General features: G+C 38.9%; 2 protein-coding genes across 2 annotated transcripts; both read left to right on the top strand.

Annotated features, from left to right (window-relative positions):
• Positions 1 to 31,449: 31,449 nt before the first annotated feature.
• Positions 31,450 to 91,131, top strand: PTPN4 (protein tyrosine phosphatase non-receptor type 4; the record flags this gene model as incomplete). The annotated part of the gene is made up of 26 exons (XM_079539139.1): positions 31,450 to 31,596; positions 36,199 to 36,306; positions 38,688 to 38,730; positions 38,827 to 38,905; positions 42,068 to 42,112; positions 42,344 to 42,396; positions 44,946 to 45,066; positions 46,075 to 46,162; positions 47,492 to 47,580; positions 53,487 to 53,550; positions 59,882 to 60,054; positions 64,171 to 64,239; positions 70,200 to 70,334; positions 71,252 to 71,410; positions 76,192 to 76,351; positions 79,339 to 79,422; positions 79,512 to 79,568; positions 80,640 to 80,796; positions 81,784 to 81,950; positions 83,042 to 83,132; positions 83,215 to 83,276; positions 84,017 to 84,163; positions 86,105 to 86,233; positions 87,647 to 87,795; positions 89,198 to 89,333; positions 91,045 to 91,131. The coding sequence occupies exons 1-26, from the start codon at positions 31,459 to 31,461 to the stop codon at positions 91,129 to 91,131; spliced, it is 2,790 nt and encodes a 929-aa protein (XP_079395265.1). The 5' UTR covers positions 31,450 to 31,458.
• Positions 91,132 to 98,408: 7,277 nt separating this feature from the next.
• On the top strand, positions 98,409 to 141,181 carry EPB41L5 (erythrocyte membrane protein band 4.1 like 5; the record flags this gene model as incomplete). The annotated part of the gene is made up of 25 exons (XM_079539269.1): positions 98,409 to 98,588; positions 106,067 to 106,171; positions 110,498 to 110,540; positions 111,675 to 111,753; positions 114,119 to 114,163; positions 114,466 to 114,518; positions 116,939 to 117,059; positions 117,466 to 117,553; positions 118,177 to 118,265; positions 119,123 to 119,192; positions 119,928 to 120,097; positions 120,729 to 120,835; positions 121,323 to 121,350; positions 123,476 to 123,518; positions 124,338 to 124,456; positions 131,951 to 132,117; positions 132,413 to 132,507; positions 136,308 to 136,436; positions 137,062 to 137,123; positions 137,603 to 137,704; positions 138,111 to 138,204; positions 139,121 to 139,198; positions 139,682 to 139,723; positions 140,144 to 140,277; positions 141,124 to 141,181. The coding sequence occupies 25 exons, from the start codon at positions 98,409 to 98,411 to the stop codon at positions 141,179 to 141,181; spliced, it is 2,301 nt and encodes a 766-aa protein (XP_079395395.1).
• Positions 141,182 to 144,179: the final 2,998 nt, after the last annotated feature.

Genomic DNA, 144,179 nt, shown 5'->3' with positions numbered 1-144,179 from the left:
GATGCTGTCAGCAGATGGTCTACTGTTTGTGTTTTGTTTTTAATACCATGCTTTCCCTGTGGTGCTGCCACTTTTCATGAAACGGTCTCACGGGTTTTATTGTGCTTCAGCCTAAACAACCGTAAAAATGGTTTTTGTGTGTGCATAACATGGGCTTATTTGGAGTGGACAGAAGGAAGTGAGAAGATAGTGCAAAAAGGGGAGGGGAGGGGAGGATGCTGGGTCAGGAGGCAGAACACAAAGAGCGCAGCAGCCGCTGATGGGTGACAGCAGGTCTCCACTGCCTGGGCCAGCTGTTCTCATACGCTTGTTTGGGTACAGAGCTGGTTTTCCTTCAGGGCTTGTAATCCATTGACACAGCACAAGATAGTTTATGCAGGTTTCTGAAAGCCTCTTGAATTTCCAATATTTTGAAAATTTCTGAAAGTTATCTGATATATTTTGCTGTATAATTACGTATCAGAATCTCCATTCTTATTTTGGAGAATACCACAATGTTGCTGTTCATAACTTACAACGTAATTACTTCAAGTTTACAGCAGTTACAGTGTTCACAGAAGTTTTATTGGTGTGTTGACATACAAGAATGAGATGCCCGGATTGGTTGAGGAGGATATGGCTGTTTTATGGTGGTCTGTGCAGATGGTATAGGGTCTCTCCCACTGTGTTCTATAGAATGTTACCACTCGCTATCAGGTAAATCAGACAGGCACAACTAAATGACTTCTTGTCTGATGTGTGAGAATTGAACCAGCTTCTAATTCATTGGCTTTTGCACCTTTAGAAAAGAAATAGTAGGTGATGCAATTAGACCTCTGTTTGCACACTTGGCACTTGCAATTACTCCTTGGAGAAGTTGTAGGGCGGCTGTTGAATGACATGCAATTCTTTGTGAGTGGTTCTTGAGATATTGCCATCTCTGCTGCTCCATGAGGAAGGGAGAAGCAGCTGGTATCCATTCATAAATAAGCAGTCTTTTAATTATGAGTACTTACGATCTTTGAAGAAGAATGCTTTAGGAAAGAGTGTCAAACTGGGGAGTGAAACAACGGTTGCCACTGAGGGATTCTCAGGCCATCCGTAAGATGAGGGCGATAAATGAAATGGATAATGCACTGTGGTGATGTGTGTGCTCCCATTGCTGTTCCGGCCATCCCTTATCTTGTGCAGGATCAGCTGCTGGGAGAAGGGCTGAGCTATTCTGTGTGACCAAAGGGCCTGCATCTTCAAATGGAAATCAGTGCCTTGCTGCTCGAGATGAACATTTCCGTACCTGAATTCTTTTAGTATAGAATTGTGTTGGAGAAGATTCTGGTATCTTGTCAACTTGGGATTTTTACCTTTGATAGCAAATACTCAGAGATTTTTAATTGAATGCTGAAAACCTGCTTATAGCTGATGCTGCTTTTAGGATGTTCTGATGTGGAGGCCCTGCTTGCATGATATTTTGCTATTTTGTGTGATAATTTTCATAAACTGTTACTTAAAAAACAATCCTTTAAACATAGGCTCTTAGCATTGCTTTCGTAATGCTTAGTACGAGTAACAACACAGTACAGTTTGGTTTTGTGTGCATTAACTGTGTGTGGGTTAAACGTATTTTGTGTCTAAAAGATGAGTAACTTTTAAAGTGGAATTCTGTAACTGCAACAGTGGAACTGCATCGCTGTGATCAAAGTTACGCTACAAATGTTTTCTGATGGGAAAGTTGTTCTCAGGATAAGTCTTATCAATTTTATTTTTCAGTTTTGTTTGTGATTATCTTCTTAAGATGGCATCAGTCAGGTTTAAAACCAGAAATGGAAGCTGTAGGAGACAGCTCTCCCTGTAAAGTAGAGTGCTGCTGGGAGCAGATAGGAGCCTGCTGTGATGCTTTGTCTCTGAGACGTGGGAGCGTACTTTGTGTTGGGAGAAGGCTGCCACCAGGATTCCTGTCTTTCCTTTTGCCAATGGAAGGTGGCTATTACAAGTAGCCAAGCGTGTGGATCTGATGCACTGAATAGCTGTGTTTTATAAAAGAACGGATTCGAGCGTGACATTCAGAAGCTTGTGTTACCTCTTGTCTGTGCCAGTGGAGATCCAGGCTGGAACGTCATGGAGATTTTGTTACTTCCTCTGGCTCCTGAGGTTGAGAAATGGTCACTTTCCTAACAGCACACAGAAATACACCAGTCAGTTGGAGAGCAGTTATGTGTTACCAGCAGTGCTCCAGGTCTGGATGAACAGATAATTTCCTGATGCTGTTTTGTCAGTATGTTGTTGTAAGCCCTTCCAAACGTTTGCAATCCTGAGAAAATCATTCAATGTAACACTAAAAGTTGCTGCTAGAAGAAATAAGTCTTTTGAAAGTGGTTCAAGTGAGTTGTGATACTCCAACATGCAATGTTGATCTCAGGGTCAGAAGAACATGCTTCCCAGATTGTGCATCCGTGATTTGGTGCATGGTTTGGTGATTTTGCTTTAAGGAACAACAAAATCATTTTGGGAGCAAAACACAGGGTAAAAATGGGTTTTTGTTAGTAGCTTTGTAGAGAAACCAGAAACGTTTTTTTTAGGGAGGGATGAAGGGAGGGGGACCTGCAGTTTTTTCTGCTTTGGCTTTGGAGGGAGTTAAAATCAACATCTGTCGCTTTGTGTCTGTCTGTGTTGGTACTTACAGCAAACTCCTTTGGTGTCATCTGAAAAAGCAGCGTGACGTTTCTCTCTGTGGTATGTATGTGGGGCTGAAGCTGGGCAGCACCGAGGGGCGATTCCACTGCTGCTCTCAGGTCACCTTCTGCCGTCCATCGGTGTGTCTGCACTGCTCTGCAGCTCTGTGTTGGATCTCTGAGCTGCGTGTAGCCTCAGTGCTGCCCCGATTTGCTTTAGTCAGTTTTGTTGTAGTGCCCCTGTTTAGAAAAGTTGTACTTCAGGAGCAAGGAGATGTATTAGTTATTTTTACTTCTTAAAAATGAAATTTTGCAGAAATTGGCATATGCATTTTAAATCCTCGTGGCCTGTAGCTTCCATGCTGTGCACTTCTATTAAGGCTTTTCTTGAAGAGGTTTTCTGCTTTTTGGGGAAGGCTGCTGTTGGATTGACGCCCTTGTCTGCTTTACAACTTGCACACAAATGAGAAAGTAGGTTAGTTTTGGAAACCCTAATCTGCAAATAATACTTTCTCTGTTTAAGGTATGCATGTTGCATAAACTGCATGGATGTGTTGGCTTTGTCTGAGCCTGGATGATGGACCTGGGAAGCTGGGAAAGAAGGAGAACTTCCTCTCAGTGCTTATGAAAGGTTTACGAAAGCGCGGTTTATATTTTTTGTTTAATGTCAACAAATAATGTCATTATCTCATGGGAGGTTTCTGCTGAAATAACTGTGGTATATGCAGCCACAGGAGGTGGAAACTAAAATCCAGCAGTGATTGAACAAGGGAGTAGGTCAATCAGCAATACCACAGACTGGTACCTTCCAGTTACTCTAGCATTTCTCTTGTTTCTGTGTTCTTGAATTGAAGTGTTTTGGTATATAAACTTGGGAATTAATTTCATTTTGTCAGGAAAATGTAACGTTCTTTGCTCTGCTTTCCCACGTGTTCTGACCCGCTTACGTTTCTTTGGTCGCTTTCACCCATCAGATCTGCCAGTGCTTCAGGGGCTCAGGGCAGTGGTGGTGCTGTGCCTTTCTCCCTGCTCCTGCTGCGGGTTGCAGGCCTTTGTTGACAGCCCCAGCTCGGTGTGTGTGCTGGGCAGGGCAGGGTGCAGTGGGTGCCCTCTGCTCCTTTGTAATGGCACTTCTGGCTTTGCACAGTCCCCGTGCGTGACTGAGACTGGATTATTTTCTAATTTCTCCACAGTCAAGTAGGTTTTGTTGGGTAGAATAACTCATGCAATAAATATATGAATTAACTCTGCTTTCAAGATCATGCCACAGAGAAAGCTAAAAGAGATACAGTAAGAAAATGAGGCATGGGTAATCACTAAGGGTATATACAGTTACACTTACAGCAGAATTCCTCTGGAGAAGACTGAAAAAATAGGCTGAAAATTAACATCTGACAAGAAGTCCTCTAAGAGGAAATTCCTCCAGGAGAACTTAATTCTTGAGATTAATTAAATGAAAGATTAGAAAATCTCTAGATAGCTGTGAGCTATTTAATAAAACTGAAGCAAGCAATTAAAATACTCAGTTTTAGTTACCAACGGAGGCATTGCCTCCTCCTTGTGGTCTGGTTCTGTTGTTGTACCCCCCAGTGGAACTTCTGCGCTCCCTCCTTTTACAGGAAAGCTGTGTGTGCAGCTCATTATTGCCGGGTGTTTTTGCAGAAGGATTTCAATAAAAAAGCATCCCTCTCTGGGTGAGGATGTTGTGGATAATAACTTGTTTGGCATTGGGAACACACATGTGGTCCTGAGAAAGTAGAAATAAAAGTGCTTTGTAGGAATTATACTAATGAGATGTATGTGAGAATAGCTTGAAAGAGGAACTTGATTAACATCTGAGACTGGAGCTGACATTTAGCCACCTTTGGATAAACCTTACACTGCTGATAAAACTGCTCTTTCTTTCTCAACCTTCTGGTTTCTATTTCTGCAGTATAATGACTTAAGCATTTTTCAGTCCGACTGTTCAGAATCGAAGCTGCCATCGTTCAGTGGAGTTGTGGTGCCACAAGTGAAAGGAGGAAGGTACAAAAGAGGAATCTTTGTGTTCCAACTACTGCTATTATATGCAGCTGCTTCAGAATAGGATGCTACTAAAGTCATTAGAGTGCTGTGCTGAGGATTCTTTCAGAGGTGCTCGTTGCCTTCCTCTTATAGTTCTTGAGAAAATAGATGTGATGTTCAGCAAAAATGAAGGCAGATTGATACAGAAGCTTCTGAAGGTAAACTTCTTTATGCGATTCTATTTTTCAGTTGAAAACATAAAACCACATTCAAAAAATGTGCTTTCCAAACTTAAATGACAGTAATTAGTAGTCAGGAAAAGCCATAGTCAACCCTTTTCTTTTGGCAGTGCATGAATATCTTCATAACATTTAACATTAAAAACACAATCAATTGTCAGGTTTTAACACAGAAATGCTAAAAGGGAAGAGATGCCTTTCCTAATGGCTGTTTATTGTATTAATAGTAACTGTGCGTCTAAGTGGGGGGGGAAAAAAAAACCAACAACATATTTTGACTAATAATTATTAAAACAAATCAGCTTCATTCTTGTTGTAGCTTCCAAAGCATGGAAATAGGTTTCCTCTTTAGCCCGCTTTGCTGTGTGCGATACATAGAAAACAAGCCATGCTTTGAAGGCCTCACATCTCTGCAGTGAGGGTGGAGTGGAGTTCCTCGTGAGATGGCGGACCCAGCTCTTTCCAGTACCCTGACACTGCCTCAAGGTGCGTTAAGAATTGACAACAAAAGGAATGAATGCATGTGAATGAAGGCATTAGGGACCCCAATCTCAGGCTTTTCATGCACTTCCTGTACTTGCAGATCATTATTAGGAGCACATATATAGTAAACATTGTTAATAAAAACTGTTGTGACCTAAAATCAGTAGGGAGTTCTGTTTTAAGTACGTTTCTTCAGTGTCTTTGATCTAATTGTTGCATATTGCATATTTAGGTATATCTGTACACATGCTGAATAAAATAGTTTCATCCTGATCTGTAGTAGATAAAAGGATGGAGTGACAACACTTCAAAAGCTTTAATAGCCAATTCATATTTTACAGCAGAACATCTTTCAAGAGTATGCTAAGAGTTTTGAAACGATGTTAGATGAACAGATCCCCATCTCTTGCTTCCAATTTGGGAGTGACAGGAAATGTATCCTGTGTATTGCTGTTGTGTTACAGGTAATCATTTCCACCGAACAGCATCTTACATGCATGTACTTCAGAAAAAAAAGTTGAAAGTTTTGCTGACCTTCTCAAACTTCTTTTGGCAATGCTGAGCTTTCCATTTATTTTGTCCCTTGTTTAACAGTTTTTTTGTGTGTGTTTTCAAAAGCACTTCCATTCACCATTCAAGGGATTCAATAGAATTCTAATAGGAACGGCACATAAATAACTACAGAGATCAATGCTCCAATTCAGCCAAGAGTTTTTTTGTGACTTCAAAAGCCACAAGAGCATTTATTATTAGAAACACACAATTGACTTTTCTTGTATTATCATTTTGCATGGTGATTTGATTTTTACCACCACCGCAAGATGTTCAACAGTTTCATTTGAAAATGATGTATTTACATCCTGCGTTCCACAGTGGTTTAATTTTTAATCTTTTCTGTGGAGCCACATTCACGTCTGTGTGCATGTTCAGCGCTCTGCAAAGATCCAGCAAAATATTCACTCGGAAATTTTTCCTCAAAGGTCAACCAAATGTTAAGCACAGTATCCTATTTGTGTATTGTAATGAAAACTGTGAAAGAAATTTTTGAAGTATGAGTTGTTGAATTAATTTTTGTATTTCCGACTGTATTTACGGAACTCATGCAATGTACGGCACACCCAGAACTGTTCCTGAGGCTTTCTCCTGCCCTCAGAGGTTCAGCCCATGGCTGTCAGGAGCTGCCTTTGCCAGTGTTGGTCTTACTGCACTGGGAGCAGGCTGAGGGAGCTCCCACAGACCTGGTCCTGGGATGCTGGGTGGGCTGTAGAAAGCCAGATGGCTTCACTGAGGTACTTTCAGCACTCTAAAGCTTCAGAAAGTTGGTTTTTTTTTTCTGTAGGAGCAGTTGGAGATGGCTAATAGGGAAAGTATGGTGTGAAACCCAGCTGTGGCTTCAGTCATGCTGGCTGCCTGGGAATGTGGCTTTTGGGCAGTTCCTGTGTGCCACTTGAGGCAGGTAATGGTATGGTTTTATCACCTTGGGTGGAGTGCATACCCAGGGGGAAATGGAGCTTTGTTCTGGTTGTCAGGAGAGCGTTTGTACATCAGTGGGTGTTTCCTGCGTTGATGTTTTGGTTTTCACAGTTGCTAATACTTTGGAAAATGAAATCAAGTTACCAATAAGGGCTTCTAGATGGCAATAGCCTTCCCTAAGCCCTCTGATTACCTGATCCCTGCTCACCAGCCAGTCCTATGCTACAAGAAGAGGATGCAGCTGGGGCTAGGAGCTGCTTTTTGAAGTTTTAGTTTTGGAGGAAGCTGGTGCTGATACTTCCCCCACCACTGCGCCAGTGACCTCTAGACAGTGACCAGCAGTGCGGTCCTGCACAAGCGTGTTCTGACTGAGAAATGTTTCTGTCGGGGAGGTGAGGAAGCAGTGTGCATCTCTGGTCCTTCTCTCTCCTAACAGTTGGAGTGGTAAGATTACACAGGTGATACTTTTGGTGCACCTTGAGAAAGGCTTTGATTGTGGTGAGGAGGAAGAGAGGCACTGGTAGGGCATGGTGAGAGCACAACTGGTAACACACAGTGCCATGACTGCAGTTACATTAGTGCTCAACAGGTTTGTTATCACATAAAAATACACACATTTAAGATTTGAGTGCTGTTGTAGTGTTATCTTAAGTGATAAAGGAAGTGAATTCAGACATGCTCTTAGTTCCTCAAAGTTCTTCCCCATTTCCTTTTACCGCTTCAGATTGCATTTGAGTCAGCTGCTTTCAACTTGACACTTATGTCATCCAGACATCTGCAATGTTAGTGTGCTAATGTCTGCATTTCAGCTGACTGATAGGTACACCAAAGCCTATCTTATTTTGTCACTGCAGCATGAAGCTTCTTTTTAATTTCCCTGGCTGTTCAACATTTAAGGAAACAGGATAATAGAATATTGCTGGCATGTGTTAGCCTGATGTCAGAAATCTGTTTAACATGGCTTTCTTCCTGAAAATGGCCATTTCATTCTGTAGCCCTTCCTTTATACTCATACTTGATATTTAACTAGAGTCTAAGCTGGAGTCAAAGAAATAAAAATGGGCATCTACAAATATACGCATATTCATATATATATACACACACATTCTTAGAGAAGCTTGGCTCTTTTAAGGGATGCGATAGGCTTGTTGAATCTTTCTGAAAGAAAGCATTAGTGTATTTTAGGTTTGTGTTGATCTTCTGCTTCTTTTATGTCAGTGAGCAAGACATACAAACTGTACACCTTATGTTGTTGAAACCAGGCATTATCCATCCCCTCTTCCATTGCTTCTTTTCTGTAGCCAACCCTAAATGCCTCAGGGGAAAGGACAACAACATCTGGCATTTGTTTTGAATGCAACGAAGAGAAAGGGAAAGAAAGAGGTAAAAGATGGGGAAGATTGGGAAAGAAACAGTCTTCTCAGCCCTTGTGGCTAGTTCCCCAAAAACCTGAGGCATGGAATTATTAAAACTTGCTGCTGGTATGGAGCAATGTAGATTTTATTGCTCGATGCTGCATACTGTTTTATAGTTCTGCCCAACATGTAATCCGTTTTACGGAACATCGTTTCAAACTGGCTGAGGCTCCTTAACTAAGCCTGTTTATAGAACAGGTGGTTAGAAATTTACTTCAGAGACAAAAATATAGTCCTAAATTTAGACTAAATTCTTCCCTGGCCACTTCATTTACTCTATTTTGTACTTACCGTTCTGTTTGCAGAAGTGCTTTCTTCTGCCTGACAGTTTGTCTGTGGGAGTGCTGCTGTCCTCTGTGTCAATTATTTTGAAAAAGTAATATCTAATTGATGTTAGATGTGGAGCTTCTTGAAAAACATTGCACCAGCTATCTATGGAGAAGAGATTAATCATGCTTCTAAGTTCTTGCGGACTATTAGACCTTCACTTCAGGTAACATAATTGATTTTTTTTTTGTATGTTATGATTATTGGACTTTTTAAGATACTTCATTTTTGTACTTCTTTGTGCTGAAATAATCTCTTGGCTGTTGTTAGTCGATCTGCATATTTTTGGAGGCCTTATCAGCTAATCTGTTTGAGGTTTTGCAATACGAAGTGACATGAGAGCAGACCTTCATCTACCCTGTGGGCTGTGCACCTGACTAAGCATCCTCATACGAGGAATTCCCTCTCTACAACAGCATGATGTAGCTGGTTTATATTTGTATCTTATGACCTGCTAAAAATATTCATTCCTTCCCATTTACCTTCTATGATCCTCTTCAGCAGAATTGATGTCTGACCATTTTGTATGCTACTCTGTATTGTTGTAATTGATTACTCCTCATTGACAAAGCACAGAAATTGTCAGAACTTGCAGAAGAAATGCATGCTTTTCAGAAAATAGTCTAAATTTTTAAGAATAAGTGTTGGTCTTGTGATCTGAAAGCACTGATGTCACTTCATAAAGTGTTTTTTTCCTAAATTTATGTCTGTGTTACTTTGAATGTAGTGGATCTTAGGGTTAGTAAATCATTAAATGTAATAAATCCCTGAATGCACTGCCTGTGAGGGGTTATTTAAAGGTGAAAACTGTTGGGATCAGTAGAGAAAACATAAATTGGATCAGAAGCTGACCATATAGAAGACTACAAATGACTATATTGTATGAGCAAGTAACAGGATAGAGAGATTATTTATTAGTCATGCTCTTCAAAAATCAGTCTTGAAATTAATTCTGTCTCATTACATTTACTAATAACCTTGGTGCAAGAATTGTGCACGTTCTTATTAAAAGCTGTAGACAACCCAGTTTAGAAAATTGAGTGTTTTGAGGACTGGATTATTCTGTAAGGCAAATGAGAAGCTCATGGATTTGGACATTCAAAAGTGAGCATGATTTAATAATACAAAATCAAGTATTTAAGACGATATTTTTTTGGTTTTAGCAGTTGCACTGGTAGTAATTCAAGTCATTGTTCCCAGTATGAAGAATGAGCAAGGCTCAGCTGGCCACTTGTTATGGGTGCTTCGCTGTTACTGTCGCACTCAGCCTGTGCTGGTAGATGGGTTCATGGCTGATTTGGTAACAGCAGAGAACTGGGGAGTTTCATCCACAGCACCAAGAAGGGGAACTGCAAGTGCATGGGAGAGAAAGCTTCAACACAGGGCTTGTTCATGTTCTTTTGTAAACCTGTTGAGATAGAGTGTGGTAGAATTCATTACAGCTGGTAGAGCATAGAGTTAGGATGTTTCTTTACAGTATGCTCAAGAAATTATCTTCTAAGAAGTGTACTGATTTTTAGAGAAGTTGATGATCTCACCTAATTGTTTTCCAGGCCTTCCTTAGTGTTGTATGAGAACGCGCCTGGAAACAAACGTCCTTCTTTGGGAGCTTTGAAGTATCTTAATTTTTAAAAAGAGTTATGTGAGTGGGATCCCAATTCAGAAGACACATTTACAATTTAAGTATGAATATTAGAAACTTAATAGTGAGTACTCTGAATAGGTATACTGGTTTACTGGGATGGTGCCAATGAACTGAAATAATGGCCTCAAGTCAGGAGACTTGTGCTGAAATCAGCTGAAGTCATAAGAAAAAATGTGTTGCTTTTCTTCCCCCATTTCTCACAAAAAGAATGCTGCTAGTCAGTGCTGTGCTGGTGTGATGGGACAGACAAAAGGGAACATGTGGATCTGTCAAACAGCCCAATGTAGTAATGCAGCTAATTGCATCTTGCTCTTAACCTTTATGTCCTAGTTCAGATTTCCAGTGCTCCAGTGGAGAGAAAAAAAAAAAAAAGGCAAAAACCTCATTTGTCTCTCAGCAATTTATGTAATTTTACTTCTTGTGAGACAGATAATGTCTGTTAAAGACTTAAACACGTTACGCTGTGGGCTGATCTGTCTCTCCTTCAACACATTTTAGTTTTTTAGTGCTACCTGAATCGTGTGTTGTAAACTCTAAGAAATGGAATGCTTTTGATGGTTTGTATATGTGTTGTGTATACCAACAGGGTCTCACATGGACCTCGTACATTTTAGTTACTTGCTGAATTGTGTTTTCAGTTTCTGTTCTGCTTGTGTTTTGTCTCATCGGAGCTTGTTTGGCTTAGATCTATTACAGCATACATATTAAAACAAATGTACAGGATTTGTCTGCATAGGAAATTGTTGTAAAACAAAATTCTGCTAACAAGCAAAATCATTATTTCAAGCTTACTGTACTCATGGGCATTCTCATTCACTATTGAATGTCCAGTTCATTTGGTTGAATTCTTTCCTGTGGTGAAATAAAATCAACCTTATTATTGAATAAGTGGGTGCTGTTTGGGGTTATGTCAGGGAGGGAGGTCAGGAAGAAAAGATGTGCTAGATTTTCAGTGAATGGTACTGAGAACTGAACATCTGAATCTCAGGCTTTTTGGGAGAAACCTTTTTTTTCCTTCACCCAGGAACAGGGTCTTGGACATCTTAATAATCAATTGTATGGGAACTGCTGAGTCACGGCCTGAACCTCTGATTGATCACCTGAGGTGAGCCATGAGTCAGCCAGAGGAGCACAGGTGAATGCAATTCACCTGTGCTGCCAGAAGGGGTGGAGCCTGGCTGCACCCCTCTTAGACCTATTGAAGAGCTGGCTAGCAGTGGGGAAGGATCTCTGCTGGAGATCACCTTTGCTGGTGTTTTGTAGCGAGCCCAGGATAAGGGTAAGCTTTCTACTTACTCTCTTTGTTATCACAGTCTGCTTTGCCTAACTCTCTTGTTTATTTTGTGATTATAACATCCTAAAATTCTTTGATTATACATGAATATGAATGAAGACACAAAATACCAATATATAGAGAGCATAAAATTAATAGATATGAAGTTAGTATTTCATGTGATTGTTCAAAATTATTTTCATGACTTGAGTTCTTCAGTGCATACAGCAGCTCGGATGGTAAATTCGTTTAGTGCCTAAATGTTTGCTTTTGTTTTAGATGGGAAGCCTGAGTTTCTAAATCAGTTAAGTGGCTTTGAAGACCTCATTTACCATTTGACATGCATCTTTAGAACTTGTAACTTAAAGCTAGCTAAGTTGTCAAGGAAATAGATGAAGATACTAATACGTATTTACAAATATGTTGATAGTTCTCTTTTCCCTATCCAGCTTTACACTTTGGCTACTGTATATAAATGGTTTACTTCTATAGCAATTACTGTTCCAAGCCCTGTACTAATGCCTTGTGTAATGCTTTCCCAAAACGCTTCAGCTTACCCACACAGAGTTCAGTTTATTTCCTCAGTTCTCCCTGAGTGCAGCAGTGTACGTCCAGCCCTTCCTTGAACGCCGATAGCCCTCTGCAATAAGGGTCTCTGTAGTTGTGCAGGTTCCTAAACGTAATTGATGATGGAGTTGTTCTAAACATTATTAATTTATTTCCTTTGAAGGGAAGTGTAGATTCATGGACACCCTAAGAGCTATGTTAATATATCAGACCTTGTTCTCAACAAGAATATCTGTGAAAGTGTGCTTGTAGCTTACAGTGCAGCTGATGCAACTCCCTCAACTTGTGCTGAGCCTACTGCAGTTCCTGAAGCAGATTTTCCTATATTTCTGTTGCTTTTCCCCTTCCAGTTCCTGTGCCTCCATCAGCATTGGCAGTGACCTATGAGCCTAGCCAGAGTGGGTTGGTTTGGGTGGGCACCCATACTGTCAGGTGATAATTGTCAAAGTATTTAGTGCGTGGAGAGGTTGGGATGTTGCATTTGAAACGTTGTAAGAAAGAACGTCAGAATCCATCTCTCCCTACCACATCGGATTTCATGTAGAGGAGTGTGTTTGTTCAGGTGCTTTACAGTACACCTTGGATTTGCCTATCCCAGCCTACTCCTGCTGGTTTGTTTCAGTAACATTAGATGCTCTGTCACCAAAAAAAAAAAAAAAAAAAAAACAAACCAAAAAAAACACACCCAACTTTAATCTTTCATGTATTTTCATACAGCACAATGCCATGTTTAGTGTTTTCTTGGCAAAAGTAATGATGCGTATTTTCAATGTGCATTAATTTAAAAGGTCTGCACTTCAGCAGTGCTCTCATAAATAGTAAAGTTGACTGTGCAGTAAGAAAGCTACGTGGAGGCTTCTACTAGAGAGTTGTAATTGTAGACGTGTGTAGGTACCAGTTAAAACAGGAAGGTCTGTCTTTCTGGAATGGTCTGCTAGGGTCATTGGCGAAGATAAAATCCAGTCTTTCCTGGGCTGTGTTGTGTGACTGTGTGCCAAAGTTGATATGCTATAGGGATCGTTGTGCCAAGTAATGTGGGATTTAAGGGTTGCTCGTTAACTAAAGGAGTTTTTTGTCTTTTAGAGTTGCATAAATGAATCTTTCTTCTAAGAATTTCTTTTGTTTATATATTGATATTCCTTGTTTATTTGTACCGCCGTCATCATTTTTTCTTTATCTCTCACATATTAATCCATTTTCATACCTTGAGGAGAAAAAGTCTGCATCAGAATGACTGGCACAGATAAAGGAGTCCAGTGCTGTGTTGGGTCTGGTTAAGGATGCAAGCTCAGTGATGCTGACAGTGGTTAGTGATAACAGATGTAAGGAGCTGGCCCTGTTTATACTGCACCTTCCTGGTGCAGATTTGTAATAACTGGCAATAAATTGGTTTCTGTTTTGCTTGCTTTTTAACACTGTAGATAGGGATGACTGTAGGTTTTATTTAGTATGACATATAGCTAATTTTCAATGCTCTTGGTAAGTCTTGGTGTGTTTCTCCTTCCTTGAGGTAGTGAAGACAAGGATTGACTAAGGAGGCAGCTGGTGTATTACAGTGTGTTGTGTAAATTCCTGCGTTCATTGTCATGGCAAAAAAAAAAAAAGAACAAGCATAAATTTGAAGTTATGTGAGGATCATGTTGTTATTAATGTATGGCATGTAGATAACAACCCTTATTCCAATGCCAGTACCTGATAAGAACAGTGAGATGTGTGACCAGCGTGGGCTGCTGCCACTGACTCACCGTGCAACGACAGGCAAATTGCTCAGTTTTCCGCATCTCCTTCTTCTATTTCTTAAATGAGAAATATTGTTTCCCAGTAAAATATTCAAGAGTCTTGGATAAAAAGAGGTTATTTTTCTTGTATGCCTCGCGAGTACGTAAATTTGAAGCGGGAAAGTGCAGCGAATACCAGCTTCTGTGCAAGTCTCTTACCAGCACAGACAGAATGATGGAGTCTTGTTCATTATGGGTTGTGTTAAAGCATCTCATATTCCTGGAAACCTTAGAGCACAAACCAAAAGAGGTGTTTAGGTCTGATTTCATACTTGTTTGTATTCTGTTCAAGCCCTTTTAGTTTTACTATCTGTCTAGCTAAGCACAGATTCAATAAAATGTCTGATGTGTGCATTGATTATTGACCATCTAGTTTTCTGCTATATGCCAGGCACTGTGCCACCTTCAGATGAAATAGTACAGGGAGCCTTATAGGGAAGTTTTCTGACAATATTCATCATCTCTTTCACGTTATGTTTTTGGCTGTGTTATTATATCACTCAATTTTCATGATCCTTTGGAATACTTGACCTTTCCAGCACAATCTGTGTTAGCTTTATAGTCTTAATCTCTCTCCTGGCACCTCCTGAAACAAAACACAAATTAATGATGCAGATACCACAAAACAAATCACATGCTGCTTGTTTCTTCCCAACTGTTCTTCATTGTCATTGTTTGCTGTATTGTATGTGTGTCCTTGTGTATTCTGTGGTGAAAGGGACCTAAAAAATGCAGGAATTTTTAAGGGGGACAGTGGCAGATAAGTAGAGAAATGATGTTAAGGATTCAAATATACAGAGGAAGGTTTAGCTAAACATAAAAAGAGCACCACTATTTCAGCGCTGACAAGTGGATGTTAATTTTTGGCTTTGATGCATGGTTTGGATTTAATGAATTCAGGCTTATTTTGTGATAGTCTGTAAATAGCTTTGGAAGTGGTGGAGGATACATGAGATGTCTGGTCTCTGGCAATGCAGGAGAGTATGTGCCATTGGCTCTTTCTGTAAATGATTGCCCTTGTATTTCTGCATCTTCATCTCTTTCCATTGAATTTATCATCCTTCATCCTGCTTTAATTTACTGAATTTCTTACACTTTCTTTGCAACAAGTGCCTACTTCGACTTCATTGTGATAAATAAAAATCATCCCATTGATTACTGTGCTTAGCGCCCCATTTTATCCAGCTGTCCTGCCCCACGCTCAGTGAATGCACAATCTGAAACTTCTGTTTAGAGTTTCCTTTTACGTTTTTCCCCACATTGTGACTGTTATCTACGCTTTTATTTTTCTTTTGAAATTGCTTTTCATGAAATGAATGATCTTCCCTTGGCTGCATGCAATACCTCAACTCCGTTTTACCATTTGGACCATGATTCTGAATGAAGGCACTGCATCCTCTCCCTGTGGCCCCTCCTGTCTTCCTTGTGCTGCCGTAGTGCTTGAACCACACAGTGAACCATGGCGGGGAGTTGATCTGACTGAAAAATAATGTTGCCAAAATTGTGTTGTTTCTTAATTCTCCGCTCTGGGTTACCATATGGCTGTACAAATGGCCGTGTCAGCAGTAGGGAGAGGATGATGCAAGGCTGGAGACAAGTGGCCAGACACAGGAGTAGGTCAGGAATGCTGCTTCAGCTAGCAGTGCCAGGTTATGTCAAATAAAGAGTTCATCAGAGTAATGCCTAATAGTCCCTGACATGATCACATCTTTTTGAAATCCTGGTATCTGTGGCTTTTTTCCTTAACTTCTTTCCCTCTCCCCCATGTTGTTCAATGCATTTTCTAAAGCTGCTTGTTCATGTCATTCTTATCATTAAAAGTGATCAATAGGGGCATCAGCAAAAGAATTACAAAAAAGAAAATCTGGAATCTGATTCTGGAATGTTGAAATATGTGTTTTAATTTAAATTACAAAACTGGACATCTTCAGTTCTGAGCCTAGGCTGAGACATGCAAGTAATACAAAATAGCATCTTAATTGCATGCTCCCACAGTTGTCAGGTAAATAGACATTCTTGCTGGATCCGAGACCATATGTAATGGTGCATCTGCCTGCATTTGAGTGTCAAAATGTTTCAACTGAAATAAAAATATCTTTTGTTGTTCCTCAAAAGTTCACCAATTATGTTCCTTCTGTTCTTTATTTACTTGTATCTTGGGAAAAATACAAAACAAAACTTGATGTTCTTGAACAGTGTGATATGCTCCATTAATACAGATTTTCTGAAGCTTTGCTTTGATATTCAGTTGTGCATGCTCTTTCAGGAAGAGATGATATTAATTATCCTCTGGTCAAATCACATGAGCTAGAGTTTATCACGTTGTCCTTGCCTTCTTTCTGACTATTGGAATCCTGATCGTTGACCTTCAGAATTTCCTTTTGTTTCTAGGATGAGAGCGTCAATCTGGTTCTTTTGAAAATTAAACTCTGAAGTAAAACAAAAATCTGAGTTTAATATAGAAACAAGTGTGTGTTTGCTCAGACTATAGGTGATCATTTGGTGTTACGATTTTTTTCTTTCTGGTAAATAGGTCATTCTCCCAAGTTTATTATCAGCATCTGATGCACTGTCCTGCTAAGGGTGAATTATTGAATTCTGGTCTCTTTAACTCCAAAACAGAAAATGAAAACACTGTTCAATGGCAGGTAAAATGTAAATATCTGTGACTTCTGAGCGTTAGTCCTCTCACTTCTATACCATCCCTCAAAATATACCAAGGCCTTATGGTGTTGTGTGTGCATTCCCCAAGCTGATACTGCTGTCCTGGATGCACAGTGCTGCCTGTCTCAGAGGTAATGTTGGCTGCTTCCTCCTATTCTTGATGGTTGCATGTCGTCTTTTTAGTCTGTATCCATTCTGTTCTGGTACCTCCCAGTAACATGGATCCTCCTGCAAGCTCTTCTCCATAAGCCATTCCCCTTCTGAAAAGATGGCATGATCTTCATTCAGGAATTGTTCTCTAATTCCTGGGATAATATTTTTCTTGAATTTCTACTAGCAGAGATGGTGATTTTATTTTCTTTACCTAAATATTACTGTCAAACAGTCAGCTTAGTATCTCTCCCTTGTTGCCTTGCATAGATTTTGTGTACTTCCCATAGATGTCATACTTTTATCTGCAGCTGTTTTGAAAATGGGCACCTAAGTAAAAGCTCTCTAGTCTCCATTAAACCAGATAGTGTTCCACTGCAAAGCAGTTTGTATACTCTGAAATTTCTCAATCGTATCCAGCAGAAAATTGAAAGGGGCTTCTTAATGAAGACAACAAATCAGGAAAACAAGCTAAGAACAAAGGTGAATTTCAGATAAATGTTCAAACAACTATAATGTTAAAACCTTCCCTGTCACCTGTGGTTAAAAATTGAACTGTCCATGGAATTTCAAGTTGAGATGTGAAAACCAGCTTTGTGGCATCATTAGAACTAGCAATGTAAAGATGGCATAGCTACTCCTACTCCATCTTCCCATATTGTGTTTCAGAAGTGTCACAGCAAGCTTACAAAATGGTTTACAAAGTATAAAGTGGCAAAAGTATTTCTGGTCGTTTGTAGATGCAAGTTACTTTGCTGTAGTGACCACCATATGCCAGAGATGTACATGCAGCATAACCTGTTTTTTTTTTTTTTTTTTTTTTTTTTAAAGCCTTCCACAAAGAATGCATAAGCTGTGTGTGTTTGGGTATCTGTCCTCTTCAGTTATTTATTTTGGATTTCTTGAGAGCTAGATGAGATTTTTCTGCACTTCCATGAGCTCTGTCAGCACTTGCTCACTCTACTTGGCACCTCTTCATTTCTCTCCTGTTTTTTCAGCAGATTTTCTTAGAGGAAAGCAGATGATCTAACACTGAACAAATTCTAATTTGTGTTTCTCTTTATATACTTTGAGAGGACAGATGGACATGTCTGTTATTTAATAGTGCTTCTTAAAGAATCAGCACAGCTCCTAGCAGTCTGCCTGCCTGTCACCAGCAGGCGCAAGCTTCTTGCTAGCTTTATGTTAAATAACAGGGATTTCTGCTCTTGGGATTCCAGCTGTGACTTAGAGAACAGCACGTTTTTGGATGGACACTGTGGATTCCTCGTACTCTTGGCTGGCGAAAAAAGTTATTTTTCTTTGAGAAATTTTTGGTGACCTTCTGTTGAATAAACATGCTGTGCTGGTCCTTGGAGAGTGGGAGCTTCTTTTCAAAGGGGTAAGGCTGCGATGGTGGTAAACTCTTCATCATATAGCCTCTGTCTGTCATACTCATTATTAAGAAATCCCTGATGCCAGCTCTTGAATCTGAAAAGGGCAAGCTTTGATTCATTTCTTCTTTACGTTTTTCTCTTCTCCACTGCCTGGAGGAGCAGTAGGTGCCTGTTACAGTCCACCACTGTTTCACTTGTCCTTAGCATCACTGTGCCCAGAGACCAAGGGATCCAGTTGGAATCACACCACTTGTGTACTCTGGCTTCCCAGTCTCCAGTTTCTGACCATGCTGGCACGGAAGAGAGGGTCCTTTCCAGTGTTGGCCAAAGCTGGGGTGACTTAAACATTTATTGGAGTGTGTAAGGACCCATGGAGCTGTGTTTTTTTTTACTCTTCATAGCTTCCTGGAGCTGTGCAGTCCTTCCTAGCAATGGGTCACCCTCCTTCCTGAGTTGCAGGGAACAAATTACATGCTGTTGTCACACGTTTCCACAGAAAACGTCAACAATTTCACAGCAGTCTGGGGTGTTATCAGTATTTACTCAGTTTCCTGACAATTCTGGGCCTGTGGAGCTGATATTGGCAGCCCCATTCCAGCGACATCTTTTCGAGATGGCTAGTTGCTATATTCCAATCCCTTGCGACAGATACTTGCTGGTGACTACTTGTTCTCTGATCAGAGCTGCTGGGCTAACAGAACTGGGTAGTGGTTTGCTCCTGACTTACCACGCTTTGTGTCTTTGTGTACTTGTTATGAAAGAATTGGTTTCCAAGCAGAACTGATTGTGATTGGTGATATTGTGGTGAGAACGCATTGCTATTTAAGTAGTAATTGCATCTTGTCACTGAGGATGGCCATTTGTGCTGCTAGTGTCTCTGTTTTGGGAGAATGTCTCTTTGCACATCTACGGAAGTGCAGCAAAGACCTTATTCCCTCTGCTGAGCAGAGAGAAGCTCCTGCAACTGCTTCAAATTCACCTACAGTGCAGTGTGTATGTGAACAGAAACTGGAGAACAGATGGAACCCAGTTATTTGATTTCTTTCTTAACAAGTGCATTCTATGCATTGCCATACGTCACTCTTCTTTTAGTCTTTTAATATTGGGATGTGACAATTGATGCCTTCCAAAGCACTTTGGCAGCGTTAGACTGCATGCGTGCTGAAAGGCTTAATTATAGCAGAAACTGAGTTTGTGGCATTGAGGTACTGGGGCAGGATGTGCACAGGAGGGCACACCATAAGGAACTCAGATAATTGACTAATGAAAAATGCCTCATGCTCAGAACTAGCAATCAGTGTTCTTGAGTAATGTTAGGGCACTGTTACTGCTAATAGAGTATGGAAAAATTAATTTATATTAACAAGAAAAAAAAACCTGCCAGTACAGCTTATTTTTTTAATTATTATTTTGTAGTGGTATTAGATAAGAGAATCTGATGAGTTGTATTTAAAGCCTGAGAACCTATCTTTACTGTAGTTGGGAGAAATATTTTCTGTAGGCAATATAAATAAGCTGGACTTCTAAGATAATACGGCTTATCTATTGGCTAAAAAGTGTTTGGCATAGCCTTTTTTTTTTTTTCTTTTCCCCCTCTAATAGAGATGTTGAGTCCTAGTTTATGAAAAAGCTTTGGAAGAAGCAGTCCATGGCTGCAGTACTGATGCTGCCTTATAATAAAAAGTCTCATAATAGCATTATTTTTAGGATGTTGTACCTTTGTCCTTTAGGAGAAAAAATAATTCCCAAAAGAAGTTTTACTTTATGTCAGAAGATTGCAATTAAATTGAGGAAGCTGAAGGCATGTTTAATTTAACTGTAAGAGTGCCTGTAGAGGTGGGTGTAAGACAGGTTGGCCCTGACTGCAGAGGCACAAGAATGAAAAGAGTTTCCAAGCGTGGTGCCCACCTGGAGCAGTGCAGGTGTGCCAACTTGGAGAGCTTGTCTCCTTTTAATGCCGTCTCTGTAGATTCATTTGTGTGGGGTTATGCTGTTCCTTCTCCACGTGCTTTCTGCAGTACATCCACTTTAAAAAATGAATGTGATCTTTTATCTTAATGGTGTCTCTTAATGCTTATACAAGCTGTAAGTTCTATTCTCGTTTTAGATATCAAAAAGCTTAGCTTTGGAAAGCTGTATCTTGTTACTGTCAACATGCTTTTTACATTATGAATAGACTTGCAATTAATCAGTTTTCCTGTGTTGTTTTCTCTCCCGAAGGTTTTATTTTGAAGGAGAATCATCACTAAGCATTATTAGGCATTGAATTAGTTCCCTTTGGACAGATAGTAGGGAAATGAAGGAGGATGATGTCCTCATGCCCAGATTCATGTGACTGTGAGGCTCTTTAAGTGGAAGTCATTGAATATGCAGGTCCTTCACTGATTTTTCTGATTGGGGGGAAATCTTTTAAAAACCATTTGCTATTTTCTGTAATGCTGTGTAAACAATGATGTCCTTTCACAAGCACATGGAAGGCTGTTCTGTCTGCTGTGCCCACCTCAGGTAAGTAGGACACAGAACAAAGATAGGGGTGGAACAGGCCAGAGAGAAAAGCTGAAAGGTGACTAAAGAGGTAGGCATCATGTGGAGAAGGATTTGGACTGTGAAAGGAATTGAACAGTAGAAAAGGGGATTGTTCAGCCTTGAGAAGTGAAGGAGGGAGATGGAAGAGATCAGGAAAACTTGAAGAAAGGAGAGAAATGATATAGAGCTGATGGTTTCAGTAATTAGCCTTGTAGCTTCAATGTGGCAACTGCATCAGCTTGTGAACATGTAATGTGCAGGCCCTGTGTTTGTGTCTGCCTTTCCAGGGGAAGCAACAGTGGCCAAAAAGTGCCAGCCTATTTTAAGTTATTTTTAAGAATGAAACATAAGCAAGAATTGTGAGGAGTTTTAGAACTGCGTTTTCCTTTAGATAAAACATAAAATCTCTACAAGAGCTTACTCTGGGCATTCGGGAAGCTGAGCTAGATTCTTCATAAAAAGTTCATGTGCATTGCTTTTGAGTTTACTTGATCTCACCAGTATGGTTTCTCATTTGTTGTCTTATGTCAAAGCTTTCCTCCATTGTTCCTTTTTTGTGTGTTGTATCTGATTGATTTCTTTTTGGCTTTTGTTAATCTTTTTTCTTCTGTACTGTGTTTTGGGTCTATGCAGTTGGTCACCTCTGCACCATGGAGAAGGGGTTAACAAGCAAATGCAGCTTGGTGGTTCTTTGTAATTTCTGTGCATGTTAGTGTTGCTGGATCTGATCACACCTGATTCGATGTTGAATTTTTCCTCAGAGACTCCCTGCGACTTTGGGATGGCTGACAACAGGATGAATTCCAGATGTTCCATCCTCCTGCCACCAGCAGTGTCTTGCCTGGGGCATTATTCAGAGGGAGACACTGCAGCTCTCATGTATGCTCTGTATTTTGAGTTCGTTCTTTCACAGTAGCTTCTGTTCCCCTTTAGAAAAAGGAAATGAATCTGTCCCAGAATGTTGACTGCTTGGCTTTGAGCAGAAAGCACTCACTGATGGCCTCAAAGGAAAGGTATTCAAGGAAGCGATGACTTTATTTGCTGGCAGAATAGCATCTCTTCCACTACTTCAGTAGAAAACAGTAGAGATTTGAATTCTTACCCATACCAAAGGGACAAGAAGCTGAGAAACTTGAGTTCACTCTGCAAATCTTTTTTCATTAGAGACTCTTGCTTTTACCATCTCTGTCGAAGGACTTCAATCCTTTTAGCTTCAGGGAGGCCTGGAGGAGTTTCAGAGTCTGTCAGAGATTCACATCTCAGCATACCGACGTTTGTGCGGTGTGCTGATGAGAGGGGCTTTTTGTGTATGATGATTATTTCAATTACTTTACCAGTGCAAGTCCATGTGCAACTAAAAAGTGAATTATTCTCCAAAATAGTCTCAAAAGTTGGGCGGAAAAAGTGCAGTCTAATTTTAAGTCCTTCACTGTGTTTGGCTTAGGCCACGAGTGTGCTTGAGAATGTAGTTACTTCCTCAGTGTACACATTGTAACATCATTTTCTTTCTTAATTTGTTTGAGCTTTTGCCTTGTCTTTGATAGGAGCTTTGGCTAAATGTCAGCAGTCCCCGTGATAGCTTTTAATGAGTTTCCAAACATTGAATGTTTGGTATCGTAGAAGTATATTGATTTTTACGGTAAATGAATATGGCTGAATATGGCAAAATGAGGCTTTTCTTAATTTAAAAAAACAAACTGTTTTACCTTCTGGTATTTGTAATGTGGCAGCTCTGCTGGAAACGTGCTCACCGAGGGTAGCATCAGGTCTCCACTGTCAGTTTTCCATAGACTACCGTATGCTTCCAGAGCTTGTTCCTTCTGTTATGAGTTTGAAATGGACACACATTTGGTGGGTACAGTAACTCATTACCTAAAGCTCCTTCTCATTGGAAATGAGTTGTAAGGCCTTAGAACAGGTCAGGCCCAGCTGTTGTGGTGCTGTTCCTCATGGCACCCAGGCTGGCTGTAAGGTAGTGCATTGTGACTTTCTCTTTACTGACAGTCTGGGCATTAGAACTGCTCTTTGTTGGCTGCAAGAGTATTTGTTCGACGTGTTTCAGTGGAAAGGAAGATTCAAATGTGTTCTTTTTTGCTAAGCATTTTGTAAATCTTCTGTATACTGGAAGGTGAATTAGTGTGGGTTGAAGGCTCTTAAACCGATCTGCTGCTTCAATCACTTGACTTTAGGAATACAGCATTGTTTTTCTCTTTGATTCTTAAACTGAGGAAAGGCTAAGATAGGCAGTTGAACTGCAAATGTTATGTAACATAGCACATATTCATTTTTTAACATCAAACTTTTACATCTAAGTAGAGCTAACTTCACTGCTAAAACTAAACTTTACATATAAAGCTAAATTTGTCACTTGATTAAGACTTTAGAGATAAACTTTTATGGTTAAGTGATTTTTATCACAAAAAAGTAAATGTAAGTTATAAGTAAGGAGTGGCCAGAGCTGCAGCCTGCTGGATGTTTTCTGAAGACAAATAAGAGATTATTTAATTACAGGCAAGGTGTTGTCACAGGTGATGAGCTCTTCCCTTGTTGGTTTGCTGCCAGAGTATCAGCTCTTCTTTTTTTTTAATAGCAGCATGATAAATAATAGGGTGGCATAAAGCTTGTCATAGTCTTTTACAGTTTTGTAGTACTTTCTCCTTTTAATAACTTGCTGCTTTTGAGCTGTCACATGCTAACTCCAAGTGTGGGTGCTTGCTTGTCCTGCTCAACTGTTTTATTCCAACTGGAGCTGTGATCCATTTATTTTATTGCTTAGTTAGCTTACTGGTTTGTAGTGTTGTTGTGCTCCTGCTTCTTTGGGATGTGAAGCTTCATACTGAGCTGAGGCAATGTGTTGAAGAAGCTCTGGGGTCTCTGTTTTGCTGAACGTGAGTGCTCTTGAGGAGAAGCTGTTTGCCTTCTCAGAATACTGAAATGTAGAGTAAATGAATGACTGCATCTCAAGCCAGCAGTATCTTTTCTTGAGTGGTGCTGGTTTTAGAAGTTTTCAGTTCTGAGCAGAATGCTCAGGCCATTTTTCTCAATAGAATGTTTTACTAAATGCAATGAATGATGCTTAGTGTTTTCATATAGGAAACACGTGTCCCTTACCTGAGAACTAATTCACTGTTATGTTTAATTAGAAGTCAGCTTCTTTTGTATCATTATGTGAGAGGTAACTGTCTGGGCTGAGATGAATAGAATATAATTACAAGTTTTGCCACTTTGAATTTTATTTTCACTTGGGTAACATGGCGTGACTTCATTTCGGTGCCGGTTTGTGTTTTAAAAATATCCTCTTTCAAAGTTTTGTGGCTGTTCAAGTTCCATTCCTGCTATTTTTGCCTTTACTTTTAGAAGGTGGAAATGTAGAGATGTTTTTGTTGCAGTATCTTCACAGTTAGCCTTGGTCATGTGCTGCTGCTTTCTGCTCTGTTGGTAACTACTGCAGTTTTTGTTAATTTTGTGGAAACTTCCAAGCAATACTGTGTAATTCTGCAGAGAACAAAACTACAAGGAAAAAACAATAGCCATTTTCAGAAATAAAAACAATAAAACTTGAGTATTTTCAAATCTACTCTCATAAGCCCTAAGAATAAATGAGGTTGGAGCATTGCCATCCTCTTGCATTACCTTTTCTCCCAATACTGTTTTTACAGAAGCTTTGTATGCTTCTGTAAGTTTGTCACCTTCAAAAGAAGGAAATGCATCCCAAAAGTGAGGGTAATTTTTCTTTCTACTTGTTTATCTACTGAGTTTGTAGAGCTTAAAATGTTTGAAGAAAAGTGTGTAGAGTCCGCGGTCTGAGCCTAGAATTTCAGAGGGTCATAATCCCTGACACAATGCTGTGGTTGAGGTCAGCATGACACAGCTTTGGAGAACCATTGGGTTGGCTTCATGTTGCACCTCATAAGAAATGCATATGGAATCATGCTGTCTTTTTTTTCTGGACAGGATCTATGAAAATGACCCTTTTACAGAGTAGATTTTTATAGTTTACAAATCTGGGAAGCTTAGACCACTTCGAGATCACTTGAGAAGCAAAACTCCCCCCTCTCCAGGTTCTTTTATTTTTATTTCAGGTGAGTGATTTTCAGGTTTAACTGCTAAGTTACTTGAACACAAGCAATATTTTCATTGCCAGATTCAGTAAATCTCTGTGAACTTCTAGTCCTCTTGGGTTGGCTTGAAAATAGAAATTGTTTCCTATAAAGAAAAGCTTTCAGAGGAGACAGAGGTGAGTCAGAAAAGTACTTATCTAAAAGCGGCTTTAAGTAGCAAAACTGTGAAATCTCTTTTTTTTTTTTTTTTTTTTAAAAAAAAAGTATTTGAGATGCTCTGAGTTTCTGCACAGGTCCATCACCAAACTTGCTCTTCCCTGGGGAGAGAGCATTGAGCTCTGGTGCAGAGCTGGGCAGTGCAGGATGGAAGCTGAGAGCCAGGGCATGGCTGGAGTGAGGTCACTGCTCTGGGCAGCGCTGCTGGAAGGCTTTCCTTGGCTTGTTCTTTGTTGGAGGAAGAAGCAAAGTTGACAGGAGTTTTCCAGGCAGGTAGCCAGCCAGCCATTATTTGAATGTTCCCAACAGAAAATCGATGTTTTTTTGGCAAAACTGAAATTTTCCATGTGAAAATTTCTATTTTATGGAAGTGGCATTTCTGATTAAAAACTAAGTTTGATGGAGAGTGTCCAATTAGTTACATTCAGCCTCAGAATTAGCATCTGCTGTGTTTAAGTCTATTGAAGGTAGTTTGGCTCAGGTTTAGTTATTCTGAACAGAATATACGCAGACAACTTTCCTCCCTCGTCTAATACTTCAGTTCTAGTGCCAGCCAAAATTCAACTTGAAGTTGGCTATAAGTAGAATAAAAGCTTTTTCTGAATTTTACCAGTTTGTTTTCTGTCTCCAGCTTCAAAGGCTTCATAACACAGCTGCCGTGACTAGAACTAATGCTGCCCATTCAGCCAGCTGCTATGGATTGATCTGTGTGTATTCCAGTGGTTGGTAACCAGATCTGATTTTCTCCATTGCTCTTTTCTGTTAAAGCTGCCTTCTGGTAATTGTGGATGAGGCTTGTTGGGTATAGAGAATGCATGACTTGTTCTTTTACAGTCATATCAAGTTATAACATGCAACTTTGTAGCATACAGAGGTGTTTTTCCCCTGCTTTATCTACTCAGTTGTATCCAGTGGTTGAAGGCCAGCAGTTTGTATTTTATTTTTTCTCTTTTGGCTTCTTAAACTATGTTAAAAATGCAGCTTCTGGTTTTAGTTTATCTGAACTTGCAGTGATTTCAGCTTTTTTTACTTTTGGTGAGCAAATAGTTTGGGCTTCCCAACCTTACAGTTGCATGGAAACTAGAATTTCTTTTTAATGCAAAATCAAATTTAAAACTATTTAACCTATTTTAGGGAACATGTTAAAAAACTTACTGCGAGTTTATTTTGGGAAGTTTCTATCAAGACGATATTTTGGTAATGTTCCTCTATAACCTCCATTTATTAAATCCTATTATAGAATTGAGTCATGAAACCAAAATAAGAAATCCAGCTTTGGGAATAGGAAGTGTTGTATTAGCAATCATCTGCGTTAGGGTCATGGACTGCCATTTTAAAACATATTTTCAAATAAGGGCAGGTTCTGAGTCTAATCCACTTGAAATCATCAGAGGTGGAAGTGAGTTTGGAAAGCTGTTCTGTTAATTCCTAATAGTCTTTTAAAATAATAAAAAGCCTCCAAATATCATAATCTAGCAGCTGCGTACCAAGAAATGAGGTGATTTGTTTTATTAATACATTTGCATATTTATTTATAATACTTAAAAAATAGAGGGGTAATTAAATTCACCATTCTGTGATACTTAATACTCTTCTTCCTCATCCTCTGTGCAGGCAGCTTTATCCTTTTCTGCCCTTACACAAAGAACATTGTGTGTGGGAAGGTGCGGTGAGCTGGGCCTCACCCTGGCTTGCAATTGGCTTCGGTCAGCTGTAAAATTTGGTTGTTTTAGTGTTCTGGCCTCCCTGATGGCTGTAATGACCACTGGGGACCCATCCAATAACATCTGGTAATGATCTGTTACTTATTGTGACCTTGTCTCTTCCCTTCTTTGACTTCCTGCAAATTCACAGCATCTGTTTTCATATTACAGGCTTGAAACTACCAATATACTCTAAGATGTTCCTGGCTTCAGCAGCATGCTCAACTTCCTCTTGCACTGTTATTCTTTTCCTAAAGTGTTCCATAAAGCTGTCACACTATGATCAAGTGACTCCTTAGAGATCGGCTCTAGGTTGTTGTTTACAGAAAGCTATGAATGCAGAATGGCTTAATAGAGAGATAGCAGCTCTGTTTGGGCTCGTTAGGGTGCCTACGGGTACACCGGATGTAGCAGGTTGCCAGTCAGAATGTGGTATGGACTATTCTTGGATAATACATTTGAAACTTAAGATTGGATTCAAAGTGAACCACGTTGAGCTTATTTGGAGTCTAGATTTGTAATTCCATTTATTTTCGTTCTGTGCAAATTTTCAGTGTCACCTCAGGTCATACCTAATCTGGAGCAGCTTCCAAACTTCCCATACTGTCCTATTTCAGACCCAAAGAAGAGAAAGTGAGAAGCTGAGTTTGAGGCCTTGTTTCAGAGCACTGGATGTATGGCAGTTCAAGTATAATGAGTATTGATGTTAATTAGTCAGAAGCATCACTTATAATAGACTGTTCTGTTAGCTGCAGTCTTGTTCTTGGGGGAAGGGAGGAGAGCAAGAGGTACTGTTGAGTCGAATGGTTTAGTTTTCAGATGAAGCAGTAGATTGCTGTGGTGCTACTGAACTAACTTTCTGCATTCTGTTATGCATGTTCCAGCTTTCTCTAACTGATTGTCTGCTATCCTGTGTAGGGTGACCGAATACTTATTCATATTTTCATTTATTACTTTTATATTGGAAAGAATGCAATATTGGCAGTGATGGAGGAAGACACTTCATCTTGTAGTTACAATTATAAAAATCCCACTTGATGTCATGCAGCAGTTGCTCAGATTTGAAACCCCAATCGCAAATAGTATTGTAAAGCATTTCCCAAGGAGGGGTTCATTTACAAAAACTGTCTTCAAATAATTTTAGGACTGAGAGTAATTATTAAATTAGTTGTCAAGCCTGTACCAAAATCCACAGCCAATCCCCCAAAGCCACACACATGAAAGATGTTGTAATATGTTGTATAAATCTTCTACATTTTCTTTGCAATTCTTGTAGTTCTTTTCTCCTAATTGAGTTATGTGGATAATGTTAGTATCTGCATCATCAACTACATCCACACTACATTATATTTCGAGGATTTTCTGTAAGTCCTACTCTTCCACCTGTTGTATCCAATTTGTGTGACGTGCTGGTCCCAGATCAGCAGATGGGCTGTGCAGTGGCAATAGATGTCTTCTGGGTCACTAGAACTTGTAAACAAATTGGAAAGCATTTCAGAAGCTTTGCTCTTAATCTGGCAGTGCAGTAGGTTCTTTAGATTAGCCATGAAAAAGAAAATTTCTCATGTCCTTGCATGCATGTGGGCATACTGCATTATACGAAAGTAGTTGTCTTATGTGCAGTACAGGCTGCTAAGTCTCTTAAAGTATTTTTTACTTTGAGTCAGCAAATCAGTTGCGCTCTTGGATAAACTAAATTTCAGTTAATTACTTTCTTAACCAACTGCTTAATTATTAAGCTGCTTAAAATGGGTTAAGTTTATTGTAAGCCAAGCAAGTTGTCATTTTACAGTTTTATAGAAAAGAATAGAGAATGCTGAAAATTCACATTGGAAGCTTCTGTATGCTCTTTAATGCCCTAACCAAGCAAGTATCACAGGAATGTTCTGCCCTTTGATAGGGAACACTCCCTAGAATTGCTTCATTGCTTGAAACCTGAGCTGAGGCAGGAACTGCCCAGCTTACTCCCTCTGTAGACCTGAGAGGTAAGTGGAGTTTCATTGCACAAGTTCTGTCCTTCTCCGATTTCTGTAGCAGCACATGCTTTGGATTATTAGTTCAAGTGTCTAAGTATTACACCCTTAGCAGAAGGTCCTGAAAAATTACAAGCAGACACCTTTTTTGTATGCAAAAATTAATCCAAAGGAAATCCATTTTAAACAATTCACTTTGTATAAAAAATATTTTAGTTAATGTGAGTTAGGATGTGTAACCTCAGAAGGAATTGGTAGCCATCTGTGTGTTTTTCTGGAATGTTTACAAAATGTCCAGCAAGATCAATAGTAGCTGCTCAGGAGAAATTGTATTCTCTGTATTCTTGATGTGTCCGTGCTTAATGGCTGTGTCCTTTTTTATATGTACGTATGTTGACAGAGGTTTAAATATGCTTTGTGTTCATATGTTTGACCACAAAGCAGTTACATGTGATAGCCCTGACAGATCTTACAGATCTTAGAAGGCAAATATTTTTGAGTGTATGGTGATGAAGGCATTTTAAAGTAAATCCTACACACTTGCATGGTTTCTTTACTGACATGTGGAGAAAGGGTACATTTGAATGTCATCTGCAGAAAATAGTCTGTATTTTGTCACCTTCCTCTCTTTTACTTTTGTGGCTGTTACATTTCTATTTAGTGAAGGCAGTTCAGGATCAGTTATTATACTTAGCCGTAAGGCTGTTTTGTTGTTTCCTGGAGGAAGACTGTCTAATACGGAATGGCTGTTGAGGCTACTACATACTGTGTGTAGGCCACACTTCATTGCAAACACTGAAACTTCAAGATGCAGTCTTGACTTGAAGAAAGCATGCATGAATGACTGCTGTCCACTATGGAATTGCAGACTGTGGAGCTGTGTATAAGGAATATCGCTGTATGTGTCCTACGCTTGTCTTCGTTGCTTAAGAAGAGTGAGAAGGCAGTGCCATGTTGCTTTCCATGTTAGTTGTGCTTCTGTTCTGACCAGCATAGCTACTTGTTTCCTTGGAGAACTTGTTTGAATTCTTTGACCATTTCCTTTCTGTGCACTGGAGTAAGAACTGCATCACTGTCTGCAACTGTGCAGTGTTTGGTTGGACTGAAAATCGTCTGTGCTGGGTCTGCAGATTGTGTCTGTGAAGGTTATTGAATGTTTGCTTGGTAGTGAAGGATTCTGAGGATGACAGAGGACAGGTTTTCTTCATGCTCATTGGGGGTGAATTTGCTGTTCTGCTTGAAACCCAGAGCATTTCTCTGTGAGTTAAGTGATGGGGAAGGAAGAAACGCTGTCAGTGTTAATCAGCAAACAGAACAAAAGTAGGGTGAGAACGGGCAGCAAAGATGGGATTTGCCTTTTTGTTCCCATGAGGCATGGTGTGGGCTGAGAGAGAGCCCCAGCTCACTGCCCCGTCGGTTCTACTCTGTTATATTTTGCTGCTGTGCAATAGATGGCAGCAGAGGGGCAGTCTGACATGGGAGCATGTATGGAGCAAAGGGATGGAATCAAATTCCTCTGTGTGGAAAAAATGGCACCCATTGACATTCATTAATGCTTCTGAAAATTAGTAGAGACCAAGCAGCACGGTGCACAGTGGTGCACTGCAGCAGTGGGTCAGCTCTGCTGGTGCAGCATGCAGGCTCTTGTTCCTGACAGGCAAAAATGCACAGCTAATGGTGGTGACTGTGTTGAAAAATACTAGTCTGTAGCTAAGAGTTTTCCCTATCAAGTAGTGTTACTGTGCTCTTTGTATTTGTTGTAGTTCCAATGGAAATAAATAAGGAACATTACTTTCAGAGTAACATACATAATAAGCAAACACGCATAAAATTTTTCAAGGTTTTTTTTATTTGCAAAATAAGGGAAACTTTTACAATCAGTTTGGAGAATGTTTTACTATTTTTTAAAGGTATTTATTATTTCAGTGTATTGTCGACTTAAGTTCTGGGACTTTCTGTTTGCTTACGCCCTTATCAAAGTATGTAGAAATAGTTTGCCAAGTGTGTAATTAAGTGAATTACAGGGCCTGAATCTGGCAAGTACTTAAGAATGTAACTAGTGTCATTGGACAGGACTAATAGCATACTGAAAGCATGCATATAAGCACTTTGCTGAACCAGGGTTGCAGAATAATCATTAGAAACTCAGTTTTGAAAACTGAAAGTCACATTTCAACTCTTGGATTTCGTTTATCAGCAGTAGCTCAAGGTATAGGCATCAGTTGATCCCCATTATGTGAAAAATAAGAGTAGTTTGTGCTTTTAAAGTAAACACAGAAATCCAATCAGTTGGAAAAATAGAAAAGAAATGACACGTGGAAGATGCAGTAGTTTAACAAACCTTTATCTACACATATTGTAAGGCTAATTTGGTTATCACTCTTGTCTGATACTTACACAGTGAATACGTAATCCTTGCAGAATAATGCAGCAAAGTCTTCATGTGCATGCTCTGTTCTTTTTGAAGTCATTCTCTATACTTCTGATGTAAGATGTTTTTTTTGCTTTTTTGCACTGAAATTAATTTTTAATTACCTCTAACAGTGGGAGCTTAGTGTAGCCTTGATGCATGGCAATTAAAAAGCTTTTTGAAGTGAAAATGCTGTTCTGAATCATTTCATAATAATAAAAAAGAAAAGAAACAAAATCACCAATCACAAGCAAAACAAAGAACTTAGGGAGGGAGTGGACAATGAACAGCAGCTGAAGGACTTAAAGAACTGAGTTTCTTAGAATAAAGTTGTGTTGTAATTTGTAAAACGTTTTTTCACTGTCAGATACCGTGAACTTAATATTCATTCTTTCTTTCGTACGTAACGGAGATTTTAGCAATAGACTCACTGTGTTGACTTCCTTCAGCATACTACATCCTTGACTTGCATTTTCTAACCTTTTAATTTTGTTTTTGTTTTGCCTAAAGACCCTGTGTGGACAGTAATGACCGCACGTTTCCGATTGCCTGCTGGCAGAACCTACAATGTACGAGCATCTGAGCTGGCACGAGACAGGCAGCATACGGAGGTGGTCTGCAACATTCTTCTCCTGGATAACACTGTACAAGCTTTCAGAGTTAATGTAAGTAATCCGATGACAGCAGTGTCACTGAGCTTGCTTTCCTTTGCTTGATTTGTATAGGTAGAGTTTGACTTCCAAAATAGTATTAAGTATGGAATACAAGGGAAAGTTCTGTTCAGACAGACATGCTCGTACTTGTGCAGACCGGATCACTGCAGACTTAGTCATTCTGGCATCCTTTGTAATACTAACATCTTAATTTCAAAATGGAATATGCAATGTATAGTTTATTTCTGGTAGTTTTCTTTATGGACTGAATGTTGTACAATGAAAATGAATTTAGCTTTACCACTCAGTTGAATGAGAAGCAAGGTTTGGTTTGGTTTGCTTTTTCGTATTTTGAGAACCAGTAACATATAATGGCAGATCCTATTTTCACTGTGTTGCTAAGCTAAATATGTTCAATCATGTGGATGGTTATATTTAGTTACTGTTACCATCTTATAGTACCTCTTTGCTTTTGCTTTCCTCAGATTTTGTTCTTGTTCTGTACCTCCTAATGCACTGAGGATGGCAGGGAGGAAAATAGGAAACTTGTTGAATGCTGAGGGCTGTTACTGGGAAAAGTGGATACTTTTCCAAATGAGCTTGGAATACATTATTCATCAGATTTTGTGATTGGTAAAAGAAATAAAAATGAATATGTTCATATTTTACGCATAGAAGTGCAACCATTTCCTTGAACTGCTTCATCCCTTTTCCCCTCCTTCCTCTGCAATATTTCATTGTTATTCTTATACCTCTTAATTCCTCATCCTTGCTAATATAGTTTCCTGGTCTGTGCTACCTGCTAAAAAGCAGGATGGGATTGAAGACAAGCATCAAAGGTACATGGGAAATTGGAAATGTTGTGTTTCAAGTGCTTGTGTTTGCAAGATGGTTATTGGAATGGAAGTTTTTGTGTTGCTTTTTTATTTTTCCCATAAAAATTCAGTAATATAAGGAATAGTTGCACAACAGTTATGGGCAGTGATGCTTGTTTTTGATGTAGGTATCCAAAATCTACATCAGCTCTGAAGAGAATGCTAACACCTGTGTAATTCTAGCTAGCAAGCTGGACCAATCTGGGACTGGTTGTCTAGAGAACAGCCAGTCCTGTGTAGTCAAGTGTCTCTCCTGAGAATGTGTATAGTCCTTGAGATTCTAGCATACTGTATTTTTTGGTTACATGGATCACTGCTTATTGCTTAGTTAGACCAGCCTGGGAGTTTAGGGAATAGAAACTTCATATGGGGCTCTAACTTTGGTTCCATGTCTTAGCCTCTATCTGTTTGGTTGCTGGTGATGTTGTTTAGCTGTTTGTTTGTTTCAGAAGTAAGGCCATAAGAATACCCTTAAGTTTCCTATCCCACTAACATAGATGGTACGTGGATGTTCAGGGTTTATAGCTGTGTTACTGAATTGCAGTTGGTGCAGTGCTTGACAATAAATATTAATGGCGTTATTTTCAGAGTGGGGAGAACAAAGATAATATCAAATAAATTGGCATAGTATTTTTCTCCTGGGGTTTGCTACAGGTATGCTAATGGTTTTAAAGTTTAATTACCTGAAGTATGAAGAGCTGTATTAATAAAAATGTACTGAAATGATATTTCTCTTTCAACAGCAGAGTACTGATCACAGGCACTGTCTCTTGATAATGTATATGACATGTTCTAAGTTCAGCTTTTAAGCAACCTTTTCCATTGATCTGCAAAATAGGCATTTTTTGCGTGCTCAACATTACAATGTGCAGAGCATAACAAATCAAAGTAATCCCTGTGGACTATAGTTAGCCTAAGGTTCTTTTGAGTTGGAGTTAGCCTGTATGTATGGCTGAGGATGCTCTGCCTACTAAATGAAGAACTCCTACTTCCACCACAGAAAGCATACTGCCTAAAAGGCATAGCTGCATGAAGTGAGAATGGCTGTAGTTAGTAACCTGATGACGATGATTTGCATAGATCTCCTTCTTCAGGATCTTATTACTTTTAATTTATTTTGATTCGTTGTTCAAATACCTCAAGTTGTAGCTTTTCCACACAGGCTGACTTTGCAGTATTCCCTGAAAATTAGTACAAATTGATCACACCAAACTTGGGGGAAAACTAAGGCAAGATAGATGGTGTGAAAAGTGTGTTATACTTCTTAAACTGTATTTAGTGATGTCTAGTATTGAGTTGTTCTGAAAGGCCAGTATTTGTGAGACATTTTGCCTTTCATACTTTCTAACAGGTATGCATGAAATCCTAATATTTCGGCTCAGCAAAAATGTTGGTGTTTTATATCCAGCTGCTCAGTGATTATTATTGGCTAACTGTTCATCATTCAGTTGTGGAAATAACTAATTACAGTGAACCGTGTTGTGTTAAATGCTGAATATCACTCATTGTTTTTATATTTTTCCATTATTCTGCGTTTTAAGAACTATTAATGTTTACCCCTAAGAATAAAGCACATTTCTTTGTTAAATCCCCTGCATAAATTTGTATTTTTCATTAAAAAAAGGCAAAAATAGACAGTTATTTTCCTACTTTCAATAGCAGCTGCTCACTGGTTGAGATACTGTTGCAAATATTTTGGACCTTTCACAACAAACAGGATTGTGACCTTCCCCTGCTCTGGCAAGCTACAAACATCAATGTATAAATATCGAAGACAGGTTGAACTGAGGTCTGGTTTTACTAGATGCTTATCTTTGTTTTGTACTCAGAGTAAAACATTGTCATCAAAACAAATTCTTCATGTTGAAACTTGTCTCTTCTTAGCAAATTTTCTGCTTTATTTCAGGAGAAATGACTTTCACTCTTCATTCTGCCTTTTAGGGGCACCTCCATTCATAGTTTGGCTTCTTTGCTGCCATGAAATGACATTTGTGTACCCACTATTTCAAAGTGACTAGCAGGTTCTAAACTTTCAGTATTTTTTAATTAAGAAACAATTGGGGTTAGATAGTTTAGAAACAAGGTAAATTCTCACATTTGGATTTTTTTTTTTTTAGAACAGAATAGATAGCTGTGTGTTCCTTGGAGAAGTAAATGCAAGTCTGCAGACTCCAAACGTCTTTTCTGTTAGTGTCATAACTTCTTAGTTGGCGTCTGATTGAAATCTAAATAGGGAAAAATGCCAAGAAGTAATTACTACTGCTATGTAATTTTAAAATTAGTTTAATTTGTTGAAAAAATTGTACTGATTACTGTTTTCAAAGTATTTCGGATATGCAAAGATGTAACTGTTTTTGGGATTGTACATAGAAATTGTCTTGTGCACTTGCATTGTCGTGTATTTGTTATGCTGACATCTGTGGGTTTTTTCTTGTTTTCATTTATTGCAGATGGAATTTTTTTTGTTAGCGAACTTTTTATCACCATTGATAGTATTGATTGTTTTGTTAAACATTAAGAAATCTTTTTCTTTTTTTTTTTTCTTTTTTTTCTGGTAAGTGTAGCACTTAAATCACTTCTACTTAGCTAGATAAATGGATCTGAGATACATGGCTTGTGTAACTTAAATATCCAGTGCTACAGCTGTGTTTGCCCTGCTGGCATCATTTCAGGCATAATTTGTTGATAACCATTTTCTCTCTCTCTTTTTCTCTCCTTTTTAAATTATTCTAAAATAAATAGTCTGCCTTCTTGGAATTTTTATCTCCCAAATAAATGGCTTAGGCTGATTATTCAGCTTCGGTGTATTTTCAACAGAATGAAAAAAAAATGGCTTTGATAGGATGTTCTTTGATGTGAACAAATGTCTGAATTTGACCTGTAGATTTTTCTCATTTGTGGATATTAAAGCCTTCTGACCTTTTTATTAGACATTTTAGATATAAATGCTGTGAAAGTAAACTATTTTAGCTCTTGTCAGGAGCAGGGTCATTTGGTAGTAGGACAGTAATCTTTTCTGTTATTTTTCAAAATACCTTATTGCCTACAGTAAACAAGGCAAGATGCCTCTGATATCCATTCTAGTATCAGTAATACTTGTTTGGCACCTACAATGCTGTTGGAAGTTTGCTTGGTGCTGGAGAGGTAGAAAACCTGGGTGGAAAGTCTATCAGTCAGAATCAGCTTATTTGAATTAGTTAATGTAGAGTAACATTGTCTGCCTCGTCTGTCTGTGCCATTAAACTGTGGAAGCAAGCACTTTCAGTATGTTGGCTCATTTAGATTCAGGAATAGGTTTAAGTAAATAAGTAAAAATAAAAATAAGTAAAAATAACTTGTGCAGGCCTGAAAAACCTTACTTCAAAATTAGGTGTGCCTAACGAGGCTATGAAGTCCTTCGTCAAATCCCAGCCTCTCTTCTCTTTATCTCTCCAGTTATCCTTTTTAAGTATCAAATTCGGTTAATGAGCGGCTTTTGGAAATAACCATGTAGCTAGCTGAGAAATTAGAAGTTTTCATCATTAGAAAATGAACAGGAAGGAAGATAATTTCTTACATGTGTTTCAGAAAGAGAGATGGTGTTCTTCTTAAAAGAATACTGCTAGGATACACATCGTGATGCTTAAAATGTGGCTTTGTAGAGCACATCTGAAAGAATGTGTTAGTACTCTACTAGAGTAAAGTTTGTGTGTCCAATGACTTTTCCATTAAACACCCATACATGTCGTCTTATTTGCAGAAACACGATCAGGGACAAGTTCTGTTGGATATAGTCTTCAAGCATCTCGATTTGACAGAGAGGGATTACTTTGGTTTACAGCTGGCGGATGAACCCACTGATAACCCTGTAAGTCAAATTTATTTTATAAATCATAACATTAATTTAATATGTGGGAGTTGTGCTTTATTCTTTACAAGATACTTAATTGTAAAATTTTAATTTGTTCCTTCTGATAGGTCAGATTTTCTACAGGAGCGCTATTGATTTTTGATACGATGGATTTGGTGCATGATGTGATGCACTGAAAAGTACTGCATCTTGTAGGATTTTTTTGTGTGATACCCCACACAACTGCTCGCTACGCACTGACTGATACCCAGGCAAGCCCAGAGCAGCACCCCCATCCAACTTCCCTCAGTTTTATGGTTTCTGCATGATGTTATATTGTATGGAATAACCCTTTGGCTGGTTTAGGTCAGCCAGTTCTTCCCCCCCACCCCCCAACTCCCTGTGCAACCCTAACCCACCCAGGACAGGACAGTACAAGAAGTTGAAACATGCTTGGCTCTGTGCAGCACTGCTCAGCAACAAATAAAAGCACCATTGTGTTATCAACATTTTTTTTCCTAAAGCTGAAACATAGCATCGTACCAGACACTAGGAAGGAAAAATCAACTCTCTCCAGCTGAAACCAGGACAGTAATGCATCAATTTTCATATATGTTTATTTGATGCACTTGAGAATGGTATTTTCACTGATAATTTGGTAGATGAGAGACATGGTAATAGAATAGTATTTTTACAAGAAGGTGGAGCAGGATTAAGAAACTGAATTAGGGAGATATATTGATAGAGAAAAAGAGTGAATTAAGCAGAAAAATAGCAGTATGTGTCATAAAGACAATGGAGGCAGGGTCAAATCAGCTGGCATAAAGAATAAATCAGATGACGTGAATTAATTAAATAGCCATTGTGAAAACTATCTGACTTAATTAGTAATCAACATTCAAACAACATATTAAAATAGACAAACATTAAAACTGAAAGAATAGATGATGCCTAGATAGTGAGAAATTGAGAGCTTAATGAATGTTCAAGCTTTTATTACCGCAATTAGTGCATTTGGTGGTGCCTCTTGAGTATGTCATTTTTCTGCAGGGCTGGATGAAGTAACACTACTCTACCTCAACCAGGAGTTATGGTCATTGGTACTGCAAAAGGAAATCTGTGTTTTTGTTTTTCTTAAGCTGGTTTATTTTAGTCTGTGACCTGAGGGGAAAAAAATAAATTCACCTTTGCATTCATGTGAATTGCTGTTCGTACTCCCTTGAGCAGCACTTCGGTAAAGAGTTGTTAGCTGTTCTTAAACGAGTAGAAGTCCAAAGTTTACTATTTAAGTGTATCTGCAAGAATGACATTTTGGAATGAAGTTTGAATTGGAGATACAGGACTCCAGAAATGATGGACTGTAGAGGAGCATCACTGTGCTCCTCTATGTGGGTCATTGTAGAGGCAGAATTATTTACAGTGTTGTGCATCCTCTCCAATTGTCATTTGAGTTTGGTTGGTATCACCAAAAACTAAATGCTGCAAGTTGCAAGTGGAGAGTAAAATCATGAGGTTGTGCTCATTAAATAAATCCTTAAAGGAATATTGCTTGTTTTGTTGCATCTAGTTACTAGATTGAATGATCACCATTAGTTGGAATAAGAAACTTTTTTCTAAAGTTTTTTCTAAAGTTCAGGCCTATTAAAAAGAGGGAGCATTTTGGTTGTCCTGTTTTCTTTTCTAGCCTGGGTATTTTGTAGGTGTTTAGATCATGATTCCATTTTCCATGATACCATTTACTGCATGATAAGGGCTGCCAGTTCACCACCATGACAGATAAATGAAGGGGACTCTTGAAAAATGAGCGTTTGCTACAAGTGTTCTGTAGTCCTTAATTCAGTAAACTGAATCTCTGATTTACAGGATGGTAAAGAAGGACATAGCAGAGGTGATTCTCTGGCAGTTGGAAGAGAATTTGAGAGTCCGATCTGGGATCACTTGATGGATTGCAGTTAGAAGAACCTGAACTGGTTTAAGCAAATTAACTTCACATAAGGATAAATGAGCCTCACAGCTTTTTCCTGTCTCAGTTAGCTAACCTTAGATGATCAGTTTAAAGTATTGCTAAAATAGTTAAACACATGGAGATTGAGATGTAGCCTCTGTTGGGCACAAGTGATGGTCATACTCTGGTACCCTGTTGCGGTAGTGACAGACAGACACCAGGACAGTAGAGTTAAAATCAGGCAAAAAGAAGCAACTGCTCATGTTGGTATCTTTCGGAGTCTTGTTACAGGCTGTGGTATGCCAGCAGGATATTTTTGCTTAAAAAGCAAACAAGCAAACAAAAAACCTAATAAATAAATAAAAAATTAAAAGGCAACAGTTTCTTGATGCATAAGACTGTAACATATAATTTTTTATTTATCCGATTCTTGTATTATAATTTATCTTTCCAGAGGTGGTTGGATCCAAACAAACCTATCAGGAAACAATTAAAAAGTGAGTATGTATATGCATTTGGTCAATTCATGCATTACTGTTATTCTGCTTTATCAAGGTACCCTGATTAATTAGAAACACTTCTCTTGACCATAGGAGGATCTCCTCACAGTTTGAACTTGAGAGTTAAGTTTTTTGTAAGTGACCCAAACAAGCTCCAAGAAGAATATACAAGGTAGGTCTAGTTAATTTATCAGTAGAAGATTTTTATAGAAGGCTTATGTGTTAAGGAGAAACAGGCTTTTTTTTTTAAGGTATATCATGTAAATTTTTTTGAATAATTTTTGTGTAGTGTATGTCCGTGTCCAATTTTTACCTGAGAAGTGCAGGCAAAAAATATGCATTCCATATAACAAAAACCCTTCATGAAAAAATATACATGTGCAAAGTGAAATAACTACATAAAGAAAATACTACCAAGTAGAAACAGAAAAACAGCAGAAAAGAAAAAGGAAGATGTTTAGTCATTGATCATCAGTGAATATAAACTTATTTCTATGCACTCCTGTGTGATCTGAAAAAAAAGAATCCTGAGCTTTCTGCATTTTTAAATGATCTGTTTTTCCAGTTTTCTTCCTGCCACTGGTAAAATTCATCTCTGTATGATTGCAGTCCTTGAAACATTGTAAGCTTATTTTGCTAGCAATGTGTTGAAGCTTGTTGAAGAAAATGCTCAATGTGGACCAAGTCAGGAGGTCAGTGAGTTGTGATTGGCTCTTGAAGAAATGCCTCTGATTTTTTTCTAGTCCTCCTAAATAGCATGATTGGACAGATTGTAATTTTTGGATGTCAACCATCCTGAAAACAGGTCAACCCCATAAATACAGATCAAAGTTATTAAAGATAGCTTTTGAAATTCTGAGCAGCAAAACTAAATATCTGAGTCCATATTTATTTATAACTTCTGATTTGTCAAATTTTGGTCAAAAATGTACAAACAGTCACAATTTACTAAAACAAATCCCAGAAATCCTCCATCAGTCTTTATTTTATGGAAATATTTACTGAGGATTTGGTGTTAGAATAACAAAACGGCGTGATGTTTGAATTAAAGGACAGTGTAAGATATTCCTAAGGAGATGGAAATGACAGTGAATGTGGATGTATATGAAGAAAAAAGCCAACTGTTTACTTGAATATTGTGCTGTAAATACAGCACTATAAATACAGCAGCCGTTTAGAGCCAAGCAATGTATGATTGCTGTATCTAGGTCAACTCTGCCTTTTTTTCTAATAAGGGTAATTGCCCTTGAGAAAACTCATTTGTGTTTGGAATTATTGTAAAGAGAATGTTGTTATCTGCAGGGTTTCTGTAGTGAAGTTAGGATGCCTTGTCACTACCGTGTGGTCCTTTCACATAATCAGCATTTCCCCTCTTAGAGCAAAGCCAACCTACAAAAACAAAGCAAACAAAGAAAGCTGATATTTTTCACTGTTCCCATTCAAGATGAGACTTTTTTAAGACCCTCAGCTTTTATAAATTTCATGAAGACACGGGGGTGAGTCAATATGTGTGTCAGTGTGAATCAGCTGGGAAGGTTTGATACAAGCTTGTGTCTTTAAATTAGACCTCTGAGAATTCATAAGAGGGGGAGGCAGCTTATGAATGCCCTGGGTCGAGAAAAGGTCAGTGGGAGCTCAGCTTGTGCTGGAGGGACAAAGCTCATTGCAGAAGGGGGTGTTTATTAACACTGACTCCAGTTAACAATAATTCTACCTTACCTTTTGCCTATATGTAAAGTAGAAGAAAACATTGTAAATGCAATACAATCTTCACAGTGTTGGTTTTCAGATATATGTTAATAAAGCTTCTATTGATTTTCCATTTCACTTAATAATACGCGAGGCTTTTGTGTTGGAGCTGCAGTGGTTAGCTAACAAGTAATTAACTTCTCTGTTTACCAGAAACAGTGGACCGAAAATGAACTCTGCTTAGTGTACCTTAATGATTAAGTCTCCTGAGTATTATGGAGTGTTTCTATTACAACATTTCACAAAAGTAAGAAATAAAATCAAGAAGCAAAGGTGCATCTGCACATGCGGAATTTTGTTCCCTATGTTCTTACAGCAGTAGATGTTGGCAGTAGGAAAGTGATTTACATTTTTGTAATTTTGTCTTTTTATAATGAATGAGCATGACTGGCCACAGTTTCAGAGCAGAACTGCAAGAGGAAAAGTAACTGATTTCTTTGATAATAAAGCTGGGTGTTCCAAAATGGAATTGATTTATAAGAAGGAATTATGTTAATGATTTCCACTTATTTTATTTTATTTATTTATTTATCTTAATTAAAGGCGTCAGAGCCTAAAATGTTTAAGACTGCTTTACTGCCATGTTACTGAGGAAGGTTTTAGTGGAAATTTAAGCTTGTGCTAACATCTTGCCATCTCAGTAAGTGTTACCCAGTTCAGTCTGTTTCAGCTGTGGTTTGTAGCAGGTGTAGTTTGCCTCTTGTTATAAATATTTATACTGTGGAATTCTCCAAAAGCTTTGAGTGAAGTATGAGGGAACTGAATTGAGCTGAATGAACAAAAGATTAATTCTGAAGTTTAACAAAGCATTTGGGTCTTGCCGGGGAATCGTTAGACAGAAATCTGTTTGATCTTTCAGGTTTGTTTGGATATATATATATTTAATTTGCAGTGTTTCTGCTGCTACTGGTTGAAAAACAGTTCTTGATTTGAAGTGTTAGTCTATTTCTTCGGCTGTTTTCATCTTCTTCCTTGCTTTGAAAGAGTGGGCATGTGAAGAGTAGAACTAAAACAAGCTTTCTCACATCATAACTTAAAGAAAAGTTCAGAACAGAAGTTCAAGGGAAGTCAGACTGTCAAAAGGCTTTTATCGTAGTAGATCCACAACTGCTAATTTAGAATGGAATGCCAAAAAAGTTGTAAAACGGAGAGTACTTATTTTAGTTCAAATGAAAACAAAGTAATGTCAAATGCTCAGTGAGAATAAACTAAATCTTTCTGTCTACCTGGAGTACAACTCATCATGCTACCTGCGCACATAGAAACCATCTTCCCCTTTTGGCTTGCATATTGAGTAGTTGTGTTCTCATTCTCTGAACTGAACATAAATACTGGAAAACAAAATATGTAGGAAATGAATTTTACAGCATACAGGTGAAATACGGTTTATAATTTCGTTAGAGTGAATATTGTTCAATTTATGAAGTTACTATTTCACTAATCACTGTTTGGTTTCTTTGCCATATGAGTTTAAGAAACAGCATGTCAAATATAAGTTTTAAGCTTTGCACTAGTTGGAGATGCATTAAATTGATGAAAAATAATTAAATGTTTTTTAATAATATCTTTTTTTTTTTTAATTAAGGTACCAGTATTTTTTACAGATTAAACAGGACATTCTTACTGGAAGGTAAGACATTTTTGTTCCATTAAACATTATATGCAACTTGAGAAAAAGGTGTTGTCTTGATCATGAAGAATTATGCTTGCAAAAATGAAAGTATTTTAATAATTATGCAAAAATAAACAATAATAATTCTGTCCAACTTGTGCACGAGTACATTACAAAACAGTAAGCTTTTCAAAATCATTTCATATAAAATATGTAATTCTACTTGTTTTTCATCTAAAAATAAAACAGATTGCCCTGTCCATATAATACTGCTGCTCTTCTGGCTTCCTATGCTGTTCAATGTAAGTACTGCTAGTATTCATATTCATGTAAGTACTGCTATGTTTGAAAATGCAGCTGTATCTAGTTTTGCTTCTACAGAATCTAGTTCACATTTGTATAATACTGTGTATGAGATGTTTGTGGACATGAAGTGCCTGTAATCATTGTTCAAACCTGGTGGTTGTTGGCTTTTTTTTTTTCTCCCGGCACACTTTGTTAAATTAGGTATAGAAAAAATACTGGCAAATGTATTTTCCTTCTTTAAACCCCTACAGTTTGAAAAATAAAATAAGAACCCCTTGTTTTTGTCTGCATTCCAAAGTGTGATTACGTGTTATTTTTTCATGAAGTGAAAAGGGTAACACTAAGGCAGTTTTTAGACACATGCACGTTTTTAACATACAGTATGGTAGGCATCCAGATGGGTGTGAAATAGTAAGTTCTAGTCATACGTTGCCAAGCAGTTCCATACCAGTGTTGCCAATTTTATGCCCTTCAGTGTGTAATGTTTCTTCCTTTCTCCTTATTTTTCTTTTGTAAAACCTGATCTCTTCAATGGAGGAAGTCTTAGAAGTTCAGTACAGAAGTTTTGCAAATAGGGATTGTCAGAAAAAAAGGAAAAAGCAAACAAATTTGTATAAAACATCAAACTTCAGGTGCTGAACGTATTTAGCTAATGACTAAGAGCTGTCAAAAACAAAAGTTGAAGTCATGGCTTCGGGTTTTGTCTTGGAAAAGATTAGGTGTTCGATAGTGAAGCAGACAATATGTAAAGTTTTGTAACAGTTAAGCTTGTAAGAATGCAGTATTTTTCATTTTTAAAACAACGTAGTGGGCATGCATTGAGCATTGCGGTTAGACTTGTTATGTGAGATGTTACTGTCCTTAAGTTCTTCACCCTGCAGATCTGTCTTTGTATGCTCATTACTAATTACCTTTGGATTCAGGTCTTGAAATTCTTCATGAATAAGTAGGTCGCTCCAAAAGTAGTGCTTCCTATTTATTTCTATGGAAACCGCAACTGGTAGAGCACAGTAATGTTATTTGAAAGAGCAATTTCTCATCTGCAGAACAATATTTTTCAATATGGTCACTGCAATTAGCTGTGCATTTTCATAAGTAATGCAATAGCCTGCATGCTGCACTCATCAAAATCTGCACCTATGGAGGTGACCCATTGTTGCTGTCATCACTGCTGAAACACACCTCCTGCTGCCTCTCTTTGCTCACACCCGCTGTTTCCATGGGCATTCAAGAGGTGATGAATGTCAGTGGGTGACATTTTTTTGTGTGTGAAGAAATTCAGTTCTACCTCTTTGCTTCATTTGCACTTCCGTGTCAGTGCCATTTTGTCAGGCTGCCCCTCTGCTGCCATCTGGCACACAGCAACAGCATGTAATGGAATACTGACAGGAAGGTTCAACCTCTAACTGCCATACCACCAACATCCACCTCTGATGTCATGGGCCAACATAATAAAATAGGAGGCATTCTTTTGGAGCCACCTTCGTAAATAGCAACCCCAGAACTTAGAGACAGCCCTGTATTTATAGTCTGTTTTAGCAAGAATTGCACTCTGTTGTAAAACCTGGTTGCATTTTCCAGGCTTTAACTAACCTTAAATAAGATCTATCTCTTGTGCTGTAAGTGCCCCAGATGCCTTTTCTGCCTTCACTTCCCTTGCTTACCCTCTCATTCCCTGTGTACCTTCATCCACAGTCGTTTCTTCCATGCCCTACAGAAGCGTCCGTAGACCTTCCCAGAACTCCACACCATGCTACCTTGCTATGAACTTTCCAATTCTCACACGTTACGTTACTTAGTACTGCAAATCTCTTAGATGCATTGCAGATATTTAAAACTGCATTGTTTTGGGGTTACAGCTAAAAAGCCTCAATGCTTGTATTCTTAGCAAATTCTTTGGTTATTTTTTGTTTTATTTATTCTGACACATGTTATGTTACTTTTGATTTTTTTTTTTTAATGATTTTGAGGAAGTATCGGAAGCTATGAAAATGCGCTTTTTAGTAGTTTCATGTAAGCAGTGTAGGTGTATGTATGCATACTTCTGCATGCATGCAGTTGTGCACAAAAACAGTTTTCTAATGCTTATGAATGTATCTTGGTGCAGAATGAACTGGTTGTTTTTTGCAGGTCTTGCGAAGTAAAGAAATAACAGTTGTAGTGCTTAAATATTGAAATTGTATGTAAGTAACCAAGGGTTTAAAAAAAAAAAGAAAAGAGGGAGAACAAGCTGGAGTACCTTGATGCATATTTTTTCGTGCTAGTTGTTAGGAGGGCATTTATGAATTAATTTGTGTATTAGAACTTAAGCAGTTAATACACTTCCTTCATAAACACCCACTCAAAGCTCACAGTAAGTGATTTCCACAGTACTTGCTGAGAATGTGGTGGTTTATTCAAAAGGGAAAAGGGGAATTCAAATGTCACTACTTCTGTTTGCTGTAGATCATGATGTATGGTATCATGTGACTCATGTGAATTTGAATGTGTTGCACAGTGCCAACTAATCACTGATAAACAATAACCTCTCTTCTTAATATTTTAGCTGAGCTGGGAGACTACAACCATTCAGAAAACCTGCCAGGCTACCTCTCAGACTATTCTTTCATCCCTGGCCAGCCTCAAGACTTTGAAAAAGAGATAGCAAAGCTACATCAGCAGCACATGTAAGGATTTACATTGACTGACTTTGTCAAATCCTGTTTGCTGGTGCAGTCCTATTGTATAAAAACTGAGTATTTTGTCTTAAAGTTTTCTGTTGAGAAATGATGTATGTGTAAATGTGTTTTTTTGGTTGTTTTTTTTTTTTTGGTAGAATATCTGTGTAAGTACAATTGGTGTTAGAATGAGAGGAAATGTTGGTGAATTAATGAACTTGATAAAGGTGTGCTGAAAATAGTGCTTGTGTTTGTTAGGTACTATATGAACTTAAGAGGATATTAGTTTGCTTCATTCATTCCTTGACAATACATAAAGGCCTTGTTTTCATGGTGCTTTTACCAGAAGACAAGAGTCACTTTAGATGTAACAAAGTCCTTTTCTTTGATATCTGGTCTTTCCTGTTTGCAGTTATTTGGTCTCTCATTAAAGAGGAAAAGGTGATGAAGCAATGGAAGCTTGTTTTTTGTTTTTTTGTGTTTTTTTTTTTTTCAATGTGTAATATTAAGTAAATGTTATTCATTGATAGCTCCTTGATATTTTAGAACTTCAATACTGCATTGTTAGAGTAAAATTTAACAAAACATAGGCTGAATTTGTGATGACATTTGTACACTTCAGTCAGTGTCTTAGGAAATCCACTTAAGTAGGGTAAATAAAATTAGAATGAATTGATAATTTAAACTTTGAGGGTCTTGGAGAGAGATTGCTGTTATGAATAGAAAATGCAGTATTTCAAAAGTAATTTCCAGTTTTCACAGCTTCAAAGCCATTTAAATGTTGCAATACATTAGAAATAGGAAAAAAAAAAAGTGCGTTTGCAAGCAGTTGTTTGTTTCAAGACTGTGAAAGCACAATATAAAATTTTTGAATGAGGGCGTTTATGTGAGAAAGGAAATTGAGATTTCAGGGTGAGGGAAGGAGGAAAGGTCAGTGCAGATTTTCTCTTTGAGCTCAGTGAAGAGACTATTGAGGAGCTGCATCTGAATGTTTCTTATACAGCTTCTTTCTTTCAGAGGGTTGTCTCCTGCAGAAGCAGAGTTCAATTATCTCAATACAGCACGTACCTTAGAACTCTATGGAGTTGAATTGCACTATGCAAGGGTAAGTTTGGATGAACTAATATTTTAATGTAAAAGTGGATTCCTCTGATATTTGTGGGAAACTAAATTTTTTTGTTGTTATTGTGAGCCTTTCTCGTCACTTTTTTCAGGAGAAAAGGTAGAAAGTAATAAGTTTATCTTAAGCTGCCTAATTCCAATTTACCAGTATCAAAGGTCACTATTTTACTCAATCATCTTAAAGGTCTTTTCCAACGTAAACAATTTGATTATTCTATTTGCTTGCTTTAATTTCTGCTTAGTTTATGTGTGCTAGTCGGGTTCAGCCTTATTGGCCTGAATGTCAGTTTGGCTGTCTACTGCTGAAAAAGAAAATTGTCAATGTTGAATGAATTTTTGATACTTAAGGATCTGTTTTCTTTTAAACGTATTTTATTTGGTTCAGATTAGAACTATTGTGTAAGGTGAACACATGATAGTTTGATGAAATATGTAGTGTATGGTGAATATAGTGTGAAAATAAATACACAACCTTCTACTGTAAATTCAGATATAGGTTAAAATCATGAATGCTATAGATTTTGAAAAGAGAGTTTCTAAATGAAAAGTTCTGATCATGAAGAGTTATTAAGCATGTTTGGAAATCTAGCATTTTACTTCTCCCTGGTAAGTAAAGTGAAATAGTTTTATCTAATAAAGCAGGTAGCTTGAGGTCTTGACTCAACTTGTCATTACAGTGCTACCATTTCTTCAAAGATTGACTGTAATTATTTTTAGCAAGACATTTCTGTTTCTAATATTTCTGTTCTACTCCCTAATGTTAAAGAAATGTGCAACAGAATTTTAGAAGTACCCTGCTTCACTACTATGTCTATTCTCCTATTTTTACTCAAGAATCAAGAGGTCTGTAGCAGATGTTTGATAGGAGTGCATAAATATTTCAGGAAAACTGTGCTATTTAAATGTGCTTACAGTATTATTTGTTTTAGAATCTCTCCTCTCTGTGTTCTGAGATTGCAATTTCCTTTCAGGTAGGAATTTAAGTCGCTGGTTCCTTTTAGTGTAGCATACGCTGAGGCAGTGTTGTTATTCATAATAAACTGCTAGAATATTCTGTTTGCTTGAATATCATGGAAGATCTAATTAGTTAGCTACCATAGAATTTAATTTTCTAAATGATTCAGAGCAAACATGTAGTCCTCTCCGAAACAGGGGAGGAAAAAGTGAATTCCTGTTTGTCTTGCTAAAACATGTTTCCTTCCATGTAAATTGAGTTCTAATTTACTATTGTTTGTGTGTTAGGAGGAAGATTGGTGAGCTTCCAAGATATTTATATTGTTTTTTACTTCATTGTCTCTTTTCTTTTTTGAAGGATCAGAGTAACAATGAAATAATGATTGGAGTGATGTCAGGTGGAATACTGATTTTTAAGAACAGAGTACGAATTAACACCTTCCCATGGTAAGGACAGCTGCTAAGGCTAATCATTTTGTTCAGTATTTCAGAACATATTTTCTACTATTACTAGTGTTATATGCTTTAAAAAAAAAAAAAAAAAAAGGCTAGAATTTTAGTATGTGAAGTTGAAATGATTTACCTTGTACCAGGTAATGGATAGTTTTATGAAGGGTTTTTGTCCTGTTCTGGATGCTGTGCTGTTAAGTGATTGTGGTGTAAAATACAATTAATTTTAATGTAATTTTTCTTCAGGAACCTGTAAGCATACTTTGTGTAATTAACTGTTTAGCAAAGGCTAGCATTCTGGAAATACTGATTTTATTCTAGCTCAGTCTTTATAGGGGCCACTAAACTTAAAAATATTAAATACAAAAATAATTGCTGTCATTTTTTTTGTAATTTAATTGTACTTTGTGTTAAATTTAGGCATAGCACTTGAGGATAAGTGAGGTGTAGTATTCAGTGATATTGTCATCTCTTCATCTGTAGATAGCTATTTTCATGATGAAGATTAAAAAAAAGTGCATTTATTGAAGAAAAGCTTGTCATTAATTTCTCCTCTTAACTAAAATAGATTGTAAAGCTGTTCTGTTAAGTAATCATGGAAATGCCCTTGATAATCTTATTGTTCTGGTAATCATCAGATTTTCTTTAATTGGGATTATCTTTTTACCTACTCATGTCAGAAGGGGAAAAGTCTAAGAGAAATCCTGTTTTGTTGCATCATTCTGATGCTGTACACAACTATGTCACCTTCACCAAAGCTTTTTTGTGCTACTGCGAAGTAGTTTTCTTTGGTTTCCTTTATATTCTTCAAATCCACTCCTTCAGTCATTCTTACTACATACTTTGTGTATACTATAATGAAGTTCTGAGTGGGCAAAGTCATCCATCTAAAATTATTGTAACAGACATTAAGTTACCAGGCACAAAAAGCTTTTCAAATTAGAAAAATGCTGACTTTGACATTTTTGTTGGCTGCTGATTTGTGTGCTTGCGAATACAGTATTGAAATTCTCTGAAGTTCATCTTCATATAAATGGATTAAATTCATTACCTCAACTGAAACTGGAAGAACTACTTTTCTGAGCTCCAACAGATACAGGTAGCTGAAGTTCTTGGGGTTTTGTTGTTTTTTGTTAGTTATAGGGTGAAATCAACTGTGTGTAATAAGTGACCTGTTTTTGCTTCAGTATGGTCTCTTTCACTTGGTGAGATTCAAGATGTTAATGACAGCTTTCCTTCAACCCACTGAATTTGAGACATTTTAGTTCACATTGCAAAGCTTAATCCCTAGTTTTGTTGTAGGATGTTATATAATTTGTGGTTTACCATGTTGAGAAGTATGAATGATCAAATTGGAGCAGATTTTCGCAGAGAAAAGAAATGTGGAAAGCTATGACAAAAACCTTATCTACACCCAGATGAAATTGAACACACAAACATATTGCCTGGAAGCATTTAAAGGAAAGCAAGCCTGAGGCAAACACAGAACATCTAAATTTTCAGTCTTCATGGTTAGTCTGGTAAATGAAAACTTGATCTTGCAATTGCAAGTCTGAAACTACTGCAATATTCAGGCCTACCTTTCTAACAGCTACTCACTCTAAGAAAGAAACCCTTCATCTCCAAGAGTTTTGAAACATTAGAACCACTTCTGGATTAGAGCTGGTTAATAAATATAGTTCTGTAATAATCAGGATGGTTTTAATTCAGGCTGCTTTTACTACTTTTTTTCTTTTCTTTTTCTGTTTGTTTGTTCGTTGGTTTTTTGGTATTGTTTTGGTGTTTTTTTCTTTTTTTTTTTCTTGGAGAAAACAGTAATAATAGAAATACGTTCTATAAAACAGCGGTAAATTGCTGGGTACGTACAATGGAAGTCATAATTAAGCTGCAAGTCCCTACTGGAAGTTAGAGGTTTCTGTGAATTCTGTTTCATATCATTTGCGTGCCAGGGATGCTGATCTAAATTCTTACTGTGGTTTGTATGTGTGTATAATTACCTAAACAGTTCTTCTTTGTATTCAACCATATCAGCTGACATCAGGGTTATTAATTTCTTCCTGTGAAGACTGTAGTACCACAATAATTGGTCTTTACAAAATAACTTAAAACAACAACAGCAAACGAAGAACCCCACCCCCACTCTGTGCATACACGCAGTTTCCTCCAACCATAGCCTTTCTTTGGCTAAGAGTAAAGCAGTAGACCTCTATCGTTCTTCTTTTGTCCTTAGCTGTACAGCTGTTCCAGTGACATCAGATCTGACACTGTTTTTCTGCTTGCTCCTGCGTAACTGGACCTGTGCAAGATGTCTTTTCAGTGCTTGGCAATTATATGGCTACAAGTGAATGTTTAGATATCCCATTTGCAGTACTCCTGTGCTGATGTTGAGACATGTGACAGGATAGACCTGTATGCATGTGGGGAGAAGTAGATGTAGAAATAGATTCACCTGTAATCAAGTAAAATGTCCTTTACGACTTACCTTAATTGAGTTGAAATTTTTGTCAAAATTACATAATGCAGTCTTTGTTATCAGAGATCATAGGGAGAGGAGGGAAGAGGGTGAAGACTAGGCAGGCTCAAGGCAAAACGCAGAGTGTATCTTTTATGTAGTGCATCCTAATTACTTTTCCTGTATTAGATGTAGTATCTGTTTTCCACAGGCTGCACTACCTGTCACAGAGACCTGGGAATCAGTGGGATCTGATCCTTTGATTCTTGAAGACCAAGGGACAAAAGCATAGAGTACCTGAGCACGTCATTTGTCACTGGATCACCTTCTCAAGAGCGGAGACGCACTTTCCTTTGCCTTTCCTTTGCCTTTCTTTTACTGTTGATGTTCCCTGGAAAGCTTTGCCTTTCACAGGGTTACCAGTTGAGCTATGGTAGTAGTACTAGTGGTAGTTAGGTAGTATTTCTGTATTCCTTCTTGGTAGTCTGATCCTGCTTCTACCTCCTGCATATTTCCCATTTGTTGGAGCTCAGTCAGAAGTTCCAGGTTTGTCCAAGCTGGTCTCCTTCCATGCTGGCCTGCTTTATGTAGCACATTAAGATTATTCTGAATTGGGATTGTCCTTGAAGATTGACCATCACTCCTCAGTTGCCAGGCCCTGCAAAGTTTATCCAAAGGATTTTGTGTACCAGAGTTCTGAGCAGACCGAAGTTTCTTCTCCCTGGGTTGTCGAGTTTGCGAGTCTGCCGCTTTCTCTCTTCAGTTTCCTCAGGATCATTAAATCTACCATCTCACAACTGCTGGAGCCAAATGTGCCCTTTACTACTAAATCTGTACAATCTTTCCATGTTTGTGAGTGGTTCTACCAAGAGCATCTTTCCTAACTGGTCAGCGCAAAACCTGTGTAATTGAAATCTTGGTCAAGTCTGCTGGATAGCTCACATTCTGCATTGTCATCCTCTCAGCAAAGTTTGGAAGTGGTAAAGTCATCAGTGAGCACCACAGCTTTCCACATGTTTGAGTACAGGTTTCACATTAGGTTAGGACTTGTAAATATCTCTTCGTTTACAAAGATTCATTATATGGTTTAGAATGTCTGAGATAATTGGAGTCTGAAAAATCATACCAGGAAAATATTACAGATGCCTGTTCTTAACCTTTACGTTGGATGTGCATCACTGGCAACAGAAAATGGAGGCTTAGATAGATGCATCTTTTGCTTTAGCCAAGTCTGGATTTTCTTAATGCCTAGCAGGTTATTAGCAGTGCATATGGACTCTTACTGCTGTATTTTTTCAGAAATAGATGAAGTTCGGGTGGCTCTTATGGCTTGAGTTAGACCTTACTGGCTAATGGAACAGTTTTGAGTCTCTTCCTGTTGAGTGGTTTCAGGCTTAATTGACCCCTGACTTTGCTCTGCCTAAATTATGGGGTAGGATTAAAAAAAGTGTGTCTAACTTTCATCTTGATTCTCCCTCAGTCATCAAAGGAAGTCATTTCCTTAACAGAAGGGGAATAGAGTTAAAGCTAGTAAAATGGTTTTATAAATTGAGTAATTTGGATTTTTTTTTTGAAGACTTTCTGTTAGCATGTTAAACAAATCTGGTGTTTTGTAGAGCATGTGCAGGTATTATTAGAAAAGACGTGCATTTAAATGATCTTTTAATAGTAGTGTACCTCAAAATTTTAGAAAACGGATTGTGATAGACTTCTGGTTCAGTTAGACTACTTAAATTGCAGTTAACTTTTTTTCTGTTTCCACAAATGGATTACTATAAGTAGTAGTGAATATCCCATTAGTACATCTTGGACTTCTCCCTAAATATTCTTACGCAATTGTTTGTTATAGGAGATGCTAAGATAACTGCTGTGTTGCCAATGAAGTAGATAGATAATTTTGTGGATCTTTACATACTTTGTGGATCTAATTCTTGATCAGCTTTTCAACAGCAGCAAATCAGTAACCTAACAAAGCCACAACTAGGTCTCTTCCTAATTACAAAACCAGGAAAGAAAAAAGATTTATGTAAGCATTATTTAACAACTGATATTCATAGACTCTCCCCACCACTTCATTATTGTTGGGAGAATTTCTCTTCACAAATCAAGGATATCCAGGTTTGGTTCCTGCTGCAAATACTGCTCCAGAGAAAATGTCTCCATTTGATTTGGTTAAGAAGATAATTTATATTGGATATAAATATATGGTTGTTTTATGTGTGTGTGTGTATCCATCCATCCAACAGAAGTGTTTGTTAATACTTTTGCTCCTTATCTTTCCAAGTGTTAGAGGGTTTTTTTTTTCAACAAGGTGATTAATATGCAAGCAGTAATTTCAGTCATTTCTGAGGTTCCTGTATATTCTTAATGAGTCAGTTAATCTCAATAACTGTGGTATTATCTTTGCTGTCACAATTTGTCTTGCCTTGGTAGCTTTAGTAAGCCAATACAGTAACTTGAAATAGTGGGACCGTAAGAGATGACAGTTCAGATTAGTGACAGAGTTCTCTATAAACAGGCAGTGTAAGAGATTAGTTGTAACCCCTGAGGAGTTTGCTTTATAATTTACCAAAAGTTAACTCTTATTGAGATTTCCTTTGAGCTTCATTAAAATTGGTAGTGAAATCATGTTTGTGTGAGACAACACTTGAATTTGGCATTCTGTATTTTTTTTTTTTAGTATCACATAGATTTTCCTTCTTGTGTTCACGGAGTTTGCTGTGGTTTTTCACGTTACAGTTACTTTTGTGATAGAAATATCACTTGTCTTTTTCCTATTTAGCACAACTATCATTTAACTGAACATCTCTGTAGTGTCTTGTATGCCTTATAGATAACCTGCAAGATAAAGCTATCTGTAGGCTGTTCTTTTCCCATGATGTGATGTTTTAAATGACTTTTCCTGCTTGAAATGTGGAGGGTTTTTCACATTATTTACTCCCTTTTTTTTTTTTTTTTTTTTTTACTTTATTTATAAATATCAATGTTATATGTAAGTGTTAATCTCCACACTTATTGGCTCAGATTTTGCTATTTGAAAACTTCTGGTAATACCTAGAGTTGAGTAAGAGCATAGTGAATGTCTTTTGGGAATTGTGTGGAGGTGAAAGTGTTTCTTAGATAGTCCAGGGGATAATGAAAGCAGTCTCAAAAGAGAAGGCTTCAGATTAGGATGAATTCAGAATATGATAGGTCCTTGAATTTGGATCTGAGAATGTAGGTAATTTAGCAGCAGCCCTAACTTAGGATAGAAACAAGTGAATTTCATTGGTCATATATACATAGTTTACAGATTTTAAATTATACAATCTGTTTTATATAATCTCTATATTATTTTTTAGCTATATAAATGAAATCCATGCTCTAAAAAGTGTATTTTCATAGAAATATTTAAGTTATGAACAATGGTTATACTAAGTGTTTAAATGGTCTGGTTTTATTTTTCATTTAGGTTGAAGATTGTAAAAATTTCTTTTAAATGCAAACAGTTTTTTGTTCAACTTAGGAAAGAATTGGTGAGTACTATTTTAAATTTGATCTAAAAAACGAGTAATGAGACTTCTCTGTACTAGATGTCTGCATTATACTTTAATATCACATTGATTCTTGTCTTAAGTCCAGTTTCATCAATTTTCTGTTTATTTCAGTTGCCAAACAGTCATTGCAGTGTTTAATAAGACTTATTTCATTTGATCTACCTTATACAAAAAAGACTTTTAGTTTTATGTATGTATGCAGGAAATAAAAATGGCTTATATAATGTAAGTATTGAAGGTTGAAAGTAAATCAATATTAAATTTAAATTTCAGAAGAAACCAAGTTAAAATGAAAAGTAATGCTTAATGCTGATTCATTTGCATATGTGCTCTGATTAAAATACGCTGGTAGGTATTATTCAGATCTAGTAATACAAAGTGGCTTTTACTTAAACAGAAGAGATAAGAATGCCTTTGCGGTTTTGAAGTACCTAGGGTAGTTGGTTTATGCATACTTCTGTATTTCTTGGAAGAAAACTGAGGCTTTACATGAAAAATAAATATACTTTTTCTCTTGTGATATTTGCTTCCTACTCTGTGAAGCACCGTAGGACTAGTGAGCAGTTAATTCAGCAAGAAATTGATTGTTTCATGCCTCCAAGAGATAGGAATCTAAACCCTTACAGACTTGGAAAAGAATTAATTAAAATACGGGTATGTGATTAACTCATTAGATTAGTTAAAAGGTTTTGTGCAGTCCTTATTTACAGCTGAAAGGATTTAAAGACCTAAGTATAGAGTTACTAAACAGAGGAAAAAAAAGAAAAGATATATTTTAGACAGAAATACATTCTAAATATTATAGAACTACTCCAGATTCAGAGACAAATATGTAGGAGGGAACTCCTGTTACATCAGAACAGGCCAGTGGTTTGTGACCAGCAACAGCAATTTGAGCTGCTCATCTTAACAGCAGGAGGCCCAGGAGTTTGAAGTTCTCACAGATGGAACTACCTGACTAAATACAGATCTGCTGTGTTAGCTGATGGGAGGAGGTTGACGTTTCTGCTTAGAGCAGCATGAGTATGCTGTCAGTTTAGAAAGGGGAGGTTAAAACTGAACAAGGATTTTGGAGAAATTGTGTGGGAAGAAATGAACTTTGGCTATTGTGTGAAATGAACAAATTTACCTATGATACAGGCAGAAAAATGGTAATAAGTATTGTATTTTCTGTTATTTTTTAATACCCCACATATTACTTGGACCAGGGTGGAATTGATATATGAACTAATATTATTTCTCCTCTGAGATGATTTATCTAAAGCAACAAATTAAGAAGACTCATTCTGTTTTTCTTTAAGCTCTTATGTATCAGATGAAAACTGACAGCAAGAACTTCATTTTCATTTATTTCAAGTCATGAATACCTTAAGATCAAAGTAGAAATTTGGCTTCCAAAGAAGGCATACTTTAACTTATTAATCAAATCTAATATTAAAATTGTTATTTCCAAAGTTATTTTCCCTGGGCAGACTCTTTGGAAGAGATTCATCTCGCCTACATTCGGTGTCAGTTAAGTTTTATGATATTTTCTGTTTCGTGATGGTTAATGAACCAGTTGCTATTTATTCAGCTACTCACTGGACTTCCTCTGTGTAACCAAGACACTTGTGAAGACTGATACTTTTTGCATAAATTGGAAGTGTGTTTTAGAATAAGTTCTCTGGTATATGCTTGCTTTTAGTTTCCTTCTTTAACAGTAGCAGGAACCTAAATGGCTTCTTTTCGGTAGTAGAAGCCAGGTGAAATGACTTCTGTTTGCACATTCCGTATGTGAAATATCTCTAGACTAGTTCTTTGAGTGTATATTGAAAAGCATAGTTATACAATATGGTAGTGAAAATGTATTCATGGTATGTCGATGTGTTTCGAAGTGTAAATACATAAGGAATTTTACAGCTCAATGCCCATATTTTTTTCTAATGGAAAGCTGAGATACTCTAGGATATTAAAGTGGTGAACTTGGGAGAGAAATTTTGCAGTATTTCTTCCAGACTCTCTCATGTGCACTTTTTAAGTGGTCCAAAACAGATATATTTGAAATACTGCTAATGAATATTGAGAACTTTTAATTGCAGTTGTCCTTAAAAATGCAAGTGCCTTATCTTTCAATCTCCTATTAAATTAATTCTTTATCTTGGCATTGCTTAGAGGCATCAATATAAGTAAAAGAATTATTTGACTGCTTTTTAGTAGATTATATCTGTCTTGTAAATTAATCATTTAAGGGAAGCCAGATGAAGCACTTTTATGTCAAAGTGATTTTCCACCGGTAGCATAATATATTCTTGAATGAAAGTTAGTTGTATAGTCTGTCAATTATATAACTTGAGTTGATTTTCTTTTCACTCTTTATTTAGTTTGAGGGGTGAGGAGAAAGAATAATGTACAATTTCTTCGTACAGCATTGGAAGTCCTCTGAGCTGTAACTTCAGTTGCTGTATTCTTCACTGGATTTTGCATTCTCATGTTTTTGCTTATTCAGGCTGTTCCATATTCTGCTTCCCTTGCTCATTTTGAAGCTCTTCCAGAATTAATCAGTATATATTCATTTGTCTATATGCTTCCCTAAGCATTGTGGATTATGGTTGGTTGCAACCTTAACTGCTGTTATGTCACAGAATCATAGGGGTTGGAAAGGACCTCTGGAGATCATCTAGTCTAACTCCTGCTAAAACAGGTTCCCTAAAGTAGGTTACGCAGGAAAAGCATCTAGGCAGGTTTTGAATATATCCAGAAGTGACTCCACAACTTCTCTGAGCAGCCTGTTCCTGTGTTCTGTCACCGTCAAAAGTAAAGAAATTTTTCCTTGTGTTCATATGGAACTTCCTGTGTTCAGTTTGTGCCTGTTGCCTCTTGTTATGTTGCTGGGTACCACTGAGAAGAGCCTGGCACCATCCACTTGATTTGAGATACTTGTAAGCATTGATAAGACCCCATCTCAGGGTTCTCTTCTCCAGTCTGAACAGTCCCAAGTGTCCCAGCTTGTCTTCATAAGGGAGATGCCCCAGGCTTCTAACCATCTTTGTAGTACTCTGCTGGACTCTTTAGAAGTCCCTGGTCTTTCTTGACCTGAGAAGCCCACGTTTGGCCTCACCCATGCTCTTTTTAATGTACTCCAGGATACCATTGGCTTTCTTGGCCTTAGGAAGGCTGGCTCATGGCCAACATGTTGTCCACCAGGATTCTTAAGTCTTTCTCTGCAAAGCTCCTTTCCAGCGTGTCAGCGCCTAAGCTGTGCTGATGCATGAAGTTGTTCCTCCTGAGATGTAGGATTGTCCTTGCACTTGATGAACCTTATCAGGTTCCTCATCACCCAGCCTGCAGCATCAGATTCCCAATCATAGAATCATAGAATGGCCTAGGTTGAAAAGGACCACAATGATCACTTAGTTTCAACTGCTCTGTTATGAGCAGGGTCCCCAACCACCACACTAGGCAGCCCAGAGCCGCATCCAGCCTGGTCTTGAATACCTCCAGGGATGGGCAACCTGTTCCAGTGCTTCACCACCCTCTGTGTGAAAAGCTCCCTCCTAATATCTAGCCTAAACCTCCCCTGTCTCAGTTTAAAACCATTCCTCCTTGTCCTATCACTGTCCACCCAATCTCTGGCGTACTTCAGTAGCCTTGATTCTAGACAGCCAAAGTGTTCAGCACGTTCATCTATTCTTTTAGAGCCCAGATATCCAATGATAAATTGAGTCTGTAGAAAAACAGTATTATATTTTTTTTTTTGCCCCTAACAGAGGCCTGCCTTCAGTGTTTGAGTAAAAATTTTATTTTCAATAATGTATCCAAAGCTTTTTTTAAATTACTATTCTTACTGACTTGCAAAAAGAGCTTAAGATAGATTTGTAACGTGCTGTATGGGTTTATCTGGCAAAGTACATACTTGATCTTAACACCAGCATTCATTAGGTACCTAGCCAATTGTTTCCTAATCCTACCTATGTTTCTGCCTTTTTTTAATGAATATCTGATGTGTCTAGCACAATCTTTGTTGTATTTTAAGCTTCCAAAGGACTTCTGTCCACTATTTGTGTAAAAAGTTGAGTCTCTGGTGCATCTGTTTATAGGGTTAGTCTTTGTTCTCTCAGAGATGGGGGTGGGGAGTTTTTGCTTTGTTCTGGGGGTTTTTCTTTGTTTAGGCAAAGTGAAGGAGACTCACTAGAGAATGTTTTTAATCTGATTTTTCTCCTGAGCAGAGTGAGATCTGCTTTTAAGTCTCTACTTCAAAATAAGCAAAGTGGGTTTGAATTAATGTTGCTACCCAAGGCAAATATCCAAGGGCTAAGCTGTTGTGTGCAAGAGGGACTCTAATATCCATTTTTTTGTTTATTTTTTTTTGTCCTTTTAATAAAAGGCATCACAAACATAACTTAGATTTCACTTTGCAGTTTTCCTTCCAGTATTTCTTCTCAGATTCTGTAGGTAACCTGTCACGTAGTGCGCATTTTAAAGGTTGTGATTTAAATTAATTTACATGCTTTTTGGCTCCCCAGTGGTTTCACCCTCAGGCTCCAGCCTCTGATCACCTCTGTCGCATCCCAGCTGCTTCCCTCTTCCCCCTTCTGCAGCGAGCAAACTGGCTTACTCTCTCTAACAAGAACTCTGGGCGCAATTAGTGAGAAAATCATTTCAGAACAGAATCCAACTGTGACTCCCTGAGGTAGTCTTCTAACACTATCTCAACAGACTTAAAACCTTGAAATACCTGTATGTCATACTATAGAGCATTCAGAATCTTCCCTGAGCTTTGTGCTATGAAAATGTTCTCATAGACTTCAGTGTAACCTTTGTGGTATTTTACGTGCTTTTGACTGAAATACTGTAGGTATTAACAAGCATTGCCTCTGGACCTTATGGTGAGCCCAAATTTAATGGAAAAGAGGGGCAATCTGTTCTAAACCCTGCTACTAATCAGCAGAACTAGGGCTTGTACCACAGAAGCACTAGCAAAGATAAGTCGCAGGATGTGTTTGGATTTTACAGAACCTAGAAGGGCAGATAGGGAGAAGAGTGGTGCACTTTAAGCCCACATCTTATACCCTTCTTCACCCTAAAGAATGATTCCTGGCTGTAACTGAGATGAAGGGCAGGGTTTGATAATCTGTTCTCCCTACACTGCAATGAAAGCCACAGAAGCTATGAATAGAACTATTGTTGAAGTACCTTTAAAGCTCTGAAACCCCAAGTTCCTGTGAAGGTGCTGTTTCGCATTACAATTAAGCTGATATCTCCACAGTTCCTTCTCATCATGCTTACCAACTCCTCCTTCATGCTACTTGTCTGATCTGGTGATGATGGTGATACGAAAATCATGTCAGCTCATTCTCTAGAATATAAACTAAGGGAAGCAACAGGTTGCTTTGTTTTTTTTTCGTCTAACCCATAATTATAATGCTTCAAGAGTGACAAGAAAATGGACGGACATCAGTTCATATAACTTCATATCCTTTATACTGAGCTGAGGAGCTGAGATGGTCTGTAATTTTACAAAATTGTTCACGTTTAGGATAGGAATGCATTTTGTTTACAATGCTACTATACATTTTCATTTTGGGGGAAGCTTTTTTAAGCTGAATAGGGAATGGACAGTTTCTGTTAACTAGTTTATCGCTTAATTTTTTAGTGGTGGTTAACACATCTAGAAAATACCAGGGCAGTTGGTAATAAGGGGAAATTAGGAAGAGCTATCTGTGTAACTCTTGTAAACTGAAGTACATAATCACTTTTTAGATCATTGCCTATAATTTACTGACTGTCATCAATAGATAATCAGAATTTGCAGTTCAATTTCAAAACCCAGTTAATTCTTTGATCTAAGTTCATCACGTGAGTAAAAGTGCAGTGTTTTTCTGAGCTATTAGTCATAATGCTCCAGTATGTTGACAAATTTGAAGAGCAGTCCAGCAAAAGCTTACCTTGGAAAAAAGAGTTTGCTGTTAAGTAAAAGCAGTGAAAGGCACATTGGCTTTTGAGTTCTTCAGTCGCAGGCATTTATTAATGTATTTTGGGTCATGTTTTTTGGGACCATTTCTTCCCATCTAGACTTGTTTCATCACACCTGTGAACGAGCTCACCTGGAAAAATAAAAACAAAATGGCTGTAGCCTTTAAAATGTTTTTAAAGAAGGTCTTAGTGGTGTTTTTCAAAGATTTTCTAATACATACAGTCAATGTAAAATTAGAGAACTACATCAAAAGGCATAATTTGGGGGGAAAAAGATTGCAAAGGCCTCAGTATTTATCTTGATTTCAAGTGTGACTGGGAATAATTTTCACCTGAAATCCTTTTTTCTCACTTTTAGCATGAATCCAGAGAAACATTATTGGGCTTCAATATGGTGAATTACCGAGCATGTAAGAACCTGTGGAAAGCCTGTGTTGAACATCACACGTTCTTCCGTTTGGACCGACCGCTCCCCCCTCAGAAGAACTTTTTTGCACATTATTTCACTTTGGGTTCAAAGTTCCGGTACTGGTAAGTGCTGATGTGAAACATATAGGGAAGAACATAAACGAATAGACAGCTGATTAGTAAAGATAGCCAGTTATCTAGAATTTATTTTGAAAGGTGTGTCAATTCAAATACTTTTTGAATCCTGTCTTCCTTCATCTTCCTTCTTGGGGTAGGTTTCAAGTATAAGTAATTTTCTGGAGGAGTTTGGAAATATAATTCATATGTTATTAACAGTCATTATTGAGCTAACACCTGATATCTGTCTCACAGACTGTGTTTCTTTGCCTGCTTACCTGCAGGATTATGTTTATTTATTTATTTTAGAAGTCTCAAATTCTAAGTGTTCTTTCTGTGTTTTGTAGAAGTGATGAATGTCAGGCATTGCATGCAGCAAGTAAACAGACCTTAATAAAGATCATATAAAAGTCAGCCAAGAGAAACTTGTGCAAGTAAAGCCAACTTAAGCTAGATGCATACAAACAAGGTCCTAGATGAAGACAAAAGGCATATAAGTTCTGCACGAAGGACAGTTTAGTGAACTTTGTGAACTTCGTGAAGTTTAGAAAGCAAGGATGGAATTTATATAATTAGAAATTATCAATTTAATTAGAATTAAATAATTAGAATTAGATAATTAGAAATTATCAATTTAAGTAAGCAAAAAGCTTGAAAGTCCAGAGAATGACAGTAGTGTAACTGTGATCCCCGGGTATAATTTGTACTGTAACAACTGAGTGGGTGGTATTGTTTTTTTAAAGTGCTTTATGCTTGAAATAAAAGAAAAGTAAAGTAACTGAGTTAACTGTCGCTTCAAGCGAGGCAGAATGCCTGTGGTTTAAATGGTGCCTAAAGTAGAGAATAATGGAGCTACTACTAATCATCTGTCTAGAATGGCAACAGTATCTGTGACGTACAAAGGGAGATGATGAAAAAGCTAGAAAGCACAATAACGGGCTATTTCTGTTTCACTTGTGAATTGCATAAATGTATAAAAAGGAAAGTAATTCACAGGCTGAATTTTTGTACCATCTGTTTCTTTGACTAACATTCACAGCGTCCATTTGAGAAACACCATTCTGCAATTCCAAACAGTGTTTGAGAGTTGGTTCAATGTTACTGTCATGAATTTGGGGAAGCTTTTTCATTTCTGAGCAGATTTTGAATCATTGTGGTTGCTATAACAGAATAGCTCTTTGATGGTGACATTCAACTTATGGTAATGTAAGCTGAAAAGGGAAACTATAAAAATGAGGAAGGTCATTAAAGTTAATGAAGCAGCCAAAAGGCTAGAATTTGTGCAAGTAGTTTGAGAGCTTGTTTAGAGACTGCATAATAGCAGTAACGTGACATACAAGGAGAGGTTAAGGGCACTGGGCTTGTTTAATCTGAAGAGGAAGCTAAGGTGGGGGCTTCAGAAGCAAGCATAAAGCTACTGCTAGGTCAGATTCAGAAATGGTGAAATCAAACTTTTGTGGGTGATGGCAAGTGGTAGAATAAAGGGCAACAGCCACACATTTACCTTCAAGAGTCAAGCTGGACTTTGGGATTTGTTGATTTTTTTAAGGAGACTAGTTCTTTACTGGAACAAGTCACCCAGAAAGGTTGTGGAATCTGTCCTTTTGGATAGATTCAAAACTTGGCTAGACTAAAGCCATGGCCAGACAGGATTTAGTGTTAGCAGATGGTTGGATAGGAGCCTCCTAGCCAACATTTCTATGATTAAAGTGAGCTAACAGAATTTTAAACTACCAGGGCAAGAGAGAATTATCTCAATTTCTAAAAGAAGCCATATATACAAAATTGGTCAACTATTGAATATTCAATATTCAATCTGTTACTGGGCTGAAAGCTTCTAATGAAGCAAATTTCAGAGCAAGTTTAAAAAAAAAAAAGTTGCTACAAAGAATGGGGAAAGCTGCTCATGAAAATATCAAACTCCTTTAAGCTATCCGCGGGTTTTCAAAGAGGTGCTTACAGCATTCCTCACCAAAGCCTCAAATCCAGTGGCCAAAACACTAGGACTTTTACTGAATATTATTGTAGGTCCAGTCTTCATGTTGAAGGGAAGTTGCCAGTGAAATTGTGTACATTTTTGTGGTAAAAACCTGAGTTGACTACAGAGTTTTGGTGGTACTTGAGTGATGAATGAGTAGGTAATAAAATGGCAGCTGAAGCTGAATGTTCAAAAATGCAATGTGTATGTTTAGAGTGAAAAGAGGAACATAATTATAACTAATATGTCACTGTCTTGGACCTTTTAGGTAATTCTATGAAAACATAATTAGTAGGGATCAATGCAGATACAATGTTACAGTTACTTGAAAGGGGTTAAGAAAAATACAAATGGCTTACTGCTTGTCAAAGTTAAAAATGCAAAACCCCAAGAAGTTACCAAAGACAGGAGCTTTGAAAAGAAATATTTTTTTTTTTTTTTTTAGTGTTGTAGAATTGTGGTACCATACAGTTCAGGAAGGCAGCGGATGTTGTCCAACACGCTGCTCAGAGCAGGGTCTGCTTTAGCAGGTGGCCTAGCACTGTACCCAGTCAGATTTTAAATACTGTGTATTCTGTCTGTAATTCTGCTTAAGTTGAATTTCCTGTGTTTCAATTTGTGTCCTCTTTGCTACCCTTTATCCTGTCACTGAGGTCTTCTGAGAAGAGTCTGGCTGTCTTTTTGACACACTCTAACAGACAACTGTTTATACAGGCTGATTTGATTCCCCTGAGTCTTTCCTTCATGAGGCTGAAATCATATACCAGGTCTCGGCTCTGTCTGCCGCTCCACACCAGATGCACCAGATTTGTAAATGTTTTCACAGCCCCTTTGCTTGACTTGCTCCAGTATGGCCATGTGTTTTGGGCTGCCCAGAACTGGACGCAGCACCCACAACGTGCTCTCGTGCAGTTGAGTACCTTTCCATCCACTTGGCCCCCAGCCTGTCACTGGGGCTGTTCCTCCCCAGGGGCAGGTCTTTGCATTTCCCTTCTCTGAATTTCTGTTGGTGCATTCACACATTCAGTAGTCAAATGGTGAAATTCTTTTCTAAAAGGATATTGTAAAGCCTGGAAATCTACTTTAACTCCAAAAAGCACATAGAAAACAGATTTAGTCTTGTGATTGCCACTGATCACAACTTGGACCAGTATTGGTCCCTGGAGTGACCTGCAGTTATGTATGGAGTTTTAAATGGAAACAATAATTTTTGAAGTCATACTTTATAATTTTCTCTAAAAACAGCTGCTATTGGGCATTATTGAGATAAATTTCCATCTAGTTCCAATTTCTTATTCTGAGTTTTCTAACTGACAGAGATTATTCAGACATGAATTACTCACCATCTGATTTCCTAATTATGTTGTATTTAGTGTTGCATGTATTCTGTAATATGCATGTGAAAGCAACTAATTATTTTTTTATTTTATATCACTGTATATGTTCCCTGTAAGGGACAGAAAAGAGCAGAAAAATATCAATGTCTTTGTAGGACATGCATGCATGTGAAGTAATAAAAAGAGGGAGTTCTGCTGCTATCTAGGCACCAATTCTTAACCTCTATAAGCACTCTAAAAAACATCGTATTGTTTTTCAAAGCAAATTATGAAATATAATCATGGAATAAAGGATCTTTGCTTTGACACGGGAGATGTGGTCTTAAAGGAAGAGTCAGCAAGTTCCAGTTTTGTGTTTGAGAAAGCAGAGTGCAATTGTGATGTGTTGATCTGTGTTTCTTAATGATAATTTGCTGAACTAAGAAGCAGTTAAGTTTTTTTTCTTTTTAAACATTTCAGGGAGTAGTTTAGGAGGAGTGCAGTGGAGATGCATTACTTTTAATTGTGTGTCTGTGACAGAAAAGATGATAGTCCAGAGAATAATCCAGAAGATACAAGCAGAACGTGCCTGTTGCTTTGGATAAAAGGAAAAAGGAGAAAAGAGTTTTGTTATGTTTCATATTAATTGGTCTTTGTTAAACTTTGTGAAAGGAGACTTATGCTTACCCAATAATATCTAAGGTTATACTATACCGAAGCTAGTGCCATTGCTTGAGCAGTAGAATTTTTCTTGAGATGGTTCAGTTCCAAGCAAGAAATTATTATCCTAAGATGATTGCATTTAATGGATTTTGGTTTGTTTTCCAGTGGGAGAACAGAGGTCCAGTCTGTGCAGTATGGCAAAGAAAGAGCAAACAAAGACAGGGTATTTGCAAGGTAAGCAGTTTACATTTGTACTGGATCAATAAGTGTTCTGTTTGTGTATCTTAAGATGCTATGGGGTTATTGTTTTCTGTTTGTAAACTTGCAAAATAGGGAGTCTTTTGTTCACTGTTGCTGTTGGCATGACTTGATTGTATCAAGGAGCTAAATTTTGATGTGGGTTATTATTCAGGCAGCCAGAAGTGGAAGAGAATCAGAATTGCCTTAATAGTTGTATGTATTTGCCCTCTTTGTGCTGTTTTTATTGCAGAGAATATTCTTTTAGCCATTATCTCAATATTTGAATGTTTAATCCCTGATAACAACCTTTGACTGACTTCTGTTAGAGTAATGGTGAGTGTCTGACTGAATGAGAACAGTTTTACCACTGTGGCCCCAGTAAGGTGTTGGAATGATGGAAAAAACTGGACTGCAAGTATGCTGTTGCTGTAGATACAGGGGGGGAAAAAGTCCTTACAAGCAGGGAGCATCCTCTGCACTTTTTATCTATTTAAGCTTTTTTTTGAGCTGAGGAATGTCTTTAACACGGTTACCCATTAAGGAACTCTGGAGTTCAAATTCGAGATGTTTTTCTGTATTTATGTAAGGGACAGTTATGAATCAGCTAAAAACTGTGTAATGTATGCTGCACTCTAAACTTGGCAATTTCATGAGAAGAAGTGGGATGAGGAAGGGCTTTTGAGGAGCATTTGCTTCATTTTAGAAATTCTTATTCAGTAGATGGCACTCTCTTCCCTTTGAATCAAAGCTAAACAAGTGCAGCTGGAGTTGTTTGTCTCTTATAACATATACTCTGGTTAAAACTGAAACCTGTGGCTAGAACCGAATGGTGTTTTTTCAAGTCTTTTCTTCTTAATAAAATACTTGACTTTCCTATATTCTCTAATTACACTTCACTTGCTTTTAGATAAAGCAATACATCACAGTTACCTTTTGGGCCGATTACTGAAGTGAATGACTGATAAATGGCTGATTGATGTATGGATCTGTCACAGAGTGGACTGAATTTAATGGTGTATTGTAACAAATACACCTTTGGAAGGCTTTTAATAGTTCATCTACTTTTCCCTCCTGTCTTCCCTGAATTTTCCATTATGAAGATTTTTAGTATTTTAAAGGATGAAAAGAGCAAGAAACGTGAAGTGTTTGTAGAACAGAGCATGCTTCAAAAAGCTTAAGCGAAGATTGTTATTATCTTTAATTCCTTTTCTCCTAAACATTTAAGTTTCAGGCTGAAATACCATTCAGCCCCTCTGAATTCATACTGAAAGTAAATTGTGTTTTAAGGTTTTCCATATATCACATGGATTTTGTTCCTGGAACCTCCTTTTTTCATTCTGAGCGTGTTTTTCTTGAAATAATTGCATTGTTGAACAGCTTTTTAACCTCTCAAGCAGTGGGTTTGCTTCAGTTGTTTCAGGTTTTGAAAGTTCATTTTGGTGTCATTTTCCTTTTGATATGAAACTATAAGCATCTGAGCTTTGCAGTCAGGATTTTCTTAAGAGTGAGGTGGCCACTTAAAACCAACAGTATTATTTTTTAAAAATTATTATTACCACATAAGAAGACTTACTAAAGATCAGTTATGATCTCTAGAAAAAGTACTGGATGTTTTTTCTAAAACTGTCCACATTTACCCTCTGTTTCCCTCTGTTTGAGCTAATACTCTCTAAGCAAACTTGTAAGTTCTTTTGTTGTACAAAAATGATGCTTAAGCTGAGGTGTAATTTGCACATTCTATTTGTTCTGAGATGGGAAATGGTGACTGCCATTGCAGCATTCAGCTGGCCTTCACATGCCCAGCAGAACAGAAAGAGCACAAGGTATGGAAATGAAATTTCCCAACATTCATTTGAATAAATCAAGCTTTTTTAACCTACAGCTTCCAGGCTTATCTCTTTTTCCTCAGGATTTTAATTAAAATTAATTGATGTAGTCTTCATGGATTTATTTTTTTTATCATAAAAACGTTTTAGAATCAATTTTAAAATGGAGCCGTAACTCCAGCAAAGGAAGTAGTATGTGATATGATAAATACTTTTTTTGGAGGCAGCTACGCAGTTTCATGCTGCACTAACTGCAGCATTTAAAGGACTATTGTTGTAGTTCTTGACATTTTTTTTAATCTCCATTACAGCTATTTTCTTGGCCTCATTTGTTGTAGGATGTTCGCAATCCATAAAAACCCATCAGAATTCCCAGGAGCATAATAAAAGTGAAAGTAGATTATAGAAGTGAAAAAGTTCAATCAAGTTGTGAATTGATTTCTTAAAGAACATTGCTCTCTATCTAAAGGTCCTTGCAAATATTCTGATTTTATTCAACCCCAGTGGGATCTGTTGGATATGAGAGGAGGTTGTGGGTATGTGTTGTGTGGTAGTGTGTGGGCATCTCAGTTGGTCTGCATTTCTAAACTCTTTATCATGAACTTACAATCTCTATTTCCAGCAACCCAATCTAATTGTTTCAACCATCCAGTCATTCAGGACATTTAAATTCCTCTTTCTTCAAACTGCATGTCATTTTGTGTTATTTCTGCAGATTTTTATGTAATTTCAGTCTCTTTGTCGGAAGTTGCAGTGACCAGTTTTGCTGAGAAATTCATTCCCTGTGCTCTTTGTCAAAATACAAAGGAAAGCAGAGGCTCCACCTTATATTTCTTTTTGGGATATAAACGATTTAAGATTTCTACTTGTGTTTCCCAAATCACATTCTCTGTGCCTTCTTGTGAGAATTTAGCACTCCAGCTGTTGGACCCAGAACCAAATTTTGTCTTTGAAAGCATGAGCTTTGTTTATTTAGCTTTAGCCAATACCACTTGTGTCATGCATTTTTAGTTGTGTTATGTAATTTCATCCCACCTGCTGTGTTATTATATTTGATGTAGTATTGCAGCTCCAAAGACAATTTCTGATTTTGGGGTGCAGGTGAAGTTTTTGGTTTCTGTCCCTTCTCAGATAGGCAGGACTTCTTCCAATGTTTTTAGGTGTGTTTCTGTAGATAAACCAAAATTAGCATGAAATTAGAAAGCAGCTTTCTCTGCTAAGTAGCAGCCCCTTGTGATGGGGCTCAGTGGAAGCATCCAGAGTGAGCAGACAGATGCAGAATTTAAAATTTCAAAGCTTATTAAGGCATTTCAAAAGGTTTTTTTTCTGGCTTCTTTCCCTTCTCCCATCTCCCGATCTGCACAGTGCTTTAAGGAAGCTATTGGAATATTGTAAGGAATGAGTAATAAAAGAGAAATTTGCAGACATATTTTGCAATGTATCTTAAATGTTAATTAAAAAACCTCAAAACTTATTGTTAGATTTCTAAGTATTGGTAAGGGAACTAGTATGAAAAAGCTGCAGCACTGAGAAGTTTAGTGCTGCACTGTGGTAACTTTTTCTTTGAAATTTCTGCAAAGACAGGAAATAAAGGCAACAAACATGAGTGGGTGGGACTCTGAGGTTAGAGCTGTTAATAAAATAATTGAAACGAACCTTTGCTGATAAACGTTGCAGTTGTTTGTCATGGTATTGATTTAATTTCTGAAAGATCCAGACCCTGTCCACAGTAAAAGGTGAGTTTTCCTAACATTGGATTAAATTGGTACGGAAGCGATGCTTTTCTCATTTCAAACGTGTACTTATTTTTTGCATAGGTTGAGGAAGTTTGTTCAACATGTAGTTACAGACTGAAGGTACAGTGGAGTGAGTTGTTTTTGAAGCAGTCAGAAATTACATTTTTGGGGAAAACGCGTTTCTTCCTTGTCCCCATGCTTCTATGTCTGTCTTCATAGTTTATTTCCTGAATAATATAGAAAATAAAAGCGCCTTTCAATGTTTGTGTGCATTTAGAAACAAAACCAAAACAAAAACGACACAAAACTTCCCTGTAGTCCACTGTTTTTTTTTTTTTTTTTTTTTCCACTGGAGATGGATGAATAAGATTCCATAAGTGCCCTTACATGTCTGTCAGAAAATACTATATTTTCAGCCCTGAGTTTACTTATATTATGATCGTCTGCATTTTCCCCTTGACAGTTCCCTAATCCGTAGAATTTACCTCTTAGTAGTGCTGGTGGAGCTGTCTTTTGGTGTTAGTGTGTTGGCTACAAACATACTTTGCAAAAATCTAGCTAATTATAGCCTTTGATTAGTAAAAGATTAATGAACTGATAATATTAGATATGACTTTCAATTTTGCTGGTTTTGTTTTGTTTTAACTGTTCAGATTTTGAAAGTGGTTTGAGTTGCTCACATTTGGAGCGAATTATGTAAATGAGAATGTTGGTTTAATTGACTTGATGTTGAACTAATTACTTCTGGATCAAATTAATACTGCTTAAGCACAGTGATGCATTCAAGGAATGTCTTATTCCACAGGAAATAAATAGTTGCTGTTTTCAACTATCAACATACTACTAGATTTTTTTTTTTTTTTAAAGATGTAATAAAACCTAACTCAGAAGGATTTAGAACAGCCTATGTTGCTTAACTCTCTGAAATTGGTCAGCTGCTATTCACCAAGTCTTCTGAGCAGCAAAACAGCATGCAGTACGTATTCAGAACTGCATAGGAGCAGAAGGAAAGTATAAAATAATATTAAAAACAAAACAAATGCTTAAGAACTCCTCACACCCAAATGTCTACTGCTTGAATTCCAAACAGTGTTGGCATTAATAATAAGATGTGTGTTTCTGTGTGTGTGAAGCTAGATCATTCAATGTGATATTTGGTAGCTTTTTGGTTTAGACTCTTGGTAATTCTGAGGATAGTCTACTTAAATTCAATGCAGGCCAACACCTTAAGTTCTATGAGAAGTAAAAATGTAATCATAACTGAAGTTCTTGTTTCCAGTAAGATGTAATTTTGTGTGTCAGTAGTTCCTTATTTTCTCAAGGTTCCTCCTTTCCGGACTTGCACTTTCAGTAAATCTGGAAAGTGATAATGCCAAGATGAAGATAAAGAGGAACAGTTACTATCCTCCAGAGGACAAGAAAGGCAGAAGTTATTTTTTGATACAGGTCTATGGGGTGGGGGAAAGAAATGATGGAGGGCATTATGCTGATATAGGAATATGTTGTCACCTTATTATGCTGAATTGGAGAGTAGAGGAAGATGTGGTGATATAAATATATAAAGGTGAATGAAATGATCACAACATGAAAGACTCGTGAAATTGAGGAATATTTTGAATAAAAGGAATTTGGGTAATAGTTGAGAAACGGAGTTTCACAGAACTACCAGAGCAGTAGAAGTAAATGCAAGGACATCTATTTATGGATTGCTTTAAAGAATTTTTGGTGTTGGCTGAAGAATTCAGTTATGTTTAGTTACAGGATCTAAATGATGCTCTCATCTAAACCGTCAAATGTGATGCCACTAAGAAAAAGGCAGCCACAATTCTTGGATGATTCATTTAGCAGTGCCTGGTATAAAAGGAAGATGTTCTATTTCATGCCCAGCAGCTTGGTTACTGTGTTGATGATTGCCCTGCTTTCTGTTCTTTACGGTCATTGGGAGGTTTTTGTTTTTGGACAGATATTTCCACTACTATTTTTTTTTTTCTGAGATGAATGAACAGTTTTGTTACTTAGAGCTTTTCCACTTCTCATGTTCATATCTTTTAATGAATATTCTGTTTGTGTCAGATTCTCCTTGAGGCGCTGGAATTGGCTGGTAAAGTTTTAACACCTTGCCTGCCTCCCTCCTAGCCAGCAGTATTGTATGACTGTTTCACTGATGTTCTTGTACAGAGTAGACAAAGTGGAAACAATATTGAGGAAAATAAACTGCATAGGTACATTACTGCTTATGTAAATATAGTTTTGTATTATTACATTTCCTTTCTTCCATATAGCTTTGTTTTCCTGTGATTGAATATCCAGAGTTTCATTGTGGGGGAACTTATATAATCTTATTCTCACCTCTTACAATTTCTGATCGATCATTTTTCTTTTTTCCTCCAAGATCCCCCAGTAAACCCTTGGCACGGAAACTCATGAGTGGGATGGACTGGGAAGTAGTGAGCAGGAACTCTCTGTCTGACGATAGGTTAGAAACCCAAAGCTTACCATCACGGTCTCCACCTGGAACCCCAAATCAGTGAGTAGCATCACATCTCTCCCTGGAAGTGACTGTCTTCCTCTGAAGTGAGGGACACACGTATGTTATGAGAGGAATCGTGCTTTATGGAGGTTAAAAGAACTTCACAAAATCGTGTGCTGAATAGCTTTTTGGAACATTTAACTCTACATTAGCAACTGTCTGTGGGGTGAATTTTAAGTACTTTTCACTCAACCTATAAAAAGTGTAAAGGATAGCATGCTACTCAAAGAGCTTGAGTTTTATCAAGCATAGTTAAAATCAAATTATTCATTGGGCTAAGGAAAAAAATAATGAAATCTGTGCTATATTTTAGAAGTAATTGGTTTGTAAAGTTTTTGGGGAAATGACTTGATCATATATACTTGTGAATCTATTTCCATCAGTTTTTCCCCTTTTCTTTTATTCCTTTCAAAGCTCACTTCTCACATGTTAGAGCTTTCTGGCTCACGTTCAGGGAAAAAAATCCATATTTCTTTTGGAAAATAACCATATATGTATGTATATAAAAAAAAAAATAAAATGCTTATGATTCTTTCTAGTAGCAAGTGGGTGTGATGAAATGTTCTTCTTAATGAAAGAACTTAGTGAACTCTCACTGAGTGGACTGTCTGTCCTGTAGCCTGTTCATTGTAAACATTATCTTTCAGAGACATTTAGTAGAATTTATGGAAATAATTTTTAAACACTTTCAACAAGAAAGTTATGAAGCATGGTATTTTAACTGACAACATAAATGTTTCGGTGTTTTTTCTTTGAGACATGACGTTATTTCGTAGAATTGTGAACGTATGCTTGCACCAAGAAGAAAAAGTGTTATTCTGGCTTCCCCTAAGTTATTCTTTTGTATTGATGTAGGAAGTGTAGGTTAATAATCAAATTATTTCCACATTGCACTGCTATGTTTTCCCTTTTAGTCGCAACTCCGCCTTCACTCAAGAAGGAGCTCGGTTACGACCCTCCTCGGTTGGACATTTAGTGGACCATGTAGTTCACGCTTCACCAAGTGAAGTGTTTGTGAACCACAGATCTCCATCTTCCACCCAGGCTAACAGCATAATACTGGAATCATCACCGTAAGTTTCTGTTGATTGCCATGGGTCTTTGCCATAAGGAATTTAGTTTTAAACGTTTGGGTTGGGGATGTGACAGAAAATCTGATGAAAAGGTGCCTGTTGTTAGGGACTGTTAGGGTAAGCCATGCTAAAAATGAGATGATACAGGAGTGCAGACCTCTGTCTAACACATTCCTGATGCAGGGCTGTCATACCTTTCCCCTTGCCATACTTTTGCCCTTGCTGTAATGTGGCCATCAGTGTTTGGATGTGGATGCAAAAGTTAGTTTGGTAGAACCTGAAGTATGTTGTTCTATGATACAAGTTTTGAATTCCCATGAGTTTGGAAATCTTGTTTTGTCAAGGCATAGAAGTCTGAGCCTTGCAAGTTAGCCAGAACGTCTATTTAGCAGCCCAGCCTTCTGATGGTCTCAGTATACTTTGTTACATTGATGCAATATATGATGTTATATTGCCTATTGCTACAGAGTATCTCTATTTTTAAGATTGCACTGTTGTCTGTTTTTTCCTGATAAGCTGAATGTGTGCCAGTTAGTAATTATCAAAATGAAGAATTGTTAAATTCAGAAGCGTAATTTAGATGTTCCTTTTTCATGGAACAGCTTTTCTTGATGGAAAAGTTGTCATCTAACTGACTATAAAATTGTAATAAAAATTAATTATTATACCAGTTTACAAATAAAAGTTTTTGTGCATTAAAAAAAAAACAACACCACAAAGCAAACAAAAAAAGACTCTTAAAGGAAAAGGAATCTTGTGGGAAATAATATTTTTCAAGCAAAGCAAAGTTGCTCAAAGGTTTGAAATACTCAGAAAAAGCTAAGAAGGAGAAATGAACTGGGGAAAAGAGCTGCATGCCTTGGACCATATGAACATTCTGCTGTGTCTTATACGTATGTATGCATATAATTCTAAGTTTATCTTTCTAATTTTGTAGAACCTCTGTAAGAAAGTATGTTGTGCAGATTGTTTTAAAACCATTTGAGAAGTACAAACCAATGCATGCACAATTAGGTATTTTTTTATAAAAGAAAACTGGTGTATCTCAGTAAAAAAGAATCTGGGAATGTATTCAGGGCTTTTAGAACCTTCAGTGGATCATGCCTTCCTTTTCAACAGCTTTGCATAACTTTGGGAAGGGGGTAGAATAAAAATTTTATTAAGGTTTTGTAAACTAAGACTTTTTTTTTTTTTATAAGGTGCAATAATTATGACTTTGACCATCATTTGTTTGCTGTAGAAAAAATATTTTAGCCTAATAACATAAATTTGCCCTTTCTTGGTGGGATTTTGAAACCTGTTTGTGACAAGGGAGTCTCAAAAACTGGAACACTTGTAAATCTTGTTTCATGCTTGAATTTGGCTGACTGAATCCATGCTGTCATTTCCATTCCCTTCTAAGACAATCAATTTAGTTAAGAGAAAATCTTGAGTGATAGAGTTACACAGCAAAATAAGCAAAGTTCCAAAATGCTCCTTTCTTCATATGCCTTTATTCTAAATTAAGTTCTACAATGTGTACCCGAATGTCCTTTGGATTTGTTAATTTAATAGCTGACTACTTTTACGAGTCACCATAGAAATGAGTCTTAAAAAGAGAGGAAGTGTTTTTGCAAATTAGTTATGCAGCTCCGGGTGTTCTTTTTCATGGCTTGCGCTTTTTTATTCCCTAAGAGAAAAAAATATTGCTTTTTCTATTCACAAGTTCAAAAGTGGAATTGAATCTCCCACTGTAATTACTTAGCATGAGCTATTTTTAAGAATAAGGATATTGGTTGTCAAAATACGAATCCTCAAAGAGTCTTCTGAAAGTTTCAGGTGTTGATTAAAGCTTTTTTATTTATGAATAAAAGTAGCAGAGTAACGACATGTATATTAACCATATAATTAAAAATGATATTGTTTCGGCGTCCAAAAATCGACTACTTAAACATTTTGGCCCTTCTGAGTTAGAAGGTTCAAGCGGTCCATCCGCTAAGTTGTTGGGAATTCACATATCAAATTTATATACAAAAGAAGGGAAGAGGAGCTAAGCTGACTTTCAATGTAGTGATCTCATGAAATTTGGAGTCAATATATCAAAAGAAATTAGAGCTCCAGTGAGTATCAGGAGACTTAGATAATCCGGTCTTTTGTCTTCAACTGCGTGTGTTATTTGGAACTCAACTGAGATCTTTCTGCTCAGAGCACACTGAGTTGATTATAACCTTAACTTCAAAAGGCACGTGATATATAGTTTAATAACCTTATGGGTGCATGTACGAAGTGTTTGCTTAATATATTGAAAGGTCAGACCGGATATCTGTAACAAAAATACACAGAGGTTGTCAGTGTGAGGTTTTGTGGGTTATTGTATTATTATGTAAATGAATGAATGCAGTAACAGAGAACTCCTTTGCCTGCCAAGCAGGCTGCTTTCATGGCCATTGTCTGAGCATTCATAAGGAGATTCAAAGCTGACTGGGCAAATACAAAGCAATGAAGTTTTTGCCCAAGGCTTGATTGTTAGTTCTCACAATTCATTATGCTAATACATTACAGCGCTTGTCTTGCTCCTACGAAAATGCTCATCTGAGCAACTTTTTCAAATCTTTTGTATAAGTTTGTATTTTCTTTGGGAATTTATTTGTGTTTGCTGACATACGTACCGGCGTCTAGTCAAACATAGGATTCTATCTCTCACTTTTATCTGGACGCTTTTGTGTCTTTACAAAGGTTTTCCTCTTTCATTCCGTTTAGAGCTCTCAGGAGTAATTGTTTTCAGGCAGATATGTAACTATGTTGCCCTTGTCTTGAAAAGGATGAATAACCTGTGCCGCCTGGACCTGAATGTATAAATACACGGGCAGTTGAAAAGCTCTGGGTGACCTTTGCGAGTGAATGTCTAAATAATTTATAGCAGCCTTGAAAAATTCATCCTGCAGATGTTGACAATCGTATTTTTCTCTTTCCAATAAACTATCTTCAGAAAAGCTACTTATTCTGAGGGAAAATAGGCAACTTTTTAGTCAATTCCCCAAGATAGTTGTGTTGCAAAATACATTTATTTTCTAAAAGTTGAGGTTAAGCGAAAACATCTAACACAGTATTAGGATTTGTTTCCAAAAGAACCCTATCAGTATTTTTGTTTTCTAAAAAACAGCCTAAATTTTTAACATGAAATGGAAAATGAATGTATTTTTTGCAGTGCTTGCATTCTGCAGCATGGAATTTCATGCATTTCTGCCTTAGGTTTTACTACTTGCAGCAACTTGAAATGCTGTGCTCTCTTCTAATGAGTCTCCCTCTGCTACCAGTTTACTGCAGCAAACCCAGTAGTAACTGAGGTAGCACTCCTCACAGGACAGGGCTCTCAGGTGTGAGTCAGTGCTACAGCTTGCTGCTAAGGAAGGAACAGTGTCCTATGTCTGGCCTGCAGGAGTGTCATTCCTTCCCTCCACCTGGAGATTAGTCGCCTTGTTGAACCAGCAGGAAACTAGCCAAGCTTGTCCAAAAAGTCACTGTTTCTGCTTGTTTGGTAAGCTGGGTTGGCTGAGGGAAGAGCACTGGAGCAATTCAGGGAAGGGGGCATGAGGAGCAGATGGAAGAAGGGCAGCACCCACTTTTGGAGGTAGCATTCTCATAAGTAGCTGTAACCTGTAACTTCATTCCTTGAGGTCTTTGGATTTGCCACTAGTATCAGTGGGCTGTTGTCGTAAGTAGTGAAATTACTTAAAGATATCTTTTAATGTGGTTCATGGGGAGGAAGGCATGTATCCGTGTTGGTAGTTAGAAACTGGCATTCAGACGAGGTTAATGGGAGCCCTTTTGAGCCTCTAAAAACATACAGTGCCATGTAATGAAAGATGAATCATAAATTTACGTAATACAAATTATACAGTTAAGCTTTTATTTCAAAGGGACTAATAAAGGAAATTATCCATATTGCATGTAAACACAGGACTCTTTTGTTAATCTACAGTGCAGTGCTTGCAGAGTTAAACAGAAATAGAAGTTTCTGCCATTTCATCTTCAGCAATGGTGTTAAAACTCAACTGAAAAATGCACACTACAAATACAATTCTTGCAAATATTAAAATACTGCACATCTTTTAAAGGGGAATGTGTTCAAGAAAGGAGTAAAACCAAATATCTCATGAAATATCTCTGTGTATGTGTAGTTTTAAATGGAAAAACTTAACACTGTTGTTTCCAGTCAGCTTCTCCAAGAACTGTAAGTGGACAATTGAATTGTTTTGAATTGTCACTTGTATTTCTAGATCAATAGCCAAAAACTATTGTGGGAGCACTTCATTCTAATGCTGTTGTCTGTTTCTAAGATGTAAATTTCAGTCATTAATTTGTGGAGAAAAAAAAAAATCTTATTGGGGAAAGTACTGTAAGTGTTACGTATTTTAGGTACGTATTTTTTAGCTGGAGCATACGGCATAAATGTGGTGAATTTTATCATTTGTAAACACAAAAGGTGGTAGGACCTCAGGTTTAAAAAAAAAAACAAAAACAAAAAACACAACACAACAGCCATGTAAAAGTGAAACTTAATGGTTTACTTGCCTACAGTTGCTTTTCAAGAAAAAATGACTAACATTGCTAAACCTGCGCTTCCAATCTATTCTACTACAGCAGCAAATTTTTGAGATTCTAAATATATATATATATTATGTTCAGGTCTCCAACTCATAGTTTCTCCAAGCAGTTTGTTTTGTTTACTTGGAATCCTTAAAGCACTGTCAGTATCTAATAATTGTTCCACTTCATACTTTTTGTATTTTGGTGTTTAGATCTCAAGAAACTCCCATAGATGGGCAGCCTCCTGCATTACCACCCAAACAATTTAAGAAGAACAGTTGGAACCAAATTCATCATTCACACTCGCAGCAAGAACTGGATAACCACATCAATGAAGCATTTGATGTCCCTGCATCTCCTGAAAAGTCCACAGTAAGTTCTTTAGATCCAGTTTAATTATTCTGCTTTTTGTCTGAGCAATTCTACTCCTTGTAAGCTTGATTCTGGTTTCAGGGTTGTGCCACATTTGTGCATTACATTTCAGCATTTCATAGAAGTGAAGAATGGCTTAGATTGGAAGTTCCAAACACCATTTTATGTACCATCTCTTTGCTAGCTGCTACCATTTTTCACCTGCTGGAGTGGTCCTTTGTCTTTTGCCACCAAATGACTAAACTGAGATGGTCGTGGAAAGCATTTTAGTCTTTATTATAATGCTTAAATTTTCTCCACTTGTAAATGCATCTATTTGATTTATTTGGAAAGTCACTTACTGTCTGTTTTAAAGAAGACACTGAACTAAACTACTGCTAATTTGAAAAATTATTTCATCTAGCTTTTATCAAAATGCTAAATGTAATCTCTAAAACTTCCTACCAGCTTCTAGAGTAATTCTGTTAGGAGAGGATTACTGAATCTGTGGTAGTATTTCTGATCAGGATTTTATTACCAGGAATATATTACCAAGGCACTGAGGGCAAGGAACGTGAAGATCTACACAAATCTTTTTTTCTTGGGCATGTGTTAGATAACTAAAATGGTCAGTTGATTATTGTCTGTCTTAACCATTTCTGCGATTAAAAAAAGATTTTTTTTTGTTTGTCCTAACAGAAGTTTACGAGTGGGTTTTGGTTTTATACTGATATGGGATAAGAAACATTTTGCAGTATGGGAAAACTGTGTAGCATTCAGGTGTAATAAATACTTTATAAACAGTTTCACCAACCATAGGTGCTCACAATTACGTCAACTCTCAAGGTTGATATTTTAGAAATGCCTCCAGTTAGTTTTATACTGTACTGTGAACTCCAAGCCTAGGATGTTCTTTCAGGCCTTGTTATAAAGTTAAGATTCCCATAAAATCCATACTTAATTTCATAGCTGGAGTTTTAATAAAAGACACAGAAGTGAAACTTAAAAGTTATGAGGACTTTCGGAATGTCATGAAAAGTTTGCTTTAATTAAATCATGAAATAGTTTCTAACAACTTCATCTCCTTTTCATGCTTACCTGAGTCATAGTGAAGTTGTGTTTTGAAAAACAACTACTCATCAAGTCATCTGGTATTCAGTTATCTGTACCAAATTGACAGAAATAACTTTCAGTAGTGTGTTTTTTTGGAACTCCCTTTAGTTCTCACACAGCTGTGTTGGTTTGGCAGAATGAGATTGCTTTTTCCATGTGCCTTGTCACTGTGATTGTTTGTTAAGGTCCAACCAGTTACATTCCTGCTGCTCTTAAGGCAGCACACTGTTGTAATTGAAGGTGTAATTTAGTCTGATGACTGCTTTTTATTTTGGGTCCTAGAGAAGGAAGAACATAGCATGACTCCTGCATTTTGTGAAATTAGAAGTTTAGGATTTAGAGTATGGGGTTTTTTCTGACCAGAACGCACCTCAGGTTCCTGTACCACTGAAATCTCTTCTGTTGCTCCATCTCAAATATTTCAAGGATAATCCTCACCATTTTGACTTCATTAAGCTGTCAGATTTCCTTTGCCTGTTAAAATAGGGAGAGCCCATACATTAGCAGGACAGGTATGGAAATGACAGCATTTTCTTCTACCAGCAGTCCTTAAGCATCCAGTCTGAGAATATGCAGATGTGTTTTCAAACAGGTGTGGTCAGGAGTCTCTTCAATTAGACAAGTTAATGATGATATGTAGTGTTCTCTCTGGATTTTTCATTATAAAATGCTCCACAAAATTGCTTGTTAAAGTGGGAAGTAATTATTCTTTTTTTTTTTTTTTTCCTGAGGAATGGAATGGCACAGATCTTGCCACACCTTGGTTCTTGTGCAGAATGAACAATAACCTTCTCATCAACATATCTTAGGCTGTTACTTTCCTCTCCTTCCCTGAATTTGTATCTTTTCATTGTTATGAATGTGTTAGGGGAAGGTGTGGGGTGGTTTTACTTTAAACAAAAGCACAAAATGCGTGAAACCAAGTTGTTTTTTTTTGTTGTTGTTGTTGTTGTTGTTTTGAACTTTCATAACACTTAGGAATACTTGTTTTTCTTTAATAAATTGATGATTTTTCTTCCTTCCTGAATATGAATCTTACATTTTGTGTAGTTGATTCTGTTAAATGTCAATGAAGCTTATGTCATAGAACCATAGAATCACAAGGTTGGGAAGGATCTGCAAGATCATCTAGTCCAAACCGATGTGTTTATGGTTTGGATGTGAAGTATTATTAAAAATACTGGGTCGTATTCAGCTTGTGAAATAAAAAGTAATGTGGAACAAACTAAGAATCATTTCAATGACAATAATTTGATTTTTGGCAGGTTGTACAAGTAGCATCCCCAGTATATTAATGGATCCCATGACAAGCTTTTTCTGATAAAATAACCAAAAAACCCTACTCAAGTTGTCAGAGCTTGACAAAACTAATACTGTACTGTGGAGGAAATAGGACAGGGGATATGGAACCAAGATTTTATTTCTGAACTTATTCCTGCTTACTAACATCATGTTGCTGTTGTTGGGGGGGGGGGGGGGGGATGAAAAACACCTCAATTTTCTTCTCTCTTTTTTGTAGTAATATATCACATTTTTACTGCAGGCTTTTTTCTGCAGTCTTAAGTAAAATGAATTTAAATTATTTCCACTTAGTAATTTGTTTTTCTTAGGACTGTTTGAAGCCTGTTTGCCTGTTCTAGTATGATTTCTTATTTGAGATTACTTTGACAGAACAGACTTGTAATTTGTGTCCAAGATTTCAGGTGTGTAATTCTTTTTTCTTTCTATGCAAAATTCAAGAAAGGTATTTGTGTTATTTGATGTTTTCTCAAGTGCCTAATAGCAATTACTTTATGAAAAATAGGAAAAATTATTCTATACAATATCCTCAAAGACTGTGCTAACTTTGAACACAGAACATAGTAATAGATATCTATGTTGTTTGCTTTTACTAGCCCAATGGTGGTGTTCCCCATGACAATCTTGTTATGATCAGAATGAAACCAGATGAAAACGGAAGGTTTGGCTTCAATGTAAAGGTACAGTCACCAATTTTTGTTTTGTGTTTCTTAAGTTCATTTTCTGATTTCTTTTATGATTTATGACAAAGTGTAATTTGTTTTTAAAGGGTGGATATGATCAGAAGATGCCAGTAATAGTGTCCAGGGTAGCTCCAGGAACACCCGTAAGTTACCCAAATTCAAACTATTTGTTATGGCTGTCTTTGAAATGCGAGCTCAAAACTGGTAGTTATTTCCTAGGTCTGTGCAACATATTTAATAAATCAAATAAAAATTATTTAATCCTCAGAAAAATTGCTTATTTTGCTGCCGGAAGATTGGATCTGCAGATGTTCACTATGCATTGCTTCTTGAGCTGTCATCCTAAAAATGCCTATGCTTGCAGTTTTTTAGTAGAGGCATTAATATAATGCCATAGCAATTACATGTGGGCTTCTCTGTTAAAAATAACTAAAACAGCAAATACAAACACCTCTTATTAAAGTGACAGAGCTGGATAAAACCAAGACTTAACTTAAAATTGGGCATCAGGAATCATTCATCAGGTCTGACTGTTGTTACTGGTGTTTGGTGACAATCAGTAGTGTCCTTCAGAGTAGGCACAATGTTCTGTCACTTGACTGCCAGAAATACTGACCTGGTATCGAGCTGATTGAAGCCAGCTCTGCTTATGCCTTTTAGAGTAAAGCTGACCATCTCTTTGCTAACATTTAAAAAATACGTTCTTACATTTCATGGTAAAACTGTGGTATTATTTTTATTGGTTCTTTTGTCTTTCCAGGATTGTTTGGATTTGTGCATTGTCTTTAGTCATTGCCTTAGTTTTGTCATTACAACTGTAGTATTTCATAACTGAAGCATTTAAGCCTATGAAATTGATTTGGACAATTTACTCTCTTCCCTTCTAAGATGAGAAGATCCTGCTTTTTTGGTTGTCTATATGAAATCCAGAAAGGGAAGCTCAACTAAGCCTTCTACATTAACGGAAGGAACAGAGTAACAGCTACTGAAGATATGTTAAAATGACAGTTTCTTCCCAGTGACAAATCAGAGTGTTTGAATGAATGACACCATCTCATGTATTGTGCAACACTCAGATTTGGTTTCTGAATACAATGCAGCAACCATAGCAACTTGGCTGTAGGATTAATAGATGAATATAGATGAAGTTGTTGTTATAAGGTGGAAACTTGGAAACAGCTCATTTTACACATTTTTTTTTTTTAACATTGCAGGCTGATCTTTGTGTCCCTCGTTTGAATGAAGGAGACCAGGTTGTACTTATCAATGGCAGGGATATAGCAGAACATACCCATGATCAAGTTGTTATGTTTATTAAAGCTAGCTGTGAGAGGCACTCAGGGGAACTTGTGCTCCTCGTTCGACCCAATGGTGAGTGATTTGTACCTAAAACAAAAAACAAACAAAAAAGGCATCTTGTCTTGATTTGCTAATCTTCAGCAGGTGGTCACTGGGTTTAATTCTACTCTGCATCCCAGTTATAATACAATTAACCAAGAAAGGCAAAATGAAAAATAATGATGCTCAATCAGAATAATTGGAATGTGATACATCATAAACAATTTTTCCTGTATTCACTGATTAATGCTTCCCAGCTATGTGTGCTCCTGTTCTGCATGCAAGTTTTCTTGCAGTGTTTGTATGTACTTTTTTTTTTTTTCCAGATAAAATCATTAGTTTTGTTTACCAGCTTATTAAATCAGTATCCTCTTATGTTGGTTCTTTGTATTCCGGATAAAAATACTCAAGTTGTAGAAGTGAGGAGTTGCCAGATCTCTCCTTCAAGGTCATGTGATTTTGGTTAAAGAGAAACTTTATGACAGCGTATGCTTGTTATGTATAGTAGATGATTCATATTGTTTTTCAATTTGTTTATAGACCAAACAAGAGTGTAACACTGATGGTGTTATTATGGCCTGTAGCAGTGCCATTTTTTCTGGTGATGATCTATGTGTCTTGCCCTGTTTACAGAAGCCTAAAAGAATAAATTGTTCAAACTGAAAAAATATAAATACAACTGTAGTGACTATAGAGGTGTAATGTGTGGATCTGGGATTAAGGAATGCATCAGATAAGTTTGCAGGTGACAGGAGGTTTGATCAAAACTTCAACAGTCAATGAACTACTTATACTTAAAATGACAATTAAGTCACAATAGTCATGTCCTGGGTAGTAGTAGTCAGTAAAGCCTGTTTGCCTGTGCTAATGGGGCTTAAAATCACTGTGTTAATAAATGCAGTTTTTTCTACAAGAGGAATATGTCTATTTGGATGATTTAATTAAATGACCTAATTTAATTGTATTATAATTTTATTTCAACACATCTATCTAAAATCTCCATAACTTTATTTGTTACAGCTGTCTATGATGTTGTGGAAGAGAAGCTGGAAAGCGAACCTGACTTCCAATACATCCCTGAGAAATCTCCACTTGATGGTGTCCATCAAGATGATAATGCTCTGAGAGAATCCATGATTCAGCTAGCAGAGGGGCTTATCACTGGAACTGTTTTAGCTCAATTTGATGTGAGTACTGCATTACGTGAAGCTAGCTGTGTGCAAGTTCCAAGTCTTTTGGGATAAGTAATCATTTTAAACAAAGAAAATGTCAGTCAAATTTCAGTATAGCCAGCATCTTTTAGGAAAATTTGATTTAACGCTTTCAGAGAAAAAAAAAATTAAAAAGTCAAGCCTTGTAGGGAAACACAGAAGAGTTACAGCATAGAATAACTGATCCAAATACACTTAAAAATTGTTTCACTTTTAATATCTTTATTGATTGCTTGCATCTTTTTATGATTGTCAGGGACCTATGCTTGTGTAATACTTCTATAGGGATGAAGACTGAAGAATGCATACCAAAAATCCTGTTCTGTGCTCAGACCTTCATTCTTTCCAAAGCCAATGTAGAAGCTGCGACAGCTGAACTTTTGACATTTAATGGACAATTTCAATGAGCAAATATAAAATGACCAATGGAAAACACAGCCTTAATCATATGTGTAACAGAAGTCTTCATAAATAGTTAATTCTTTGACATACTTGAAAAGAGCAGTGCCCTTTCTGTGGTTTCCTAAGGCAAGGCACTGATACTTGTAGTTTTTCTTTAACATGAGCTTGAGCTTTGATAATATTCCATCTTCTTTAATACATGAGGTCATATGACTAAAAGCAGGAAGAATTAGGTTTATAAAACACTGCAGCATGAATTCCTTATCAGAGACCTGAAGTTATGTATTACAATGTGTATTAATAAGGCCTTTGGTAACATGTACTTCTTACACCTGGAATCCATTTTGCATTATACATGCCTCGTATATTACACTGCATAGGCTTAGACAGGAAGCTCCTCCAGTGGAAGTTACAGTTTTGCAAAACAGTGTTCTATAAATGGCTTCAGTGTGTAGCTTTGAGTCAAGAGATGTACGGATTTGGTGAAATGATCCCATAGAATAATTCATAGCGCTTTGTTTTGAAAAATGCTTCCACGTTTCTTAAAGCTGTCTTTGTTCAATAATTTATGTTCTAAAAAGTATTTCAAGGCACATACTGGCAGGTATTTTGCATCTCTTATGATCTCGTCTTTTTTCTTTTTCTTTTTTTTTTTTTGACTTCAGCAACTGTATAGGAAAAAGCCTGGAATGACAATGTCTTGTGCCAGATTACCTCAAAACATTTCCAAAAATAGATACAGAGACATTTCGCCTTGTAAGTATTTGAGTCTTTGTGCTCTAAGAGTATTTTACTGCAGTTAGTAAATAAGTAACGTTTTTCTACAAATTTTTTTCAGATGATGCTACACGGGTTATTTTAAAAAGTAATGAAGACTACATCAATGCAAATTATATAAATGTGAGTAATGCTTCTAAAAATTGCTTCTGGCATAAAGTAATTTTCAACTTTTCAATGGAGAATTTTAATGAAATAAATTTGCTGTAAATCTAGCTCAGGCTAGAATAATAAGCCAGTAATCAGATGGTTAGAAATGTACTGTAGGTTTACTTATTTACTAATGCTTGGTGGCAGATACTTTCTAAATGAAAATAAACATGCAAAAAAACCTTCGGAAAAAGTAGCTGTCTATCAGAGTATCAGAGTTCTTAATGGATTGCCAATGTGGCTGCAGTGGTCAACACCAGAAAAGTCTAATCTAGAAACACATATTAACATTTGCTTATTTATTTCTTATTGTCAGTAGCAACAAAAAAGTACTTTCTTCTTCCTACTTTGCTTTCCCTTGTGTAAGGAAAAAAAAAAAAAAAAAAAAACCCACCACCGATGTTAAATTCCAAAATCACTGTTTAAAAACTAGTATCAGAAAGTCAAAGAATGACATTTCCTTACCTTTTAATTTTCAACCACTAACTGTCAGTGAATTTACTTGCACGCTCCCAAACGTGTGTGGTTCCTCGCACTAATTTTGAGTGTGAAACACTTCCAGTTGATACTCTTTAAAATGACTAACTTAAAATAAATATATTTCATGTAGTGATACTTCTTTTAATGTATTAGTCACTGAACACCGATGCCTGACAGATATTCATTCTCATGGCAAATGCAAGAATTAAAACAATCATTTTATCTTCTCTTAGATGGAAATCCCTTCTTCCACAATAATAAACCAGTACATTGCCTGTCAAGGTCCGTTGCCAAACACTTGTCCTGATTTTTGGCAGATGACTTGGGAACAAGGCTCATCTATGGTTGTAATGTTAACAACTCAAGTTGAACGGGGCAGGGTAAGTAAAAGATTCTCTTAAATACCTCTTGCATAATAAAAATCTGTTGATGATTGCTCTCTAAAACATAAGTGGAAGGTAATATTACAAACTTTTCATAAGTGCAGTGCATTCTTAATAGTGTTGTGATTATTATTCTTACATTTTAAACCTTTTGATATTGTTAAAGTAGCTTAATGAAAACTTTGTTTGGTGCTGAGATATACTGAAGTCCAAGTATTTCTTAAAATGTTTTTTACTTACTGCTTTGACTCTGTTGTTAAAATAGTCTTTTTCTCTCATCTTTGAATGAGGAAACTATGAAATGTCATCAGTTTTTGTAATTAATTCTTTCATATGTAGAGATGAATTTTAATGCAGCCCAATGGAGCTCTGTACTGTTGAGAGCACGTCTGAATGGCTGTGCTTAAGGGAATCCTTAGTAAGATTGAAATAGAAATAAAATTCATACATTGAGAAGAGTTGAACATCTGTTTACTTGCACAAAGGAATCATTGTCCTTTAAGTCTTTTTCATTAAAAAAAAAAAAAAGTGGAAATGGAGAGTTACAGATTACTAGAAATAATTACAAATGGTTCTGTAAAAAACCTTAAGGTGTTTTTATTTTGTTTTTAAAGCTATAGCTTTCTCTTTGTAGTCGCATTTGTTATACAGCTTTGTCTCTTAGAGATGAGCAAAACAATAAAATATAGTGATTCACAGAGCATAATTCCAGAGCTACCAGGTTTATAGCCTGGTGCATTCCCAGTAGCACTGAATAGTTGTGTGTGGACAGAAATTGACAGGCTAGAGTAATAGTTTAGTGGAGTTTCTCATAGTATAGCATTGCTTTTGAAGGTGGATTTATGGAAGGTGATGGGTGTTCTGATCAGCTCAGACTGTAGTTTAGCTGTCGGTATATATTCTAACTTATTAATAGCCATGTATTTGCTGGGAGATAAGGCCTCTAAATGCAATTAAAGTAATTGGATAAGAATTGCAGTGTTTTTGAGCCATTTTTCAACGACTCGGTGTTAGCATGGTGCTGCCTGTTCCGAAATGAACATAATTAGAGGGAATTTCAGTACAAGTGCCCTTTTAGTTTGAATTTTCTTTGCAGATCTGCTAAGAACAGACTTGCACTAGCAGTTCTCTGAGGTTCTCCCACCCCCTTAATAATGGCATTTGTGGAGCTCTTCAGAGAGCTGCTAAATAATGAAATAAAAGGACTTATCTGTCTTATACCCATAGGCAGACTCCCTGCTCTAAAGCTGATCATGAGGCTTCTGACATCACTATCCCACTGCATGCCGGGGTGTCTCAGTGGAGCAGGAAGTCTGCAAATCTGGCTGCTCTTAAAGAATCGCCAGGTGGGTTGGAAAAACAAAAGTACACTTGAGCTGAAATGACCTCTTGAGTTCAGCAGTTAAGCGATTTATCTAAAAATCTGAGGTTTTGAACTTCTAATTCATGTTTAAAGGTTTTTTAAAATATCTTTGAAGTTCCATCTGCACCCCCCTAATTCCTGCAGCAACATTTTTGTTGCTTGCTCTTTTTTTTTTCCACATGTTCTTTTCCCATATAAATGTGTTTTGAGAAGATTGTGAGATTGTATGAGGTTTCCAGAGGTCAGAAATATTTATAAAGCAGCATCTGTGTCCCTCAAGAGTTAAGATTAAATAAGTTATTGATACATAAAAAAAAAAGTTGTGATGAAAGGGAAAGGCATTCATCCACAATTACACTAAGGTCAATAGCTGGTTCATGTGTCCTTTTAAAGAGAAGCAGGAGATCTCCACAATAACTTATTTTATATGCAATAGTTGAATAGTGTAGTCTGTTTGGTAAGTAAATCAATAGTAGTAACAGAATTGTTGAAATATTTTTTACTGAGCAATGGCATAAGGAATTAGCAGGAATGAAAATAATCTGAATTGAAACCCAGACATATGTTGGTTTTAGGTTAAATGCCATCAATACTGGCCAGAGCCATCAGGAAGCTCATCGTATGGCAATTTCCAGATTACCTGCCATTCAGAAGAAGGAAATCCTGCTTACGTCTTTCGAGAAATGACATTGACTAATCTGGAGGTAAAGACATAATGTGTATTTTTAAGTAAAAACCTATGAAATCCTCACAGACTAGATGAAACTATCTAATCAGACATTTTACATCTTAATGTCATGTATGCATAAATAGAACTCGTTATTTCTAACAACCTTTAGAAAACGAATCTTACTGCCATGTACTTACTGTGAATGAGTTCTGCTATATAATAACAAACCTTTTATTAGCAAAATATTACAAGGATTTGATTTCCGTAATGGTATTAATTGGTACCGAGTCAGATTAAATAATGTGATTAAATCATTTATCATGAAGACTATTACTCGTGTCTTACATGGCCTGACCAAATAAAAAGTAATTAAAGAAGTCAAGAAATGTGCTATTCCCTTCATGTTTTCAAAGCATGAGATACTAGCAGTATTTCAGTATCACTGCTGAAAATCAGCCTTTATAGTGGTAAATAGTTCTTAATAATTCTCCAGCTTAGACACTGCGTAAAAATATATGGAAGATAAATCCTGCTGAGATTCATTAATTGATATTAGCATTGAGATGTAAACCAGGACTTTCTAGACAGAAGAGGCATAGCGTTAGTTTCAGGGGATGTATAGCTTCCAGAACTTCACCAGCTATCATTTTGGTCTCAGAAATGTTCAGAAATCTTTTTCTGGAATTTAGTTCAGGTACTCATTTCTCACTGCTTGGGTTTCCAGATGAGATTCCAGATTTATAGAACTGCCTTTTATTCAGTTTTCAGTTTTTTTTCTTTTTTTTTCCTGGGTGCTGTTGAGACAATTGCTCATTTATTATCAATAGTGGCATCTCTGCAAATGATTCCATGCTGAAGAGTAATTTGGTGTATGGTAGCTTCTATTCTTTGAAATGCTGCTTTCACTCTGATTGTGCATCCTGCCCCCTCCACTAAGCAGAGGTGTGTGATAAATGTTGGTGACATTAGAGCAGGGGGACGTGGGAGAGAGTGGAAAACCTCTTGCATCTTGTGGAGTATGCTAGATAAAATTAGAGGTGCAGATAAATCCATTGTGCTCACACAGTCTGAACAAAGGTTTGGAAGTCCAGTCTTTCCCCTCTGCACCCCTGTTCTGTCATTTGATAGAACCAATAGTAAAACTAATTTAACAGAAGGATGCTGAAGATTTGGCTACTTGCTTGCACATCTTGTGCTTAGAGCATTTGTACCCTTGAACTGTTTTACTGTTAGATGGAGTGACTTTTTTTTTTACTTGCCCTTTTTGTTTTTAATTAAAAAACGTAATTATAAAATCCAGGATGAGTAGTAAGTAACACTTACAGAGATTGATAGCTTCCAGAAGCTACATTTTTTCAAGTGCAAGTTGACGTAAATGTACCATTTTTTTTTTCTGTCTTTCTGTGAAACCTGAACAAACCTTGAATAAATCCTATGTTTCTGATAGAAGGAGGAAAGCCGCCAGCTGACCCAAATTCAGTACGTAGCATGGCCTGACCACGGGGTTCCTGATGATTCCAGTGATTTCCTAGACTTCGTGTGCCTCGTGCGAAAGAAGCGGGCAGGCAGAGAAGAACCTGTTGTTGTTCACTGCAGGTACCCTCTCCCTTTTCTTTTCAACTTCAGTAGATCACACAATTTAAATTTTTTATTGTTAAATAGCTTTTCTTTGCTTTGTTTTTCAAGTAAAAGTGTAACTATAATGTGCTTTGCAGGTGACAGGAGAACTCAACTCTTACATTAAGCGATTTTTATCAAAATCATAATCATTTTTCATAAGCAGAAGTTGCAGTATCTACATTCATGAGTCTGTATGGAGGTCTTGTCTGTTTAATTTAAATGCTTATGCTAATAGGTTACATAATAAATTCAAGGAGATGGTGAAATACGCTTAGGAAACTTTTCCTTATGATAACTACCTTGCAAAGGTCTGGAGTAGCTGTACAAATAATCCATAGCAGACAATATGGATAGTAAATGCAATGAAATAACACCCTCAAGTCTGCAGATGTTTTAGGCTACATGTTGTTAATGAATACATTAGGATAACGGGGTTTTTTTTTTTTTTGAAACATGTCACTTTTGTTGTGAATTAAAGTTATTCAGATTTCTATCCAAATTTAATGTGTCTGCTTTTCTTATGAAATAGTTTTCAAGCTAATGTAAAGCAATAAAAAGCTGAAGTTTTTGTTACATTGAATTTAAATGTAATTTGAGATTACATTTACTTCAGTGCTACTCATATGAAATGTAAGTGAACTCAGATTTAATGTAACAATCTACATATGAATTTCATGTGTGTAAGTTCTGGAGATGTAAAATGCCACTGAATTTTATGTAACTGGTAGCTTTACATCTTGTCATGGAATGTTCATGACATCATTGAAACACACAGTAGCTTTGATGCCACCTTCTGGACAAAGATTGAAGTACTAACTTGGCCAGATTTAATTTGAAGTTATGCTTCAAAATCATAACAATTAAGCTTCAAACAGGAAATTTATGTAAACTAAGTTATTTAAAAGCATGAAATGATAGCCGTACAATCTGAGTTAATGATGATGTTTGAAAATATGGATTTGGTCTTGTACTCAAGTATGAGAGAACATTGGCTTTCTACTTAAAAACTGCAGCACAAATTTCTTGGATGTGAAAAATTAGAATTTGAAACAAACCATTGATGTTCACGGTTAAATATTCAGTTTTTAAGGATTTCTACTCAGTTGTAAATATGGACCTGAATAAATATGTTTGTAAATTGTTCATGGCTGGGTTCAAGTTCCTCTTCACAGTACTGACAGTTCCACCCTCATTTTTGCTCTTCTCAAGCAGGATGGAAGCTTCCTGTGACAGGTGGCTCATCTAACCTTTGTACTCATAGTATGGGATCATACAGATCAGTCATGAGAATCCTTAAGGAGGAAGGACTGTACAGCCCTTGGATGTGAGCTACATTCCAGACACTTCTTCTTATTAGGGTGTTCTCTTGTTTTGACAGTGCTGGGATTGGACGGACAGGAGTTCTTATCACCATGGAGACAGCAATGTGTCTCATTGAGTGCAATCAGCCTGTTTATCCATTAGACATTGTACGAACCATGAGAGATCAAAGAGCCATGATGATCCAAACACCTGTGAGTACCATACTTGCAATTCTGTGTTGAGGAAGAGTCTTCATGCATTTGAAAATGCTAGAATTTCCCCTGCATTGATAATGTTTGTTTGTTTTTTGAGATAACTGCTCTGCTTCCTTAACATTCTGTTTCTGAATTCTAACCGGTTAAGAATGGAGTTAGAACAGAGATTTTTTTTTTTTTTTTAACCTGTATCAGTCAGATGATGCTTATTTCAGAAAGCTGTTTGCTTTACATTTTTAAAAAGTGCATTAAAAGAGTCAAAATGCTCAGCTGTGCTGTCTTTCGTAGGAAGTCTTAGGGTTCTAGTTATTCCATTTTTTTGACCAGTTAGTTTTTTTTAATTCAATCATTGGTTGTAAAGTTTTACTCAATGTATTTACTATTTAAAGGGAAAATATTCTGAAGGAAAAAAGGCACTGGGTTCAGTGTCAAATCTCTTCCATGGTTACCAGAAACTAGTTAGTCACTGCAGTAATTTCAACAGCCCGTTGCTGTTCCTCTAACTAAATTTGAAGAAACCTTCAGTGTTCCTTAGAGTGTATTCAGGTTGAGAGGAAAATATGTAAACCTCCATTTCTCAGTCATCTGTAGTATGGCACTGTCTAGTATTCATATTCCACTAAAAAAAAAAAAAAAAAAAAAAAAAAAAAAAAAAAAAAAAAAAAAAAAAACAAAGAACAATTATTCAGGAAAGTGAGGAAACATGAGGAACAATAGAAGATGGCTTTGGCTTTTTGTGATGGCTGTATTATGAATTTGTACATCTCTACGGCATACTTTGAGAGGAGACCTTTGTTAGTAAGGAAGGGGAGGTGAGGAGTAAGAGTTATCCAAGGCAACTTCTGCTGCTGCCTTTTCCTGATTTTTGCATTTTCTGAAATATTCCTCAGTGTCCACGAGATGGCTCTATGCGTGGTTCTCCTCTGTGCTCTATGAAGAGAGTTCAGAAAGGTTCATTTAGTGAGCACTGGAGGCAAATGTGTATTCTACATGAATATGTCTAACTTTAAGTATTTTAATTTAGATGTAACAGTGCAGCACATAGTGATTGCATTGTTAGATCTGTTGCTGTGCCCATTTAAGATCTGAAATCAACAATTGCTGCATTGAAAATGGAAAGGCAGGAATGCTTTTTGCTGTGCTTAATGACTGGGATTGTTTTGTTTGTTTGTTGGAACTACTATTTGTTTAAAACAAGGTGTCTTCTATGCATGCCAGTGTTAGACTTGAATATATTGCAGTTAGACATCATATAATGTTCAGAAATTGGGTATGGGCTTTCTAAAACATGAAGCAGTGTATTTCCTCATTGTGAGAGAGAGGTGCCATTAACATGCCAAAATCAGTGCAAGCATGAAAAAGTGCTTTGCTGTAGTTTGTAAATTCAAGTATATGGAAACTTTGTGTCATTGAAACTTCAGCAGTGAAATGAAGGGCAGGAGATAACTAAATAAAAGAATGCTGTAAGTACAGGATAGGTGGGTATGACTTCTGGTATGTATTTCTAAGTGCTGTTCATTCCACTGTTCTGCTGAGAAACAAGATATTCTTATACACATGTTCTATATTTCCTAAGCTAAACTTGAAACACAGTTCTTGGCCTGTTAAGAAAATAGGATAGGAGACACTGGAAGCTTCTCCTACTTTCAAATGACCTACGGTTTAAATTTGTTTCTTTTCAATTAATTGAATCTACTTTTCTTTTCAGAGTCAATACAGATTTGTATGTGAAGCTATTCTGAAGGTGTATGAAGAAGGATTTATTAAACCTTTACAAGCATCACCACATAAATAAAGAGCAAAAAAACCTAGGATATAAATTGAGGAACCCTGTCCTCTAAATAATGAACTGGCAGCATTCTTTGTGCCATAATACTGCTTGCAGGAAATGATAGTGAAGTACAGCAAAGAATTGACAAAGGACTTTGAAAACTTCAGCACTGTTGCACTTTACATTGAAACAAAATCAGTCTCTGAAACTCTTCTAATCTTCATCTGTTTGAAGACTTTATTTTCGTGCTTTGCTCCGAACAAACCATAAACTGAAAGAACTAATTGTGTTCAGGGTAATCTACGAGATTTCATTGTAGTGCCATATACTGCGCTTCTGGTTGAATTGCTACAAACAAGGCTTGGAATTATTTCACTCTGTTTTACACCCATGTCTCTTAAAAATGGAAAAACAAATGAAAAAATACACTAAGCCATGGTCTTTCTCCAGTGCTAGGTTTATTTACTATGTACAGACTCTCACTGTTTTGTTTTTTACAACATTAGCAATATTGCTGATACTAGATAGATACACACTGCCTACTGATGCAGCACACTTTGTCCTACACCTTTCTTAGAGACCAGCTGGTTGTTAGAGGAGAGCTGGCATCCGTGTTAACCCAGCAGTAGCTGCATAATGCCCACTTACCAGCATCTTGTTTAAAAAAAAAAAAAAAAAAAAAAAAAAAAAAGAAGAAAAAAAAAGGAAAAAGAAAAAAAAAAAAGAAAACAGTAATAATAAAAACTTTAAAAAAATAAATAAACAGCATTTCTTTGACACAGCTTGTGTGTCATACACTGGTGTATTCTGATTCATGTGACTTAAGATTATGTGATGGGAGCTAGTGCATGCATTGTCTTAACCCCTTAAGTGCCTTGAGACTTACAGCGTACATCCAGTGAAAGGCACTCATGATTCTGTGGGGGTGGTCTTGTCCTGTTGTGTTTATCTTAATGGGTTCAGATTTTAAAAACGGCCCTTGGTGCTTGGAGTATGTTACTGCAAGGGGTCATGGAAATACCATTCCCTCTTTCCTCATACGATTACCTGCGTGCTACGCTCAGTAGCAAAAGCACCTCTGCCAACTTAACGAATGAGCATTGTTTGCTGCTGTGTTGTAGTTACGTGAAAAATCTGACACATTCCTTTATTCCTTATGACTAGTAACTTACTAGCAGCCTACTATGAAATGCTAGTAGGTCATTAGAAGCTGACACTTTGTTTTATCCTTTTATTGAGAATAGCTGTCTTACTCAATTAGAACATAACTCTTTAATAGCACTGATAATTAAGTCGAACTTACGGTCAGATGTGATTTAATTCCATTATTTGCTAACCGAGTATTTTTTTAAATCCTCATAGTTGATTTCAAGCCATTTTCGTACAGGTCTGCCTTTTATTTTTCTAATTGTTTGGGGAGGGTGGGAAGGGAGGCAAACACTATGATGCTTTCCCACAACTCCTTTAATTCTGTGATGGTCTCAGTCACCCTCTGTCATGCTTGTGCAAAGTTGTTCCAGTTGGTATGGGTTGCCTCTTATTTAAGTAGGTATAAGATTTGTAACAGATGTCTGATACAGTATCTGAGCTCACTCTAAAGACATAGATAGGTCCCGGTTTTTCATGTTTTTTCCAGTATAGGGAGAAACCCAAGTCAGAAGCAAGGTGTCCGGTGTAATATACTGTAAGAAAACAAAATCAGTCACTTCTTTGACTGCCCTGCAACAACATAACTCTGTGTCCTCTATTTAAAAACCTTAATTTATTGGTTTCCTGAAAATGTCTATCCAGTAATTTTTGTTATAAGCTATATAAAGCATAGAGCTGGAATGGAAATTTCTACACTAAAGTTTTTAACTATTGAATAATTATATAATATACGGTGTTCTGTGGACATCTGAAAGAGATCAGCTATGAAATATTAAGTGAAAAGGAATTCAGGCAAAGTGAAATCCTGGCTTACGACTTAGTAATACACATGAACCACAATGCCAAATGGAAAATATAGTTTTAATTATTTTTAGACTACAAAATAATACTAGGTGGCCTGTGGCCCTGTTACTTATATTTCTAGATTTGATGCCTAAATCAATGTTTTTCCTCAGTGAAAAATGAATCTTACAAGTATCTTTGGATCTGATAAATGGAAAAAGAGTGATAAAGTAGCTTTAATCTCAGTTTCATTTTAAGCCATTTGCAACAACAACAACAAAATCTGTATTAAATTTAAAGCTTTAACTTTCATATGATGAGATTATTAGCTGAGATGCCAGCTAACTGGAAGCTTATTTTAAAGTCAGCACTTAATATCTAAAATGTAAAATAATTCATCCATTATATTGAAGTACACTTTTTTCACAGTCAAATTGTAAAGAAGAATATCATTTGCCCCATTTTTTCCTGAGAGGGATGAGAAACTAAGTTTATAGCAACGTGAATGGCGTTGGTTTGTCATATATTTAACTATTGTTATGTGAAGCTGCCAAAGCAGTTTGAGTTCAAAATACCCGTTTATACCACAATTACACGTGGGATATTTACTGGTCATCTGTCATTACTGTTCTGATGACAAATAGAGGCGAGAATACAAACTTAGAATCTTCCTCTGCATTGATTTAAGCTGATCTGCTGTTATGTATTAACTAGCTGCACTGGGGGGGAAAAAAAAGGCAAACTCAGCTAATTGATCGTCAGTTAATCAATGGCTTTTTGGCTTCTGGAAAGCCAGCAGAATGGGAACCAAAAGCTGCTTGGGAAAGAAGGCTGAAGGCTTCCTGCACCATAAATCATTCACTCAGATGTTTGTATTTGTTGTGGTATAAATGGCCTTCACGATATTTTTATACGGCCAAAAGAAAATAAAATCAAAATGCTAAATATTTAACTTTGGGTTATGAAGATCTGTATCATCGTTCAGACTTTCTGAAGAAGTTTTTGTATGTTTCATGCTGTACAAAACATGAATGTATCTTTCAGACAAAATGAACTGGATGTGATTGGTGTTTGTGATTGGTGTTACGACTGTTGGACTTGACGAACAATTATTTTCATACCAATTGATGAGGAAAAATGCTGGGTGGGGGGAGAAAGAGTATGTTTGTAATGCTTCCATGATATACAGATCCAGCTTAAAACAAGAAATAAGTTTCCATTGTAAATCAGAGCAATATTATGAGAGCTTTTGCCAATGTGTAACATTGAGACTTTTTCCTTTTCAGTTCAAATTCAAAACTACCACAACCATCTCTTGTTTAAAGTGGATGTGAAGGTTCTTCTGTTAGCAGAAAAATGAGGTCCTTGAGAAGGCTTTGCGTGTTTTGGGGAGTGTTTTTACCATTGCTAAATATGAAATAAGATGCAGGTAAATCACCAACAGACTGTCAGCCGATTTCTTCTGAGAAATGCTGCTTTAGATACACTAGAGAGCTGAAAACTTAATTTATCTGGAAAGCATTTGGTGGTTTAAACGGTGTGCGTGTCTGAAGCAGTAAGCCACTGCTTTTGCAAGTTCTGTTTTTGGCTATTTTCTCCTACTTCTGACTAACAGTTTGGTTTTATTACACCACATTTAATGCTAACTGAAGGTTCTTCTGTGTTTCTCTGTTAAATCTTAGACGCTTACATCTCATATAGGTTAAAATATATCTAGAATAACTGATTATGTCCTTGTGCACCACCTGAGAGAGAAGGGGTGAGAAAGCAGTAGGGAGATGAAGGTATGTGAGGTGTTTCTTGTGGAAACTGGCAGCTTTCCTTGGAGAGCTTCTGAAAAGCTGTGTGGTACCTATGGAGGCCAAGACCCAGCAGTACTGCCCAGGGAGATGGGAAGTAGAGAAGGTCCTGCATAGTGATGCCAGACCTCCAGGCATGCTGTGGAGCTGAACTATGTGATATTTTTGTTTGTGTAGGTGTGTGGGCAATAGTTGGTGGCTCAGGGAATTGGTACGAGCGTGAAAAATACTCTACACATGCACCATCCACAAATCTCCACGCAAAAGCAGCTTGTCCCATACTTACGGTGTAGCTGTGACTGTAGAGCTGTTACTGCAGGCCATCTGAAGGACCATCAGCCCTGAGCATAAAGGGAGGAATTGAATATTGTCCAAATTCAAGATCTGTTTGTTAGGATTTCCACGCAGAAAAGGAATGGTGCCTTCTTACGGCATTTGCAGTCTTTTTGTACTGTGCAGGTCCCCAGCAGGCTAGGTATGTTTGCTAATTTTAGAACCCACCTTTTATCTTGAGACTTGGAAAGCTGTTTTCCATTGCTACCTTCAATGCTAGGGTCAAATATCAAAATCTGATAAGATGATGTTCATTGATTAAATGTAGATCTTGCATGAAATTGCACAGATTGTAATTAGTGGTGATTGGGGAAGCTGTTAAAGGAGAAAAGCATCTGTTTTAATGCAGTGTTTTGTCCAATCTCATTTATCACCACTGCACTTCAGCTCTGTGCTAGCTGCTACCACAATGTGCATCTTCAGTTTATTGGGCTTCTCCAGCTACAAACTGCAGCAGTGCATAACCTGCAAGCTCCAGCTGCTCTCTGAAGCATTACTTGCTCATTGAGAGCTCAGTTGGTAAGAGTTTCAGGAGGAAAACACGCACCTTTTCAATAAAAAGTACGTCCTCTTTGTTTTCTCTGAGCCATGTAGCATAATAAATGTAATAAAATATCCATCATTCCTGTATTCTGTAAGATGAAGTTTGGTTTCACGGGCTGGCTGACAGTTTGCTGCTGGTGGTATTTCATATTTAGCAAGCTTGTGTTTTAAAGGATGATTTTTCTCAAAGTGTTTTGATGTTTGAATAGTAGCACTTTATCTCATGCTTACTACTGACTGAACTATCAGAAAAAATAAATTGGGTTTGGAGAGAGATGCGCAATGGGTTTCTGTGCGGAGATGATTTGGGTTACGCCGCGGTACGAATGCTTTCAGCTGCTCCAACCATGTCTGCGTTACTGTTCATGTATTTGAGGGCTTTTCAGAAAGCAGGTTATTAACAACTGATGGTTTCGATTGTCCTGTCGTAAGAACGTAAAAGCTTGCATTTCCAAAAAGTGCAAATAGAAATACAGAGTACTGGTACACTGATCTGTGGTCTCTCTCAGCTGCAGATTAGCTATGTTTACTGTAGATGTTTCTGCTAAGCCTTGTTTTTAACATCAGATCAATTGCCTGGAAATCTGTTTGTTTGTTTTACTTTGGATTTTGATAACCAAAAGTAATGCACAACAAAGTTTAAAGATGTCTCTTCTTCCCTCTTCTGCCTGGGCCGGGGGGCTGAGACAAAAGTGAAAGGCTTTCAACTGTTTACATTAAGCTGTTTTCTCTAAGGAGAGTATATCCACAAAGAGTAGACTATAAACTGTCCAGTGCAGCGATCACAGTACGCTGGGGCACCACATAACAACCCATCACAGGAAAAGTAAGGTAAGAAAACAAAGTTCGTTCTTGCATCTGATGCATTCAGAAGTTGGTCTGTTTGGTTTGGTTTGTCTGCCAGTGATCCCATTTTCACCAGTCAGTTTGGCAGAGCTCTTTGTGTAAGGTTTGGGGTTTTTTGTTTTGTTTTGTTTCTGTAACAGGTGCTATATACTCTGTGTAAATCCAAAGGGAAGAATATTACCTAGATCACTATTAACAATCAGATGGTGGCAATATCTTTTGCTAGTTCCTTCTACTAATTAGCTTCCACTTCAGCTGTGGCTCTCAGCATCTCGGTGTCATCATCCCAAGGAGGGGTGGCTGTGAATAGGACACCTCGGAGCTGGACAGCTTCAGCTGTCAGGCTGCCTGCTGCCCCATTAGCACGGCAGAAGGGTCCGTTCCCCTGAGCAGATTTCTGCCTATAGACATGAAGGCCTGCAGTGGGCTGGGGGACACTGAAACACCCACTTGTTGGCTTCAGCAGATTGGAAACGATGGAAACTTGAAATGGGTCAACACTGGACAAAGTAAAAAGGATTCAGCTTTGGTCACTGCAGCTGCTGTATGCGTTAAGGGCCTTAGGCATTTGTCCTTAGTTGGATAAAATGAAATTCCTTGCCATTAAGTGACACAGTGACGTCCTGCCGAAAAACCAGCAGTTCCCAGCACCGACATGCGAGTTAACATTAACAGGCCTTGTTTCAGTCTTAGGTAAAGTCTCATTTTATTATGTGAAGAAAAAAAAAAAAAGCTGTTATGCATATTTTGTGGATATATTTAATTTCAGTTGACAAATAGTTGTCTGGGTACAGACTTGAAAAAATATATATATAGTTTACTTGTGGATCTTAATTGTTTAATTGCAAAATAAAGATGTGCTTTAGTAATTCCACTCTCCGGCCCTTTTCTCGCCATCCCCGGGCGCCTCTCGGGCCGCCCCGCAGCGCCGCGCCCCGCCGGCCGCTACCACCTGGCGGCTCGGGGCGGGGGCGGCCCCGGCTCCACCCCGCAAAGGGGCGGTGGCCTCGTCCGTCCCCTCCGCGCGTCGCTTCCCGCTGCGGTCGTCGTGTCGTCCCTTCCTCGGCCCGGAACCGCCGCCGGCAGCCCGCAGGTGAGTGAGTAACGCGGCCGGGCGCGACGGGCTCTTTCCCGCCCGAGGTCCTCCCGCATCGCTCCGCCATGTTGCCGGGCCCGCCCCCCCTCTCCCGGCCCGCCCCGTGCAGCCGCCGCGCCGCACGGCCCCGGCGCGACGCCGCCGCCAGGTGAGGGGTCCGGCCCTGAGGGGAGGCGGGGGTCGGGGTCGGGCCGCGGGGCGAGCGCCGGGAGCGGCCTCGTACGGAGGCGGGCGCCATGGCCGCGGGTGGGAGCTATGCGTCCCGCCGCCCGGCCGGGGGGAGGTTTCTGCGATAAAATCTGTGTAAAATCCTTTGGTCCGCGAGCACGACGCCGCCGCGAGCTCCGAGGTTTGTCTTCTGGCTCGGAGGGCAGCGCTGCGTCTCGTTAAGAAGGCGTTTGGTGTCAGCCGCGGGCTGTACGAGGGCTGCGCGGCGCCGGGCTGCGCCCTGCACGGCTGCACGTCCTCCGGGGTCACCGGCAGTCACTGGAAGCCGGAGTTCCCCGAACAGCGTGTGTGCGCAGCTCCACGGGCGTCCCGTTGGTGCTTCGTTAGAAGTGCTTGAGTTGGAAGGGACCCTTACAGTCACCTAGCCCAGCTTCCTGCAGCCAACAAGGAAATTTCAGTCCCCGACGTCTTTTTATTCCTGATCCTTTCTTAGCAGTTAATAATAATAATAATAATCATGATTATTACGTCTCTCATTCCCACGACAACCTAACCCAAGCCTTTTCTCGCATTTCCCAGCCAAGATGCTGAGCTTCTTCCGCCGGACGCTGGGGCGCCGCTCCATGCGCAGGCATGCGGAGCGGGAGCGGCTGCGTGAAGCCCAGCGGGCTGCGACCCACATCCCGGCAGCTGGAGATGCCAAGTCGGTCATCACCTGCCGCGTGGCCCTGCTGGATGGCACCGACGTCAGCGTGGATCTGCCGGTACGACCCTGGGACGGTTCTGCTTGATAGCTTGTGTTGAGCTGTTGGAGCTTTTTGTTGTTTTGTGGGCTAGATAGGGGGTATCTGTTTATTACTGTATTAGCGTTGTGCTTTGAGTTCTGCTAAATCACTGGGCACAAAAACAATCATTGAATGAATGAGTTGGAAGAGCAACGTAAGGATCATCGAGTTTAACTCTTGGCTCCATACTGAGCCACCTAAAGGTATTGGAGAAACGGCTGCTGTCATTGCTCACCACAACTTGTGTTGCACGGTGTCACTATGCCTTCAGTCAGTGCTTCCTGGGGTGTTTATGAACTAAGGGAAAGACATGTAGGTCCTGGAGTGCGTCCAGAGAAGGGCAGTGAAACTGTGAGTGATCTGGAGCACAGGTCTTACTGGGTGCTGCTGAGGGAACTGGGATTGTTCAGTCTGGAGAAGAGGAGGCTCAGGGGAGGTCTTACAACTCTCTGCAACTCCCTGAAAGGAGGCTACAACAAGTGGGGGTTGGTCTCTTCTCCCAGATAACATCAATGAGATGAGAGGTGTTTGCCTCAAATTGTGCTGGCAAGGTTCAGACTGGGTTTTAGGAAACTTTTTTTCTCAGAAAGGTTAGTGAGGTATTGGCACAGGCTGCCCAGAGAGGTGGTGGAGGCACCGTCCCTGGAGGTGTTCAATAAGAACCATGGAGATGTGGCACTGAGGGTATTGGTCAGCAGGCATGGTGGGGATGGGCTGACAGTTGAATGAGATGTCTTTTTGAACCTTAACGATTCTATGGTCTTTAGAAGGTATTTAGTAGTTCTTGACTGGATGTGCGCATAGCCAGTCACTGTTGACACACAGCAGAATATCAGGAATTATTTGTTGGGCTGTTTTTTTGTGTATGCCAGGATGCAGTTCTTATCTTCAGCATGGGAGGGGACAAGAAGAATTCTATTTCCTTCTCCTCCTCAGGGCAGATTGCTATGAGACTGCCCTTGCTGTATGTAGTGCTTTGTTGGGAGTGAGGTGTTAGCCACTGGTTTGCATTTCTAAGGATCCTTTAATGTGCACGTGTCTGTGTTTAATGATAACTTGGGTTTAGTCCACAGGACAAGCAGTAGCAACAGGAGCCTTGTGCTCAGGTTTTCCAAGTCCCATGTCTGCAACTCATGCAGAGCTCACATAGCACAGTTAGGAAGCCATGTGTCTTGGAGGCCTTGTGAGCAGTTCTGTAGGATTTTGCCTTTAACAGCAGTGGTGCTGGTGTTGGAACTGTTGGCTAGAAAGAGCATGCAGAGCAGCCATTCTTAACATGATTTTTCTTTCCTTCCTCCCTTAATTCAAACACATTTCTAGAATTGAGTGCGAGGCAGTCTAAGGTAAGTCCAAAGGGGTGCTGAGCTGAGCAGTGTTGTGTCCTGCTGTATCCAAAAATCTGAGTAACAGTGTGGAAGGAATAGCTAGGCATCTCTGTTTGCCAAGTGGCTGTATGGACAGGCATTTAGAGGGTAATAAAACTAATTTGTTCATCTCTGAAACAGCGTAATGGACGCGTCCAATGCTGCCTAGTGCCTAGGATGTTTGATTTGAGGCCAGGAATGCCCACAAACACTTGATAGAAAGTGTTGCACTTAAAAAGTACTCGGGTTTAAATAAGTATCACCACATAACCAGAGTAGGGATCTTTGGGGCTGAAGTTGGCTCTGCTAGGTGCCTGTAACAACATTTCTGAGGCTCTGGGGAGCATAAATTGAGCCTGAAGAGGAGTCGTGACCTCCCATCTGGGCTATAGACTTAGGTCAGGGTGTAGTGGTAACTATTCTTTTTTGCAGGAAACAGTCACTTTTTTTTGCACTGCTGTTTTTTTCTTTGTAAGCCAATAGAAAGCTTTGTCCCGGAACATCTAGGTTCACGAGTAACAGTAAACAAACAAGCTAAATCTGCATAGTAAGGTGCCATAATTACAGCCCGCTGTCAGTGGCTGACACACTAGTTTCTTTGGTGATTAAAATACAATAAATTAGAAGTAAATTAAATGTGTAATTTCAGACTGTGTCTCATATTGCTCGTATTTGGAGGTTGAATTGGGAGCAGGAAGAGGAAGGAGTGGAGGGTACAAAATCCTGAAGAAACAGTTTCTTTCTAAAATCTAAAGCTAAATGAAAAGCCCACATGTGCACATGGAGGTGTTTTTTTTTCCTTTTACGAGAACTTTCTGAGAGAATAATCGGCCCCTTTGAGCTGAGGCATTTTCCAGGACTGGTTCTGTTACTTTGGCAGTAGGTTTGGTTTAGAATGGGCTCTTGTTTTCTCAGGCTCCCTGGGATCTGCCAGTTCAGTCGTGCGTAGTGCTATTGTCTAACTCAGTTCTGCAAAACCATCTTACCCAAAAAAATAAATAACAGAAAGTGTTTCCTAAGACTGAATCATTCAGCAAACAAGTTAGTTCACAGCTGGAGAAAGAGCTGGCTTGGCAGGACAGAGAGGGCAAAAGCCAGTGCTTCACCTTTGTTAACCCACAGTACAGAAACACTTGATGCTGGCATGACTTGCTGCTGCCGCAAATGTTGCTTTCCACAGTGAAAGAAGATGTTGCTTTCCATATTGCGTTTGTCCTTGTTTCCTTGTGCCCCTTGGCAGAAAAACCTGTGGTTTTTTGGCAGTCAGGCAGTAAGTTCAGGCAGGAAAACGCTGTGAAAAATAATCAGTGTGATTTTGTTCCGCTTCCAGCTGGAGCCATTGTCCAATCTGGTTCCCCGTGTGCCTCCCCAAATGTGGTGAAGAAGCACTTAGAGACAGCGCGAGATTTATGCTGGCTTGTTAAGCTGTAGCTTTGTGAAGAATGTGCCACCGAAAGAACAGTGTTCCAGAACTGTGGCTGTTCTTAGGACTGACTAATGGGTGATTGCTGAATTTCTGTTTCAGTAACGTTCTCTGTGGCCTCTTGTGTAAGCCAAGCATATTTCGGAGCCTTTTTAAGGAGCAGAGGCTGATGTTTGGGCAAATACTGACAATGAAACAGAAGGGTCGTGTTGTAAATTGAGCTTAATTTATTAAACAGAGCCAGAGCTTGAGCAGTAACCCTGCTTTTTGTCCGCTGATCTTATCTGTGGTGCCTGTCAAGCCCCTTCATCTGTCTGCTTTTCTATTTCTTCTGTTGATTCTAATTACAAAACTGCCTAACTTGAACTGTTCCTCAAGGCTACAGCCCTGTGCACTACATAGACCAAATTCTTTGTGAAGAATCTACGTATTTTGCAGCTGTGTCAATGATTAAAGAGTCTCAGTGCTATGTGTGCTATTTCCTGTCACCTCGGTGCGTTCAGAACAGGGAATGTGAGCTTCACACAGCTTATCACCGTTCCCCCTGGAGCAGATGGAAGAGTTCCTTTTTTTCCCCAGTCTTCATTTCGGATTCTAAGGTTGTGTTGGGACCTGGTGGTTCTCCTTGGCTGTTATGGCTTGTTTTTATTATTCTTTTTGAAGCCTGATGTTTGTCCAAAGGCATTCAATGATTTTTGTCTGACCGATATATGTAGTAAAACACGGAGGCGTTGATTTTGAGGTTTGGTTTTGCTTTGTTTTAAAAGTGTGTATGGATTCATGTGGAGAACGAGTGCAGCCCTGCAGCAGCAGGCGTATGGGAAATCCACGCTCTGTGGAAACCAAGGACTTTGTTTAAACAAAAAAGAAAGCAAAAAAAAAAAAAAAAGAAACCCTGATTCCACTTATTAACCCACAGTTTGCATAATCTTCTGGTGGATGATGGAGCATTAATTATGTTCCAGTTGCTGTGTATCCAACCTGAGTTTGAGGCAGGAATTACCTATAGGCAGCTCCTTGAGGTGTGAGCTCCAGGTAGGGATGATGGCTCAGCTGGAACCCGAGCAGCTTTCTGCCCTAAATATTCCTTCCTTCCACCTGTGTGCCGTTCAGCATGGAGATGGCCCTTGTCCTTGTTTTCATGAAGTATGGTTAAAACAAGGTCTTATGTAAACCAGCTGCAGAGCGCAGCAGAATCGTAGGATTTAGCCAAGCTGTTTTGGAGTAATGCTTACACCCATGGTTTTGGAGTAATGCTCACAAAATAAGATTAAAAGGGCTGTGCTTTGTTGATTATTTAAAATTAAGGAATCGTAGAATGGCCTGGGTTGAAAAGGACTACAATGATCATCTAGTTTCAACCCCCCTGCTATGTGCAGGGTCACTAACCACCAGATGAGGCTGCCCAGAGCCACAACCAGCCTGGCCTTAAAAGCCTCCAGGGATGGGGCATTCACAGCCTCCTTGGGCAACCTGTTCCAGTGCATCACCTCCCTCTGTGTGAAAAACTTCTTCCTGATATCCAACCTAAACCTCCTCTGTCTCAGTTTAAAACCATTTCCTCTTGTCCTATCACTATCCACCTTTGTAAACAGTCAAAACTGTGTGGAACACCACAGAATGTGGCAGCAAACCATTAGCAGTGCTGCTGGCTTTTTGTGTGGAAGGAAATGATCTGTGCTGATCTGGCTGTGAGATCAGAGATGTGTTGTGATAGTTGTTTTTACTTAATAATCCAGTCTGGTTTTCTAAGCTCGTAAAATACTTGTGGCTCCTTGCTTGAGTATTTGTGGTTGTGAATATGAAATACAGACTGCTTTCTGTAACACAGATACTGCTTAAGGAGAAAATCTAGGAACGCCAGAGATGTTGGAAAATTTAGTTTTGTAGCAGGCTAGATTTTAAATTTTCAAACTGTATCTCAGCTGGCAAAAAACAGTGAGTAAATAAATAGCATTTGTTTGTGTGTGTGTATTCAGACCGTGACAGTTTGGATGCTCAGGGCTGACCCCAGCATTTGGGGTTTGCTGTGCTGCAGGATGCTCAATTGTCCTCAAAGGTTTAGCATTCCTGACTTGCTGCATAACAGTGTGTTTTGGCCCAAGCACTGCTTTCTGCTGAACTGCCCAGTGATGATTTCAGGCCAATTGCTCTTAACAAGCTGAGAACCCTGCAGTGCAACACCAGCCCAAAGTGTTTGGGGCAGGTGTTTAGCTGCTAAGGCTTAATGCTGGGCTAGCAACTCAGAAATGAGTATATCAGAAAAAAACGTTAGGGAAGACAGAAATGGATTAAATCAAATGTGTGACCATAAATTGGTCTCTGCTGGGGGTTAGGTACGAGTTCTGCCAAAATATGCTGGCAGGTAGGAGTGTTTTGAATCTTTACTCTTCTCCTTACAGGCTCAGTAAGCCTGAGCACAGTGCGTTGAAACCCTTCTGTATGGTATTCTAATGGACTTAGGGTTACAGCGGGTGTGAAATCAGCTCCCCTGGCTGCACTGAGCAGAGTGGTTAGTAGTAGTTCATTGGCAACTATTAAGCAGGCTGAAAATATTTGTCCTGCGAGAGCAATCCAAACCCTGCTGCAGGGAGAGGAGAAAAGGGAAGAGCAGAAGGTAACAGCCAGGTAAAAATGTCATTCACATTGAGTATTGCCACTGGAGAATTAGGGGAAGTTCCACCAGATCACGCAGTGGAAGCGTATCTTTGAAAATGGAATAAGGAAGGAGGACTTCAGTAAGCCTTGAAGAGTTTGAACTTAACACTGGGGAGCGTGTGAAACTTTTGCTGACCTACACCGAATACACAGCTGAGGGTTTCAGTCACATGCAAAGTGCTGCATAATTAATTCTGTGCTGACAACTCGGTGATTTAAGTCAGAAGGCAGCCAGCGGCCCTGGAAAACCTCCTGCCGCTGCTTCGAAGCTGTTCTCCTGCACTGCTCACTCTGAGCCCACTCCCAGTGAACCTTCGGTGTGCTGCTGAGACTGGCATCCTGCTGAGCTGCAGCAGGGAATCCACCCGCTGTGGGTGTGCGTTTCACTTGTTGCTTCCTCAGGTGGTGTGTGCCATAACTCTGGCTCTGAGTTAAGCTGCTCCGTTGCCTGTCCCCAGCAGGGCTATAAGCCGTGGTGTTTGGCTGGGATAAGTGGTTAATGACAGTCCTAAGGAGTGACTTCATGCAGAATTGAGAAGAATCTAAAATATTCTGCAGAATAAGGTGGAAATGTCCCTTTAGTTTGAAATCAGGTGCAGAATGCTTTGTGCAAGATGAAGCCGCCTTCTAGTTTTGCTGTTGCAAATGATGATTTAATTTTACTTCTGTCTGTATATTGTGTGCTTAAGAAGAAAATACAGTGTGTGCCAGGAACACTCAGTAGAACCAGCGCCTTGCCCTTTGCAGATAGACATCACTGACTCAAGTCGTGGATGAGATGTTTTTACATGCAGGCGATTTGCCTTAAGGCTGCTGCTGGGAGATTCTCGCTGCTGTCTAGCAAATCTGCTGCTGTCCAAAAAGCACTTATCTCATGTCCAAAAAGCACTTTAATTCACATCAACAGATAAAATTGCCCAGGATGAGTTTGATGAGGTGTACATCTCAACGTAGTTGTTGTACTTTTTATCCCGGTGTATTATTATGAAGAAGTTCTTACCATGAAAAATGCATGTGGTATCAAACCTGCTTAGTGTTATTTACGTGCTTTCTCTTTAAAAGGCTTAATTAATTTTTGATTTTTTAGATCATCACTTTAAAAGCAGTGTTTACATGGGACTGGAGCTAAGGTTTTGTCATAAATTATGTATGAGCATATGCAATGGCTTTTTGCAGCTTCAAGTTGAGCTTTATGTAAATGCCTTATCTTAAGTACTGTTTGTTGAAGTTCCTTGCCCCAGACTGTTTCCTGGCAGTCACTAGAAGCACTTGCTAATGGAATGCTATACCCTAATTCAGCCTGCTTTTCTATCCACTTGTGAGTTGCCTGGACAGCAAACTGGTGATTTCTACGGTAACTTCTCCTATAATTCACTCTGAAAATGTTTCACTGTGTTCGATGTTGACAGTGACACCAGTTGTGTTTCCCATTCCTTATCAATGGATAAGGAAAGCCTGAAAGGGACAGTGATTAAATGATATTCTAATACTGTCAGCCTTGTCGAGTCCATGTGAATACTTTCCGAAAAAGGGCATTATCACAGAATCACAGAATGGCCAGGGTTGGAAGGGACCTCGAGGATTGTGAAACTCCAACCTCCCTGCCACAGGCAGGGCCACCAACCTCCCCATTTAATGCCAGACCAGGCTGCTCAGGGCCCCATCCAACCTGGCCTTGAACACCTCCAGGGATGGGGCATCCACAGCCTCTCTGGGCAGCCTGTTCCAGCACCTCACAACTCTCTCTGTAAAGAAATTCTGCCGACATGCAACCTAGCTCTTCCCTCCCTAATTATGCATGGCATACAAGGATATTACAGATGCTTCTTGTGAGGTGTGCGTTTGGCATTCAGAAAAATAGGCATCACAAAATGTGAGAGAAAAATCTTTTCCAGATTATATTCTAGGAAGCTTAATTTTTGAGTCATCTTACTTTTGTCATTACAATGTAAAGCATACTTAGGTAAGAGAGCAGATTGTGCAGTAGGTATTAAATCCTTCTGTCTTTTCAGAAAAAAGCCAAAGGCCAGCTCCTGTTTGAGCAGATCATGTATCATCTGGACCTTATAGAAAGCGACTATTTTGGATTAAGGTTCATGGATTCTGCACAAGTGGCGGTGAGTAGCAGTCAATCTCAATGTTAAATTGCAATATTGACCAAAAAGCCCAAAGAAAACTGAAGCTGTGTGTTGTCTCTAGGAGGATATGGTTGTGTACATACCAGATGGTTTTCACGGAAACCTCTTGGAAGCTAGTTTGTGAAAATGCAGCTGCTTTTGAAAACAGCAGCAGAGCATTGCTTGTCATGAGCACCCACCCTTCTTTCACATGCACTTGTATGGTTTTATATAGGTGCTTTTCATGGCTTAGCCTGCAAGGATAGCTCCTTGTGTACTTCCTTATTATTTTTTCCTTTTGTGTTTAAGTGGAATGTTAGGATATCTTAGTGCACCTGTGTGTGTTTGTGAGCCTGATGGCTTCTGTTCAGAATTACTGAGATCAAGTTTTGTGTTCAACCTGTAATCGTGCATTCCTCTTTTGAGGAGAAAGCATTTGACTCTTCGGCACCCGAAGCAAACTCCATGACCAGAAGGACTGGCTGCTGCTGGGTGTCAGCCTCTCGCAGAGCAGGGAGGTGTAGCTCTGAGGAGGAAAAGACTTGTTCTGAGGAGGGGGGATGTTATTTAGAGCCATGCATACCTCCTGTCAAAAGAAATTAGAAGGCAATCTACTGCACACCTCTTTATATTCATAAAAGTCGTGTTAGCTGTGTTAAGCATGCACAGTCAGAGGTGATGATAGTAGGTATTGTTAGTGAATGGCTCCATTGCATCTATTTATCCACTTCAGAAAAGATGTAATTTGCTTTAGATATTCTGACTTGTGGCATCTGAAGCATTTCTGTGAGCTCCTAGGATCCCGTGGGGCGTTAGTTGTAACTGATGGCACAACCTGTGTGCTAAAGCTGTTGGCCCGGACTGTTTTATTGTCACGCAATGTCAGTTGTCCTGAAACTAAAACCTGTGAAGGTTTTCTGTCTGAGAAGTGGCTTATGGCTCACTTTTGTCAGCGAATTGTTGCTTCCTGTCCAGACAGCCCTGATGAGTACCTGATAGCACACCCTGTACCAGGTACAAAGCGGTTTTGAAGTTTTGTTTACTTTTCTTAGCTATGTATGAGGCTCGGTAGAAGCTACGGTCTGTTTAAACTGGGCATCGAGGATACTTTCTTTGTAACAAAGCAGGAAGGATTGCTGCGTGCCATCAGAGCTGAGCTGAGACAACTGCTTCAGGAACTGAGCAGCTATTGTGATGGCAGCTTTCTTGCAAAGAGGAGCTGGCACGTTCTGGTAGAAATGCGGTTGGTGCACAAAGAAAACCTGGAAACAAAGGCAGGGTCTACCAAGTGACTTTTCAACAATTACTCAGCAGACGTGCTAAATCAACAGCACAAGAGTCCAGTCTCATAGTGAACAGGACTGTCCGCTAACTCTGAAGGAAGAAATCATTTCTGCTACCCAATTTAAATCTAATTATATTGCTTCACTGCCTGGTTGCACGTGAAGATATTTAAAAAAAAAAAGCATAAAAACCCTGAAAAGCTAGCAACATGTAGGTAGCTGGAAAAAAAAATATCTGAGAGAAACTGCTTGTTTTGATTACGAATGAATGTTCAGTAAATCACGTCTGTACAAAGGATACTATTCCAAATATGTAGATGCCTTTTATTGATTCTTTTGAACTTCAGTGACTGGTAGGAGGTCAGCATTTGAATTTATGATGTGCTCAGAAAAACAAAACAAAATGTAAGACAAGCTCTTCCTGATATTTTGCACTTGAGCGTTCAGATAGTTGTTGAAAGAATTTGTGATGTGAAAAAACTGTCTTTTTCATGTCATCTCTGTGTTAATTGCTGGTCTGGTGGTTAAGGATAGTCACAGTAAGAGGCAAAGGACGTATTTACATGTTTGTCCACAGCGTGCCAGGCTTGATCTGAGTGCTGCTGAAGCCAAGGGAACAGGGTGTTTGAATTTGAGCAGCTTTGATTCAGGCTGATGCTGAACAGCACAGCATGCCCAGTGATGGGACCTAAAAAGGCTGGGGATAACTTGCTGGGCTTTTGGCTTTCCCCTTAGCCACATGGAAAAGAAGTTTCTTGTAAGGAAGTACTGACTGCTGAACTTAGGAATTTACTAACTGTTTAAATTGCAAGCATCAAAGACTTGCTGTTCCTAATGGAGTGATAGTGTACAGCTCTGTTCCTTCAGCAGCTGTTTTGCCATCACCAGCATTCAGTGCTGGAAGTGGCTGTACAGCATTGCACCAGGTATGCAGCCATGAGGTTCACAAACAGGGGCAGGTTTTACCCTCACCATCTTTATTAAGAACAAAGCAGCAACAAAAACTTATTTGCCCTACCTTCTTGAACTGTTGCTGTTTTTTAAATTATTATTTCTGAAGAAGCAGACTATTTCAGTAATGACTCCCAGTACTTTGCTCCATGTGCTGCCTGTTGTTTAGGGAGCTTTATCTCTGGATTTTAGCAGGAGGCTGCATTGTACAAACTCTCGTCAGTGTGAACGTAAAGGATCTTTTTGCCAGGTCCACTTGAATTCCATTTTAATCACTTGAAGGAAATCTTAAGTTTGCTGATGTCTGTGTGCATCAGTGCACATGGTGGGTTTTTTCCTTCCTTGCCCTCCAGTGGAAAGCAGTTGTTTCCCTTCTGCCATGCACCGCCATCCCAAGCAGGCTCTGCAGGCAGCAGCCCTGCTGAGCAGACTTGGATGCTCAGTGCCTGTCTTGGGCCTCCCAGAGCCTGCACTGGAATGTGGAGGAGATGAGAGAAAGCAGAAGGGCAGTGAGGCGGGCACACAGCTGCTCTGGTGGTCTGCAGAGGCTCTCTTAGCCTATCCTGTGTCTAAATCACCTGCAAGCCTCAGGTGGAGAGTGTATGTTGTTACGGTGGAAGGAGTAAGTCAGTTCTCTCAGAGCAATGAGTTTGTGGAATAGGAAGAGAGATCTTAGCATTTTTTTTTTTAAATACTCCATTTAATGGCTCTGTAAGCAGAGCTGACAAATATTTACTTCATTCCTCTTTAAGGTTCCTGCTTTATTTTAGAACTACTAGATAACATAGCTTTCTGTAGCTACTCTGTTTAAATGACTATTAAGGGCATGTGCAGCAGTTGCTGGTGTTCTCATCTCCACCTGATCCATTAGTCCCTGCATCCTGGCTGTGTGACAGCCCTGCCCCGAGTGCAGGAACAGGTTTGCACTTGGCATCACAACCTGGCAGTACCGGTTCTGTCTCATAGTCCTGTTGCTTTCCTGCCCTCCTTGGGGCCCGCTCCGAATTTCATGGCACACAGGTGAACCGAAGTTGTGCTGCTAGTTATGGAGTTTGTCTGTATGAGCTGTGAGGTGCCATTTGGGCTTGGGGTGGTGATGCAGTGTTACCTGGGCACTGCGAGCACCCAGGACACGGGGTGCAGGACAGCTTGTTCAGCCCATGCCATTACATTGCATGGGGTGCTAGGATTCCTGTTGCAATGAATCACTTCTTAGGTGCTGCAAGCTGTCCAGGTGTTGATGGCCCTCCAAAGCAGGTTTCTTCTGCTAGCTGGGTGCTGGTTTCCCAACTTCAATTTCTGGTGTAAACACTTCAGCAGTGGCTGTTTGTGCAGTTGTGTTAGGAAGCATGGTATATACGTGTAAGAGTTTCTCTCGGTCTGCCATCTACAGCTTACTTTTCACATGCTCTTGTGTGCAGTATAAATTAAACCATTATTTTGGCTTTGAGTAGTCAGCCTTTATGTCTAGTATAGAGCTTAGAATTAGCATTAGTAAATGAGGCGCTAACTTCTGTACTCCAATGTAACCATTGCTGAAATGTCAGCTGCAAATAGACTGGAGAATCGTGTGGAGCTGACTGCTTTGTTCAGACATCCACAGCTCTGCTGGTATTTACTGCACTCGAGTGATCCAAAAAGAAGGACCAAAAGACAACAATATTTACTTAGTTTGTCCTCTCCACATCTAAGTGATCTCAGCTGAGTCAGAAAATCGGGTTCTGGTTTCTGCCTCCCTGGATTACTCTGCCTGATTATTGATGTGTGGGTCAGTTTCTGGTTGGATTTTTTAGGGTGAATTTTTTAGTAGTTGAAAAAAGAAATAGTGGCAGAATACTTTTAAATGGGTGATACGTTCTTGACAATTGGATTTAAACAAGGTACGTCAAGATGTTTCTGTTACCAACTTTTGCATTATAAATTTTGACTGAAAGTATCTTCAGTAGGCACTGAGAACTGAGAATTGTAAAAGATTTGGATTAGACCATTTTAATAGACTAGCTGTTTTTACAACATGGTCTTCATTGAAATTAACATACAGGGGTTTTTTGACTGTCTTCTCTCCTTATTGATGAATGCATTTATTTTTCAGCACTGGTTGGACAACACAAAAAGCATCAAAAAGCAAGTTAAAAGTAAGTGTCCTTCCCATTTTCTCTTTGAACCACACACTGAGCAGGAGGCACAGAGTTGAGCAGTGTGAGGTGGGAGAGGGGCCGTGCTCAGGAAGGAAAACAAAGGGACAAAACCCAGTGTGTAGCTGCTCACTGCTTAATGACCTCTTCCCTCTACAGCTCATATTACTTTCATCTAATGCCCTTAATTAAACATGTTAGAGGCTCATTAATTATAGTTTAAATAGACACAAGGCAGCTGAAGGTGCTTTAGTACCACAGATCTTTATCCAGTCTATAGGAAAACTTGTCTTGGAGCCTCCATCCCCTGCAGTAGCCCAGAATGCCTCAGTCTGTTTGAGTCCATCTCTCCAGTCATTCATTACCCACAGTACAACTCTCACTGTGGCCTGCTTGAGTCTGTGGTCCATGTTTGGGTAATCTGGGACATCAGCTGATTTCAGCTGATTTAGTCCAGCAGCTTCCTCTCTGCCTGATGCAGGAAGTCTCTGGGGATTTGTAGTGCTCTTATTAGTAAAACAAACATTTTGGAAGCACCAAAAGAAAATTCCTAATGTTAAGATACAGGAATGTACAGAGGGCTGTGCATTTTTAAAGAACTGTTAAACCATCCTTCTGCTGGATTAACTCTTCAGTTTCCAGAGATGATGATTCTTCCACAGAAGGGTCTATTATATCTCCCCTCAAATATGTCAAAAATTTACTGGAATATACAGATAAAAATTGTCAATAGTGTGTGCTTCCCAGAGCTATGGAAAGTCACCGGAGAGGCTCACAGTGTACAGTGTAGGAATTGGACTGACCACAGAGCCAAGATCCGCAGCTTTCTTGGCGATGGATGGAGCCCTTAAATATGGGGGATTAACCTGGATTTTCACGTGCTTGGCAGGACACATCAACTTAATGTGATATGACTCCTGGATTGATGTGTAACACATACAGCATTTTTGTGTGTATATTTAAGTGTACTTTCACCCTACACTTCCATGTCACAGACAAATTCCTACCTTAAGATCTTGTGGTAGGACAGTGCTGATTTCAGTCAGCGTTTGAGATGTGATTCTGTGTAATAACAATAAAAAAAGTCTCACCTGGTACATGTTAACTCTGTCTTGAATAAATTCTCCTTTGCAGTCGGCCCGCCATACTGTCTGCATTTTCGTGTCAAGTTTTACTCGTCAGAGCCCAACAATCTGCGTGAGGAGCTAACAAGGTGGGATGGATTTTGTGAAGGGAACAGCCTTGAGAGCCTGAAAAAGGCCAGGGAAGTGTGGCTTTGGGGTATTTCTTTGAACAATTATGCAGTGCTCTGGAGAACTGCTTAAAGCTGATGGTTTACTTGGCTGTTGGTAAATGTATCAGTATTTGCTATATTAGCTTATGCATTATTTTTCATTATGCATCTCCAGCAGCCAGTCTGTTTATACAATGAAATGGACAGACGTTTTTACTGACGTGCTATCATTTGTCTGTATTCTGCTGAATGCATTTAGTTTTAGCTGCCTCTTTTTTTAGGCAGAAAAGCATTGACCTGCAGGCTTTTCTTTGGTAGAAATAAGGTTGGTTATGTTTCATTGCATCCATAATCTTTGCAGTGGTTACACAAAGAGAAAATGCTGTGTAAGTGTGAACTGCTTTGAGGTGGGCTGACAGTACTGCCTGTGGAGGATTGTGCTGTCAGGTGAGCAGATAATTCTCTCGTTAAAAGCATTTTATATGCTCGTTCACGGTGCTGCACTTCATGTTGGACTGAGACGTATTTGGGGTGCTTTGAAAGGGAGCACAACTTACCATCTGTCAGCTGTATAAATCTGTTGTGAAAAACTGTTACTTCGCATTGTTGTCGCCACTGCTGATGATCCATTTTGGAGAGAAAACAAAGTTGTTGTGTTTTCTTGACAGCTGTAGACATTTCGTACCCCCAGCCATTTTTAAGAGTGCGAAGTGGGTGTGCTTGGTGTTGGTGTTTATCTCTGTGAATCGTAGATCTGCGCACCAGCCAAATCCCTCAGTGTGCCACCAGGAAGATTACAGTAGCATTACCCTTTGCAACCATATGCACTCTGTGCAGCTGCTTACTCACATCTGTTAATTTCATGTTAGAATTGTTTAAATCTCTTCTTGGTAATCTGGGAGGAACGTTTTACTTCCTGTTTTATGTACCCAGATCAACAGATAGTTGTCTTTAAAAATCATAGTAATAGGAAGAGTTCAGACCAGTATCTGTCTACCAGTCTGAAACATTTTCATCTGTCTTGACTGAGTTCTGCCAGTCAGACCTCACTGTGCAGGTTTTAGCATGACAGAACTGAAACCTGAGGGCTTTTAAACCCTGTCTATCTACTTAGCTAATCCCCCAGACCAGGAGTGCAGCACGCCTGTCTTCTGTCTTGAGACTGTTTCACAAAGCTGCAGTGGGAAGAGGAGCTGTGCTCTGGGTTACAGGTGATACTATGGCTTTCCAGGAGTTCCACTTTATCTTATGATAGGACATGCAGCTGGAGACTGTTGTCATCAGCTTCCACAGGTGCAGCTTGGTCACATTTTCTGCTGGTTTCCTGCTAGATGCCACCAGCCAGAGGTCATGTAACACACTCTGAGCTCGGGAAGTGTGCTTGAATTGTTTGCAAGTGTTGTGTGGCAGATAAGCACAGGTTGGTCACACCCACTGCACACTGGGAGTCTGTGCTCATTCTTTGGATATCTAGGGTCACTACTAAACAAATGCATTCCTTAGGTAGAGGCCAGGTTTGGATAATGAGTGCTTTGTCAAAGTACTTGTGGATTTCTGAGGGACCTGCAGAAAAACTGCCTGCATCAGTTTCACATCCATGTATGTGGGTATGAGCAGACATAAGACACAAATGGTCTTAGTGAACGTCAGGGCTGAAACAGAAACATCATCTTTGCCTTCATGTAAGACTTCTGTTCAACTGCAGTGGAATTCAATCTGGATGCCATTGCTGAAGTCATCCTTTCAGCTGGTGAGACTGCTTCTGTTGTTAATGTAAAGCTGTGCTATAATACAGAAAGAAGGCTATGGTGTTGGATTGGAAGATGGGTGCTGCACACTGGAGGGGGTAAATGCTTTTCATTTAATGCCTGCCTGGTTTACACAAAAAGGAGAATACTAAATAAGCAAGGCAGTGACGTAAAATTTGCCAACACTGAATATAGCAGGAGAATCATCTCTTTTGACCAACTGGTCATGAAGTATTGAATGAATACACCCCAAAATGCAGTTTTGGCTGACAGGACATGCTGCTGACTCACGCTGAGCCTGCTGTCACCTGCATTCCCATCCTTTTCTGCTGATCCTGATGAGACTTACTTAGATACTCCGTTTTGTTTTTCATGCAGGTGTATAGCTCAGCTTCTGACAACCTCCAGTTCAGGGTTTATGTCATTTGAAATGTGTGCCATGCTAACCCAATTGGTGAAGCATATTTAATGCAATTTCTTCTGTCTTGAAAAGCTCTGTAAGAAGAAAACTTAAGTTTTTCAGGCTCTAACTGCTTTGTCTGAACTGAGTGACACATTAGAACTGTTAATCAATGACTTCTCATTTAATCCTGCAGGTATTTATTTGTTCTGCAGCTAAAACTGGATATTCTGAGTGGAAAGTAAGTATTCCTGATAAGCAGTCTTTTGGACAACTACACAGTGATTAGTATAGGATTTATTAAACTTCCATGTTTGCATGACTAGTAAGTTTTGCTAAGTAATGAATTTTTCTTTAGAACTCTATTTTTGTTGCATGAGTAGTACTCATCTAGCTTGGTACTTGTCTCATTAATTTGGTGAAAATCTACTAACCCTTTTTCACTTTTGTACCAAATGTTTGTAGTTTCTCACTGTCAGGTGTATGAGTTGTCTGCTAAATAGTGCCAGAAGAGGTTTTAATGAGGCATTTCTCTTCTGGCAGGTTGGAATGTCCTTTTGACACAGCCGTCCAGTTGGCAGCTTATAATATGCAAGGTAAGTAGGTATGAGGGGGAAGGATGAGGTTGCCTGAACAGGTTTATATATATATATATATATATATATATATATATATATACACATATACACACACACACACACACATATATATATATATATATATATATATATATATATATACACTATTCTTACCTCTTTTAGTCTGTCGTTCTGGTATGCAGTGAACAGGTTCTGTGCAAATATTAGCAATCCAGAGTGAAACAGAGCTGCTCTTGAGTGTAATTTTGATGATTGTGTATATAGAAAGTTACCGATTCCTTAGAAAACAGAACAAGGAGGTTCTGAACATAAACAGCTTTGTCCTCAATTTGTTTTCTAATGTACTTTTGTGCTAACCATATTAATGAGTTTTAATGAGTTGCCTTTGACTTCTGATTCCACCTGGGAACTGCCTATCCATGGTTTCCCTGAGAGCTGCGGTGTGTCCTTTACCTACTTGCGTAGGGTGTGCATCATTGATCTTTGTGGCTGTTACTTGAGGATGTGATCTTAACAAACGTGAAGCTTGCTGTAGTTTCAGAGAAACCCACAAAAGAGGGGAGGCTTGAAGTTCCAGATGTATCTGGATTATATCCTTTTTGGAGGGTATAGCAATGTGGCCTCGTTCAACCCAGTTTGAGTCTACAAAAACATCCCAGAATCTGTTGTGAAGCTGTGGTACGGAAAAGGGAATTTGGAGATGTGCCATGTGTTTGTGCAGCACAAATCCTCTGTGCAGCATTCATCTTGTAAAGCAGCGTACTGTTGCACTTGGTGAGCAGGAGTTAGGTAACAGGGCCAGGTCACTGAAATTCTTCCTCTTACGGATATTTTCCAAAACATGTTTTGCCTCCTTAAGGGGAGGAGCTACTAATAGCCCTGATCACGTGTACAGAGAGCTGGTGTTAAGGTGTAAAGAAACCTGTCTTCTTCCCCTGTTCTTTTGAATGGAAGAAAAACAGTTAGAATGCAATCTGCAGTTAAAAATATTAGCATTGTTAGAGCCTAAAGATACGGGTTCAGTGTGTAACTTTTTGGAAAATCTAAGTGATCTAATTGGACCATATACACATTTCTTTTTGTGCTGGTCTTTTCTTTCCTCCCTCTGCAATGAGGCCTGCAGCAGAGCTTTCATCTTGCTGTCTGACAGCTGTGTACTCTCATTTAAATCAGCTGGAACCCAAGCTGGCTTTGACAGCATTCCTTTCAACAGAGGCAGGCGTTTTAGTGGGAGTAAATTATTATGGAACTACAGACTTCCTCTGCCAGCATTGAAAAAAAAAATAATCAAAAAGAAAAGAAGAGAGAAGGAGGGGAGCAAAAAGGCTGTTAATATACCCACTGTGTTCAGAAATCCAAGACACATCATTGTGTTGTGCACCTGTGGAGTACTTTATAAGTTTGACTTTTCTGTGCTTTTCAAATACATTCCTTTCTTTCTTTTTCCTGTATAACATACGTAGTTTCTTTTTGCAGACAGAATAATTATTAGCATTTATTGGAAGATCAAGTTCCAAATTAGAATTACTTCTGAATTTTTGGATAGAAGTTGAACATCAAGAAGCCACTTGAAATCAGTGGGAGGAGCAAATATGCAGTGACTGGGAATCAGGACTTCCTTGTAAAAGTTTCTTAACTGAATGTCAGCATTTTAGGCATACATCAGTCTTTCCAGCAGGACTCGTTAGCATCTGTGGAAAAAGAGGGCTGCACTTTGACAGAGCATGCCCACTGACTACTATGTTCCAGTATGCTCTCTACGTAGCATCATTTCTTGCCCCCGCTGGGCGTGCAGCAGGGTACTAGATGAGCCATTTGGTACTGACATTGCAGTCCTTGAGAAAGGGAAAGAGAAAAACCACCACCTGTATGATGACACCCTGATACAGAGTAACTTCAGCAGGACGGATTTATCGTCACAAAACCAAAAATTAATTTTTAGAGCAGGACAAATAATTCACAGAAAGCTAAAAACTGTTTTTGCATTTTACAAGTTGAATACATTTTAATAACTCAATACAGAATTCCATTGTAACTTGAGTCAGCTGTTGGCTCAGTGGAGACATCAATGACAAAAAGGTTGAAAATTTTCTACAAGAAGAATAGTTTCAAGGACGTTGATAACTTCAACTTATAAGAAGCTTTTATACTGCTTTATCAACAACATGTTGTAAAATTAATAAATAATTAATGAAAGTTAATAAAACTTTTGTGTAGACAGTAAAATAATTTTTTTGTGTGTGTCCCTAACTTCCTTGTCAATAAAAGGTGACACTGCAATTACAGGGAGGACTGAGAAGAGGAGGGGGAGCACAGAAAGAAGCATTAGTATCTGAACTAGAAAAGAACACAGCAGTTCCTGTTCATGTCTTCTGTCTTTATGGTGAACACTGTTTGATAATGCTGTTCTGTTACAGCTGAACTTGGAGACTACGATCCTGCTGAGCATGTCCCTGAGCTGGTATCTGAGTTCAGATTTGTGCCTACTCAGACTGAGGAGATGGAGCTGGCCATCTTCGAGAAGTGGAAGGAATGCAGGTACAAGATTTTCCAGTGCATGGCAACCACGTTTGCACTCATTTTTCTATGAAGTGAGCATACTAAGAAGATACTGCTGATGCTTTTTTCTTGTTCTTATAGAAAAATGTAATCCTAATGTGTTTCTGTCATATTTTGTTAAAGGATGTAATATGAAAAATGAAGCTTTCCAAAGGTCTGAGTAAAACGATGAGGTTGCAGAATCTTGAAATGCAACAATTTCTGCTGCAAAGATTTTGCATTAAAACTTTCGAAAGTGACCTTCATGTTAGTGAAGGTGAAAGAGGGTCAGCAGTGCTTAGGTTTTTCACAGCCTCTCATGCTTTCTTCTCCTCTTTCCTCATATGCCAGTTTTTTCTTTCTGTGCTTCTTCAGGCATCAACCTAACGCAAAAAATGTATTTCAGGGGGCAAACACCAGCACAGGCTGAAACTAACTACTTAAACAAAGCTAAGTGGCTGGAAATGTATGGTGTAGACATGCACATAGTCAAGGTATGTTTAACCACAGCATGGTGACCTTTTGAAATGATAATGTTAGCTTTGTCCAGCGTTTAAATACAGGTTTTGCTCTGAGGGAGAAAAATGGAGCACAGTACTCATCTAAAGTATGTAACAAGTGATGTGACTTTCTATCAACATTCTGCCTTATATTGTGCTTTTCTAGATGATAGAAATTCAAGGATATTTGCTCTGTATGAAATATGCACTTGGTGTGGCATTCTGTTGTTTGTATTTTGACTGAGAGCTAAGTGCAAATCATAGTAATTAAATTAAAAGTGGCCAGAGTCCAGTTAGTCACCTCTTGAAAAACTGCAAGTAAAAACAGATGTTCTGTGGAGAAGGACCGCACAAAGGCAGTCCTTATTACAAAGACAAATCAAGAAACTTGGGTTTTCCACTTTATTTTTGTCTTACTTACTGAAGGGATGCCATCTAGAAAAATCCGTTGCATAAGATCATTGAATGTAGAAACACTTAGGACATCCTTGTTGCACTAAATAACCAGATACATGTTTAACTGTCACACTGGGCAAATAAGCTGTATTAATCACTGGGTAATGTGGATATGTAGTCAAACACTGAAATGAGCATGATTTTTATTTTGTGGCATTTAGGCAAGGGATGGCAATGATTACAGCTTGGGACTAACCCCTACAGGAGTTCTTGTCTTTGAAGGAGACACAAAGATTGGTTTGTTTTTCTGGTAAGCTTTCCAATTGTGCATTGAGATACAATTTATATCTTCATTCTTTCATTTCTTTTGCACTACCCAATTTTTATTTTTTCTTTTTAACATGAGAAAAGTGGGAATTCTGGGTACCTGCAAGACCTGTGAAGCATTTTTACAGCATCCAGAAACAATTTTTTTTTTTTATCATGTACAGAGAATGAGCAGGCAGATGGTGAGCAAAATTTCATCATAAGAATAGTTACTTTTAGTCCAGTCCTATAAATTTTGCAGAGAAGCACTCACTTTGTGGCAAAAGTACTAGTTGTGTGTCGTGTCAACTCAGTACAGGAGTCCCTCCATCGTTGTGTAGGTATTTTTTTGCTGGTTGGGTAGGAAAGTGGATACATTTATGTCGTACCGTATTGTCTGCATTTGGAATTTTCTGAAACAGCCAGCATTGGAAATGATGTACAGTATACTCTACAGGCTGTTGGGTTTTTTTAATAATGCATTTGATAACGCGTTAGAAAGGTTTGATCTGCCTTTGTATCATTATGAGTTCAGTTTTGTGTGCTTGTGGAAGATGAGGCATGCAGCGGTATTTGGGGAAGTCTGATTTCCATTCAAGTAATTATTATTTTAATTCTGATAGATCGAACTGTTTGGAAGTTGCTTTTTACTTGAAAGTTTCTACTGAAGTGTTAAATTTGAAAGTAATGTATTGCCATCCATTGGTATAATGAAGCTCTGCTGCCTGAGCTTAAACCACCCACAAAAAAAGGAAGCAGGGAGGGAGGTAGAAAAACTTGGACCATCACGTCTAACCTAGCTCTCACTGAGCTGCTATTGACAGAGCTGAACATAACCTGTTTTTTCTGTTCATCTTGCAGGCCAAAGATAACAAGACTTGACTTCAAGAAGAACAAACTCACTCTTGTTGTTGTTGAAGATGATGAACAGGTAGATAACAATCTGTTTAGTTACATCTCAATCTTGATTATATAGTACTAGTTTATATGCTCCTGATCTGTAAGTTTTGAGAATTAACACGGATGCCTTCCAAGATTTTTGGTTGTGACTTTTTGTGAGGAATAAAGGGAGTTAAATGTGAAATTAAAAAGCTAAATCACTTCTTTTCTCACCCTATTTTTAAAAGAGGAATACCTCATTAAACTACTGAAGATCAGATAATTTGGAAACCATGTACTGGTTTTGGTGCATTGTGCAAGAAGGTTTTTCAAAAGGCCAGGTAGCACTTCTAGTGGATTGAATTCTTTGGACAGATGCCACAGTTGTTCCCGTGGGAAGAAATTGCTCAGAGCTGAGAAGATAAAAATGTGAGCATTGTTAATTTGAAGAGATCAGATTTGGAAGTGAAACCAAGTTAGCCTCATATACTTTACCCTTTCTATAATAATGATAATAATAACAACAATAATAATAATGTCTCTAACTTGTAGTTAGTTAAGATTTGCTTTGTGGAATTTACAGGTGCTGGCCATTCCCAGCTTAAGACATTGGAGCAGTTATTCTTTAAATCTTCCAAGAAGATTAATTTTTCTGCCTTAAATATTTCTCCTTTACCACAAATTTTAGTATCTATTTAAAAAAGTATTCTACTTGGCCTGCATGTAATTGTGTCTTTGATTTGTTTAAGCCTCTTACAAATCATTAGCATACTTTGTGTGTTTTAAGGGGAAGGAGCAGGAGCATACTTTTGTCTTTAGACTGGATCACCCCAAGGCTTGCAAACACTTATGGAAATGTGCAGTGGAACATCACGCCTTCTTCCGGCTCCGAGGTCCTGTCCAAAAAAGCTCAAGCAGATCAGGCTTCATTCGGCTGGGCTCCCGGTTCCGGTACAGGTCTGTTGGGTCCATCAGTTTTCAATCTGAACTCAGTGGGTAGTGTGAGACCACAAGAATTATGAGATAACTGCAACTAGCAATCACCCTGGTAACACATACTACAGGGAAAAAAAATAAAAAGGAAAAAAAAAACACCACCTAGCCCTTTTCTTACAGAGTCCTGAGGAAAACAATGTACTGAAAATGCTTATGGAAAATAATCCTTGAGGAAAGAAGACTTGCCTGGGAATTAGAATATCTAGGTGTTATCATTTTAGCCTTGTTACTGTCTTTTTCTATGAACTTTGGCAAGCTACCTTAAGTTTTATTTCCTACTAGAATTTTCAGCCTCTGTCTGTCTGTGTATGTACCATCACCAAGAAGTGAGCAAAGGAAAATTTGCTCTCTCAGCAACCTAATGTTTAAGAAGTCTTTCCTTCAGCTTTTTGTTTTGGGAAAATGGACGAAGGGTAGATGTCATAAAATTCCTTTTTTTGTGACTTTCTGAAGTGTTAAGTTTGGGACTTTTAAAATAGAACTGAGATCTGATTATTGAAGTATGAATTTAAGTTAGAAATGTAATATTTTTGTGAACAGTGTCTCTTTTCCATCATAAAAAGTGATGTTGTTGTTTACTTGGCACTGTTAGTGGGAAAACAGAATACCAAACCACCAAGACCAACAAAGCCAGGAGATCAGCATCCTTTGAAAGGAGGCCCAGCAAAAGATACTCAAGACGGACACTACAAATGAAAGGTAAGCTGGTGACATTTCTTTTTGAGATGCATACAGTCCACTGTGATGACCTCCTCTAAAGATGATCATGTCCTTAAAAGGTTCTGTGTAGGCATTTTCCTATAGCTTCTCTTGAATTTTCAAAATTAGGTTTCTTTGTACTTATTCGGGAGGTAATGTTCCATTTGTCAGAAAATGTTTGTGTCCAAAGCACAACGTGCTGCCTGGCAGCATGTAGTGCTCACCTTGTCTCTTATTCCTCCCTCTTGCAAAGTGACCTCCAGGCAGATCTTTGCTTAAATCCACATCTTTGGTTTACACTTGATATTATTTATTTTTACAATTTAAAACTTTGTTTTTCACACGTTATACATGGGATACATGCAATGCTTGGTCTTTAGTTGCCTACTTTTAGTCAGTGCTTGACTATGTTAATTATACACTGTAATATTTAACTGACAGGTTAATTACAAATTTTTTAATTAACACTTTATGTATACTTTTGCAGCACATGTTGCTAAACTTGAAGAAACGAGGTAAGATGCATTCTAAACCTTTCTCTTTGATGTTTGTCAGCTATATTTGAGTGCATGTCTGCAGGTAGTTATAAGATTAGTTGAATGTAAATGGCATTCACCTCTTAACTGTAGTTTTGCTGTGGATTTTCTGTTTGTTTGCCTTAAACGAATCCTACATCATTCAAATCAATTTACATTCAAATCCTATTTTAATGTACATACATACATCCTAATCCTATTTGAAGATTTTGCTTACTAGAGGGCAACATTATTTGTTCATGACTAGCTATGATTATAAGCTGCTGATAACTTGTAGATTATAAGCTGTAGTTCCCTGTGCTGCAATGTAAAAAGATCAAGTGAAAACATGAGGTTCTTGCTGAGATCTGCCTATTCTGGCAGTATATTGAGTTATGTGTTTGAAGTGCTTTTATCTTTAAATTCTGTACTGTACTTACATTTATTTGTACATTCTTTGAGAATGTTCTTATATACTGATAGTTACGAATTAGTCACAACCAGCACTGAGAGAGAAGCCTTTAGGTGCTTCATTTCTATGCCTGGAGTCTTTCTGAATGTAGAAGTTCATACTATAGTTGCAGTATGAAATGAAACCAGATCATTGGGTTTTATGATGTTCCATCAAGGAAGAGAGGATACCAGGCTGAAAGAATTCCCTGGTAATGGAGGAACCAAGTTTTGCTTTCAGTCCAGGCTGCTTCTTCCATGAGAGAGGGGGAAGCCTAGGAAAGGTGAGGCCAGTGCTGCAGTTGCTTTAGTGGAGGTCTCTTTGACTTCGGGACTTTATAGGCAAGTCCCCTCCTTTGCTGGCTTTCCTTTTCATGACACTGGAAAGTTCTCTTTAATGCTGGCTATCATTTGGGTGCTTGAATATCCTCTGCACGAAACGTGTGACGGCCTGATTAATTAGTGCTCTCGTCATGCTGTTGTTGTTGTGGCCTCCCATGAGTTTCATGCTGCTTAGGTCATTGTGAGAGTGGGAGGAGAAACTCTATATACAGTTTTGCTTCTGATAAGGGCAGCCTTCTGATCTCCACATAGGTGTGGCATTGTTATGTTGGTCTGCAGAGCAATCAATGCCATTGCTGAAACTCTACACTCCAGTGTTGTTAATTGAAATGCATCATGAAAGATGTATGTTGTTCCACTCTTTGGCATTACCTCAGCAATGGGGAATGTGCTGCCCAGAAGGCATTCTTAAATATTTCTGCTCTCTTCTGTGGTAACCTCCACGTTCTCTCAGAATAGAAGGTGCAAGGTTGGGAAGCAGGCAAGGAAGAGCTTAGACAGAGATCTATTTAAATTGTCAGTTTGCCATATTGGTTTGCTGTTGTCCAGATTATCAATCAAAAGAATAATTAGTGGTAAGATCCTGGAGCCATTAAGAAAAAAAAAAAAAAAAGAAAGAAAAAGAAATGCCATAAATCTTTTCTTGAACACTTACCTTTGCATAAGATTTACAACACCTAGTTATTGTACAGGATGTTCGTGCTTTTAAATCTCACAAAAACACGAACATTTGAATATGTAGAATAACAAAAAGCATAAAATTGTTGATGCTGTGCTGAACTTTTGTGTGTAAAACTTTGAATAGCTGCTTTTAAGACCAAAGTAGTAATTCAGTCTATTAGAGCCTGTATACAGAAGAAGCTCTGATTTCTTTTTTTTTTTCTGCCTAACTATGGTATGGAATTTAAATCAGAGGCATGTTAGTTTAGGAGCAGACAGAACACTTACAGCATGTAAGTGAGGTTTTGACAATGTTGTGTTTTATTGAGCGTTTAAATAAAAATCATACAATTTTTGCTTTTAAAGTGCCCTGCCTTACTGCTGAATCAGAAGGGCTGAACTGAGTCAGGAAAGGAAGAGGAAATAACAAAACAAAGATGAATTACAGATGAAACAAAAACAACAAAGCAAACCAACATGGTACCCTTACTCTTCTAAAATGAGGCAGTTGACCCAGAACATAAGCTTTCAAACTTTTCGTTGAGAATGTTTAATGTTGGAAGGTCTTCATTAAATCTTGTTGTTTTTTTTTTTTTTGAAAATTCTTACACTTTTGTCAGACTTCAAGAATTTGTTGATCTGATTCTGATGTGAATCCTTTTTTATCTTTCAGTTTCCCAAACAGTGCTGTTATTACTCAGACAAATGGATCACAAGTAAGGCCTATCTCTTTCATCTTTTAAAGACAGTTTTCAAGTGTTTCAGCAGATCTGAGGATGTCATTATTTCCTTCCCTGTATCAAAAGTTACATGCAGTTAACCAAACTGCAAGTGAAGTAGTAGCTACTTATTTAAAGCAAGATAGCTGGTTAACTTATCTGGAATGAAGAGGATATACCATATCTCTGTGCTGTATAAATTATTCTACTTATAAATGCAGGTTTTCATAGGTACAGAAAGTACTTGTGTGTACAAGATTTTAGTATCTAGAGCACATTAATTCCACATGCTAAGTAATACAAAAGGCCTGGAATAATCCATCAGCACCAGTGTTGATTCCTGATTACAGTACCTCCTTAGCACAGAAGGCCTTGTTTCACTGAACACAGTAAGGTAGCTCTCATTCTGAGTACCAAAAAATAGGACTTGGAGTTTGGAAAGACCCTGTCATGCTTTCTGGAGCATTTCAGTTACTGCAGGGTCACAGATTGGTGGGAATTAGAGATCCGGTGTATTTGAACGTTGAACACAGTCTCAGCTAGAAGCAAACAGACAGTTGGTGCTCTGCCCAGCTTTTGCTTTTATGCAAACTGAGTTTTCTAAGCAGCCTTCAGTTCAGCCCAATCCTGGTGTTTTATGTATTGCTGGAAAAGATTGGGCATAGGCGTCCAGTGCTGTGGAAGTAATGCAAGAAAACAGCCTTGTTTTAGCTTTGTGCTTAAGGAAAAGCGGTCGTATGTTTTCTTACATAAAACATGTCATTGCCTAATTGAAGTGTGTATAGCAACTTACTTGTTTACGTTCTGTCTCCAAAGAGTTGGAATGTGAAGCCAAACTTACCTGTCCTAACAGCAGCAGTTCCTTCTGCCCCAGTCCTAGTGGAAATAGAGAACCTCCCAAGGAGCCCAGGAGGCAGCCAGCAGGACAAGAAGTGGTACGTTTGGCTTTGCTGGGAAATGAATTTTGCTTGCTTAGGCATGATCAAAGTGCCTGTTTCTTTATCTGTGCTTAAGTGAACTGCCTACTTGGTATCTTTAACATAAATTGAGAGTCAAGTTAGGGGTGATAGAGCTGATTTGTTGCTGTGAGTGTAGTCTGGATAGCTGAAGGCAACGTGCGTAATCACTGCCAACCAAAAGACAGTTTCTCCAGGGCTGCAGTGACTGCATCCAGAACAGCATTTTCAGGTCTTGGAAAGAGTTGGGTTCTTTTCTTTTGTCCTAATATTTCTTTTAACCCTTTGCTTGGTATCATGGAGCCCAAAGGCTTACCTCTGTCCTTAATAAAATGCAGAATCTTATAAATCGTTGTATTTGTTGAATCTCTTAGAAAAACCTTATTAAATGGACAAGCTGATCTTTTCTTTGTCTTAGGGAGAATGGGAGCTTGAGGAAAATGACACAAGCTAAAGATAAGAGCTTTGATTTTATGTAATCTGAGCATTGTTTAAGGAATTGATGCATCTCAAAACCAGCTTGTTTTGCTTGAAAGTAAACTTCTGTATCATTCATCATTTTAAAAGAAATTTTATATTGCAAAAGTATTTCAAAACCGAAACTGATGTGTGCATACTTCTGACCTTCTTCAGCCTGTTAGGGCTGATTCTAGAAGGGTAGTTCTGATTTCTGTGAGACTTCTGAGGATCAGCTGTGGTGGAGTGGATGGACAGTAAAGCTCTTATCCTAAGCTCTTCCTGCCCTCAAGAGAAAAAAGATCTCTCTCCCATTGACTGGCGTATGAATCTGATTTGCTTCAGCACCTCTTAAGAATAAATCCTGCAGTGACAAATGTGCTCAAGTTCTGCAAATCATATTGATGAGTTTCAAAACTATGGATTTTGTATTATAACAGGGAGGATAATTTTGCTTTGTCTGTTGCATTATGTTGACGATTCCATGCGAATATGTGATCAATGCTCTTTTTCTTTCTTGTGCCCTTGATTTATCTAGTAGCTGAAATCTGTGCTTGTGCTGAGATCCTGTTGATCACTTGATTCCCTCCGTGGTGGCGGGTGAAAGGTGGTGGTTTCTTTGTTCTTCAGCCTTCTCAAAATGGTTTTGTTTTTTTGTTTGTTGGTCTAACTGCAAGCAGTGTGCTACAGCCATTATTTCTTCTGGTGAAAATGTTTGACTCCTGCTCCAAACAACTCTTCCTGGTATCTGATCTAGGCGGACATTTGTGCTGGTATTCATAAGGCTTCTGCTTCTCTTGGAGATCCTAATGCTTTTGTTCAGAACCAGAGAGGACTCTGTAGCCAGTCTGTTTCAGATTCGGTCTTGGTATGCCTCCTCTAGGATTTAGAACCTGAGTTTGTCACTTTTAATGCTATCTGAGGATCTCAACTTCTGTCCCAGCTGCTGCACTGTGTAGCCTTTCTATGGAAGAATACAAAGTATATCTGCACAAAACCCAAAGCAATATCCCATAAAGAAAACATGCTGCCTGGCAGTCAATGTGTTTTAATCGGGAGAGTAATACTTGTACTGTGTATGTGTTAGGTTTCAAGAGCCATAGCACAATTATTGGAGGCAGTTCTGCCTGTAATGAAGGAGAAATCCAACAGTTTGGAGCTGAGTCAGCAGATGAGCTACATGCTGTTTCATAGCTGGGCAGTGGGGTTAGGTTTGCAGTGTTTGGAGCATAGCTACCTGGTGTGGGGGCTGCAGCTTGGGTACTGCCTTCAAGCCTTGCTGTCTGCTACTAACAAGTTCTCTTGTCAGCTGCTGCTGTCTTTAATTGGCCTGTTTCTGCATGGATTATCTTTGCTTCCTGTCAGAAAAATAGTCTTCTTTCAGAGAGAGCTTGCCAAGTACTGGTGAGAGCACTGAAATATTTCGGACTGGGGATTTTGTTGATGGTTGGATTGAAGGGGTTTAGAAGTGAGGTCTCGACCCTGTGTGTTTCCGTGCTTTCCTTGGCAGATGCCCATGCTGGCTGCGTTGCAGATTAGATCCCTTCTTAATGGCAACGTTTCCTTTAATTTGAAATGTTAATGCTGCAGCTGCCAACAGCGTTTGTGCCAGATCAGAGAAAGTACTCTGCCAGACAGGAAAGATTCTGATGTTTTTCTTTTCTTTTCTCCGTTCATATAAAATTGTCATCACCAGAAAATGATACTGGTCTGGATGGTCTTAAAATGGCCTGGAATTGGCTGCAAGGCTGCAAAGCCTAAAACATAATGTGTATCTTTCCAACTTTGACCTTTTCTCAAGAATCTATCTGGAGCTAGAATAGAAGACAAATGATTACTGACTGCTCATGTATTGTGAATACACAAGGGATTTTTTCCTTCCTAGTGGATGCAGTTTTCTCATAACTGCTTAAGCTGGAGAAACTGGAAGATAATTTAATGAACTGTAGAGGAGTGGTGCATTTGATGTTCATGGGTCATTTCTCCAGAATGTTTTACAAAAACTGAAACTCTGAGTTCTCTGAGTTTACCCATGGCTGAGCTTTACTCAAATCCTCTCTGTTTTCAAAAGAAGGACTATCGCTGCACGTTAATCATTTACCACTTGTGAATCCCACATGCTTTTCTGCTTCCCTGCCTTAGCACATGTGATCTCCCAACGCATGCACTGGCTGCTTGGCTGGGCTGGCAGGGCTGGGAACAGGAAAAGATGGAATTTAAACTGAGGGGCTGTCTCAGATGCCCTCTAAATGAAAAATAGCAACGTTTGGGTCACTAAATAGAGAATTTTACATGAAAATGAAGGAGAATTTTGTTTCAGGAATTTCTTGAGTAGTTTGAGAGTTCCCTTTTTTTCAAGCTCTTTTTTGGTACCTGATAGTAACTTTCAGCAATGTGTTCTGAAGCACTGCAGTGAAGGATCCTAGTACAAGATAGACAGCGCTTAGCAGAAACGTTTTTTTAAAATGTTCTGAAATTCAGCACTTTGAGTAAATTCTTTATCCCTGCTGCTTTGGAGATGCTTGTGCCCAAAGCCTTATTGCTTCTATCTATTGGCACCTGCATGAAAGTGTTTTTCTAAACAGCTTTCCAAGTGCTGAGCATTCTCTCCTTTTCTAACTAGCTTTTGGAGAGCTCTGTTCCAACTGGAGCAGGCGTGTCACTGCTGTGATTTTGATTTTATGAACTGAGCATTTGTGTATCATTATGCCTTCACATGCAAAACTAGAAAGCAGGGTCTCAGTGCTGGTCTCGGCTGTGCAATTAGAGCTGCCATCTGAACCCTCTCAGCTCCTGAAATGCAGCGTGCTGTATGCTTGGGAGGCCTCTGTCACATTTGCAGTGGTTCTTGCTCAGCTTTGTGAAGTGCTTTGAAATATGAAGTGATTTTCCTTCTGATAAGTGTAGACAGTACCTACAGGAGGTAGCTCAACTTCTCGCTTCAGACTTCTGCAAAAAGATGCATGATGCTGAGCAGTGAAAGGCTTTGTTTGACACCGCCTTAATATGCACATATTCTTGCATGCCTTTGTCCTTCAATATTTACCTTCCAGCAATACCATTTTTCCTTGGCTTTTTCTGTCAATCTCCTTCGCTTTACTCCTGCTGTGCTCTCCTCCCCCCCTCCATACCCAGTGACTAATTGTGCCCCTCCCGCTCCCCAATGATCCAGGCCCTTTGACGCTGCCGACCGCTGCCAACGTGGTGGAAGCCTGTGGGACACGCGGGCCCTGCCGAGGACCCACCCTGCAGATGGACAGTACTCTGCTTTTGTTCATGAGCATAATGTGAAGAATGCAGGAATGCATAGCAGTGCTGCCACCTATGCTGTCCAAGCCACCATGACCAGTCTGTGAGATGCCGGCCCTTCGGGAGCTTGAGGCCACTTGGTAGCAGAGGCTGGAAAGTTGCATTCAGAGCTGTCTGTGATACAAGGCCACTGGTCCCAAAGATGACTAGGAAAGGAAAAAAGCGTTTCTTATGAAGGCTCTGCATATTGTGCTGTTGGTGTACTCTTTACAGAAGAATAACACGTAGGCTGCAGGTCGCCCATCGCTCTTACATCTTACAATATGTATCTCCTTAATTGTGCTAAGATTTTTCTTAATGATAGCAAGAATTTTAGCTATTTTTAACGCTGCGAGCTGCACACATTAGTAACAACTGCACATGGCAACCGGTGGCTTTTAATGTGGTTTCAAACGTCTTGAAGAAATTGATGCAACTGCCCCTTCGTTTGTACCGTGACTATTTAAACGTATCTAAGATAGGTGGCTGATCTGAAAACTAACTTTTTTTTTTTTTAAAGAAGTCCACTGCTGAAACACATTGTTTGAAAATGACATAGAATTAATTATTTTAATTTTTTAAGAATAAAATTAGCAGAACTCCTGAAAAGGCATAGAGTAATATTTCTGGGGAGGGGTTCCCCTCTAGGGGATGTCTTAATTGCTTTCCAGGAAACCTTCTGTCATTCTTGCTGCTGTGCTGTGCTGAAACAAAACAGAACTGTTTCCTGCCACTCACACCAGTCCTGCCAGGTGGTTCACTGGCTTTGCTGGGAGGTCAAAGTCTCCACCGTGGTGGCTTCTCTCTGTTCTTGTGGCTCTTCAACAACACAGGCTTCTTTACCCTCTCTGTGTTCTCATCTGGTTTCTGAAATAAGTTGCTCTTAAATTGCAGTAATCCTTTTCTGAAAAAAAAGGAAAATGACGATGAAGGGCTTGTCAAATTCACTTCTATTTGTCTTTTAGCATGAAGAAGGTGTTTGAATAATTTTAAAATTGCCAGTTGTTCAGAGTCCAGAAATACAAAAACATTGTTTTCCTGTATTCAACCCTGAAGAACTAAACCAATAAGTGTGAGCTAGCACAGAGCTGCATATTGCCTGAGATATTTTGGTCTCCTTACCCTTGCACCTGAGGAGACTGCTGATGAAATAGAAACTCTATCTCTAAACCTGCTGAAGAAATGCAGCCTTTGTACAGAAGATGTGTGGAACCTACAGAGGTGATGACAGCAGCCCGCTGCCCTAATTTTGGCTTTAGATGTACGATGTGGATTTGTTTATTTATGAAGCAAAGCAAACTACTTGGTTTTTTTTCTTCATTATTTATGAAGTTGCTTAGCTTATTGTAGAGCAGCATCATAGGCTTCAGGAGCATTAGCCTGGTTTCCAAGATGACAACTCCCAGCAGCAAACTGAGAAATGGTACCCAATGAGCACATGCTGACACCTGCAGTCCTTGGCTGCGTTTTTTAATGGAGCAGGTCCTGTGCTTCAGGAGTGGCACAGGCGTCTTTCTAAACAGTATGGTGGTGGCAGAGCTTTGCTTAATATCCATAAGGTTTCTGTGCTTTTCCGGAGTGTTGTGCATTTCTGTGTAGGGAAAGAAAATTTCTGTGTTGTAATTCTTCATATGATTTGAACTGCTGGTATTATTTGTCAGCTTTGCTTCATATACGCTGGTGGCAGTTGATGCTGCAGGCATGAAGCATCATGACGTGAGGGGCCTCAACCAGTGCAATGTTCTTGGGGGATCTCATCCTTTTGATGATCCTTTCTCCTCTCGTATCTGCTTTCTCCCTGTTGTGCTGCAGTACTCAGACAAGGATTACAAAATGACTGGTGCTCTGCACCACCTCCCTTGCATGGAATTCTTAGGAACTTATGTAGGCATTGTTCTTTCAACACGTCGTGTCCTCAGCTCCTCTGAATATGCTCCTGGCAAAATCTATGCTGGTTGTCCTATTAAACATTTGGGTGACTACTTAGAAAAATCTGTCAGAAAATGAGGAAAAAAAAGTGTTAGAAAACATTCTCACTTCCGTGTGTAGTTATTCTCTCTGATGATGAGGTCCAGGGTTTGGTCTTGCTTCCTTTGTTGCCTTAATTGGAAGAACATCTATTCCTGCCTTTCAGCTCAGTTCTAATAAGTTCTTTCTATCTGTCATTCTACTCTTGGTAAACAGCCTTGTGCTTCTTCCCATCAGTGACACACACAGAGGCTATACATTTTCTTGTTGAAATGGATGTTTTCCTACTTTGTGCTTTGCTAGCAGCTTTTCCTTCCAGTGCTTCGAGAATCAAGCAAGTGACCTCAGTTTGCCTTGCTGCAATTAATTGGTGATTCAGGTGATTCAGACATTTTGAGCACTGAAATGGTGGTATCCTACAGTGCGTTCCAGAGGTGTATGTTTAACATTGGACGGATTCTTTTGGGTGCTTCAGCTGAAGGCAGTTTGTTTTCCTGGAGCCTCTAGTGGCAACACTGGATTGCTTCCAAATTCCAGGGGCTGGAGGGAAAGGGGCATAAACCCATTAGTGAGAAGCTGATCTGAGCAGTCCTGTAGGAGTGTCTGTTCCTGCTCATGGTAAGTTCTGTGGTGGGTACTTGCTTGGTTTCACTCTTCTCCTCTTTGGAACTGGTCCATCAAAAATGATAGATTTTCTGATATCAGTATTACAGAGGTGCTATACGTAAATGTGATTTTTGACTGAAAGAAGTGACAATCAAACTGCAGTTGTATCCACTGGTTGTCTGTTTAACCATTACATTCCACAGCAGCTGCTGTGTCTGTATGTGTCAGTTTGCTGTTAAAACAGATTTCTTCAACTTCCAAGAGATGGATGAGATTCCTGGCTGTTGGCACAGCATAAGCATCATAATACAGTTTCTGTTTCTGTTCTTCTTGGTGGTTTTTTTTTGTTTGTTTTGGACCTTGCTATTTGCATTGTAAATACAGATGGTAGGACAAAATGAAAAGGAGCCATTTCCTTTGGAAAGCAGAGGAGAAGAAAGCAAGCAATCATAAGGGATACAGAGTGGGTGCTATGGTTCCCTTACATATGGTGACTTCATTTGTGTCTGCCCAAGTTAGTAAAACTGAAGCCAGGTGCATCTGACCAAAGCACAGCATTGGTGCAGGCCTGTGCAGTGGACCCTCCTGCCCTCTTCTTTCTACAACAGTTGGAGGAAGCGCTGCACCAAGAAATAGCATTTTGTGAAGAATATCGGCTGTCTTCCCCTGCGCTTTTGTTTTTCTCATTTAAAAATGCTAAAATGTGGTGTGAGTCTGCTAGAAAATCTCCAAACACTTATTTCAAAGGAATGCATTTACTGCGTAAGAACTTTCCTCTTAAAACAACTGGAGTCACTTGCAGAAGGAGAGCTGACATGGTATGTCATGGTGCATCTTTGCCTCCAGAAGGAGTGAGTATGTGCTTCGGGTAGGGCTTAGCTCAATATGCTGGGCTATTCACTTTCTCACAATTAATTGCTGTGTTTATACATTGTGGAGAGGTTTTCACTGCAGCTTCTTTGTTTAAAATCCCTACAGAGCTGCTGATGTTTACTTCAGACACTTTTTCCGTAATGTGTCTGGTTCCCCAAAAGGAGGTAGAAGAAAAAAGACTGCATGTTAAAGCTTTTTTTTTTTTTTTTTTTTTTTTTTTTTAATGTAGAAAGATTGGTAATGGAATTGTGCCTCTCTATGCCCAACTTTGTGCCTTCACAGCATACCCCTTGTTGATCTCCTCGACAGTGTGGATTTGCCAGAGACCTGTGTGGATGATGCTGTAGGCAGTCCCGTCGTTGCCCTGGTAACAGGAGATTCAAGAGAGGCTGTGGGCTGCCCTCATCTTGGCACTAAGGAAGCTGCAGTTGAAAAAACAGACTCTGACCGTAAGCAAACGTAGAGATTTCTTCCTATTATTGTGGTGTGCAGGGTCAGAGTTAACTGGTGAAATACTTACAAGGCTGCTTCCTTACAAGAATCCAGAAGTGTCCTAGAGAGCTCTCTTAGATCACAGGCATAAGGACAGTTTTGCCTGCCAGTGGAATGCAGCCCTCCTACCATATGGAGCAGTGCATTTAGGAGTTCAGCTGAAGTCCTGTAACAAACATTCAACCTCACAATTAGTGCAAGTTAGCTCCACAGTGACGTTAGTAAAGCTGTTGACTTCTCTGTCTTTTTCAGCCTTTGAAGATGCATTCCTAAAACTGAAGCAGCTGGAGGCAGAGTGCGGCAGCCCTGTGCCCACTGAGTGTCCCAACATAAACATCAACGTGCAGGTAGGTGGGCACTGTGCCTCGTGACAGAGTTGCTCCGTTCTGTTCAGATAATGCTGTGCAGCACGGTGTGTTTGCAAGATTTTTAAGAATAGGCATGAGTAATATGTGGGAATAGGAAAGCAGATAGAAATATTTATGTGTAAACCTGTGCATGATAGGAAGTGAGGTGCATATGATGGGGCAGAGGTGAACCTGCAGATATGTGCACTGCAGCCTGCTGAGATTTTCTAATATTTGCTGGAGCAAAAAGTTCAAACACTTGCAACAGTTCCTCTGTTGCCTTTATCTGTAGGTTGCCAGCTGTACAGCCTTGTATCATTCACTCTTTCTTTCTGAGGAGGTGAGCTTTTCCCTTAGCGTTTTCCAGTCACATTCCATAACCCTCCCAGAAGTTTGTTTGGACATTCTGCTCCAAGAGGTGTTCTGGTGGTCAGTTCCTCCTGTCAGTAACTGGTTCTCACCAGCTCTCTGGGCTTGGTGGGAGCAGAGGTTTCCATGTGTGTTTACACAGAGGGGAGCGGTGGAGTTTGATTTATTTAGTACTTTGCTCCTTTGGAGCAAGTCGGGCTGCATTTCTGCAGGCAGCTGAGCTGAAATAACAGCTTCAGTTCCCTGACCAGGGAGAAGGCTCTCTTCTCCCTTGCTCCTCATTGCTTTTCCTTCTTTGATTTCCCTCATTCCTTTGTCACCTACAACAGCTGTTGGATGTTGCAGTGAACCAATGTATTCTACAAAGTGACAAAAATCAAAACTTTTTAAAAAGTTTTAAAAGCTTTAAAAACTTTCTCAGTTTTAAACTTTTTTTACTAGTAGTTTTGTGTGGGTGTGTGAAGTAAATAGGCTCATGAGGGGATCAAAGAGCCATAGTGAAAATAAGCAGTGTTACTAGAAGGGATGGAGAGGACAGGATCCTTCCTTATGGCAGCAGAGAACTTTGCACCAGGAGTTCACTGGTTACTGGACAGCTGCACTCATGCAGGATGTTCTTTGCAGTCACGCCTGGGCATGCAGCTACACTTTAGAATATAGAGTGCAGAGGTGCTTAAAATCAACAGATTCTGGTCTGAACGTTTTGGAATTTAGATTTAATTTAGTTTTCCCTTCGGGTTTGACAGTGAACAAAGCATATGTTTAAAGAGGGGAAAAAAAAGCAACCTGCTTCCCTATGTTAAGGCTGTAAGTGCTTTACTGCATTTTGTACAGACTAAAATAATCTACAGCATTCAACCTGTTGGCACTGCCCAGTGTTGTGGGGAGGCTCAAGAGCCTTTGTGCCATTTAATGAAATCGGTCAGATTTTCTTGTGGAGGCTGCTGTGTGTGTGTGCTGCTGCTCTGTGTGCTTGGTGCTGCAGGCTGCTGTGCTCTGTCCCCTTTAAGGGCTGTTGTAGGGATATTTTGTGTACCTTTCTGCTGGGTGACTGCATTACAAAGATTACCGAGTCTTTAAGAAGATTAGCCTGTAGCCTATAGGTCTTGTTACGCCAAAACGCTGCCTCTGCATAAACTAAAGCAAAGAATACAGCTTAGTGCAGAACACTTTTGCCTGTTGCGCTCTGTGTTAATTCAAACAGAGAACAAAAACCATCTAGTTGGTTAAATGGAGAGAACAGAGCAAAATTGTGTTAGAGCTTCTTAAATCATGACTGTAATATAGTAAGGAAGATAAGGTTCCTGTGGCAAGCTGATCTTATAGATGACAATATAGGACAATCACGGCTCTCCAGCTGTATGAGGTGCTGAGGGGGTGGGTTATCACAGTCAGAGATGTGGGGGGAATATATGGCCCTGATGAGAATGCAGAAACATTGGCTTAGCTGAGAAATAGGTGTCTGGATCAACAGTGTGCAGGTGGAGTCTTTCTTTGGGAAATGAAGCCTTAGCAGCTTTCTAGATGTATGTGTGAATTTCACTGTGAAAACTTAAAAGACTGTACCCTAAGTGGTTTTCCTCAGGTAGAAAAGATGAAATGGAACTTATCAGTTTGTGATGCAGCTTGCCAGGAGGTGACTTGAGAATGTTTGTTTAACGAGGTAGACAGATTAGAGACTGTATGCTTCAGGCTGCAAAGGCAAGGAGGTGACAGTAGAACAGAATGAGAACCCCCAGCTGTGCTTGGAGATGAAGGCTAAATGGTTTGGAAGTGTGTCCTGAAAAGAGTGACTAAGATGTAAGCATAACTACTAAAAAGCAACCAAGGATGCAGCTAACTTTCCCTAGCTGTTTTTTGTTTTGCCTTCTTACATTGCTGCTTAGCTCTCTGTATTTTGGCTGAAGGATAAAGTACACACGTGGTTCACCCAGTGTATGGAAACAATACACAGTTGTAGTAAGCTACAGTATTGACAAACTCCAGCCTTACTGTTTTATATGGACAACTAAATGGTAAGGTTTACATCTTGAGGCCCTCTTACCACTTGCCAAATGCTTTCCCCTTTAGCTACAGGTGCTTTCCGTAGAAAACAGCCAAACAGAAACAGTTAAGAAAAATCTCAAAATCTTCAGTGCTGATGGAAACATTTCCTTGGTGTTACTTATAGAACTTATATTTGATAACACTAAAGTATTTCTGAATAATGCTCAGCGTTTCAGAGTTGGGCATTTAATTGCTAGCAGGCTGGTGTGACTTAGAGCTAGTTGTGCAGATGGAGGAGAGGAAGTTAGACCACTAATATTTAGTGACTAAATGGTGTTTAAAGCACTGCTCTGCTGATGTTCTCAGTTAAAATAATCAAGTCCGCTGTTCTGCTGCTACTGGAGGAGTGCATTAAGCGTTCTGCTCTGAGGCTGTTGCATACAGCATCCATTGCAGGGAGGTGAAGTGTAAGGTTTTAAGGTTTCTCACAGCTTGGTTCCTCAACCGTACAGAAAATAATTCATTTTAATTGCTCCAGGTTTGTGCCAATTCCAGTAGTTTCTATATAATAAAAAGACTTGGGTTCAATAAACCGATGGTCTTTGTGAATTAGGTGAATGTGCAGTGTTTAATACTTGCTAGCTGAAGTGGTTTTTAATGCAGCTCATGCAAGTCAGAGTGCAGCAGGGTTGTTGCTGCTCCATTGAGGTTGCAGGAGCGAGGCACTACGTGGCATATGGGGGAAGGCTGGGCTCTGTCTCCCCCTGCTGAGTCCTACCCTGAGAAGAGAGGTCACCAGGTTTAGTTTCCACTCAGTTAATTAACTTCTGTCACTAATCAAATAGCAATTAGTAGGTGCAATATTTAATGAATTACCATTTTATAATTAAGAAATGTAATTCACAGAGTGAAATATACTGTGTTGAAAAGGTATTTTTAATTGTCTTCGTCAAGTATCTGGCTGCCAGTTTCTTCTCATTAGTGATGGGAGTGGGAGCTAACACATTAAACTTTGTAATTTATGAGCAGTTTTAGAGCAAAAATCTTCCCATGTTAGTTTTGAGAGTGAATTATTAATTTGCTGTTATGCTGATCAGTATTATATGATACTTGCTGTATTAATCTCATATCAGTAAGCTCAGCTACGTACATAGAACCCACTGCTGTTCAGTTCTTTCATGCTACTTTCAGCACAGCTCTTTGCTTCTCCACATTTAAGCTTTGTGCTTTTTTCTGTATTCTTTTTTTTTTTTTTTTTTTTAAATATACTTCTGCTGCTGTGATTTTAGAACTGAGTTCCAAAGCAAAGAGTTTGCTTTCTCTTTTTAGTATAACCACTACTTTTCTTCTCACTCAGAGCTTTGTTGCTCTTTGGAGATGTTATTTAATTTCAGCCCAGAGTTTTTGTGTGGGAACTGCTTCTGATGAGTATTTTTCATGCCTAGGATGAAGTGGTGAAGCTCACAGATAAATGTCTTAACAATGCAATGGAGAGCCCGATAGCAGCAGCAACATGGCTTCCAGCAGACATGAAAAGCAATATCCTGAAGGCCCAGGTGGAAGCAGGGCACAAGGTAAATAACTCAGCTGATGAGAGCTACAGTGTTCTCAGATGGCTTTTTAGAACTGGTTGTGAAGAGCCCCCATGTTCAGGAGGTGTCAGTTTTCCCTGTTTGACTGCAATTGTGTGGTGTTGGAGAAGGGGCTTTGCAAATAGGGGTGCTTCAGGAGCTGAGATCTAAAGAGTGGCAGAATAAGGAAGCCTGCCAGCCTTACACTGTCACAGGGGTGCAGTTTGCCTGGGAAGGAATTGTCATCCCTTTTGGTGCTGGAGAAAGCCCTGAACAATCTAATGACCTTTGCACTTGGCCATGATTCGAGTGGCAATTGAATCAGGTAACCCCCAAAGAATCCCTTCTAACCAAATATTTGTTCCATAGTTCAGCCACTAAGGCCATGCTTTTGGAACGTTCCACTAAATTCTGTAGCAAATAGTGGTATTTTATTTGGTTACATTAGCAAGTTATCTGCACTGAAATTTTCATAGGGAGTTTGGTGGTTGAGGGCCCTGAGCAGTAAATGAGCAGCACAGATTCATGCTGGGAGGGAGGTGCTCAGCTTTTCTGTGAGTCTCTGAACTGATACAAAATGGAAGCAGGAATCTGATATGCTTTTTTTGTTTTGTTTCTTTTGTCTTAGGCTGTAAGAGAAGACAGCCTGACAGGTAACAAGAATTCCAACATTCAGGATGCTGCTTCCAGGTACTGTCTCGATTTGGAAGAAAAGCACAATGTATTTTCCCAAGTGCAGCACTGAGAACCTGTATTTGTGGAGTCTCAGTGCTCAGTGTCAGTGATTGTTGCATTTTACCATGTAGTAGTGTTGTTTAACATGGTAAGCATGGTGTGTTTTTAGAATGAAAAACTGTGTTTACAAAGTTTTGATACATTAACGTAACTCAGGTACTCTTACTGTATTCTCCCATACTGGCAGCTGGTTTTCTAGGATTACTGAATCTTATATGAGCTTTAGTTCTAGCTGAGTTCCAGGCACTGGAAAAGGTACAGCTACTTGTTTTAACTGTGTAATTTTTTGAAGGAGATGAGCATGTGTCAAATTTCAAAGGGCATGTGGTAATATATGGAACAAAAAGAGTAGCTGGCAATTTGAAAAACATGCTGTAACAGGTAGTCTGTGAAGAGCTTTCAGTGTTTGTTTTTGTTTTGTTGTCGCTGTACAGGAACATCCTCCCATCAGGGAAAACCCAGAGCAGTCCCTCAGCAAGCAGTCCAGTATTTCAAAACAACCTGAAAACAACCCCTGCCTCAAACACATTCATTCCGTAAGTGATTCAGTAGAAAAGTGTTTCTGGGATAAGAGAGCCACACTAAGATTGCCATGAAACCAACTTGAAAAGATGAGGAGCAGTTGCTGAGCAGTTAGGCTGTGTCTAACTAAACAGGTTTACAGATGCTTCTTTAATTAGCATTGCAACAGTTAATCAGTGTAGGCCGTGCCTCGGGGTGAGTATCTTATCAAGTAGTAAGAGATCTCTCTCATCTTTGGAACTGACTGAAATATTTGACATCCTGCTGCCCCTGGCCCTACCTGGGGAGATAAGAGGCTTGCAGGGAAGACTTCAGTTCTGTGTACGTGAGTTAGAAATAAGTGCTGAAAATGCTGCTGATAGCATTGGGTCTTTTTGAACACTGGCTACATCCACTGATGAGAATGTTTTCTCCTTGCAGTAATGCATTAAATGAGGATAATGCTGCCTCTAACCATGAAGAGTTGCTGATTCCAGCTAATCTTGCTCCAGCTGAGGACGCTGCTGTTTCAAAGGTATCACTACCACCTGTCAGCCTGGAAGGTTTCTGTGTCACACTCTGAGCTACTGATGCCTTCAGGCAACCACAGCAGACCTTACTGCATGCCTGTCATAACACAGTGAATGCCAGTCACTGCTGAATGCCAGACTGCTTTCTGGAGCAGAGGCCTGCTGTATGCATCGCTCTTGAAGTACATTTCTGACTCTTCTGTGTCAGGTTCTGTGCCTGACGCTTATTTTTCTAAACTGGTTGGTCATTGGGGCTCTGGGGAAGATGGGTGCAAGGATGGAATTCTGACACGTGCAGTTTCCATCGAAATAACGACAGAGGAAAAAGTTTGAATAGTCATGTTTGATTGTTGTATTTTGGTTGCCTTAAGGTTAAGGTAGTTTTTTTATTGGACTCTGTGAAATGCACTAAGCAGTCTTTGTGATGCACTCAGGGGTCAGTTTTCCTTTGTCCCTCTCCAAAACAAAACATGAATCCAACATTGTACTTGGCTGTTGTTTCAGCAGGCTGAGGGGTTAAGCTGGATGACTAAAGCAACACGCCCTTTATCTGTCATCCCTCTAAACCAGTATTATGTAGTTCATTCCACTGAATAATTATCACCCTCATCTTCTGAGTTCAGATGCTCAGCTTGCAGGCCTTGCTGACCTTCTTGTCAAATGGTGCAATACCTCAGCTTTGCACTGGAGAACAGGGCAGTTCTGCAACTTAGTGGCAATGATGTTCTTTCCAGTTTGCTGCTGGGAAACAGTGAAATGAGAAGGCTGTTGAAAAAGATGATACAAAAAGATTTGAGGAAACTGTCCTAATGAATGGCAGTGTTCTTTATGGACACCGTTCTGTAACGTGGGAAGCCACTGTAGTGTTCAGCAAATCTATTTGCTATTGGGAATTCAATTCAAAACTGATTTATTCCATAGAGCGCTCCAGATGACCAGGACGTTTTCCTATCATCATTGACAGAGAATCTAATTGACTTTACAGAAGCAACACCTCGGGTAAATGTATTTCAAAACCAAACTTCTTCCTTCCCAAGTACAATGGTTTTTACTCACAAACTCTGTTCTGGTTTCGGCGTCCGTCCATCATGCTGGATCTGCTGCAGTAGAGTGAACTGGTGATACGTCTGGGGCACCTTTAAATTACTCACAGAAGAGTACTCTCAGTTAACATCATCTGCAAAGCAGAAAATAGCAGTGGGTTTGGGTTTGGGTGCCTTTTGGAAGGGAAAGCTATGCTGAAACTGTTGCCAGTGAGTTTCTGTGAGTGAGCATGTATTGGCTGTGTGGCTGTGAGTTACCTGCTTGTGAGAAGTCGCTTCACCTGCAGCTGTTCACTAACATGGTTCAAAGGCTTCTTATATTGTGAGGCAGATTCTGAGTAGCGACTGACAAATACCTGGTGTTGTTTTAGGTGTGCAGTATTATGTCAAATCTGTTTCTTCCAGCTGTTTCTAATGAGCTTTTCTTTGCTTTCTGTAGGTGTCTTCCCAGCCCACAATAACACCGAGGTGGTTAGTGCCAGTGAGTTGCTGAACCATTACTTAGCAGTTTGAGATGGAGCGTGTAAAATGCAATTTCAGGGAAAAAAAAAGGGGGAAGGGGGGGAAAAGAGAGCTTTGGTCATGATTAACAAACAAGAACATGAGTAACATACAATAATTTATATTAATTTGAAAGTCCATACAACAGTGCATCAGACCAAAACTAAAGCAAACCAATTCAAGCTGAGTTAAACTATAAATGTATTAAAATATATATTTAAAGTTCCATTTTTGCTGTGTTACGTTGCATTGGGTAAATGCCGTGAAGTTGAAGAACTTGCGTTTAGTTCAAACTTGACGGATCTTAATTCCCTGTGGTAAATAACCACGTTGAATAGTTAGTGTGTCTTCTGCTAGCAGGTTTCTGTTTCAGTTTCCCTTTTCTTTCTCCCCAATTCAGACTGGACTGATGTCCAACGGGCCTTTGGGAAATGATGTTGCCTTATCTCTGAAAGCAGTGAAAGGCAGTGCAGAGGCTCTGTTGTCATCAGCTGGATTGCCACCGTGCCAGCAGACAGCTGAAGTCCTTGCAAGGTAAATTCTCAGCACACATTCCAGAAGTACGTGTGTAGGATGGAGGGGAAGTGTGCACTCTTCCTCCTTCCGCTTCAGTAGTTACAGTGGTCATTTGGATACACTGCCTGATTTTGCTTCGTTTTATAAACTGTAGTTCTGTCTCACTTCTCAGCACTTGAAATTTTATAAGTCAGTAGAGCTGCTGATGTGTAGTACGGGTATTTTAGATAAGGGTAAGAGAACTTTTAAATTCAAGTTGCTGGAGGAACAAAGAATACAATCAGCTGAAAATGGATGTAAAGCTGTTGTCATTCTAACCACTGTAAAGTGGATTCATTCTTTAGAATTATCATTTTGCTTTGGTTCCTTTATCTGGCTCCCTATCTTTTTAGTACTGGACTGAGATTACAGGACAGATGCATTTTCTGGAAAATCTCTTCCTAGTACTTGCGATTCCTTTTTTTACTGGTGATTCTTTTTTTTCTTCCAAACTGTAAGGAAGTCAGAGATTAGAGTTTGTAGCAATGTTTGCTCTTGCTATTCCATTCTGCTGTACTGGTGAGGCACAATTATCTGCAATGACCAGTTCTTTTATTGAACCTCTTAAGAAAGGGAAAGCATTGGTGGGCAGAAAGTGGATGGCAGTGATGTGTTATTGGAAGTCAGTTCTGTTTGCCCTTCTGCAGGTTGGCCGTTGGAAAGGGTGGTTCTTTGGACTTGTTAGATTGAGGCAGCAGTTATTGCTGCTCTTTGGAATAATGCTTAGTTCTTAGTTCTGCTCCCATCAATACCTTTCACTTTATAAATCATGGCAGATCTGTTTGTAGAAGTGCATTCACAAGGCCCCGCTTTTTCCCCTTTTAGCCCAGTCGCTGAGGATGCTACAGTAAGGACGAAATGTTTACTCACCACTGAACTGTAGAAGATGGAGTTTCTGTACTTCCCACCTAGTAAAAACTCAAACTCAAATCTTCTGACATCTACAAGGAATCCTTCTGAAAGACTTGCTTGGGATGAAGCTCTTACTGAATGGGAGTGAAACAGCAGCTGGTTTGGGATCCAGGAAGAGACTTTCACATTTATTGCAATCTAACTGGAATTACAGTCTGAGCCGAAATGTAAAACCACATGAAAGTTTGATCTTCTCCCTCAAGAGAAGTGAAGTATCACACTGGAGCTAATTCTGAACATGAGGAACAAAATGTAGTTGTGTTCCACTCACACTTGGTTTAGTCTCATGCCTCTCAAATGTTACGGGCAAGTGATCACTGTGATGTTAGCTCTGCAGTATTTGAACACGTCCCTGTCCTTTGTAGAGTAATATTGGGAAGATTAGGAGAACTTCTAGGGCCACCTTGTGGCCACACTGTGTATGGTGGCTCACAGTGGCAATGACTGTTTCATGTGGCCAAGATAATTTTCTTCTGTGTGATTAGTCACTCTGAGTTTCCTTTGTTTTACTGCCACACATGCTCTTTTTGGCCTTAAAGCCCTTGGTAATCTTTGCACCTCTTCTTACAGGACAAACTATTGTGACAAACTACTTTGACTGGATTTGAGCTGCTCATCGCAACCAGGAAAGTTAACCTGCCAAACCTCTTATAGCATTAGCAGATTGCAGCAGAGGTCCCACATTTTGACACTGGTTATTTCATTTCCTCTGTGACTCAAATACAGATGTGTACTTAGGCTATAGGTGTATTTTTTTTGTTTTCAGCATTGAAGTAGCGAAGTTGTGAGTACAGCTTACTTCTGGAGCTGCTTTTTGGTTAGTTCTGTTGTCGTTCAGGGCTAGGAAGGACAAGATTTTCATTTTTTCTATTCACATTGTTGCTAGGTGTTGGTTTGAGGTCCTGTGCTTTGGAGAATACTTAACACACAGCATAAGGCATGAGGGTACAACTGGGTCAGTTCTTAATACCACCTTGAATCCTGTTCCAATAGCATGTGGAACAAAATACAGAGTAAGGTGAAAATGGGGAAAAGAGATGAAACATTCCCAAAAGCACTTCACCTTCTAGGAGAAAGGTAGGAGCACTTGCAAGAGCGTGCTCTGCAGTGCTGGTAAAGACCTTTTGGTGCTCAGGTAAAGTACAGGATACAGCACATACAATTTGAAGAGTGTCCTGGGCTTCAGGATCCCTGTGTAGAGGTGAGAACATGGACCCTGGGAATATATCCTGTGAAGATACCAGTGCAGAGTCAGAGGAAGAAGTGTAGAAGCCCAGTGATGAATTCCACATCTCCAAACAGGGAAGCACAGTTGAAGCTACTGGGATCCTTCTCAGGAAGAGGTTTGTACGACTGGGCTTGGAGGATGTTTTCTGCACAGCGCTGCTCTTTATAACTATTTATATCCATGGGGTTCTTAGGAACAATTTTGAATGTGAAAGTGAGTTAGAAACCTGTATGCACAACTTTCTTTGTGCGTGAGCGTAACTCCGTGTGGACAAAGAGTTGGACCAAACCGCTGTGGGTTGTGCAAGGTAAGCTGGTGTCCTGTTAGGCTGCTGCTTTCAGATTAGGGTATGTCTTGGGTGTTCTTATGGCTGTTTTCATTATTTTTTATAAGATGCTGACTGAGAGTTTTAAGGAAGAAACCGCTTGGCATTACACAGCCCACTGCCACTCCTCAAAACCTCAGAGGCCTTAACAGAAAAACATAGGGACCATTGGGAGCAATTATGACTGACATATGCTACAGAGAGTGATCTGCAGCCTTTGCCTATGTAACCTACAGTTGAAATGGACGGCAGGAGCTTCAGGCACACTTCCCCACTCACAGCACTGCCAGCCAAAGGGGAGCTGCTCTTTGGGCCTAAGTGGTGCACTTCTGCTGGCCAGCATTTACCTCCCATCATTGCTTCCAGCAGAGTATTGGCTTTTTTATATTTTAAATCTGAGCTTTATTACATATTAAAACATGAAAGATACCCGATTCAAATATCAAATGTCTTAGTGTGGATTAACAGAGTTGCCAGAAAAGTTCCTGCAGCAAAAAAGGGAAGCTATGGCTGCGACAGTCTGCTTCCTGCACAAAGCCAGGACTGTGTGGGGAAACTTGGCACTCACTATCGATCTGTTTGCTCAGCAGCTGAGCTGGCATTCACCAACTACATGTGTTGGTTTTGTAAATAGACAGAATGCAGAAGCATTTTCTTTAAGGCATGTTTGATATTTGACTCTTCCTATTGGGTTCAGGAGCTCTGTGAACTGTTAGCTTGAGTTTCTCCCAGAAGTAAAATAACAGAAGTTTACACTTTTAAAGTACTGAGTGCTAAATAATTAGATTCCTTCTGGGAAATCACATACAGAAAAAAAAAAAAAAGAAAAAAAAAACACCCTAAAAACAAGTAAGGAACACATGGTGAATGTGGCCTCCTAAAATCTAAATGGTTCCAAGTCCCAATTGTTACACTGCCAGTGTGACTGGGCAGGTGGTGATGGAGGGAATGTTGCATTTAAACTCCCACATGGGAGAATTTCATAGAGGCAAGTTTTTCCTCCACTTCCAGTAGCCAAATACTTGAAATTTTGCTTAAAAATTCAAAATTTTCAGCTTCTGTGTTAGAGATCTGCAATTTCCAGTAGAATTGAGGCTGCAAACCTAGCTCTTCCCAGCAGTGTCCTGGTAGCTGAAGGAAATGCACAGTCCATTTAACTCATCGTAGCTTATTTAGCTATTCCATTTGTTTGTATGGGGAGCCTGAAGAGACTGAGACACCACAGTTATGCGATCTGAACAGGCACATAATCCAGTGTCTGAAGGTCCTGTAGCTTTGCATCACTGGTTTGCTTGAAAACTACAGGCCTCGTGTTGTGCTGTGACTGGCTATCAGGAAATATAGCATTATTTATCACTTGTGCTTTATCAAATATAAGTAGACACGTGGTTCTTGCAGTTAATGCTGTAGAGTATC

This window comes from Tetrao urogallus (genome assembly GCF_951394365.1).
Source record: "Tetrao urogallus genome assembly, chromosome: 8".
Lineage (NCBI taxonomy): Eukaryota > Metazoa > Chordata > Aves > Galliformes > Phasianidae > Tetrao > Tetrao urogallus.
This window is presented reverse-complemented; position numbering and strand designations above follow the sequence as displayed.